The 144,179-nt window shown below is 43.8% G+C and overlaps 2 protein-coding genes across 2 annotated transcripts in view; both read left to right on the top strand.

Annotated features, from left to right (window-relative positions):
- LOC146205746 (G patch domain-containing protein 1) overlaps positions 1 to 69,855 on the top strand; it is a 92,350-nt gene extending 22,495 nt beyond the window's left edge. Inside the window, exons 5-16 of the mRNA XM_084590409.1 lie at positions 4,544 to 4,907; positions 5,795 to 5,924; positions 20,521 to 20,727; positions 24,827 to 25,093; positions 31,661 to 31,836; positions 32,383 to 32,510; positions 38,394 to 38,503; positions 47,298 to 47,377; positions 52,718 to 53,147; positions 62,664 to 62,761; positions 66,311 to 66,453; positions 69,746 to 69,855. Coding sequence (XP_084446535.1) covers positions 4,544 to 4,907; positions 5,795 to 5,924; positions 20,521 to 20,727; positions 24,827 to 25,093; positions 31,661 to 31,836; positions 32,383 to 32,510; positions 38,394 to 38,503; positions 47,298 to 47,377; positions 52,718 to 53,147; positions 62,664 to 62,761; positions 66,311 to 66,453; positions 69,746 to 69,773 — 2,161 coding nt within the window. The 3' untranslated portion in view covers positions 69,774 to 69,855. The remainder of the gene's footprint in view (positions 1 to 4,543; positions 4,908 to 5,794; positions 5,925 to 20,520; positions 20,728 to 24,826; positions 25,094 to 31,660; positions 31,837 to 32,382; positions 32,511 to 38,393; positions 38,504 to 47,297; positions 47,378 to 52,717; positions 53,148 to 62,663; positions 62,762 to 66,310; positions 66,454 to 69,745) is intronic.
- Positions 69,856 to 91,442: 21,587 nt separating this feature from the next.
- Positions 91,443 to 139,761, top strand: LOC146205745 (uncharacterized). Its single transcript, XM_084590410.1, has 8 exons — positions 91,443 to 91,633; positions 99,977 to 100,149; positions 103,888 to 103,977; positions 108,371 to 108,460; positions 116,324 to 116,413; positions 121,027 to 121,122; positions 129,337 to 129,451; positions 137,595 to 139,761. Exons 1-7 carry the CDS (start codon positions 91,581 to 91,583, stop codon positions 129,438 to 129,440), a joined length of 696 nt encoding a protein of 231 aa, XP_084446536.1. The 5' UTR covers positions 91,443 to 91,580; the 3' UTR covers positions 129,441 to 129,451; positions 137,595 to 139,761.
- The last annotated feature ends 4,418 nt before the right edge of the window (positions 139,762 to 144,179 follow it).

Here is a 144,179-nt window from a genome sequence, read left to right as displayed (position 1 = left end):
TTATTACAAATCTACTCCACCTGAAGGATTCCCCTAAAATATTTTATCAATACTGTTCCCACATTGAGTTATTGATCAATGCGCTCTTGCACTACCATCTCACCTGCTGACGGTCCTCGTCAGGTCATTTGTTAGAGCGACTGCCCTAGAAAGGCGGTGTACCTGGGTTCGATCCCCGGACCAAGACAAATTTTTCTTTTACTACGATGTTCCTGAGAAAGCTGTATAGCTTTCTTTTGTAGCCATATGGCAGTGCCTGGGTAGATGTCAATGAGTAACTAGTCCCTTATTACAAATCTACTCCACCTTGGCGGATTTCTCAGAAATATTCATTCAACACCGTTCCCACTTCGAGTTATTGATCAAAGCACTCTTGCCCTACCATCTGATCTGCTCATCATCCTCATCAGCTCATTTGGTAGAGCAACTGCTCCGGGAAAGCAGTGGTCCCGGGTTCGATTCCCGGACCAGGAGAAATTTTTTTTTCACTGCGAAGTTTCTGAGAAAGCTGTATAGCTTTCTGTTGTAGCCGTATGGATGCACCTGGGTTGATGTCAATGAGTAATTACTTCTTTTTTACAAATCTATTCCTCCTTGTTGGAGGTTTCCCTAATATATTCCATCAACAACGTTCCAGCTTGGAGTTATTGATCAATGCGCTCTTTCCCTACCATCTTACCTGCTCACCATCCTTATCAGCTCGTTTCGTAGAGCGGCTGTCCCAGAAAAGCGGTGGTCCTGGGTTCGATTCCCGGACCAGGACGAATTTTTGTTTCACTACGATGTTCCTGCGAAAGATGTATAGCTTTCCTTTGTAGCTGTATGTTTGCACCTGGGTGGATGCCAAAACTACTCCACCTTGAAGGAGATTTCCTTTATGTATTCGATCAGCATCGTTCCCACTTCGAGTTATTGATCATTTCACTCTCGCCCTACCATCTGACCTGCTGACCGTCCTCGCCAGCTCATTTGGTAGAGCGACTGCCCCGAAAAGGCGGTGCTCCTGAGTTTGATCCCCGGACCAGGATGAATATTTTTCACTGCGAAGTTTCCGAGAAAGCTGTATAGCTTTTTTTGTAGCCGTATGGCTGCGCCTGGATGGATGTCAATGAGTAATTACTCCCTTATTACAAACCTACTCCACCTTGAGGGATTCCCCTAAAATGTTTTATCAATACTGTTCTTACTTCGAATTATTGATCAATGCGCTCTTGCCCTACCATATCACCTGCTGACTGTCCTCGTCAGCTCATTTGGTAGAGCGACTGGCCTGGAAAGGCGGTGTGGTGTACCTGGATTCGGTCCCGGGAACAAGACAAATTTTTGTTTCACTGCCAAGTTTCTGAGAAAGCTTTATAGCTTTCTGTTGTAGCCGTATGGCTGCACCTGGGTTGATGGCAATGAGTAATTACTTCTTTATTACAGATCTACTCCTCCTTGGGGGAGGTTTCCCTAATATATTCGATCAACAACGTTCCCGCTTGGAGTTATTGATCAATGCACCCTTTCCCTACCATTTTACCTGCTCACCATCCTTATCAGCTCGTTTCGTAGAGCAACTGTCCCAGAAAAGTGGTGGTCCCGGGTTCGATTCCCGGACCAGGACGAATTTTAGTTTCACAGTGAAGTTTGTGAGCTTTCCTTTGTAGCTGTATGTTTACACCTTGGTGGATTTTAATGAGTAATTACTCCCTTATTACAAATCTACTCCACCTTGGGGGAGATTTTCCCAATATTTTTGATCAACACCGTTTCCACTTCGAGGTATTGATCAATGTGCTCTTGCCCTACCATGTCATCTGCTGACTGTTCTCCTCAGCGCATTTGGTAAAGTAACTGCCCCGGAAAAGCGGTGGTTCCGTGTTCGATCCCAGGACCAGGACGAATTTTTCTTTCACTGCGAAGTTTCTAAGAAATCTGTATAACTTTCTTTTGTAGCCATATGGCTGCGCCTGAGTGGATGTGAATGAATAATTACTCCCTTATTACATATCTACTCCAATTGAGGAATTCTCCTAAAATATTCTATCAACACTGTTTTACTTAGAGTTATTGATAAATGCGCTCTTGCCCTACCATCTGATCTGTTGACCATCCTCGTCAGCTCATTTGGTAGAGCGACTGCACTGGAAAAGCAGTGTTCCTGTGTTCGATCCCCGGACCTAGACAAATTTTTCTTTCACTACGATGTTCCTGAGAAAGCTGTATAGCTTTTTTTTGTAGCTGTATGTTTGCGCCAGGTGGATGTCTATGAGTAAATACTCCATTATTACAAATCTACTCCACTTTGTTGGATTCCCGTAAAATATTCAATCAACACCGTTCCCACTTCGAGTTATTGATCAATTCGCTTTCGCCCTACCATCTCACCTGCTGACTGTCCTCGTCAGGTCATTTCGTCGAGCGACTGCCCTAGAAAGGCGGTGTACCTGGGTCCGATCCCCGGACCAAGACGAATTTTAGTTTCACTGCAATGTTTCTGAAAAACATGTAGCTTTTCTTTGTAGCTGTATGCCTGCGCCTGGGTGGATGTCAATGAGTAATTACTCCCTTATTACAAATCTACTCCACCTTGGAGGGAGATTTCCCTAATGTATTCGATCAGCATTGTTCCCACTTCGTGTTTTTGATCATTTCACTCTCGCCCTACCATCTGACCTCCTGACCGTCCTTGTCAGCTGATTTGGTAGAGCGACTGCCCCGGAAAGGCGGTGGTCCTGAGTTTGATCCCCGGACCAGGACAAATTTTTGTTTCACTGGGCAGTTTCTGAGAAAGCTGCATGGCTATCCTTGGTAGCTGTCTGTTTGCACCTGGGTGGATGTCAGTGAGTAATTACTCCCTTATTGCAAATCTACTCCAACTTGGGAGATTCCTCTAAAATATTCGATGAACACTATTCCCACTTCGAGTTATTGATCAATTCGCTTTCGCCCTACCATCAGACGTGCTGACCGTCGTCGTCAGCTAATTTGGTAGAGCAACTGCCCCGGAAAAGCGGTGGTCCCGGGTTCGATCCCCGGTCCAGGACAAATTTTTGTTTCACTACGAAGTTCCTGAGAAAGCTGTATAGCTTTGCTTTGTAGCCGTATGGCTGCACCTGGGTTGATGTCAACTCGACCTTGGGGGAGATTTCTCTAATATATTCAAACAGCATGGTTCCCACTTCAAGTTATTGATCAATGCGCTCTTACCCTACCATCTTATCTGCTGACCGTCCTCGTCAGCTCATTTGGTAGAGCGACTGCCCCGGTAAGGCGGTGGTCCTGAGTTTTTATTCCCGGACCAGGACAAATTTTTGTTGCACTGCGAAGTTTCCGAGAAAGCTGTGTAGCTTTCCTTTGTAGCTTTATGGCTGCGCCTGGATGGATGTCAATGAGTAATTACTCCTTTATTACAAATCAACACCTTGAGGGATTCCCCTAAAATATTCTATCAACACTGTTCCCACTTCAAGTTATTAATCATTGCACTCTTGCCTTACCATCTCATCTGCTGACCGTCCTCATCATCTCATTTGGTAGAGCAACTGCCCCGAAAAAGTGATGGTCCCGGGTTCAATTCCCGGACCAAGACGAATTTTTGTTTCACTGCGAAGTTTCTGAGATAGCTCTATAGCTTTCTGTTGTAACCGTATGGCTGCACCTGGGTTGATGTCAATGAGTAATTCTTTATTACAAATCTACTCAACCTTGGGGAAAATTTCCCTAAAGTATTCAATCAACACCGTTCCCACTTGGAGTTATTGATCAATGCGCTCTTTCCCTACCATTTTACCTGCTGACCATCCTCATCAGCTCGTTTCATAGAGCGACTGTCCCGGAAAGGCGGTGGTTTCGGGTTCGATCCCCGGATGAGGACAAATTATTGTTTCACTGCAAAGTTTCTGAGCTTTCTTTTGTAGCTGTATGTTTGCGCCTGGGTGGATGTGAATGAGTAATTACTCCATTATTACAAATCTACTCCACCTTGGCGGATTCCCCTATAATATTCGATCTACGCCGTTCCCACTTCGAGTTATTGATCAATTCACCCTACCATCTCAGCTGCTGACTGTCCTCGTCAGCTCATTTGGTAAAGTGACTGCCCTAGAAAGGCGGTGTACCTGGGTTCGATCCCCGTACCAAGATGAATTTTTGTTTCACTGCGAAGTTTCTGAAAAAACTGTGTAGCTTTCCTTTGTAGCCGTGTGGCTGCGCCTGGGTGATGTTAATGAGTAATTACTCCCTTATTACAAATTACTCCACCTCGGGTGATTGCCCTTAAGTATTCAATCGGCCGAAAAGCTAGATGCACAGGTGCTGTGCGATGTCAATGCATGCCGCAGGTGGTCGAAATTTCTGGAGCCATTTTTTTACACTTTAAGGTTCATTTTTTAGCAGGCAGAACATTTCATATTGTACATGTTTGCTTGAAACAACATTTCTTTTCGTGTTTTACCTTATTAGAGTGCACATTGGCACAGGACTGTAATGTAGTTGTAAAAATGGCCGTATATGCTACAAATTTTATTTATTCATGCTGTTGTGATTCTTCGTTTTGCAGCCAGAGCATTGGTGTTAAGCTCTTAAATTACATGGGTTGGCGACAAGGACAAGGCATTGGAGAACGGGTCAAACGTGGCCAGCCAAAAAAGGCCAAGGAACCATCGATTGTGAAAGTGTACACTTGTGCCTTACCACCGGGCGCAGAATCATCTGAAGAGGAAGATGTGTTTACGGCACAGCATACTTTTGCGCCAGCAGATGTAGATGATGTGTTGTATGTTCCCAAGGACAACCAACATGGGATTGGATATGTCCCACTGGACAAACATTCTGTACTGTCAGCACCAGTTGATATTGGCCAGCCTACAACAACGAAGTGCCGCCTGGAAAAGGGAAAACGGAAACTTGCCATTACTGGACAGGTAGCTATATTACGCCTTGTCCAGTGCTTTTTCTTTCACAGCTAACCTGCCAATTACTTCCACTACTTACACGTTTAGTAATAACTAACATTTTGCGTCAATCTGCGAAGGACATTGAATGGAAGCTTCAAATTAGAGGTGTCAAGGCATTATTGTTTTCATGATTCTCTTCATGCCATGACCCTCTAAAGCCTGGCTGATGCATTTTCAAAACAGATCTTTGACTTCTGGCGTCTATGCCGAGTGACTAAGTCTACATTGATTTTTTTTGTTGTGAGAACTTTTAGGCGCAAATTTGTCTGAATCTTGAATCTAATCTTTTTTTCGTTTTGTTTCTTGGAATAGTAATTGTGGAATTGTTAAGGGTAGGAGTGTTTACTTTAACTACAGATTGTAATTGTAGTATGCAAGGAGGAAAAACAGCACTGTGGCACGTTGCAGCAAAACAGCGTGAATGAAAAGTTTAATTGGCAACTTAAAATTTGTTTTTGGATGCATAGAATTTTCAAGCAAAGAAATGTTTAGGGTCAAGTGGAGAATGAAGCCATGTTTTGTTCTGCTTGTACACGTTTTTGCAACTGTTGTTACAGATGTGCTACCAAGTCTTCAAATGAAAAATGTGACTCATGCACCTCCTGTTATGTGTGCCACTTATTAAATATGCATGCCTTGAGGAATCAGCTTCTTATACAAGCTGTGCCTTGCTTCCTTTCATGGATTGTGTTTAAGTTTTAAATTGATGCATGTGCCGCAAGACTTTTTCTGTTTAGACATATTTTAGCTTCTTGAGAAAGTTATGTGTCTTTTCACGTAACAACAACAGGTTCTTGCACTATATCGGAACTATTATCTATCTTTCTTTCTTTTTTTTTTTTTTTTTATCTTAGGCATTTGGTGTAGGGGCATTTGAAGAAGAAGATGGTGACATATATGCACGCGAAGATATGTCTCAGTACACTTTTGAATTGAATGATGAACCTGATGACAAGCCTCTCAAGACACTGCCAGCAATTGAAGGTATGAATCAAAGCTAACTGACTTACCGTGCTTAATATGCATTGCTCCCCTCATATGAAGTTTCTTTGGAGCTTCAATGGATCCTCTGAAAAACTTATGATCAGTAGGCTTACCTGTGACCCTGCCTTCATTCACACATCGCCAAAATTTGTGTGTTCTTACCTTTATATATCGATTTCATGCACAACTGAGGACCCCATGAAGGCGCATTGCAGTACTGTTAAAAAATATTAAAATTAAGATAAACCCTAACTATAGATTGTGGTTGTAGTTAAGGCTGTAGCTTGATCAGCATGAGAATTCCTTTCTGAAAGTAACATCTCTCTAATACTTTTTTTATTACTTGATTTATATAGCCCCCCAATTTCAGAAGGATTCAAGAAAGCATTTTTTATTGGGTATGGTTAACGTAATTCTTGCTACAGATTTTAATCTCCCCATTTTGACTATTGGTTGGCTTAATAGATGTCTTTGAACAAGAGCAAATTCTGATATCCTTTCTGAGCTAATGTTGGCCCATAAGTTTAACATACTTGTAACAAAGCCAACAAGAATGTGCACTTTGCCCAGCTTCGCCTTGGATGTAGCATTCTTAAAGCTATCTCTGTGACAAGTACACCATCACAGTACACGAAGGCATATTGGACTTTCTTGTCCTTTCTTTTCCATGAAGGCAGTGTCCCTTCATGGATCACTGCCTTGTCATGGCGGAGGGGCTTGCAAAACTCGATGAAGTCGTGAGCTCTGCTGTGTAGGGCCACCCAAGATAGACAGGTCACGGCAGAGAGTTCTGACAAAATGTGATTCACTGGAGAAGGTAATGGCAACCCACTCCAGTATTTCCTGCCAAGAAAACCCTATGGCCAGTCACAATAGCATTAATGATATGGCGCCGGACGATGAGCCCCCCAAGTTGGAAGGCGTCCCACATGTTCAGTTCAGTTCAGTCGTTCAGTCGTGTCCGACTCTTCGTGACCCTATGGACCATGTCACGCCACGCTTTCCGGTCTCTCACTATCTTCCTAACATCACATAACTTCATCTGCAGTGCCTCGAGGATGCCATCTAACCAACGCGTTCGCTGCCTACCCCTTCTCCGGCGACCCTCAACCTTTCCCAACATCAAATATTTCTCCAGCGACTCCTCTCTTCTCATCAGATGACCAAAGTAGCTGAGCTATAACTTTAGAATTTGACCCCCCAATGAGCAGTCAGGGTTTATGGTCGACAATATCGACTGATTTGATCTTCTGGCAGTCCAAGAAACTCTCAAGAGTCTTCGCCAGCACCACAATTCAAACGCGTCAATTCTTTGGCGGTCAGCCTTTTTCACAGTCCAACTCTCGCATCCATACATCACAACTGGAAAGACCATAGCACGAGTTATACGGATCTTGGTTGGCAGACTAATGTCTCTGCTCTTTACTAGGCGGTCAAGACTAACCATGGCTCTCTTTCTCAGAAGCAGGCGTCTACTAATTTCATGGCTGCAGTCTCCTTCCGAGGTAATCTTGGAGCCCAAGAAGAGAAAATCTGTCGCAGCTTCCACTTCTTGTCCCTTGATGCTCCAGGACTTGATGGGGCAAGACGCCATGATCTTTGTCTTTTTAATGTTCAGTTTAAGCCCAAACTTCTCACTCTCTTCTTGTACGCGCATCAGAAGTCTCTTGAGTTCCACTTCACTTTCTGCCATTAAAGTGGTATCATCCGCATATCTAAGGTTGTTGATACGTTTTCCAGCAATCTTCACTCCAGCTGAAGACTCGTCCAGACCGGCCTTCCTCATGATGCACTCTGCATATAGGTTAAATAGGCAGGGCGACAGTATGCAGCCTTGCTTCACTCCTTTCTCGATCGGAAACCAATCAGTAAGACCATGCCCAGTTCTGACTGTGGCCTCTTGCCCTTCATACAGGTTCCTGACGAGACAGGTGAGGTGAATTGGAACTCCCATCTCTTGGAGAGCTTGCCACAATCTGCTGTGATCTACGCAGTCAAACGCTTTCGCATAATCAATAAAGCAGAAGTAGATGGGTTTCTGGAACTCTCTTGCTTTTTCCATGATCCAGCGAAGGTTGGCAATTTGGTCTCTAGTTCCTCTGCCCTTGCGAAACCCAGCTTGCACGTCCGGAAGCTCCCGATCCACATACTGCTGCAGCCTACCTTGGAGGATTTTCAACATCACCTTGCTAGCATGCGAAATAAGCGCAATCGTGCGGTAGTTGGAACAATCTTTGGCACTGCCTTTCTTTGGAATTGGGATGTAAACTGACCTCCTCCAATCCTGTGGCCACGGCAGGGTTGTCCAAATCTTCTGACATAATGTATGCAGAATGTTAACAACGTCATGGTTGAGGTTTTGAAGCAACTCAGCTGGAATGCCATCAATTCCGCTAGCTTTGTTCTTAGCAAGGCTGGCTAAGGCCCATTCAACTTCACTCTTCAGGATGGCCGGCTCGTGATCAGTAATCACAACCGTCTTATGTTGGGTTTGCACATTTGGGTCCTTCTTGTACAGTTCTTCTGTGTATTCCTGCCACCTCTTCTTTATCTCTGAGGCTTCAGTGAGGTCCTTGCCTCGTTTGTCCTTTATCACGCCCAGCTTAGCACAGAAGCTTCCTTTGATATCTTTGATTGTCTTATACAGAGCTCTTGTGTTCCTTAATTGGCGGTTGTCCTCAACTGCTTGGCACTGTATGTTCAGAAAGGCATTCTTATCTCTCCTTGCTATTTTCTGAAAATCCGCATTGAGAACCTTGTATCTTTCTCTTCCCCCCATAACTTTTGCCATCCTCCTTTCCTCAGCTATTTGCAAAGCCTCTTCAGATAACCAGTTTGCTTTCTTGCATTTCTTTTGCTTTGGAACTACCTTAGTATCAACTTCTTGTATTATGTTACGAACATCAGTCCACATCTCTTAGGGCTCTTTGTCTTCTAGATCTAATTCTTGAAATCGATTCCTCACTTCCACAGCATATTCTAATGGAATTTGATCCAGATCATACCTGAAAGGCCTTCTAGTTTTCTGTGCTTTCCTCAATCGAAGCTTAATTTTGGCAACAAGAAGCTGATGATCAGTGCCACAATCGGCCCCAGGCCTTGTTTTTACTGCTTGTATAGCGCTTCTCCATCTCTGCCGGCAAAGAATATAATCGATCTGATTCCTGTACAGACCGTCCGGTGAAGTCCATGTGTACAGGCGCCTCTTGTGCTGTTGAAAATGAGTATTCGCTATGGTCAGGTTGTTTTCTTGACAAAACTCTACTAGAGCCTCTGCCCAGCTTCATTTGGCTCACCAAGACCGAACTTGCCTGTAATTCCGGATATTTCTTCACTCCCGACCTTAGCATTCCAGTCTCCGAGAAAAATGACGTCTGATGATGGGGTGCGGTCTAAAAGGCATTGTAGGTCCGCATAAAATCTCTCAACATCAGCTTCTTCAGCAGTAGTGGTCGGTGCATAGACTTGTATAACTGTTATGTTGAAAGGGTGACCTTTTATCCGAAGTGAAATCATTCGGTCGTTTATGGGGTTGTACCCTAGCACTGTTTTGCCCATTCTTCTGTTTACTATGAGAGCGACCCCATTCCTTCTCTTGGATTCGTGCCCACAAAAAAAGACATAATGGTCGCCGGAGTTAAATTCTCCCATTCCGCTCCACTTGAGATCGCTGATACCCAAGATATCAATGTTCAATCTGTTCATTTCTCGCTTGACGACATCCAGTTTACCTTGCGTCATAGATCTTGCATTCCATGTTGCTATGTGATATATCTCCTTGCAACATCAGACTTTCCGGTCGCTTCCCGACACATCCACAACTGAGCGTCCTTTTGGCTTTAGCCCAGCCGCTTCATTCGTCCTGGGGCTACTATGAATCACCCTTTGTTCATCCCCAGTAACATGTGGGACGCCTTCCAACCTGGGGGGCTCATCTTTTGGCGCCATATCATTAATGGTATTGTGACTGGCCATAGGGTTTTCTTGGCAGGAAATAACTGGAGTGGGTTGCCATTACCTTCTCCAGTGAATCACATTTTGTCAGAACTCTCTGTCGTGACCTGTCTATCCTGATTGGCCCTACACAGCAGAGTTCACGACTTCATCGAGTTTCACAAGCCCCTCCGCCATGACAAGGCAGTGATCCATGAAGGGACACTGCCTTCATGGAAAAGAAAGGACAAGAAAGTCCAATATGCCTTCGTGTACTGTGATGGTGTACTTGTCACAGAGATAGCTTTAAGAATGCTACATCCAAGTTGAAGCTGGGCAAAGTGCACCCCCTCCGCCACGACAAGGCAGTGATCCATGAAGGGGGTCCCACATGTTACTGGGGATGAACAAAGGGCGATTCCTAGTAGCTCCAGGACGAATGAAGCGGCTGGGCTAAAGCCGAAAGGACGCTCAGTTGTGGATGTGTCGGGAAGCGACCGGAAAGTCCAATGTTGCAAGGAAATATATTACATGGCAACATGGAATGTAAGATCTATGACGCAAGGTAAACTAGATGTCGTCAAGCGAGAAATGGACAGAGTGAACATTGATATCTTGGGTATCAGCGAGCTCAAGAAGACCGAAATGGGAGAATTTAATTCCGGCAACCATTATGTCTTTTATTGTGGGCACGAATCCATGAGAAGGAATGGGGTCGCTCTCATAGTAAACAGAAGAATGGGCAAAACAGTGCTAGGGTACAACCCCATAAACGACCGAATGATTTCACTTCGGATAAAAGGTCACCCTTTCAACATAACAGTTATCCAAGTCTATGCACCGACCACTACTGCTGAAGAAGCTGACGTTGAGAGATTTTATGCGGACCTACAATGCCTTTTAGACCGCACCCCATCATCAGACGTCGTTTTTCTCATAGGAGACTGGAATGCTAAGGTCGGGAGTAAAGAAATATCCGGAATTACAGGCAAGTTCGGTCTTGGTGAGCCAAATGAAGCTGGGCAGAGGCTCTAGTAGAGTTTTGTCAAGAAAACAACCTGACCATAGCTAATACTCATTTTCAACAGCACAAGAGGCGCCTGTACACATGGACTTCACCGGACGGTCTGTACAGGAATCAGATTGATTACATTCTTTGCCGGCAGAGATGGAGAAGCGCTATACAAGCAGCAAAAACAAGGCCTGGGGCCGATTGTGGCACCGATCATCAGCTTCTTGTTGCCAAAATTAAGCTTCGATTGAGGAAAACGCAGAAAACTAGAAGGCCTTTCAGGTATGATCTGGATCAAATTCCATCAGAATATGCTGTGGAAGTGAGGAATCGATTTCAAGAATTAGATCTAGAAGACAGAGAGCCTGAAGAGATGTGGACTGATGTTCGTGATATAATACAAGGAGTTGCTACTAAGGTAGTTCCAAAGCAAAAGAAATGCAAGAATGCAAACTGGTTATCTGAAGAGGCTTTGCAAATAGCTGAGGAAAGGAGGATGGCAAAAGTTATGGGGGAAAGAGAAAGATACAAGGTTCTGAATGCGGATTTTCAGAAAATAGCGAGGAGAGATAAGAATGCCTTCCTGAACATACAGTGCCAAGCAGTTGAGGACAACAGCCAACTAAGGAACACAAGGGCTCTGTATAAGACAATCAAAGATATCAAAGGAAGCTTCTGTGCTAAGCTGGGCGTGATAAAGGACAAACGAGGCAAGGACATCACTGAAGCTTCAGAGATAAAGAAGAGGTGGCAGGAATACACAGAAGAACTGTACAAGAAGGACCCGGATGTGCAAACCCAACATAACATGGTTGTGATTACTGATCTCGAGCCGGGCATCCCGAAGAGTGAAGTTGAATGGGCCTTAGCCAGCCTTGCTAAGAATAAAGCTAGTTTAATTGATTGCATTCCAGCTGAGTTGCTTCAAAACCTCAACCATGATGCTGTTAACATTCTGCATACATTATGTCAGAAAATTTGGACAACACTGCAGTGGCCACAGGATTGGAGGAGGTCAGTTTACATCCCCATTCCAAAGAAAGGCAGTGCCAAAGATTGTTCCAACTACCGCACGATCGCGCTTATTTCGCATGCTGGCAAGGTGATGTTGAAAATTCTCCAAGGTAAGCTGCAGCAGTATGTGGATTGGGAGCTTCCGGAGGTGCAAGCTGGGTTTCGCAAGGGCAGAGGAACTAGAGACCAGATTGCCAACCTTCGCTGGATCATGGAAAAAGCAAGAGAGTTCCAGAAACCCATCTACTTCTGCTTTATTGATTATGCGAAAGCGTTTGACTGCATAGATCACAGCAGATTGTGGAAAGCTCTCCAAGAGATGGGAGTTCCAATTCACCTCATCTGTCTCCTCAGGAACCTGTATGAAGGGCAAGAGGCCACAGTCAGAACGGGGCATGGTCTTACTGATTGGTTTCCGATTGAGAAAGGAGTGAGACAAGGCTGCATACTGTCGCCCTGCCTATTTAACCTATATGCAGAGTGCATCATGAGGAAGGCCGGTCTGGACGAGGCTCCAGCTGGAGTGAAAATTGCTGGAAAACGTATCAACAACCTTAGATATGCGGATGATACCACTTTAATGGCAGAAAGTGAAGTAGAACTCAAGATACTTCTGATGCGCGTACAAGAAGAGAGTGAGAAGTTTGGGCTTAAACTAAGCATTAAAAAGACAAAGATCATGGCCTCTTGCCCTATCAAGTCCTGGAGCATCAAGGGACAAGAAGTGGAAGCTGTGACAGATTTTTTCTTCTTGGGCTTCAAGATTACCCCAGAAGGAGACTGCAGCCATGAAATTAGGAGACGCCTGCTTCTGGGAAAGAGAGCCATGGTTAGCCTTGACCGCCTAGTAAAGAGCAGAGACATTAGTCTGCTAACCAAGATCCGTATAACTCGTGCTGAAAACGCAGAAAACTAGAAGGACTTTCAGGTATGATCTGGATCAAATTCCATTAGAATATGCTATGGAAGTGAGGAATCGATTTCAAGAATTAGATCTGGAAGACAGAGAGCCCGAGGAGATGTGGACTGATGTTCGTGATATAGTACAAGAAGTTGCTACTAACGTAGTTCCAAAGCAAAAGAAATGCAAGAAAGCAAACTGGTTATCTGAAGAGGCTTTGCAAATAGCTGAGGAAAGGAGGATGGCAAAAGTTATGGGGGAAAGAGAAAGATACAAGGTTCTCAATGCGGATTTTCAGAAAATAGCAAGGAGAGATAAGAATGCCTTCCTGAACATACAGTGCCAAGCAGTTGAGGCCAACAGCCAATTAAGGAACACTGGAGCTCTGTATAAGACAATCAAAGATATCAAAGGAAGCTTCTGTGCTAAGCTGGGCGTGATAAAGGACAAACAAGGCAAGGACCTCACTGAAGCCTCAGAGATAAAGAAGAGGTGGCAGGAATACACAGAAGAACTGTATAAGAAGGACCCGAATGTGCGAACCCAACATAAGACGGTTGTGATTACTGATCTCGAGCCGGGCATCCTGAAGAGTGAAGTTGAATGGGCCTTAGCCAGCCTTGCTAAGAACAAAGCTAGCGGAATTGATGGCATTCCAGCTGAGTTGCTTCAAAACCTCAACCATGACGCTGTTAACATTCTGCATACATTATGTCAGAAGATTTGGACAACCCTGCAGTGGCCAAAGGATTGGAGGAGGTCAGTTTATATCCCCATTCCAAAGAAAGGCAGTGCCAAAGATTGTTCCAACTACTGCACGATCGCGCTTATTTCGCATGCTAGCAAGGTGATGTTGAAAATCCTCCAAGGTAGGCTGCAGCAGTATGTGGATCGGGAGCTTCCGGACGTGCAAGCTGGGTTTCGCAAGGGCAGAGGAACTAGAGACCAAATTGCTAACCTTCGCTGGATCATGAAAAAAGCAAGAGAGTTCCAGAAACCCATCTACTTCTGCTTTATTGATTATGCGAAAGCGTTTGACTGCGTAGATCACAGCAGATTGTGGTAAGCTCTCCAAGAGATGGGAGTTCCAATTCACCTCACCTGTCGCGTCAGGAACCTGTATGAAGGGCAAGAGGCCACAGTCAGAACTGGGCATGGTCTTACTGATTGGTTTCCGATCGAGAAAGGAGTGAGGCAAGGCTGCATAATGTCGCCCTGCCTATTTAACCTATATGCAGAGTGCATCATGAGGAAGGCCGGTCTGGACGAGTCTTCAGCTGGAGTGAAGATTGCTGGAAAACGTATCAACAACCTTAGATATGCGGATGATACCACTTTAATGGCAGAAAGTGAAGTGGAACTCAAGAGACTTTTGATCCGCGTACAAGAAGAGAGTGAGAAGTTTGGGCTTAAACTGAACATTAAAAAGACAAAGATCATGGTGTCTTGCCCTATCAAGTCCTGGAGCATCAATGGACAAGAAGTGGAAGCTGTGACAGATTTTCTGTTCTTGGGCTCCAAGATTACCTCGGAAGGAGACTGCAGCCATGAAATTAGGAGACGCCTGCTTCTGGGAAAGAGAGCAATGGTTAGCCTTGACCGCCTAGTAAAGAGCAGAGACATTAGTCTGCCAACCAAGATCCGTATAACTCGTGCTATGGTCTTTCCAGTTGTGATGTATGGATGTGAGAGTTGGACTGTGAAAAAGGCTGACCGCCGAAGAATTGACGCGTTTGAATTGTGGTGCTGGCGAAGACTCTTGAGAGTTCCTTGGACTGCCAGAAGATCAAATCAGTCGATATTGTCGACTATAAACCCTGACTGCTCATTGGAGGGTCAAATTTTAAAGTTAAAGCTCAGCTACTTTGGTCATCTGATGAGAAGAGAGGAGTCGCTGGAGAAAGATTTGATGTTGGGAAAGGTTGAGGGTCGCCGGAGAAGGGGTAGGCAGCGAACGCGTTGGTTAGATGGCATCCTCGAGGCACTGCAGATGAAGTTATGTGATGTTAGGAAGATAGTGAGAGACCGGAAAGCGTGGCGTGACATGGTCCATAGGGTCACGAAGAGTCGGACACGACTGAACGACTAAACTGAACTGATGGTCTTTCCTGTTGTGATGTATGGATGCGAGAGTTGAACTATGAAGAAGGCTGACCGCCGAAGAATTGACGCGTTTGAATTGTGGTGCTGGCGGAGACTCTTGAGAGTTCCTTGGACTGCCAGAAGATCAAATCAGTCGATATTGTCGACCATAAACCCTGACTGCTCATTGGAGGTTCAAATTCTAAAGTTAAAGCTCAGCTACTTTGGTCATCTGATGAGAAGAGAGGAGTCGCTGGAGAAAGATTTGATGTTGGGAAAGGTTGAGGGTCGCCGGAGAAGGGGTAGGCAGCGAACGTGATGGTTAGATGGCATCCTCGAGGCGCTGCAGATGAAGTTACATGATGTTAGGAAGATAGTGAGAGACCGGAAAGCGGGGCGGGACATGGTCCATAGGGTCACGAAGAGTCAGACACGACTGAACTGAACTGAACTGTCCTTTTTTTTCTCAAAAACAGTAAGGAAGCTAAAGACACCATGTTATCAACGATTGCTCTGAGAGCTTTCGGTAAATCAGGGCTCGATTACTTATAGCTGGCTTTTAATTCACATCTAAATGGTAGTTTCTCAGACTTACTGGATAGCTTCAAAGAGCACTGCCAGTTTTGTCTCAGAATGTTTACCCCTGACAAGATCATACACCTAAATAAGCTTAAACCTATGGTAAACCGACAGATTATATGCACTTAAAGAGACTGGTAAAGCGTCTGAAGTGAAAGAAAATTTCTGATAACAGTACGGCTGAGCTGTCCGCCTGTGGTAGGCCAGCCACAAAGCATTACTTCATTGAATGTCTTGCTTTACCTCATGCCTGTGATCTATGCTAATTCTGGAACCACATTCGAAATTTGAGTGAATCTGTTAACCAGATTGCCACCGGTACCGACGTTATTCCATATTCGAAAGTCATTTATTTTTATTTTATATTTTCATTCTGTGCTTATGCAAGGGGATGATGTAGGCTTTACATGAGACAGCTCTTCTCTGTTACTGCTGATTTAGTATCTGTGGCAATCTAGTCGAGATGTTATTGAGACTGCAAAGGACACTGAAGATCTGGATGGCATACCAAATGCTTGTGTTTTTATGCAGAACGCCTTGCTCGTTTCATTGCAAAAATTTTTCGAGGATCTTTGATGCCTGCATCTTTACATTCTGACTGGCTCACAGATAGTGTCGTTCTTGTTGCTAAAAAGGATGACAGTTTCATCAAATTCTGAACATAAAGAGCTCTCTAGGCACCCAGCAGTATGGTTTTTGAAAATTCATATGTTTAGTAGTATATTAGATGAATCCAGACAAATAGATGTGTGCTTGCAGATCTTACTAGAGCATTTGATAAGGTTCTCTAAAATAAGCATCTTTTCAAACTCGAGTTAATAGGTAGGCATTCTTTTGAAATTAGTTGGCCAGCTTCGCCTATGCTTAAGACAGTGAACATGGTTTGTGGAGATGGGTGGCTGCTGCTCTTATGCCGACCCAGTCTCCTCTGGTGTGCCCATGCCAATGTCCTGGAACCTGCTTTCCTTCTAAATGCGATGGCATTAGAATCCACATTCAGAGAAAACGCTGGCGCTTTCATGTGTCACAGAATTCTCTCCTTGTTTGAGAGAGGTCACATGTTATCATGACTTCACACACACCACCAACCAATCAGGGAATCTTTTAGCTGAGTTGGCAGATGGTCTGTCAGGTGACATAGCATGGTTCTGCTGGGTTATGGCATCATCCATAGGGTCGCAGCCTCAGCCAAACAGCATTACAAAGTGTCTCTAAAGAAAGAAAAACACTTTTGCTGAAAAGGAAAAAAGCTTATTTAAAAACTGGGAGAAAAAATTTAAAACAAAAATGGTGGGCAAATTTGGCATGAGTAGAAGAAATCTCGAAGAAAAAAGATTCACTGCAACTTCTGCAGTTTGCTTCTAATACCATTGCACTCTGCTCTTAAAGTGCATTAAGTGTCCCCTAGGTTTTGTTCATATAAGTGATCTCTTAACCGTCTGACTAAACTGTACTCAAGTTTCTAAGTCACCTTCTAGCTTGGTGTAACAGATCGATCGAAAATGGAAATCAGTGCTGATGAATCAATTCTTTTACTTGTAATAATAAAGAAAAATTCATTTTTGTTTACTTATCATATAAATGGTAGTCGTGTTACCAAAGTTTCAAACTACAACTACCTTTTTTTTATCTTAAATTCGTCTTTAACTTGGACTATCACATGCAACAGATGTCATCTGCATTTTTTAAACTTGCTTTCTACATCATAAACTTAAGAGAACAGCTAGTGAATAAAATTGCTAGCCTATAGCTCCCTAATGAAGCCTAAATTAGTGTACACATTAGTAGGGACGCACACACAAACAGACATAGCTGCTGAAGAGGAGGCTTCCTTGCGATCAGCCTTGGATATTACCTCTAATTACGCTTCATCAATTGGCCTTTAGCTTTCTGCGAGAAAAACTACATACATGTCGGTTGCCAACTGCTGGGGCGCCATAAACTTGCAGCAAGTCCATTTTGTCTCAGGCACCCCACTACAAGAAAGAATTTGACGATTCAGCACTCAGGGCCAGCGACTGCTTGGCTTTCCCAGCTGAAAAAAATGAGCTATTCAAACTTTGGATTTGATAAGAAGAATTGCTCCTTAAACATGTGGCACTGGCTCGTTTGTTGCATTCCATTTGGCGAGGGGGTTCTGTAGCCACATATTATTTATCTAGTCCAGTTTCAACATGTTACAAAACATGTTATGCATTACAGCTCCCATGTTGTCTTCCCTTTCCTTGGTCCTCTGTCTCTTTTTGCGCTATTCCTCATGATGAACTACTTCCAACTCACCCAATGCTGTTAAATTATATTACAAGAGTGCAATGGGATCACCTTGAAACAGTAAACCGAGAGGCCATGAGGGCCATTACATGCCTTCCACACATCGCACTCTTCGATGCTTTACAAGATAGTGCACAGCTTAACACCATTGATGAGCTGGTGCAAAAGTGTTGTGATGCGACTTGCAGCCAATCTACCACACTCCGCGCAAGCACTGAGAGCTTATGCAACTACACAATCAATTCAACTGCCAGCGCCAGGTCTTCCTTCTTGGAAGTTTGTGCTGCTAAATGAAAACAAGCCAGCATGTAATCACAAACCTAATGCCAGCCAACTCGTCATCGTCGCTTCGGCAAAAGTGGAAAGAGCAAGAGGCTGACCTGCCTCAAGGATCTACTGTTGTATACATGGATGTAAGCATCCATGTTCTCATCCACATTAACACCCTTCAAGCGGCACAGTTGCTCCGACATGTCGTCCACTGCCCAGGAATATCTCAGGACATCTATCAGCTCATAGCATGCATCCTGCAGTCTGTACTTATTAAGTGGGTTTCACATGACCTACTGCCTTCTCAAAGCTGTGCAGATTTAGCGACCCGCCTCGTGACCTTAGGGTCATCATTGCCTCAGCTCCTTAATTTGGATAACACTACTCTCCTTTCATTAAGAAAAGAGCACCTCTGGCACTGCAAACGGGCTGCTATCCTTCCGTATGTGTTAAACCTCCCCCACGGTCTCACCCATGCAGAGGAGGTTGCACCTCCAAGGGTCCGGGTCAGGGTTGCCCTCACTCCTGCTATCACTTGAACGTGGCCTCATGCTGTGCGATGTCATGGCACGTTAAAGAACCCCAGGTGGTCGAAATTTCAGGAGTCCTCTACTACGACGTCTCTCATAGCCTGAGTTGCTTTGGGACGTTAAACCCCACAAACCAAACCATCATTTCTGCCATTTATATCCCGACCCAGGGTATTCGATAAGCAAATGTGAAAACATTGAAGCCAACATTCACCACTTGCTGTGGGACTGCCCAGCACTGAAATCGACAAGAATCTGGCACCTGATGGTAGTGGATCTTTCACCGACAAAGCCTGCTGCATATATATTTACTGGATGCAGGGACTACATCACCACTACTGAATGCAGAGACTATGTCGCCACTCACTCCTGCACTTCATATAATCAACAAACCTTTTCTATTAATTTAATCATTTTTTTTTATCCTTCATCACATACCCGTTTGATGCCCTGAAGCAATAAATGTCATTTATAAAAAAAAAAGTGCAACAGCACACTGCCCATATTTATAATACACAATTATGGCTACACTGATTCACCAACTGGTTTAATTGCTGCAAATGGTATTATACTCCACTTCATATAAGAAGAAAAGAATCTCGCTTGCCCTTTACACACTCAAATTTCCGCGGGAAATTAGTTATTACACCTAATAATTACTTAAATCACTGGACACTTGTAAGGTTCACCACCACCATAACTTACCTACTTCTCCCTACTTTCTTCTTGCAGGCACATTTAAATTCCCCTACTTCTTTTTTGCTTTCCCAAACCATTACAAGCTCGGATAAATTTAGAACTAACAAATGTGCTGCAAAAGCGAAACAACAACATTAAAAAAGCATTGGCAAGTGCATAGAATTGATTTTCGGTTTCTATTTGGTGTTGTCATCTTTACCAGTCTCATGGTTTTTTGTTTGTTCTTTTCTTTCGCAGACTGATGATTATCTGACTGATAGATTACCTTTGTATCTTAAATTTATCCTGCATTTATTGAAGAAATCAATTCATGGTACCAGTGTTATATGCTTTTATTTGCTTTTACCCCCTCTTTGGACTGAAGGATTAGAGTCCAAAGTATTCGCATCAATAAAGAACAATTTACGACTTATTCATATGTATGGCAAAACAATTGTCGACTGTTGCCATTTAAAAGATCATAATGGTGAGGAGCGCAAGGGTGGAGAGTGCAGGAAAGCTGTGTTAGAATCAAAGAAAACATTCAGAGCAGTTCCATCAAGAACAATGAATGTGGAGCTTTATGCCCAGTACAGAACAATGCATGGTGAATGCGGTATAAGAAGTGACAAGAAAAGAATCTTGTGGTTAAATACAATTGAAGTGTAAACACAGAAACGAAAAGTGGAGGCATAAAATGGGAAGAAAGTACAAAAACACAAGAATGAAGCAATGCCACAAATGTCCAGTTACAGTCAGGGCAGTAACTGATGTTTTTCAGTGGTGGGAGCGAAAGTTGATAGCATAGTAAATGGCGAATATGGATTGCAGGAGCGCCAAGTAGGGTGAGTTATCTTATTATTATTAGTATTATTATTATTATTATTATTATTATTATTATTATTATTATTATTATTATTATTATTATTATTATTATTATTATTATTATTATTATTATTATTATTTGCAATCTATTTTTCTTCTGTGCCATGCACACACTCATCAACTGTGCTTTCCTTCTGCACCTGCTTTTGGCATGTGATGACCCTTGTAAAAATAAGATTGATATGTGCAGCAAGACCCGATTTTCATGAGCGCTCCCATTTAGTTAAGGGTGTTATTTATAGTATTTACTTCTGACTGCTAACAACTGTGGTGTAGTTTTATTGTTATATATTCATTACAGCATATGGTGTTTGTAACTGATTTTTGCTGATATGATAAATCTGTCTATTTTTGTGGCTTGCGTTAATATTTAATGTTTGGTATATCTGTGCAGCGATATGTGTGTACAAATGTTTCTTTCTTTTTTTCTTTTTTTTCCAGGAGGAAGAAGCAAAACTCTGCATGACCTCGCTAAAACACTGGAAGGTTTTCACTTAGCAAAAGAGCCACAAGCAGTGATGAAATTATACCCACCACCAAAAATTCCTGCTGACTTTAAACCTATTCATGAGGCTCCCAAGAGGGAACGAAGACGTTTTGAGGAACCTAAAAGTGATTTGTTCAAAGAAAAGAAAACAGAGCACTCAGGTAATGAGATATTGATTTCATCTGAGACATTTCAAGACCCTGTCATGGGTTATCTTATATGGTTTCATAGGTAAGAATATCATAGTTCTCGAACTGTGGCTAGAAATGTTTTTCAGGTACTGTCCTGCATCGCTGCGGGTGATACAAATATGCAAACTGCTACCACAACATTGAGCACTGCGCACTGGCTGCACATTGTTGACTCAGCACATTTCTGATGCTGTAATCACGTGTCAGGCTGTACACGCCATGAGGAGTTTGCAACAGTATGCGACCCACAGAATGCCAATGTCAGGATCGCCAGTGACACTGCACACCCCATAGAGAGCATGTGATTGGTGGCAGTGCACGGCGCATATGTCTCGACTCCACTCGCTAATGGTTCACTGATTGCGCTGTAAGTGCAGAGAGAAGTTTGTAGTGGCATGTGGCCCGCACATTGCCAATGTCACGATCCGTCTGTCGCATTGTACATGCCATGAGTGGCAAGCTGTGGCTGTGCCCCGTAAATATCATCAGCCATAAACAGATCTGCGTAAATGCCTTTCCCTTGATTCAGCATATTGATTTTTGCTTTTATGGCACAGATTTTTTAATGATAGTTTTTTTTTCGTAACGTCATGAGATTCGTATCAACGAGGTTCTATTGTATTCGCATAATCAAGCCCCATGGTACAATAGATTCTTTAATATACTGCCTAATAGGAATTTCCAGCATTTGGCAATTGCCAAAACTCGCATTGCCCTGTGTATAAGATGGCTTCTACTAATCACTCAGATGCAGTAAAAGAATAACTAAATACATATTTTTTGAAAAATCTCTCTAATCACTGATTAAAACAAGTAGGAATCATGATTTTTAGATGTAGTAAAAGGTAGTCATAAAAATAAGATCACATTAAGATGGTCTGGTGACAAAGTGCCCAGCCGTCTGTTTATTCTGAACAGTGCAGATGTGCAATCATTTTCATCTTCCACTCTTAATGACAAACATGTTATTTAACTTATTTTACATCATAACTTTCCTTTTATGGACTCCATTGTGTTGACTCAACAGGCGTAATAATACTGTATTTACTCGATTCACAGCATCCCATTTTTTTTACGATCGCGATGCCGAAAATGAGTGGGGGGAGGGGATGCTAAAATTCGGAAAACTTATGGTGCATTTGGTTGGGGGGACGAAAGCAGAGGTGCCAAGCATTGCAGAGCAGTACAGGAGCACGCCAAGCGAGGGCGTAACTGTCCTCCCACGGGAACGCTTTCTGCGTGCTGAGAGCACCGCGCCACAGCCACGTGACCGTACTTCTCTCCCCAGCATTTTCCACCTGCCCGCAGTGGTGGCAGTTGCAACCTTAGGAGAGGCCAACGCTCCGTGAAGAACAGCTTGTTTTGTATGCCTTGTTTGCCTTCTTTGGCCCTTTTGATGCCAGCAGTGACTCTCAAACATGCATGTAGCACCTGAGCAATGCTTTCCGCTCCTGAAAAAAATTCGCTCGATTCAGCAGAGTTCTCAGAGCGCCGACGCTTTGCAGCCGCCATTTTGAGCGTTGCCAACTGCGGAGAAAAAAAAAAAAAATATGCCACAGATGTGACGCCTTATGTCATGTGACTTCCTCTACACTCGCTTTAGACGAGAGAGCAGCCGGGAGTGCTCTCGGGTGCTCTCAGCGGAGCAAAAGCCCTCCTCCTCTACCATTGGAAGCCAGTGATTCTACTCCTGCCTCTCCCACTGGAGTGCGCTCGCTTGTTTGAGAGCACTTTCGAAGTGCTCTCGAGTGCACCTGCTCTCCCACTCGAATTCGCCATTAGAATACCCCACCACCCTTTCCCTGTTTTCTTGGTGATACCTTGACAAGATGGGCGTGAGAAAAACATTTTATTTTGCAAACAAACTTGGCAAACATTTTCAGCAAGTGCGATTACAGTTCACTTCAACCTTTGACAGCTCTTTTAATTCAAATTTATTCCTACTTTTGTTGTTAAGGCTGTCAAGCAGCTTACGCCAAACAAAGCAATGCGGGGCCGTGATTGCTATGAAACCTGCTGAGTTCTGCCGAATGGCCGCCGGTTCCAGGTCCATATGACAGCACGCTGATAGATTTATCAGCTTTGCTTTCGACCAGCTTTTGACGTTCTGTGCCACTAGCTGTCGTGTAGTATCAGAATATAGCAGCTCAAACTGGTGATCGCACCACTATGGCACCATAGCACCACGGACATTGCACCACATCAAAACTCCGACAGTTTCGGCTCAAAAAACGGCAAGCACGCTAGCAGCCTCCTTTATGCGCTTTTTCTTGCAAAATAAGGGACGCTTAGATTCACATGCACAATTGTTTCCAAATTTTCTTGCAAAATGAACGGGGGGGGGGGGGGGGGGTGCTTAGAATCTCAAAATTACGGTAATATTAAAGATTTCAATATTAGATCTCCGTCGGTGCTGATGATACTCCACTACTTTTTAAAGGAATAGAGACGTCAAATTTTAGATACCTGTGCCTGCTGGGTTTGTCAGTTGAAGGTAGTGGGTCTCGAAGAAGCTGCATGAACCTCTCCCTTCCTCCCTCCCTCCCTTCCTTCCTTCCTTCCTTCCTTCCTTCCTTCCTTCCTTCCTTCCTTCCTTCCTTCCTTCCTTCCTTCCTTCCTTCCTTCCTTCTTCTGTGTGTGTGTGGGGGGGGTCTGGTATTGCTGTTGCCTGTGCTAGCAGCGCATGCTTAACTTGCAAAAGCAGTGAATGCTTCTTGGTCTGTTCATTGAAACATTTGTGAGGGCAGTTCTGCCATCTGTTGCAACTTTGTAGAAGTTTTTAGTGCATCAGCACATACTCAGTCGACCATTTAGCTGCTGTGTTACAGCTGAAGTTCCAGGCTTGTGCCGCAGCAATGCTCGTGTGAAATGCTCATGTCTGGGTTGGCGGTTTGTGTGACATCATGAGACCACTTCTCAAAGCTAAATTGGCTGGTGTTGCCATCAGGATCCTTGGATCCACACAGGCATGTTTATATGTCTTAGTTAAAGTAAAGGTTTAGATCAATGTTGGATGGCCTTTCACATAATGTGGTAAATTACAACTATGGGCTAACGAGTATGTGCGACCCAAAAGCTGAAATGAAAACCATTGTGCTAGCACACCTAATTCACATTTGGCACATTTGGCAAATCATGCGGGCTCACCCATCATTCTTTTAAATTATTTTCTTGCTGTGTCCGCTGTGGGTTGTCAGTTGTATCAGGTGTGTGCTGCTACCCCTCTACTGGCTCGCTCACATTAGGGTACAGTTGATTTCTGCTTCACCCTCGGAAGTTAAGAAGGCCACACGAGAATCACCACAAGCCTCCGGTTAGCCACGCTGGCTTCACTGCACGTCAGGTGGCACATCGAACGCTGGCTTCCCCCAAGATAACACTGCCGCATTAAAAACAAGCACACCAGGCCGAAGGCTGCTTTCAAGCAGACTCGATGTTCACCTCATCATGGGGTTTTACAGATTTAGCGGTACCAGTAGGTGCCCAAGGATGCTCAGCCAACCTGGCTCCTTGGGTGCAAAGTGATCGTGAGAGCCGCACCCCTTGCAAGGGCGTGGCATGCAATTTCAATGTATCAAATGTTCTGTTAATGGAAGTGCGATAAATGCGAATAATTCAGACAGTTCGATAAGCAATAACTCAATTCATCCGGGTTCAATATATCCGGTATCGATTGTAAGCCGATTGCACATTCTGACCAAAATTTCCAGGTAAATTTCAAGTTACTTTTCACTGCTCAGGAATATCATATTTTATTGCCGAAAAAAAAAAAAAAAACATGGCACCAAATAATTTTTGCCAAAAAGAAAACTGTCTAAAAATAAACACCAACAAAAATTTGGTGATTTTTTGAAATATTCAGTCAAAACATAAAAATCGAGAAGTGCAACTTCTTATAGTTCATTGTTAAATTTTATGACATTTTCAGCTAGCCAGATTTCTTCCTGTTTGTGCTAGGTCTCTTGAGCTCCGGATAAGCCAAAACCTTTTTGTGCTTGTTTTATCATACAAGACCTCTCTAGACATAAGCGCAGGATTTTGTGTTTTACAGTAATCTCACTCCTTTCAGGTTCTGTCTTTGATCTCGTATCACCTGCTGACCGGGAGAGACTTGAAAGCATAAAGAATGTTGATAGTGCTGAAACAATGAAAAGGATCCCAAACTCCAGTTTATCTACATCATCTCAGCCTCTCTCTCAGCCAGCATCGTCCTCAAAGACTCCGGTACCTGCTACTGCCCCGGAGACAGCAAGACCCATGAAGCCATTTGCAAGGGATGAGGCAAAACAAAAGCGCTTTGAACACTATTTATCTCTTGCTAGCTCCAATAGACTTGGTAAGTGCATCTTCCAGAAATTACTTGCGTTTAATGTGATGGTCACTATTCACCAGGCAGATAGCTTTTTGCCTAGGCAGATAGCTTTTTGCCATGAATATGTTGTACTGTCGCCGATCAATTTTTTGGACCTGGCTGACGCATTTAATACACCCTACACTACACAGACCTTGCTCCACAAAAAACTAATTAACAATAGCTAGCACAAGACACAAAGTCTAATTGTACATGCAACACTGCAGCTGTAATAGGGTACAAGCATTAGAGTTCAGGCTCTCAGTTTGACGCAGATGTTTCATTGCATGGATCCAGGCCGTAGTGTTGGTGTTGGGGTGGCATTCGATGATCGAAAAGCTGGCCTTGTTGGTGGCATGGGACGACCTCCTGGTTGAGCACTGGCAGACACGATGTAGAGTTGACAGTGGCGTTGTAGGGAGTTGCCTGGGCAATGCAGATGGCGAGTGGTAACCGTGTTGGTCGCTGTGTCACCAGGACAAGCTCAGGAACAGCAGGGTGTCTACGGTGCAGTGCTGTAGAACATGAGACCACCGGAGCGGCAGCCAGCATTGATCTCTCCCAACCAAGGCATCCCTGACCTCCAGGAGCCTTGGCTTCTCTGATCCCCCCTGTGCCGTGTCATCCCGCACACTTCTATAACCTCAGCATTGATACATGTCATTCTTGTCGTTGTCATCGTCTTCTCTTCTCCATCAATCACCTTTTGCCACGTCGCCAAATACTTCATCTTCTTTATTTGTACACATCATCCTTATCACCATTGTCATCTCCTTTTCTGCCTCAGGCCTCTTCATTTTTTGGGGGGTCTCTTATATGTGACAGCGAGCACAAAGGAAAAAAAAATGCACGTCTGTCTAGTTCTCTGAAAAGCGTCCACTGCTAACTCACAACAGATGCTGGTTTGATTAGATTTTGCAATACATCAGGTGTCCCAATGAAGCATGACCTCCGAGAGAGCTCGTGAAACATACATTGTTTAGTTTTTTTTTTATACCGTCTGCAGCACACTTCTACTGCTCTCGCAGAGACAGCCACCACCAGCCTTTTTTTTTTTTCACTCAGTAGAGAAAAAAAAAGGCTGACAGAGTCGCGTGGGAGCAGTGAAGCTCCACCCGAACTGGTTTGCCAGTCTCCGGTGCCTTTTTTTGTTTGAACATTGCGTCGCTCTGACCGTTGCGCGGTTTTCCCCGTCATAGCCACCTTACTGGAGAGGAGAATGGCTGTGAGAGTGAGGAGATTGACACAGAAACAGATTGGCCAGTTTTTAAAGCCGCTCGGTAAATGAAGATGTTTTTATTGTGAAATCGTTTTGTTTTTTTCAGACTGCATGGCTTTCTGGATGTTTTTTCGGCTCTTTGAGGGTCTGAAAAATTAATTGGCGACTGCACATTGTTTTACTTAGCAGTGCTCATCTGCAAGCCTTTAACCTTTGTATGTAAGCTAGGCTCATTGACACTGCTTCTACCAGATACAAAGTCAATACATGCCTATCAACTGATACTAATCTGCATTTGATTAACATGTAAGATGGTGTGCATGGAATATGTTTGTGCAGTAATCACTGAATTTGGTTGTATATTAGTTTATTGCTATGTATAAGTATTACTCTAGTATTGCCAGCATAGTCTAATGGTGCACAGAGAGCATGTACTATCATGAGCAATATGAGCAAGAACACACGAGCGCGAGGCAGATAGCCTCGAAACCCACTTGGGGCGATACGGTGCGGCCGCTGTGGGAAACAAAAGGGAAAGGGCGCAGTTAACGGAACCACGGCTCCCTTTCCACTTTGTTTCCCACAGCGGCCGCACCGTATCGCCCCAAGTGGGTTTCGAGGCTATCTGCCACGCGCTCGTGTGTTCTTGCTCATATTGCTCATGATAGTACATGTGTATTGTTTAATTGTTTATTTCTTATGCATTAATTTCAGAGCGATCAATATTATAGCTAAGTTGTCTGCAAGAACAATCTGCAGTGGCAGTGTTGTATTAGATGGTTTAATAGATAGTTGCAACCTTTGTAGTTTTTAAGCAAGCTTTTATGCGATATTTTATATTCTTAATCATACATGTAGAAAATTAACACTAAGAATAAATAAGAAACACCATAACCACTTGCATAGGGAAGAACTTCATCATGAAAAAATTAAGTGATTAAGCAATCTGGCGTTGCACAGTCGCATCACTTCATATTATTGTTAGTGCTCCGAGAGCACATATGAATCTTCAAGTTTTCTGGTAATTGTGATTTGGCAACTACTTGAAAGTTGGTTCAGAAAGTGGTTATCAAATGCATGCATTATGTGCTATGCAGGCCACTGAGAGTTCACGCATTGTACACTTACCTCAAAAATGAGCTGATAATTTACAGTGTACATGTTTAAAAATCCTCACTTTCTCACCTTCAGCGACCTGCTGCTGCGCCGGGCTTTAGCCCCAGTTTGGTATACATTGCATCAGGTAGCGCAGGTGACGTCAGTAGTAAAGTGCTATCATTTGTTTGCCATGTCAGCATGACACCTCTTGTTTACTAAAGTAAAAGCATGAAATTCTTGATAGCTTTGTTATTTTCAGAAACCTTTCTTGTTTAAGCTAGGAAAGAAAGTAAGTCCGCCTTCGCTCTGGTGTCAATTCTTAAGTCATCGACTTCTCCTGCGTGCAATAGTCTCATGTCATGGTGCTCTCCGTGTCCTAGTTAGCGACCATGGGAAGATATTTTTTTCTCCAAGTCCTTAAGGAGCTACTCTTTGCCATTAACACCGTCCTCAAGACATCCTTTAGCTGTCATCCTCAAACCAATGGCCTCATCAAGCATTTTCACATTACATTGTCCAACGTGATACGTGTGTACATCAGTTCTGATCTTAAGAACTGGGACAACAGTATTCATTTTGTTACCTCTGGTTCTATCTTAAGAAATGGGACAACAAATTTTTCATCTCGTTACCTTTGCCTATACTGTGATTCCGAAGTTTAGCGTACTACTGAGTACAGCCGTTTCTTCCTAGTTCGTGGCTGTCAACCCTCCTTAGTGTTCGATACCACTATCTTTTCTGCTTCCACCTCTTCGTCTATGGCTCTGCGCAAACAGTTTGCCCCATCGTTATCGACTTTCCTGCATCAACACTGAAGTCATGCAGCAAAAACGCAAGCAATCGACCAGTTCCACTTCACGGTCTCTTTTTACCCCATTGATGAAGTTGTCACCCGCACATCGTTCCACACTCCTGTCTTATGCAAGACGTTTTTTTCACTGCATCATTGAGCCTTACATTGTACTTCAACAAACATCTCGCATGACCTGCCGCATTGTCCCTTTGCAAACTGTTGCCAATAATCATCAACACTCAGAAAAGGTTGTTCTCATCTCGTGCATGAAGTTTTACGTCCACCATCCCTCTCGCATGTATATTGTGGCCTTGTGGCCGTTTTCTTTCTGGGAGGATTGTTGTGAACGCGGTGTGTGAACTTTCACTCCTTTCACCTGTTCATCTTTGTTCCGAAAGTCGTGCACTGAGTGCCAGGATGTCCTGGAATAAAGACGTTTGTTCAAGCAATGGCTCTCAAGATGCATGTTTACACAGCTGCTATGTGCAGAGTCAAAATGACCACTGCATTTCGGATTTGCAATGCTTTCATCTGCCCATACTGCTTGTCATCTCCCCTGTGCTGCCATTGAGTACAGCACTTCAGGAACAGAGTAAACTCAGTTGCATGTATGATTGGAATAGATTGGCAATATTGTTTTGTTGGGTGCTAACCTAGGGACTGTCCAGGTGTTACACTTTGGCATGGTCTGCAAAAAAAAGGTTTGCGTGAGCAAGCTGTCTGACTCCAGTGTATCAGGCTGCAGTGTATCAGGCTCTGTGGTCTGCATTTCTTGCTTCACAACCACTGCTACAACCCTGAGTTCATGAAGCAGTCAGGCATCAATATAACGAAGCTACAGCTGAAGCTGAAAGCCCTGGCAGCGTTGTTTCTTCCCACTGCAAACATTAATACAGTGTTATGCATTTTTATTGTGAAGGCTAAAAAAATTCCCCGTCTCAACCTCTTGCTTATTTGCAATTAAACGGCATGGAGCTTGCGCATTGTGGTAACTTTTGTCTTGTAGTAAGTTTGACAATGGTAGTTACTTGGTTTAAACATGCATCCTTGTCTGTGCTGAGATCAAGAAACCGAAAACTGCAAACACCAATACTCCACTGAAGTGCAGTGGGTGGGCCATCTGTGTTCTGCAGGAGACTCACAAACCATGCAATGCTTGCCTCAGTGCCTTTTGCAACCTGGTGCTTTATTTTGTGAATAACAGATGGCCCCACCACCTCTCTTTAATAGCAGCCTGGTGTTGGTAATTTTTTGGTGATTTGATTTCGGTGTAACAATAATACGTTTGTGTCATGCATGGTCAAAACAAGTGAGTGCCATAGCCAAACTTGCTAGCAGACAGTTACCATGATGTGCAAGCTCCGTGTACAGTTTCACCTCAAACGAAAGAGTGGTTGAGGCAGGAAAATCTTTTAAGTGTTTGCTTTTTAAAGAAATACAATATTGTTTTCCTGAATGTAAACCACAGTGCAGCAATGAATCCGGTAGGCCTGCCAACAAGTCACTTTCGCCGTCATCAGGATTCAGCGCCAGGTTTTCAAACAGCATATACCGTATTTTCCAGTTTAAAAGACGCACCCCTCATATTTAGAGGTATTCAACAAAAAAATTGGTATATGACGCACCTTTGTTTACGATGCACCTAAATTTATTCAGTGTAAGGCAGTAGGACTTGACAATATATGCTTGCTCGACCTTAGCGTGCTATATGTGCCTGAAAGAAAATTTGTTATGTGCACGTGTGAATAAAAAAGAAAAAAAAGGAGGCAACACTTATGCGCGAGAAAACTCTCTTAGTTAGATCAAAAATACTTTATTATTACTCAAACGCTTTGAAGGCTTCATCTTGGTACGCGGTCGCCGATTTCTCGCAACAGTGTTCAGGCGTCCTCTTTGCGCTCAAATCACTGCGCTGATCGTCACCATTTAGGGCGCTCTGACGCACGAGGCAAAGCACATGCAGGAAGGAGAAAGCACACGTGCAATAGCCACCAAACAATGTTGTGAGTCATAATTAAAAAAAAAAAAAAAAAAGTAGACTCTATCTGGCTTGTATTGGCAGCGTGGAAAGTGCGAAGAGCATGGACGTCGCTGCCTTTTGGCATTCTGCCAGTGAGAAGGCTGTACAATTCAAGAACACTATAACGACTGTAAATATACTGTAATCGCAGGTGTTGCTATAGTTCCCGTTTCACAATAAAGTTCATCTATGAACATTGCTCAAAATGAAGAAAAACAAAATGCACACAAGTCATATTGTTGTATAGAATACACTCCCCAAAAGTTTGTTGAAAACAGCGCGTCTTATACACCGGAAAATACAGTACTTCACCTTTCTTTTCATGTAAACCAATTATTATTGTTATTATTGTAAGGCTTGAAACCCACCTTGACCGACATTTGCAAAATTCGCTGCTGAAATTCAAATTACCTGACACTACCTAAGATTGCAAAACATGCTGACACGGGAATGTAGCAGGTGTATAGCAAACACTGGAAAACAAAGTGAGTGAGCACCACCAGCGTGCCATCAGTTAGTGCAGGGGTGACATACTAGCGGCAGAGCTAGCTTGCAACCTTCTTTTTTTTTTTTTTTTTATGGCTCTCTGAGGTACAATTTCAGAACAAGGAGGTAGAGGATTGTTTTTAATTATCGAGACCTTGGGTGGTACACTTAATTAAAATTTTTGTGGGAGAGTAATGGGTGGTTCGATAACTAACAGCAATGTGGTGTTCCTTGCTCTTTAATGACTATTTCTGTGGCCCTTCACCGTTGCATCAAATGACCGCTGTGCTTCTGTGCCATCATTAGTGTCAGAAAAAAACTTTTTTTGTATCATTTCAGTGCTTTGCCATGGTCTGCATTATTTGTCAGGATGAGTTGTTTCAATTTGATGTGTCCATGTTTTATGTAACCGAAAGGCTCACTTCTTTTCTCATTGCTTTGTCTGCATGCCCTAGATAAAGCCTGGTTTTATAGCTTTGTTGTGACGTCGAGTCGACGGTCCCCACTCATAAACAGGAGCAACCAAATGTTTGGATGTTGTAATGAATGTTTTACCACTGCTACTAAAGTAGGCATTTCTGAACAAAATCATTTCCCTTTATTCAGATTCTTGTGCTTTCTTTTTCATTCTATTGAAAAAGTAGTCAATTTCTTGGCAGTCAGTATTAAGCTTGCTGGCATTGTGGAAAAACAAGGAACAGAGCACAGCTAAATATGGATTCTTACCAACTTGACCAGTTTTCTGTTTTAATGTAATGTGTTATATATGTACCAGCTTTGAAAAAGCAATGAAGAAGATTATCATTGTTGTTGAATTAGTTAATTTATATTTTTGCGACTCATAGGTATAGCTGCGAGAATGATTGAGTGGGTATTGCATCTGCTAACAAGAAATGCAAATTTATCATCTCAATATTTTTTTTTTTTTTTTTTCAGAGGTATTTCCGGCCATGCAGCCCCTCAACATGACAGAGTGGGAGAAAGAGAAGGAACGTAAAGAGTTTCAAAGGGCAGCAGCAATCTGTCAGCCAAACCAGGGCTTAGAATCCCGGTTTGTTTCTACAAGGACGCTCAAGGATGATGACACCATTGACATTCCTGTTGATAAGGCGGTGCGCTTTTTTTTTCTTTTATCTCCATTGCTGATCTTTGCCTAAAGAAGCTTCAAGAAGCAGCTCAGCCAAGGGAAGATTTATTGGTTGTTCTTGAAAGCGCAAACGAGGGTCAGGAGGTGATCCAATTTTAACCATGTGTTCTTTAGACTTTTGCCTTCAACATATGATTCAGCATGATCTTCAGATGTGAACTTTTTTTTTCATGTCAGAGGCGGCCATCCCAACCTCCTCTTCAAATCTTCCCTTGAGCTGAGCAAAATTCAGTACATGGCGTTTGCAAAGCATGAATGTAAGTGCACACAGCTTCCACTACTGCCATTATGAAGGTATGCATAAATGCCACCATTCATACAATAGCGAATATTTTTACATTCTTGCAATTCACTATGGTTTAATTAAAGCCAGACTTACAAGAACATCATTCTGTCTGCTATCTTTCTATTGCTATGTGGGACAGATAACTTTTCATTAGATAACACAAAGCACAATTGCTGTGGCCCATGTGCTTCTTTCTTACATTTTTCATCTCTTGGTTTCACACAGGAAGAAACTCCAGATGCAGCCAAGGCAGCACAGTTGGGCATGTTTGGAAGGCTGACACATGACGAGTTTGAATGGCATCCAGTTGACCTTTTGTGCAGACGATTCAATGTGCCCAATCCTTATCCCAAGTATGTTTTTCTGTTGTTGTTTGCTCAAAAACAAATATGGGCCTAAAACAAGCTCTGCAGAGAGAGAGAGAGAAAGTATTTAATGAAAGGAAATGTGGAGAGGTTGGCCGGCATTAAAGAGACCCTGGCCTGCTAAGTCACTTTGGGGAAGGGGGAAAGGGAAGTAAAAGGAGAGCTAGGATGTGAATGGGAGTGTGGCGATGTCATAGTACAGTGAAGTTCCTAGTTGTCTGAGTTATTGAGGAGACTATGCACACACTTGGTGACACTTATCTTGCACGTGTGTAGAGATCCAAAAATCTTTGTACAGTCAGTCTGTGTAACATATACAGGCATATGTGTGTGTATTTTGTGCGTGTGCGCGTGCAAGCATGGGTAAGGGGTTGCATGCACGCACATACACACACTCGTAGCCATAGCCATCTTGTGCACATGTAATTTTTTTTTTTTTGCTCCTAATAAGTTAAGCTAAGTTAAGCTTAATTGCCTAAATTGCTAAATATTGACTTAAAACAGTAAATTCGAGTTGCAAATTTGAAGAGCACTTTCAGAAATACCCACTCCATTACAGATTATATAAGTCGACCTCCCAACTCATGAAACCTTCTTAGCAAAGCAAAAAGCTTAACCCCGAATTTAGGTTGACATTAAATCATACTGCAACAGCCATAGCTCGCCAATAAGTTCTTCAGAAGACTGGGTCATTCAAAGATGTTATTCGTACACGCAGCTGCTCTTAATGGTTTGTCTTTGCTCACAAGAATGACGCAATCGCAGTCATCTGAGCCACTGCTGTTGCTGGCCATTGGAAGTGGTGATGAGATGCCGCGCATGAAAAACGCACATCTCCTGCGTGACAGCACATGCCTATGCTTCGATGTCACTGTAGCAAACACTCGGGCTCTTGCTTGTTTAGTCATGAACCCAGTCTCGAACCACATCTTCAATGGCAGGGTATCGTCCGGACTTCAATCCACGAAAGAAACAGCAAGTAGCAGCTCGTGCAAATGTCTTACCTTACTTCCTTCATTCCCTTGCACACTTTTCCAACATGTCAAACTTCCACCCTGCTATGACATTTTTGTGCAGCGGATCACTTGCCGTTTAAAAGCTGCACTGGGCATGTTGGGGTCTGTCGGGCACTCAAATCCTGCACACCAATAACGGCCAATGATCAGGCACCTGTGAAGCGAAACCATTAGCGCAACGCAAAAATGGCGACTAGGGGCAAAAAAAACAAACGCAACGACACTTCTAAAGCATGTGACTGGTACGTGTCTTGGAATTGAATTAGATTGGATCTGAGGCACAACAGCATTTCCAGTTTTTATGTGGAATGCCTGCAGTTCGTCTACAAAGCATTTCTTTCATACAAAAGCAAAAATTTGGGCATATCTTTTGATAAATTTTTATTTTTTAAGCAGCCCGCTTTCATATGATTTCCTACAGCTATTGCAGAATTATGCTTGAACGCATGTGTTATTATCCACAGCTCGATCCAAGCTACTTTTGACCTCGCATGCAGGTTGAATTTACGACTCTGCACATAGGTCAACTCCTGTTATAAGTCGACCCCTAAACTTCAAAAGATAATTTTGCGTAAAAGTGAGTTATACAGTAGAATCTCGATGATATGATTACGGCTGGTACGAATTTCGGGATGATAGGAATTTTAAGAATTCTTTGAACGGACTACATTGTATAGAATACGTTAAGATTCGGGGTGATACGAAGAATTTCTGAACCCGCCACAGTTGATACGATCGTGCAAACCAGTCGCGCATGCGAGCGGGCCAACGCGGCTGGCCTCAAGAGGGTAACATAACCGACACGGCCGCCGCGAATGATACGAACGAACGTTGTACAAACGCACAAAGCCACCGAGCAGCTCAGCACAAGAGCTCACAGGGGGAGAGGGTACCCACCGCGGCCACTGCCTCACCTCTCCAACTCCCCTCACCCCACTAGCCACCCTACCCCCACCTCCCTTTCGTAGCAAACCGACGAGCACTAGACAAGGACGGCCAAGTCAAGGCACATGCCCAGTCGTGTACGTCACTCATTCACTGGCAGCTCATTGGTCTATCGAAAAGTTGTCTCGCCGGCTGTTCCCAGGAGGCCTGTGACACTGGCTGCCCCTGCAGTAGCTCACCTTGGTAGTTCTCCGTTCTCCGCTTCTTTCTGTCGTTCGCTGGGACGTGAAGTGCCCAAGCGTTAGAAAGACGCAAGCCGGAATGTCGCGGAAGCGTAAAGCCCTTTCTTTTAAGGAAAAGCTTGAAGTGCTGAAGAGGGTTGACGAAAACCCTAAGAAGAAGCGTGTCGACTTAGCAAAAGAGGTAGGGTTGGCGCCGTTGACGCTCTGCACCATTGTTGGGCAGCGAGATGCCATCTTGAAGAATGTGCAGCACTTCGGTGCGAACGTGAAGCAGGCTAAAACAGCGACCCATGTCAAGCTGGAAGAGGTTCTGCTGACTTGGTTCCGCGAAGTGACAGCGGCCGGCGTCAACGTGGACGGCAAGGTGCTACTTGAAAAAGCCGACACCGTCGCGGTTTCGCTTGGAATTCAGAATTTCCAAGCGTCTGGGGGGTGGCTGCACCGGTTTAAGGAGCGGCACGGACTTGTCTACCGGGTCGTCTCAGGTGAAGGCAAGAAAGTGGACCAGTCAGCTGTAGATGAGTGGCTGAACACGCTGCCGGCGCTGATTTCGAAGTACGCGCCACGCGACATATTTAATGCCGAGGAGGCGGGCCTCTTTTTCAACCTTCAACCGGAAAGAAGTTTGTGCGTAAAAGGCCAGGCATGCCAGGGCGGCCAGAAAAGCAAGGAGAAAGTAACAGTACTCTTTTGCTGCAACTCGGATGGATCCGAGAAACTCCAGCTTACCGTCATCGGTAAATCGAAGAAACCGAGGTGTTTCCGATCGGCAGAGCGTTTGCCTGTCTTTTACAAAGGTAACCGAAAGGCGTGGATGACTGGAGATTTTTTCCGCGAGTTCTTGACAAGCCTTGATCGGAAAATGGCGTCAAGAAACCGGAAAATTTTGCTTTCTGTGGACTAGTGCTCTGCCCACCCAAAGGAAATGACATTCAATAACATGAAAGTCAGGTTCCTGCCTGCGAACACTACCAGCCATCTTCAGCCACTTGGACGCTGGGATAATTAGAAATGTGAAACATCATTTCAAAGGACTTTAGTGAGGCGTCTGCTGGCGAAAATTGACCGTAAAAAAGCCAACTTGCGGATCAGTCTCTTAGATGCTTTGCACTTTCTAGCCATGTCGTGGGATAGTGTAACTTCAGACACAATCTCGAACTGTTTTAGAAAGTGCGGATTTGCCATCGGACTTGATGCAGCTTCGGCAGGAGATTGTCAAGAGCCAGATGAAGACCTCACAATTGATGGCTGGGACAATCTGGAAACTGAAGCTTCGGCTCGGGACTTTGTTACCACGGACGACAACGTCGCGACTCTATTGAAGACTTGGTCAAGGAAGCGAATGATTGCGAAAATGAGCCTGACAGCGATGGTGACGCTGACGACGAGTGTGATCAGCCGCCGTCAACAGCAGATACTCTTCACGCTTTGGACGTTATGCGCCGCACCGTAAGTGCCGGCAGCGTGAGCGACGAAACCACGGCACGGTTTTATGCCTTTCAGGCGGAGCTTGTCTATGCCATCAATAGCAAAAAAGTGCAGACAAGCATTACGGACTTTTTCGGCCGCAAGTAGTTCGCCATAATAAAGTTTAGTTCATTTTCAATTCGTTCCCATGTGAAAGTTGACTTGTTTTGGATCATACGAATTCGGGATGATACGAATATTTTGCGTGCTCCCTTGGAATTCGTATCATCGAGATTCTACTGTAATTGGAAATATATGGTATTTGTGATAAGGAAGTCTTTACATGTATCTTTATTCCCAGCATCAAAGAGAGTTGGTGAAATACAAAAGAAACGAAGTGACTAGCACATTTGCACGCCGTGACTCTCAACCATGGTGTGAGAAAATGAAATCAGCTGGCGCTGCAAGCCAACAGTGCTATTGCAGCGGTAGGCCTATATCTGGTGTTTTCGCCAGCGGAAACCAAGCCATCAGACACGACTATATTTTCTTCTTTTGGTTACAACTGATAGATAAAGCTCCTCTCATTTTAGTCCCTGAAGGTTGGTCCTCTTTATCCCACCTTCAAAGCACAGCGCGCTCATTGCAACTTGTATTCATCTATAAGGTCCAGTGCATGTGGCACCATCAGGGACACAGAGGGGTGGCTGGAGACAGAGGAAGGCTGGCAACACTGACTGGGAGAGACGGCATGTCGGGCATGTGGGTGTGTGTTGGTGCGCGAGTGTGATCCGCATTGTCGTGGTGGGCTCGAGTGTGAGCTCAGTGCACGTTGTGTGGAGGACTAAGGGGGGGACTCCAGCACAAAGGCTGTGTGTGTGTGAATGAATCATCTGACATGTCACATGCGTCAACTGGCTGATGCAAGCCAGTTCTTGATATATACAGGGTGTCCAAGCTAATTTTAGCGAAGGGTTAAAAGACAAGACATTTGAGATAGGCTAGAGAAACCACTTTTATACAGCTGCCAGTCATCTGGCGCACCACAGGCAATTTTTTGTTTTACAATTAACTAATTGGTAAATAAGTTAGTTTTCTTTTCTAAATTCTTCTTAGTTTTCTTAGTTAATTCTTATTAGTTAATTAGTTTTCTAATTTACTAAGTATTTCCTTTAGACAGTAAATGTAATGGGCTATGCTGGAGAGCACCTTCTGAAACCCCCATTCCATTTATTTCCGATAAAGAAAGCCTCACGTGTATTGTTTTTCGAAGCACTAAAGAAAGCCCGCAAAATACAAAAAAAATATCACATGACTAACGCATTCGTGCGCCACGATTGTGCTGCTTTCAATCGTGGTTTGAGTGAATGAAATTAGCTGCGGCCGTGACTGGACACCCTAGTCCCAGCGGTATGCTGATATGTTGGCGATGGTTGCAGCCAGTGTGGTGAGCTCACTGCGACTTGCACCGTCACGTGTGCCGACTGCCTGAGGTGGATGAAGATACCACCGCAGACATATCAGCCTGCCGCTGCAACGGGGCTGTGGAGCCACGGCCGCAGTTGATTTCGTTCACTGAAACCCAGGTTGAGAGCAGCACAATCATGGTGCACGAATGCGCCACTCACATGATATTTTATATATTTTGCGGGCTTTCTCTAGAGCTTGGAAAACGATACACATGAAGCTTTCTTTATCGGAAATAAATGGAATGGGGGTTTTGGAAGGTGCTTTCCAACCCTGCAAATCAATTTATTGTCTAAAGGCAATAGTTAGTAAATAAGAAAAAAATATCTTAATTACTAATTAGCTAATTGCAAAATAACAAATTTTCTGTGGTGTGCCAGATGGCTGGCAGCTGTATACAGGTGGTTTCTCTGGCCTACCTCAAATGTTTCATTTTTTAACCCTTGGCTAAAATCTGCTTGGACACCCTGTATAGTGGAGGGTCGAAATAAATGCATAGTGTTAGTAGCACTTACTTCACTGTAACACACCAAGATATGTTAAAGCGTGCTTGAGGCTGTTTTGCTGGTGTTCTGTGTTGAAAGAAACATCCATTTCAGAACACGTGTACTTGGAACATTTGTTTAAATATCTAATAAATAGGCAGCAGAGCACTGTTACTTTGCTTTCTGCTTTATTCAGTGTAATTCCAATGTCAAGCTTATCACCTGTATATTAATCACTTCATGTCAGTAATTTTTATTTTTTATTTCTGAGGGGAACTTTATGTATTATTATGATTAAAGTTTACTGTTAAGTGCTGTCAACTGCAGTCAACTAATTTTTGCATCTTTGGTGAATACTTTTTCTTGCAGCTGTGGAAAAATTGGTCTGGCGACTGTCGCAGTTGATAAACATGCTGTTTTCAATTTTTTGACTCCATCCAACAAAGAAGAATCCAGCGAAGCACCTGATCACAGTGAAGGTATGGCTTTATGCTCTGATCGTTTAAAAATTGCAAGTGTTGTCATTTCATTACATCTCTACTATCTAGACGTAAGCAGTGACTAATTTATGTGGAGAAACTTCCTATGAGCGGTTGATATTGTGTGTTAGTCATAGTTTTTATAATTCTGAACATTCATGTCTTGTGACTTGTGTTCATGTCATAATAAAAAGGTTGGGTATTTATTTGTGTCAGCCTCTACACTACATGTGCAATGGCATGATGTTCTCAGTGGTCATGAGACACAAGAAAATGAAGTTTCAAAGTGCTCTGCTGTTATGGGGAATAGTCGGAATTTAGGCTTATTTGTCATAAATTTAGGAAATAAATTCTTTTCTGAGCTTTTCAGCTATGCTCATACAAAACTGAGTGTACATAAGCTTGTGATCCTTATAAAGTCTGAGTCCACCAACAAAAACTGTCAGGTAATAGCACTCGCGCACCTCTATGTGTGAGGAATGGAATGCAATAACTTCCTTGCTTCCTTAATATGTTCTGATTTTTTGATTCATTTTAAACAGGGGCCCAAGGTACTTTGCTGTACTAAGTGGCGGGGTAGGGGTCGAAAGTGTGTGTGTGCGTGGGAGGGTCCTGGAGGAACATTACTATATATACCTCTATATACCTCTCGACAACGCAAATGCAGTTTGAGACTTCAGTATCCTTCCAGTGTTTTTGGTGTACTCTTGCATTGGTGGTTTGGTTTGGTTCGTGGGGTTTAACGTCCCAAAGCGCCTTAGGCTATGAGAGATGCCGTAGTGGAGGACTCTGGAAATTTCGACCACCTGGGGTTCTTTAACGTGCACTGACATCGTACAGCACACAGGCGCCTTGCTTTTCGCCTCCATCGAAAAGCTGCCGTCGAGGCCGGGATTCGATCCCGCGTCCTTGGGAACAGTAGTCGAACGCCGTAACCACTGCGCCACCCCGGCGGGTCTTGCGTTGATGGTTCCCATTAGTTGCGGTATCTACTCGAATCTAAGTTGACACCCAAAAGCTGAGGCTAAGGAAAAAAAAAAAAAAAAAAAACTGTCCTCAAAAGTGAGCGGACTGAAAAACGAGAGTATTGAGAACAACACTAACAAAACACAAACGGCCTTTTTTTGTGCAAACCCTTTACACGCGCTCCTCGCGGTCTTCCAAGTGCTGTTCATGCACTTTGCGCAGGCTTTCAGATCATGTGGCAGGACAAAGAATCATGAACCATGAAGTTCCTTCTGTGTAAAGTCGCAGCCATACTTTCAAATATTTTCATTGGCTACTGCTCTAAGTAGTAATAGCTGAAGTGTTGTGCTGTTGTTAAATTTTAAGCGGGTTTTTGTTGTATATGATGAGGGGCGATTCTACGAGAGATCAAACTGCCCAATTATTTTGTATTTTTGTTTTCCTTCGTTTTTACGCATGCTTTGCGCATGATATTGAATTTATCAATAGTAAAATTATTTTTGTCCCGACGGTAATACATCTGGAGAAAAAAATATGAACGATGTCACGGCGCAGGCGGCATTTTCGTGCATAGCGCTATGTCTGGATTTTGCAACGACGTCTGAGTGGATTTATGCAAGCAACTAGGAATATAAATTTATGAGTTGAATGTACAGGTGGTAAGGAGTAATGTAGGGTTGTTTCCGCCGTTTGGAGTAAGTTAGTGTTTTCTGTAAAAAAATTGAAAAAAACAGCTAAATTTTGGAATTTTTAAATCTACGCAGTTATTAGGTACGTAGTAATAAACAATTGTACTGATTTTCATTGCTAGCGAGTGAAGGCAAGCATAACAAATACAATGCCAAATATTGAATTTTTAACTAAAGGACTTCTTTCAAAAATTATATAGAAAAAAACCCCATCGCCGATTTTTCTCAAAGTTTTACAGGAAATGCTTAGGAAATATGCCGGCAAGAATATAGAAAAACATGTTGCATTATATTGTTTCTAATCAAGGTATGCTAGCTCAAACTTGTCACTTTTCAAGAGTCGGAAAAAGAACCCAAATGACGGTCGCTAGGCAGATACTACGCCGTCGCCTGCTTTAAATTTTGCTTCAGATGCTATGGCAGATATTTTTTCTCTGTATGCGGCAATATTTTATCATAGGCCAACATTTATCTTTGAGTTGAACACAATGGGAGAGGGGGGGTGCTGCTACCGCCGAGTGTCTTGGACAAGTGTCGTAGGAATGCACACAGAAAAAAACGTTAGTACGTCTCAGGCAATCTCATCGCAATACGTAACGAAATTTAAAACGGCAAGTAATTCAAAAGTGCCCACTACGTGCTCCACGTAGAAGCCTGGGCCAAAGAAAAACAATTGAGCAAATTTTGAGTGTACTATTGTTACTCAACATTCAATAGTCACAACCGTTGACCAGCTTAAGGACAAGGGTTTTAAAATCTTCGCTTTAAAAGCATATATTCCCGTCACAGGTGGCAAGTTTTTCCACTCATTTTTTTCTGTGCTCACGAAATTGCTGAAATTCGTCTACAGGTGCAAGGATCATCACACGTTATTCAGACTTCCGGATAAGTTGAGACTATTTCAGATGCAGATGTTATCACAGTGGTGCTGTCTGCTCTAAGGTTCATTAGAGACGCCTGGTATTTCACTAATCCGCCAACGCAGTCGCAGGTGTTTTTACCATGTCCTGTGGCAGAGAACAACCACATTATGGAGATATAATCCTTTTTCCAGAATTCGTACAGTTGATATTTGTTTTGAAATAACTTGGGGGGGGGGGGGTTATATTGGTTATATCGAATTCCGTGAATTCGATATAACCAAAATTCGATATATCCGGGTTCGATATAACTGGGTTTGACTTACTTGCTTTTTGTGCCAGTGGTATGATTGTACCTCGTTGGGTACTACTGCAGCCCAGTTCTCTGCAAAGTCGAAGTGCAACATGACTTACCCCGGCTTTTCACATTGCTTTGAGTCATGTATAGGTCGAGCTTGAGTCTTCTTGATGTATTCATGTGGAATCGAATAGCTAATCAACGTAGAAAGCTCTTGCACAAATGCACTCTTCTGTGCTATCTTTTTCAAGAGGCCGTTTTTTTTTACAGCGTACGTAATTCCGATTTCTTCAGGTACTCCTAGTGTTGTTAAATTTAAGCAGTCTTTTTTCGGACACATCTCGCAATCACCCAACCAACATTTCTCCGACGGTGAGCTGCATAGACATAAGGCTTCCAATTCATCAAGTGTGTAGGCATCCCCCATTATTCTTTGCAGTGCAGAATGGCAAAGAGAGGCATTCGCACAGTAAACGCACAAGCAGACTTCTTGCTGAGGCGAAAGCAAAACCCACCACGGCCGAAGGGAATAAAACTTCGAAAGCCCCATGGTGTTATCAGGGTTAGCTTCTTTGAATATGCGGTATGCTTCTTGGACTGTACGTGTCATAAACCATTTGGGAATGTGTTCTTTACTTCCGTCTACAAGAGCACATATAACGTCTTTTTTGTTCGGGCGCTGTCGAGAACAGCCATACTCATCTTTTGTATAGTGGTCCTCAGAAGCCTGCACTTCGCCAGGGCTCAATCGGTGTATTTCGTACGGGTCAGGAACGCACCACACCCCGTGCTTCTCCCGCCACCTTCAAGGCTTGTAAAGCATGTACTTGGCCAATTTTGGAAAGCTTGCTTGGATCTTTCTAAGTCCAAGATTCATTGGCAACAGGGTCAAGAGGCGGTGACGCTCCTGATAAGGCGAGACAGAATCGTAGGCTTGTTTCAAATTTTTTGAGCCATTTGATGCAGTTTACGCACTTATCATTTTAACGTTTCGCAACCATTCTTGTTGGCAGTGGGTGTATTGAAAGGAGCGTTCTTTTTGGAAGTAACGTTTTCATCTGTTGTACTGTGCCTTCTCTTTGCTGAGCATCTTCTGTGCAGATCCATGGGAGACAAGGCATCAGACAAATGTTCAAACCGGTAGTGCTCTTCCTCTTCAGATATGCATTCCTCCGTTATTTCAGCAGTGGACAGCATTTCTCTAAACCGTTGACAGAATTGGTCATTATTCGAAATTAGACCCGTAGCTGGTGGCAAAATATTAACCAAGAAACTCCTGTCAATATCTTGCACTGAGCGAAAATTCCTCTGAAATGGAATTTTCCTTTTATATATCTTAAGATAGTCCACACAAAATAATCCGTCACCACTGTATTGCGAAGTAATGGGACTTACTTGGCAGCTTAAAAACACAGCATTCAAGGTGCCTTTGTGCGGTCACCCATAATAGACTCGCAAGAAATTTGTGGCGGTTCTCACACTCGTCTGCGCCGAGATGGAGGGCCTCTAAAATATAGGGGTCTGCGAGCGGATGTACCGTCTGCAATCAATGCATATGCTTACGCTCCCTTTATCGTCTGCAAGAGTGAAAATTCTATACAAATACGACAAGCACTTTTCCTTGAGGCACTTCATTTGTATTATACTCCTAAAAACACTGCCTATAAAAGTACTTTGCTCCGGATAGTGGTTGTGTAGCAAAAAAAAAAAAAAAAAAATCAACTTACAGGTGGCGCTTGCAATCACAGGAGCTGGCCGAATGCACTGGTGATGGGATCTGATACGGTGTGTGGTTTGCCAATTAAACCGACCGAGAACTACCTTACACCCCAGCTGTATAGGCAGTCCAGTTTGTGTGACTACATCAACGAGAAAATGCAGAGGAAGAAGCGACATGTATGAATACACGACAGCCTTTTCCGATCTGAAGTAATGCAGAGCTCTATCAATGCATAAATGTGGCGAAGGGGTGGAGTTGGACTTGGTACGCACATTTATAACGATAATTTAAATATGTTCTGCTTTGCGAAGGCACACGACACACTTAGTGAAGATTTTAAAACACTTGCCCTTAAGCTGGTCAACGGTTGTGACTATTGAATGTTGAGTAACAATCGTCATCATCAGTCCGACTATACCCACTGCAGGACGAAGGCCTCTCCCATATTTCTCCACAACCCGGTTCTGTGCTAGCTGCATCCACTTGAACCCTGCAAACTTCTTAACCTCATCCACCGACCTAACTTTCTGCCGCCCCCTGGTACGCTTTCCTTCACTTGGAATCCAGTTTGTTACCCTAAGCGACCATCGGTTATCCTCTCTTCGCACTACATGTCCTGCCCATGTCCATTTCTTCTTCTTAATTTCCGCTAGAGTGTCGGTAACTTGAGTTATTTCTCTCACGCTTCCTATCTCTTAATGTTACCCATACCATTTTTCGTTCCATAGCCCTCTGAGTTGTCCTCAACTTAAGTAAGAACCCTCTTGGTTAGCCTCCACGTTTCAGCCCCATAGGTGAGTACAGATATGATGCACCTGTTGTATACTTTCCTTTTGAGCGATACCGGTAAGCTGCTAGTCATAATCTGCGAGTGCTTGCCAAATGCGCTCCATCCCAATCTTATTCTTCTTGTTATTTCCCTTTCATGGTCTGGATTTGTGGTTACTACCTGTCTTAAGTAGACATATTCGCTTACTACTTCCAGTACTTCGCAACCTAATGCAAACTGCTGTTCCTTTCCGAGGCTGTTGAACATTACCTTACTTAGTCTTCTGCATATTGATTTTCAAGCCTACCTTTCTACTTTTCCTATATAGGTCATCAATCATTATTTGCAGTTCATCCCCCGAGTTGCTTAGCAAGGCAATGTCATCAGCAAATCGCAGATTACTGAGGTATTCTCCATCTACCCTTATCCCTAACTGCTCCCATTCCAAGTCTCTGAATACTTCCTCTAAGCAAGCTGTGAATAGTACTGGGGAGATTGTGTCTCCTTGCCTAACACCTTTCTTTATGGGAATTTTGTTACTTTCTTTATGCAGAACTATGGTTGCTGTGCAGCCACTATATATATCTTCCAGCACTTTCACGTACGGCTCGTCTACCCCCTGATTTCGCAATGCCTGCATCACCGCCGAGGTTTCTACTGAGTCAAATGCTTTTTCATAATCAATGCTATGTATAAGGGCTGGTTATATTCTGAGCATTTTTCTATCACCTGGTTGATGGTATAAATATGATCGATAGGAGAGTACCGTTTCCGAAAACCTGCTTGATCCTTTGATTGATTGCAGTCTAAGGTTGTCCTGATTCTATTAGCGATTACCTTAGTAAATACCTTATACGTAACAGACAGTAAGCTGATTGGTCTGTAATTTTTAAGGTCCTTAGAGTCCCCTTTCTTATGAATGAGGATAATGTTTGCATGCTTCCATGGTTCCGGTACCGTTGATGACACCAGGCACTGCGTATAGAGGGTGGCCAGTTTTTCTAGCACAATATCCCCCCCGTCCTTCAACAAATCTGTAGTTATCTGATCTTCTCCAGCTGATTTCCCCCTTTTCATAGTTTCTAATGCTTTCTTGACCTCGTCCTTCGTCACTGATGGAACGTCCGTTTTTCCCTAAAGGCAATCTCATTACGGTCCTGACTACTTTGGCAACTGTAGAGGTCTGTATAGAACTCCTCGGCTACTTTGACTATCTTCTCCATATTCGTGATGACGTTGCCCGCCTTGTCCCTTATCGCATACATCTGGTTTTTGCCTATGCCCAATTTCTTCTTTACCGCTTTGAGGCTTCCCCCATTCTTTACAGCATGCTCAATTTTATCCATGTTATACTTCCTTATATCGGCCACCTTGCGCTTATTGATTAGCTTTGATATCTCGGCCAATTCTATCTGGTCTGCTGAATTGGAAGCTTTCATACTCTAGCGTTTCTTAATGAAATCTTTCGTCGTTCTGAGTAACAATAGTACACTGTCAAAGTTTGCTGAATTGTTTTTCTTGGCCCAGGCTTCTACGTGGAGCACGTAGTGGGCGCTTTTGAATTACTTGCTGTTTTAAATTTCGTTACGTATTGCGATGTCCCAGGCTTTTATTCAGAAAAGATTGCCTGAGACGTGCTAAATGTTTTTTCTGTGTACATTCCTACGACACTTGTCCAAGGCGGATATTCACATTCGGCGATAGCAGCACCCCCCCCCCCCCCCTCCCATCGTGTTCAACTCAAAGATAAATGATGGCCTATGATAAAATATTGCCGTATACAGAAAAAAAATGTCTGCCATAGCATTTGAGGCAAAATTTAATGCAGGCGACGGCGTAGTATCTGCCTAGTGACCGTCATTTGGGTTCTTTTGCCGACTTTTGAAAAGTGATGTTTGGGCTAGCATATCTTGATTAGAAACAATATAATGCAGCATGTTTTTCTATATTCTTGCCAGCTTATCTCCTGAGCACTTCCTATAAAACTTTGAGAAAAATCGACGATGGCTTTTTTTTCCATCTTATTTTTGAAAAGAAGTGCTATAGTTAAATATTCAATATTTGGCATTGTATTTGTTATGCTTGCCTTCGCTCGCTAGCAATGACAATCAGTACAATTGTTTATTACATACGTACCTAATAACTGCGTAGATTTAAAAGCGCTGCGAATTAAAGTCGAGCAGGGAAAAAAATTCCAAAATATAGCTTAATTTTGTATTTTAGTTGTTTTTCAATTTTTTTACAGAAGACACTAACTTACTCTGAACGATGGAAATGACCCTAAGTTACTCCTTACTACCTGTACACTCAACTCGTAAATTTATATTTCTAGTGGCTTGCATAAATCCACTCAGACGTCGTTGGAAAATCCAGACATAGCGCTATGCATGAAAATGCGGCCTGCGCCGTGCCATCGTTCATATTTTTTTTCTTCCGGATGTATAACCGTCAGGACAAAAATAATTTCACTATTGATATATTCAATATAACGAGCAAAGCATACGTAAAAACCAAGGAAAACAAAAATACCAAATAATTGGGCAGTTTGATCTCTCGTGGAATCACGCTGAGTAATATGTATAAGTCCTTGAATGTAAGTTAACCGAAAAGTGCCTTATGAACACTAGAAAGTGTTTTTAAGAGTTCTTAAAAACTACCGGCTTAGATTCAAAGATTCAAGAAATACGGTAAGAGCTTGGGTGTCATTTTCACAGCAGAAACGTTTGTATTCAGTGGCAGTTTGGCCTGCCGCCAAGCTGCCGCTGGATACAAAAAAGAAACCCAACATATTAGTCAGTTATACATGGTAACTACTGCAATTATAGTTTTATTTTGAAAATGGTGGTATAACCATCTGCAGAAGCCATGGCAAAATTGTGCTAAAAAACACAACACACAAAAGAGAAGTGCATTCTTTAGCAAGAGCTGTTGTCGGTCTAGTTGGTGAATGTCTGCAAAAGCCATGGCAAAATTGCGCTAAAAAACATAACACACAAAATAGAAGGACGCGTAGCACAGGACAAGCGCTCGTCCTGTGCCATAACTGCCTGTTTGAGTATAGAAGCAGTGTAGCTTCTTTGAGTAACTCTTAAAACTTTGATCAGTGTTACGATCAAAAGGAGGGATTCGCAGTGGTCTTGCATAACTTCTAGCTTTTTCTAGGTCTCAGTTGTAGTTTGCTTTTGAAATTGCTTTTTCACAGTGTTTATGCATATTGGTTGGTTTACGGGGTTTAACGTCCCAAAGCGGCTCAAGCTATGAGAGGCACCATATTGGAGGGCGTGAAAATTTCGACCACCTGGGGTTCTTGGCATCGTACAGCACATGGGTACCTAGCTTTCTGCCTCCATCGAAAAGTGGCTGCCACGGCCAGGATTCGATCCCGCATCCTTGGGCACAGTAGTCGAGTGCCCTAACCACTGCACCAGCACGGCGGGTTTTATGTGTTGTGGTGAAAAGCATGGCTTCATGTACGTTCCCAATTTTTCGCAGGCTTTGAGCGGGTTTCTAAGCCTGCTGCTTCAAGTCCAGAAGTGTCGCAGCCTATGGAGAGTAAGCCTGGCAGAGAAGAGGCGAGTCCATTATAGATGAAAACATGTCATGTCACAACTTAACTACTGAGCCATACATAGCTGTTATTCCAAATGCTTCATTTGTGTTGAATGAGTTTTGCTGCATGCCTGATTCAGTGCTGCATGAAAACCTGTGCTAGCCTTGCACCTCGACATAGTCACTGTGGTGTGGCTAGAAGTAGCAAAAAAAATTATGCCATATCTATACTCCGTTTCATACATCAGGTGCAACGCAGCGAAAACTACGCAAGTAGTCCGCAAGAAAAAAAAATGGAGCCGTATCACTACACGCTCGTTTTGTGGCCGAGTGGTTCTTGCGGAAACGGGCTCTATTCCGAGCATACACGTTTGCAATAACTTGCTTCACGTGCCTAGACATCTTCGCAGTGCGGATCTTATAGAAAAAATGCGCACCGAAGAACCATTTTCTCAAAAAGAGATGCGCAGCGTGGAGGGCACAGCCAGCGCCATCTAGTGGCACAGCTGGCAAGGTTGCGGGGCAGCGAAAATGCGAAACGAACGAAAATGACATAAAAGCATACAAATTCACCGAATCCGATCCTTTCTCCCTAAAAAAAGTGCTCTTTATGAAATTGATGGCAAATGTAAGATGTAATAAGCTTACAGACAAAATAACTATTATTTACTCTCCTCAAGAGCAGGCACTATTTTTCATCGCGAATGCGGAGAGCGCAAACAAGAGCTGTAGCTTTGGCAGTGTTGCACTTGATGTATGAAACGGAGTATAAGGATAGACATGACTTCCAGCCACATTTTTTAAAATTTCTTGCCTGATGTTTATGAAAACTTACTTGAGCTTATTTGAAATAATGTTATGAATATTTGTGATTATACCCTTATGTCTCTAGAACATTTTTCTCTGTGATAGATTTCTTCTTTGGTTCTTCTGAAAAGCCTGCCAGAGTAAACAAAATTTGGCAAGAGGCTTGATCCTCGTTTTTTTGCATTTCTACTTTCATGTTACAGGTTGGGACATCCTTTTTTCCCTAAAGACAAATATTTTCAGTTTTGAATTTTTGTGAGGCAGTTGCCCTAGGCATACCTAGATTGAGAAGAAAATTTCGTACAAGAAATTTGTAACTGGCAACTTTCTAAAGCAAAGAATTTCTTGATGTGCAGCATGGTCCCAGGAGTGCGACAAATTAGGCGGGGTTAAAATAGATAAAAGTGTGATGAAATCTGCTTCACAATGCACTAGTTTAGTCAGAAACCGTAGCATTTGTGTGATACGCAAAGCTAACGCTGGGCATGAAGAAAAAAACAATTTTTTTTTTACTACTTCCTTCTGGTTTTCAGCAATAAATATTTAGGGCAGTGTACAAGCAGATGCAAAAACAGTAGAACCCCATTATAAGTAAAGTCACTCAGATCGGCAAAAAACTTTACTACATATAAGTTGTTGCTGACCCTGAAGATGCTGTCTGCTAATTAAATATCTACTTACTAAATGCGTCTTGTTGCTTTATGAAAAAAAAAATCACTCTAAATACCTTTCATTCCACACGTATTCTCTCTTTGAGCCATCTGTTTTTTGTTTGTTTTTTTAGTTGTGAGATTTTTTTTTTTTTAACCTTGTGAAAGTGCCTCTTCAGCATGTATGTAATGTGGCTATGAATAGAATTCAGTTGATTTTATGTGAAAATGAAAGCCTTGCATGAGACTTGTGTTTGGCACTCCTGGGCACTAAGGGAATCCAGTTCTACTCCACCTCCCTTGTTCGATGAACTTTTTCAGACAACTGTGCACATAGAAGCAATGCATGGCTTGCACTGACGTTACACCCGAGAGCCTAGAGGTATCAGTTGGCCATGCTGACATACCATGGACTGTAGGTTCCCCATCGCCACCAGCTGATGCCATGTTAGTTGCGACCAGCCGCTGCTTCAAAATGGTTGTCTGTGACATTCTTGGCTGCTCCCACCATAGCGAGATTTCTGAATGAAAGGAGCAGCCGACAAATACAAGCTTGTCTCGCATATTGAGGATCATTGTAGATCAGTGCAACCATACTAAGACGCTCAATAGAAATTAGGGCAGGTGGTTTCATGCGCGCCTTAAGCCCCAGTTTCAACCCTGGAAACCACGGCGTAGTTGTGTGCAGAACTTGAGCTTCTGGCATGTATCATGGATTAAATATTGCATAAAACGTGAAAGCAAAAAGCCAAGCTCCAACATGCAGGTGCATCTTTCCTGTAATGCAGGCGAAACGGGCTGCAAGCACTCATGCCATCTGCCTTGCACAAGACCCGCGCTTTCAAAGTGTGTGTGCCGGGCCTTTGTGAATACAGTCGTGCTTCGTTAATATGTACACAAGCACTCATGCCATCTGCCTTGCACAAGACCCGCGCTTTCAAAGTGTGTGTGCCGGGCCTTTGTGAATACAGTCTTGCTTCGTTAATATGTACACTTTGGTTTCCGACCAAAACTGTCCATAAAGCGAGTCATCCATAATAACGAGTCATGAATAAAAACAAAAAGGATTTTATTGAGAAAGGAGAATTGTAATTAACGACTGCTTTTGTACATAACGGTGCGCACTGGACTCAAAATTTCACAGAACACCGGCAATTTTGAGTGCATTATCCTTGCCATTGTCGTCTTCGAAAAATTGTAGTGCAGTCTGAAGCTACTCGCTTACCATGACACCCGTGATGTTGGGCTTTGTGTTGGTCGAACATTCGAGCACGAACTCCTCACTGGCCGATGAATCAGCGTCTGATTCTCTACTCACCGCCACTTCCAAAATGGCCTCTTCACTGAGCAAAGTAGCCGCTAAGTAGCTGCTTGAGATTTTCCTGAGGCGAGGAAACAGCTGAGCTGTCGATACTAGTCCCTCGCAGCTTGGATTGACTGAGATGGCTTTTGCTGCTTATCTTCACAGATTTCTTCGCACCTGCGTTCAGCTCTATTCTTTTGCGTTTAACTCCCGCCATGCCAAAAGCCAGACTCAAGTTGAGGGTTACAGGCTCCTGATGCTGTGCACTTTTTGCCTAGTTAACCTTTCTGCCTTTTCGTTCTTCTGGTTCTTTCTTTTTTTTGCCTTGTACTGTTTCTGTCGAGTTGGCAAGCTGCTATGCAGAGGGTTATCGAACATCCCATCTTCTTGGCGCCGTTTTTATGTGTTGTCATAAAACAAACACTGCAAGCTGAAGTATAGTTTAGAACGACGGCTAGCCCACTACGAAGAGCTCAGACCTTGTCAAGGCCGCATCGTTGACTCAAAGCGAAGCTGACATACGGACCGCCTAGTGTGCATTGTTTGGCAGTTCGGCAGCGCAACAGGGACGAAAACCAGGAGCATGAGAGGGAAGCGCGTCCAGGACGGGACGCCCGGTCTCGGTTGCGTGCTCGTACATCGCCTCGGTTGCGTGCGCGTACAAGGCGAAGCCGACATGCGGATCGCTGTGGTGCGAAATGTGGTATATTGCAGCGCAACAGTGACGAAAACCAGGAGCATGAGAAGGAAGGGCGTCCAGGACGGGACGCCCGGTCCTGGTTGCGTGGTCGTAGCGTTTCTGTTGTCGCTCTACTTTGTGAGTGTGTCTTAACCCTCACCGAAAAGCGTTAACGGCTTCATGGAACACACATTGCGCTTTGGGAAAGAAAACTTCAGTTCCCATTGCCACTGTAGGCACTTGTCTTTCTTCCTGTCATTTCTTTCTTACGCTTTTACCGGCCTCTCTGTTCACGTTCAGCAGAATTTATTGCAACCACATGTTGCTGTTTTCCCGACTGTGGCGGCACTTCGAATCTCCTGGTTCCCCCCTTTCGGAGTCTTTCTTACGCTGACCCTCGGTTTGCTGTGTACGTTCTTCTCTGCTCTCGCGCTCCCCCTCCCTTAGAACGGCGACACGCCCGCTTTGGTTCTTTGCAACCCCACAGGACTCGTTCAGGCATCCCGCCGTATCGGCTATCGCGTAGGTTCGCCGGCGGCGCGCCCTTCTTTAACTTGCGTTCGGACTCCTCTGCTTTTTTTTCAAGCACTGTCCATATTAACTAGACAAAAATGCATGGGCCCAAGTGGGGCGCGTGCATTCTTCCCCTGTTCATTGTCCGGACAGCGAGTTTCCATATTAACGAGGCATAAATACATTGAAAAGGTTTCGTCCCCAGAAAAACTGTCCATAATTCGGGTCGTCCATATTAACGGGAGTCATATTAACGGGGCACGACTGTAGTTGCCCTGCAAAAACAAAGGTTTTCGTGTTGCAGCAGGCACACAAACATGCTCTTTGCCCTTTCGCAAAATGCACATGCACACCAGCTAAAGCGGTCACGGATGAAACGTGTTATTTAGCTACTGAAGAAATGTCAACAGAAATGCTTACTTCTTTCACCTTATAATAAATGGATTTTACGTGATGCAGCATATGGAGTGGATATGAGCACGTTGTTAAACAACCATGTAGCATCATTTGAAGTGCTTCGAAATCTTGGCGTGCGGACATGTGCATTTTGCTGTCCTCGAAATGCTGCGGCTGCTGTAGATAACTTGGTTGATTTTTAACTTGTCCTAACTTGGGCTTGTTGTTATCCTGCAATGTTCACTTAAAAAGATACTGGAATGGTTAATTTAGCTCACCTTTTTGAGTAGGACTACATTTTCACCTTGTAGCGGCATCGCTGACCGACTTCTCACTAATCCGTCCATGAATTAGTTGTGCCTCCAGTGAATTAAAGGCTTTTATTTCTTCCAGCATTACAAAGCTACACAAACAAACTAGACAGTTCGCAATGTCTCCTTGCAATTATGTCTGCGAGCACAGCAACATCCATCGTTGTGTCAACTCTCGTTTGCAGCATGTGTGGGTCTGGTCCACACCATTGCACATTCACACCTTTCCTTCATAGTGAATGCGCGCCGGTCTCACGAGTCTAGATAGCACGTATTGAATAGCTCGCTCCTTTGTGAAGGCGGTACCACTTCCAGAAGGTTGGAAAAATAATCGAAAGCATCTCTGCAGCTGTCAGACGGCACAGTGCGCAAAGCATAGACGATGACTGGTTTGGCAGCATAGCTGCCGCAGCCAGGGGCAGGCAGAAATGGCATCACATGCAAGCCATGAGTATGTTGCAAGTGTATTGGAATAAACTGGTAATCAGTGGAATTTCATTTACTTTCTTGAAATCAAACAAATGCGGCATGCAAGTCAATGCTGCATAAATTAGAAAGATTCCAGTTGTTTTTAAAACTCGTTTATGTTAGTTATGACGATGCATGCTATAGTTGTTTCTGGCCTCAACCATATCTTTGCACAAGAACTAGCTTATGTTCAGATAACAGCCCTGCATATACATTGCCATGTTCATGTCTTTCAGGTAAAGGATTTCAGCAGTGAATCTGAAGACGAACGTCCACCCTTGGAATTCTTCAACTCCATCTTTTCGGAGTCTTCTGAAGATGAAGACAAGAAACCTGAAAATGTGCAGGCTGCATCAGGAGAAACAACAGCACCAAAGGAAGCTGCAGCAGAGGTTTCTGGACCGAGTAGCCCAGTTGAGGTGGTCAAGCGACCTCAGCGGCCTGCCCTTGGAGTCTTTGCCAACCTGGACTTTGAAAAGCTTAATCATAGGCCACCTCAAGAACTTGTGCAAGACATCCACTCCAGCGCAACTAGTAGTACACTGCCCAGCTCTTCCTCGGAAAAGAGGCAATCACCTCCCAAAGAGACGCCCGATGGTAGCATATATGGCCCCAAGTTGCCACCGAAAGGGCCTTGCTCTATGGCGACTGAGGCACCAGGACCAGGTAGATAGTTATTTTATTCAAAGTGGAGCACCTTAGGTCTTTTGTGACATGTTGTGATTGTAGAATTTGATTTCATCACAATACTGCTTTGAACTTGTTACAGTACTGCTTTCCACATCACACAACATTGCCAAAACTGAAATTCTCCTGCAGTTGAGTGGGAGATCATGGAACCAACAGAAGCAGTTCACGGAGTTCCAGGGTTCTGCAGAACCCATTTTGAAAACTCCTGTTCTAACACAACCAAGCTGCTTTAGATATCAGACCTGGAAGCTGTGTTGAAATCAGAAATGTTGAAGAGCCTACTCCCACTTCTTGGGAGAAGCATTGTGATGCTGTTAAGGGTAAAGACACCAAATTTTTTATGTGTTCATTCTTTATAATAATTTCATGGTGTATGGTATACAGGGTTTAATATCTCAAGCTACATATCAGCTATGAAAGCCAGTGTAGTGGTAACCTCTGGATTGATTTCAACCACCTGGTGTTCCTAACCTGTGATGACATGGCACAGCACATGGGCTTCTCCACATTTTAACTGAGACGAAATGCAGCATCTTGATCAGGATTGATCCTGCAACCTTAGGCTCAGAAACAGAACATCATAACCTCTAAGCCATTGCACCAGGTCTCTGTAGTAATGCTCAAGATATTGGCAAGCATGCACTTGCTAACACCTAATTTAATTTTTTCTCTTCTACTGTTTCAGTTTCGGTTTCAACTGCTGAGGGGTGGCTATGCCATGAAATGTGACAAGTCATGTGAAGCATAATAATATTAATGTGCAGCGCTGTGCAAATGCGGAGAGACCACGCGAGTTGACAACACTGCATGCCAGCATTTCCTGACGGTGCAGCGGCTGTTTTCACGATTTGCATATGGTAACCCCTGTGATATGCTTTCATGCTTCCCCGAGTACTTTTGTCAGGCGTGCATTTTTTATATAGATAATAAGCAATTGCAGTGGATTGCGTGGTCTCTCCACTTTTGCACAGCACTGTACATGCATTGTTATCCTGGATCTTGAGGCGGAATAACGTAATAACTTAAGTGAATAAAAATGGCAAAGCTGTTATTTAATTTCAGTTTTTTTGTGCCTCATGTCACCTGAAGTTAAATTTGACATCAAAGCCATCATCGCAGTGTTAAAATTGAGCCAGAAGGAGAGTAGCAATTTAATTCTAAATTTGTTAAAAGGTAAGTGGAGTCTGTGCAGTACTCTGTATATGCTAATTTCTTAAGCACCATCCCAAAGACAAAAGCTTGTGACCAGCTAAAAAAAGAAAGCATGCAACCAAAAATTTTGTGTCTGTACCCTTGAGGTTTTACCAGGTGTTAGCTTCAGAAATGCTAGTGCTACTGGGTACAAGATTTCTACTGGCCTTGTGCTTGGTTCTGCAGTTGGTGAATTGCTTGAGAAAAAGGCAGGGATTTATTTCACTGTCAAACAATTTTATATGATGGCATACAACTTGTACAGTCAAAAAGCCGTCGCCATTACCCAGAATTGAGAAAAATGTGTCTGAAAATTTATGCACTGATTTCATATCAAAACTGCGACGCAGCTGTTCTTTGTGCAGGGTTCAGGGTGGTGTCATACCATTTCGCTTCCCATTTATCATCTATCTGCTAGTCAAGCTGAGGGCTAGTTTGTGATAGGGATTTGGACAGAGCGACATATGGCAGCATATGTGCTTCCAATTGTATGCTGTTAATTTTGTGTCAATGTCCACCGCGAAGTGAGGCAGATACTGTGCCATCCTTTCCCCAGAAACGAAACCAGCTAAATAAAATTGCGGGCTGCAGTACACGGTGTTAAAGCCACTATCGCCTCTACTCCTAAGGCAAAGCTTAAATGTCCTAATTTTTAACCCACCTTATGCAGTAACACCCACTTATGGCCACTTTCTTTCTCTTTTTTTTTTTTTTTTTTTTTTTGAGTGCCTGTTTAAGTGAGAGGATTTGAAGGCTGGAAGCCAAGCACCAGGCCAGGCCGTAGCATGTACCCACTGGAAAAAGCAGTATCTAACCACTGGCAGCAGGAGTGGACCCCATAACTGGATAACGAGATTAGCCCTTCTGTGACCAGCCGTGGCAAGTTTGAACCTACATTCTACAACCGATTAACACAGGCACAGCCAGCCTTTCATAAAGATAATGCATTAAACATCTCACTTATGCAAGGCAAAATTATATGGACCCAGCTTGATAACGATGATTGACGGAAACCATCCAAAATGAAAAAGGCTGGTTTTGGACTTTATTGGCAGATGCCAGGTCACCTTAAGGCATTGTGAACCACAACTAAGATGCAAGTGAGAATGCATAACTATGTGAAGCAGTGTGTGACTATCTGTGATGTTGGTTTTGCCACTAGTTCAGGTTTCACGTGGGCCATGTGCAGGTGTTTATGCAAGGCGGTTCTTGTCTAGCCCACTTTTTCGCTTGCTTTGCTACGAAGGTGTTTTGGCTATCATTTGTACATTTTTTCAAGCTTCAAGTTATTGTGCTAGTGGTAACTAGTAGCAAAATTAGCCCTTGTGTGAGCACTGATCCATCTCAAGTTCGAAAGAGCTTTCCACTGCACCTTCAGTGCGCAGCTTGTTGGGTCTAGCGATACCCTGTCAGCCAATGACCCATATGTCGCTCTAGGAAGCAGCATGTCCTGTATTAAAGGGATCGCAAAACAACATTAAAACATCTACCTTACACAGGTGTTACCATTTCGGGATCTCTTTTTTTTACAATTATTACGAGGATGCTTAATGCAGACTGGGCTGCGTAAATGGCAAAGTGGTGGTATTTGTAGGCAAGCTCTGAAAAAAGCAACATGTTGCAAGCATGCTCATACCACACGTCACAAAATGTCTTCGAAGGTACAGCTTCTTTACCTCTGGCGCAATTACGAGGCACATGTTACTCCTACATAATCCTTTATACAATAGCGACACACATTTGCCCTTTTAGCTTCATGTGCTGCCAAACGGACGATGGTGCACCTATGTGCCATATTTTTTCTTGGTATTCTGTGCTTTTTTTGCAAAAGTGAATATTTACAGTTTGTTGAAAACCGTTTTGGTGGAAAGAAATTTTAAAAATTTGGAAAAAGACTTTTCTGTCAGCTGCTACAAAACCTGTGATAAAAATGAACTCAGCGTGCCATTCTGAGTGCAGTTCTAACATTTGTATGCATAAGGGATGTGCATGTTGCTCGCGACTTTTAAAGGATTAATGCCACTGATGGGTCTGCATATGCACTTTTTCGATACTGAAATTCCACCTGGCAGTGCAGTCTCCATACCAGTTCTCATGAAATTAAAATAGAGGTGCTGTTGTCATGCTTGGGTGAAAAATGCAGTGTTTTAGCATAGTTAAACCGAGTAAACATAAGAAAGTATGTTTAGCCTTGTCAGCCCGTGGTTTTGCTTTGTTTTTAGAAGTTGTTGATGAAGACGATGAAATGCAATGCACAGTACAAGAAAGTTGTATTAAAACACTCAAGGTGATTGGCTACGGAATCAGCTACGAGGTCCCATACTCGCATCCTACAAGAAATGTTTTGGTTTGAAACCGCTCCTCTCTGACTTTTTTTCTTTTAAGACGAAAGCCTTTCTAGGTTCATGGTGCACGTCAGCAGAATGTGACCGCCGGACGCCTCATGAGGAAATGTCGGCCGCATGAAGACAGATTAAAGAAGCAAAAATTACTGTTAGGAATAGTTAAGAATTAATAGAGTTTATAATGATTGGTAGAGGCTATAATGGCAACTAATGACTTGTAATGACCCATGTGTAAAACAGCAACTTGTAACGACTGCAATTGATAAGAAATGTCTAAAAATGCTTAGTAATGAGTAACGATTGCTAAAATGGCATACTAATGACTTGCAGTGACTACTAATGACAATATGTTTAATGGCTTGTAATGGCAATTGATTAGAAATGATTAAAATCATTAAAAATTAGAAATATCTCGAGACCCTGTATATTTTTCGTTTCAGGGTTACTATGCTATACTCGGGGACAACTTTCTGTGGCAATGTGGTGGAAGCTACAAAGCCGAAACGCACCAGCTTCCTCCGCACAAGAATATAGTGCCTCCAGAAATTTCGCATGTGATGCTCTGCAATGTTATACCATTACGGAACTATTAACCTTATTATTGTATCAGGCTTATACTACAGTACTAGCCAGTACAGTGGGAGTTTAATAGGCAGCGTTCATGTCAATGACTGCGCGGCCTGTCGATAATCTCACAAAGCGCAAACAGCGTACGCGGGGCCGGGTGGGATGTGTCTGCCGCTTGTCTCCGCCCATTTCTGCGCGCGTTCGTAACGTGCGTCTGTTTTTGACGGCTTACGTCGTGCGCGGTGTTCATTAGTCTCGACTTTATCTTCATGAGCCATCAGCGATGTAAAGGAACATGTTGCTGCTTAGTGGGAGCCAAGGAAACTGTTAAAGCTGAACAAGTATTGGCTCCAGGTACTCGGAACTACATGGCGTAGTAACACAGTTACGAAAGCCCCACCCCCGTAGCTTTGGCTTCATTGCCACCGAAAGTTGTCCCCGAGTGTAGGCCGATGAGGTCACTTCAAGGACAAATAACAGACAAACCTGAGTTTAAACTTAGCACCTCGAGGAGTAGTGCTTTTGACCTAATAGAAATGCTGCACATTTTTTTTTATAGATAGAGTAGCGGGCATGTTTGTTACTTGAATGCATCCATTATGCAAGGTTTCCAATTATGCAACACCCTATGAGACGGCGGTTTCATGTGGTCCCCTGTCTGCTGCTGCCAGCACATATTTGAGTGCACCAAAAACTCTTGACGAGGACATTGTGAAGACTTGGCAAAGGACACGTAAAGTGGTTGTACAAACAGCACTAAAAAATCATTGCTGTAACCTAGGCAGGTGGACAGATGGCTAAAGGTTGTTTACTCACCCCTCAAGAAAACTAGTGAGGCACAGAATGCCCTTTAATTTTTGAGAAGGTGGTGATGCCATCATCAAGAGTAGGCAGAAAAAAACTGCTTTGTCTTTGCCTTCAAAGTACCGGGAAAACTTCCAATTATCTCGGGGTGTGTGAATAGTACTGAAATTTTCGAATAAGATCGAATATGAATATGAATATGGAAAAAAAAAAATGCCTTTGAATATCTGATCTATGCAACAAAAAATAAATGGAAAATTAAAAGTGGCAAACATTGTTCATCTCGTTTATTTCAGATTAAATTACAATTTAAAAAAAAAAGTGTATACTGGACTGCAAAGTCCTGTGTGTACTGTACTGTGGCATGGTTGTGTTCATTGATTGACTTGAAGTGAGAGTTGAAGGTGACATCAGACCAAATGTTTTTTCTGCACCATGTTCCTCTCTCTCTCTCTCTCTATGTCTCTCTCTCTCTCTCTGTGTGTGTGTGTGTGTGTGCGTGCGTGCGTGCGTGCGTGTGTGTGTGTGTGTGTGTGTGTGTGTGTGTGTGTGTGTGTGTGTGTGTGTGTGTGTGTGTGTGTGTGTGTGTGTGTGTGTGTGTGTGTGAATTTAGGAATGACGTCAAAAAACTGAAAAATGTCACAAATGCTACAACTCTTATTCAGTTCAGTTCAGTTCAGTTCATTCATTCAGTCGTATCCGACTCTTCGTGACCCTATGGACCATATCACGCCACGCTTTCCGGTCTCTCACTATCTTTCTAACATCACATAACTTCATCTGCAGCACCTCGAGGATACCATCTAACCATCGCTTTCGCTGCCTACCCCTTCTCCGGTGACCCTCAACCTTTCCCAACATCAAATCTTTTTCCAGCGACTCCTCTCTTCTCATCAGATGACCAAAGTAGCTGAGCTTTAACTTTAGAATTTGACCCTCCAATGAGCAGTCAGGGTTTATGGTCGACAGTATCGACTGTTTTGATCTTCTGGCAGTCCAAGGAACTCTCAAGAGTCTCCGCCAGCACCGCAATTCAAACGCGTCAATTCTTCGGCGGTCAGCCGTCTTCACAGTCCAACTCTCGCATCCATACATCACAACTGGAAAGACCATAGCACGAGTTATACGGATCTTGGTTGGCAGACTAATGTCTCTGCTCTTTACTAGGCGGTCAAGGCTAACCATGGCTCTCTTTCCCAGAAGCAGGCGTCTCCTAATTTCATGGCTGCAGTCTCCTTCTGGGGTAATCTTGGAGCCCAAGAAGAAAAAATCTGTCACAGCTTCCACTTCTTGTCCCTTGATGCTCCAGGACTTGATAGGGCAAGAGGCCATGATCTTTGTCTTTTTAATGCTTAGTTTAAGCCCCACCTTCTCACTCTCTTCTTGTACGCGCATCAGAAGTCTCGAGTTCTACTTCACTTTCTGCCATTAAAGTGGTATCATCCGCATATCTAAGGTTGTTGATACGTTTTCCAGTAGTCTTCACTCCAGGTGAAGACTCGTCCAGATCGGCCTTCCTCATGGTGCACTCAGCATATAGGTTAAATAGGCAGGGCGACCTCCTCCAATCCTGTGGACACTGCAGGGTTGTCCAAATTTGCTGACATAATGTATGCAGAATGTCAACAGCATCATGGTTGAGGTTTTGAAGCAACTCAGCTGGAATGCCATCAATTCCGCTAGCTTTGTTCTTAGCAAGGCTGGCTAAGGCCCATTCAACTTCACTCTTTAGGATGCCCGGCTCGAGATCAGTAATCACAACCGTCTTATGTTGGGTTTGCACATCCGGGTCCTTCTTGTACAGTTATTCTGTATATTCCTGCCACCTCTTCTTTATCTCTGAGGCTTCAGTGAGGTCCCTGCCTCGTTTGTCCTTTATCACGCCCATCTTAGCACAGAAGCTTCCTTTGATAGCTTTGATTGTCTTATACAGATCTCTTGTGTTCCTCATTTGGCTGTTGTCCTCAACAGCTTGGTACTGTATGTTCAGGAAGGTATTCTTATCTCTCCTTGCTATTTTCTGAAAATCCGCATTGAGAACCTTGTATCTTTCTCTTAACCCCATAACGTTTGCCATCCTCCTTTCCTCAGCTATTTGCAAAGCCTCTTCAGATAACCAGTTTGCTTTCTTGCATTTCTTTTGCTTTGGAACTACCTTAGTAGCAACTTCTTGTATTATATCACGAACATCAGTCCACATCTCTTCAGGCTCTCTGCCTTCTAGATCTAATTCTTGAAATCGATTCCTCACTTCCACAGCATATTCTGATGGAATTTGATCCAGATCATACCTGAACGGCCTTCTAGTTTTCTGCGTTCTCCTCAATCGAAGCTTAAATTTGGCAACAAGAAGCTGATGATCTGTGACAACTCTTATTAGTATATCGGCAAATAGGGACACAGCACCTATATGCATTGATATGGTGCCACTGCATTGGGATGAGGAGGACAGGGCTCTGTCTGCTTAGGTATAGACTAATTTAGCGAGAGCAAGCAGGAGAGGAGGAAAATACTCTCTAACCAGATTCATTGCGCTGGCGTATTGTCGCGAACACCGAGTGGCCTGTGCATTTGTACGCTTCATGCATAGCAGAGAGGCCTTGCACCTCAGTATATTGTTGTTTGAGAGACTTCAATACATTTATTAGCGCTCATTGTAGTGCTAACGTCATCAGGACAGCAATGCGTGTTCATGGACTGCACAAACTATCAAAGAAATCACAAGATGATTGCCGAGAGCGTATGCGGGAAGCATGCAACGACATTCCGAGTGCGGCTGTGATATGTTTCTTCACCGCTTTCCAGTCCATCCTGATTTAATTCACCTATGAACGTTTGTGTAAGCCAGACAGACTTAGTACCAAGGATGGACTCACGAATATGATGCCCATTTTACTTCCTCTGCTGTAGTACGCCGGGCAGGCCGTGCAGTCCGTGCCTCCCACAAGCCCTCTGCGCCAACGATACAGTAAATCTCTTCCGCCAGCACCTTAAACAATAAGCCGACAGCAGAAGAAAATAAATCTTTCTTGCGGATTTCTGACCCATAGCGTGTTGTTGATAATTGCAATACAAACAAGTTTCTTAAGACAGTCAGCTGCCGCTGGTACAAAGCACAGCTCATTGTCTGCACGCTGGCTCCGCCGCTAAGGCGTCACCGAAATTACATCTTTCTTTTACTGATACAATGGGATCGGCAGTAAGGCTGTTCCACGAGAGACCATTCACTCTAGCACTGAGCAATCACAAAGCGCCGTCGTATATGACCAATACAATTTGGCCTAGCTATGACTGCGAAACAATTAGGCCTAGCTATGACTAGGGAGCAGCTCTCGGAAAGAGTGTCGTCGCCTGCCGCGCCAGTGTGCGGCGCCGCTTTCGTAAGCGCTGCTGTATGTGCTGCGAATTTGTCGTCTTCGTTCATGGTGCAGCTGAGAGCGCATGTTTTTGGACGTCGTCGTGCAAGCGATGCTGCTACGACGGGACGGGGATACGATGTTGCTTTGCTGCCGGATTTACATCAAGGCTGCATAAAAACGTCGACGGATAGTACTTTAGACACTATACTACTTTTATGTGCTGTTCTTGGATCGTGATTTAACTTAAAAATATACATTTTTGAAGCAGGACAGCTCGATCGTATGCTTTTTGCACTTGGTCGCCGGCGCACCACAGACACGCATTCATTCGCCAAGCTTGGCACGCGATAGCAGCTGTTAGCGGCGTAACCACGGTGAACGCTGCCCTGCCTTTAATGCGAAATGAAATCAGCGCAACATCGAATATAAATATGCACTGCCGAGAGGAAATACACGACATGAAATGGGTCGCACTTCACGTTGAATCAATACGACAATGACTGGACAGCATTTTTCGTAGTATCTACCTATTCCACGCTCGGTAGCTGCCCGTATATGGTTTATTCACTGTGTATTTGTGTGTACAGTTACCATTGCGATTATAAAATATAATTGAAAATATGTGTATTGTGAAGGATACAACAGATACATCCTCACAGTTAACTCTGACGAGTTCGGCCTGCGGAAGAGAAGCGCAGTTTTTCACAGTCGCCCTGGCCGCTACCGTTGTTTCCAACAGCTGCCGCCATGCCAAACGGATGGTATACGGTTTGCTGGTGTGCTCCGACAAGACACAAAATAGCATCAAAGGTGTCAGGTAGCTTTCACGACCATCACGAAACAGCACTTTTAAATTGCCGCGTCACAGCATAAACACGCACAGCACAGCTCAAGATGGCGTCAAGAGGAGCTTGAGCAGACTTTCCCAATTTGGCTCATATGGGGCGCCACCATCAAACTAAAATGGCTGCGCCCAGGCATCGAAACTAAAATCGTCTATAGAAAGCAAAAGGAACTGCAGCTACTTCGCTTTTTAATCCTTGCAGTGCTGTTAATCTATGAACTGTTCTTCCCATACTGCTTACCTCCATTTTGCTCACATAATTCATCAAGTGGTCTCGTCTTTTCTCTCTGCAGAATTCATACATTTAAGTTTATTGAGGAACATTATGTTATACTGATGCAATATGCCTGGTCATTGTTTTTTGCCTCTTTTTCTATTTCAGCCATTCTTCATGGCACATCCAGCCTGCATCACTTCCACAAACATAAGAGGGAAGACCACAAGTCAAAGACTGCCAAAAAACTCAAAAAGAAGCTCAAAGTAGGTTTTGACAAAATGTGGCATTGCCCATGCGGTCATATTGTTTTATTTATTCACAGTAGACCTCCTTTAGCTATTTTGGCACCGTGGAAAAGGCAGGCGACTTAGTGGGAACTCAAACAAAAAAAAAGAAAAAAAAACTAGTAAAGGAAATATTCGCCCAATTGTGCTGTAAAATGAACTGAAATTTTAGGTTGTCTTTTGAGCACATACAAAATGTTTTGTCTAAATGTTGTATGTGGTGTGTAGAGAAAAATCGCACCCTGTGAACTTGCAGAAAAGAAGCATGAAAATTTGAATAAGGCATGCTATAAAACTAAAAACAATGAAAAATACTACTTCAGAATATAAAAAGTGGGCTACATTGCCTCTTCTCTTAGTTATGAAAACTAGACGCACTTATCTAAATTTTTGTTTATAGTGTTTTGTTGCAAATCTGATGTAGCCATTCTTAAAGCTACACCAGTAAAGTGCAATGAAGCCAGATTACCAAAGGAACTATTACGTTACATGTTGAAATGCATCTTGAAGGCCTGAAAAATAGTTCAATTTCAATTCTTCGTGCATCTGTACCTGCTCATAGCATGGCTTACAGTTTTGTGGATTATGTTCGGTACTTCTTGTGAAGGGTGCAAGCTGATTTTCTTTCAAGATTGAAAATCTGCTCAAGCATCTGATCTTAGAAAGCTAGGTAATCAAACCTGGTGATCGATGGGGCTGAAAAAGCTTTGCACTTAGCTGATATTTTGAGAGGTCACACATACCAGAACATTTCCTTGTTGTTGAGAAACCCTAGCATAGGTTATTTAAACCCAAGAGAATAGAGGTAAATCAGTGAGGACACACAGTGAGCATGCTTAATATAGGAGACCACTTTGAAAACTTATTTTTGAAAAAATTTGTTTTTGTTAAATTGGGATTTGTTAATGATTGGGAAATAAATTATGCTTCTAACTAAAACCGTTCCAGAGATACAGCCAAATTTGCAACTCCCTGTGCATTTTACAAACCAATCAGAATCCGAACAGTAGTCTGCAGGTTCAATTCACATGGGAACGCTCAGTGTACTCTATGTAAATGGTCTACACATGTGATGCACCTCTCTTGTGAACCATTTTGTTGTTAAATGCAAACAAAAATACACATATACGCATGGAAACAAGTGTGATCATAAACCTAACAATTAAGAAGCAAAGAAAAAAAAAAAGGAACACCGAAAAAACAAATATTTTTTCAATTAAAACTGATTGCTGGGCTAGTTGGTGCATAGTCACATAAAGGAAAGGTTAATAACACAAAACGACACTCACAAATAGGCACAAATAGACAAACAGGACCGGCGCTGACCGGTTGTATTTACAGCGCAAGAGTATCAGTATTGGTTCATGTGTTGCTCCAGTATTATGTAGCATTTTTCTTGCGTGTATTGACTGGTCATTGTTTGTAACCTTTGACTCTGGGATAGTTCTGAAGGTTTTTAGGTATGTTGATGGCTTTTTAGTCATTTTGAAGAGACAGGACGTGGTGTATAAGGAAACCGTGGCACAAATACTAGATATTTTTCAGGATTACGGCGAGGGCTTAAAGTTCACGTCGGAAATACCTGTGCATGGCTGTTTGCAGTTTTTAGACCTTAATCTTAAGTTAACACAAAAAGGTGTATGCTGGTGCTACCGGCGAAGAGTTTGTAAGGATTTATTGCCTTATGATTCTGCGCACTCCAAGATTATTAAGCGAGCTATCACGATGCAGGTGTTAAAGTGTGCTTTACAAAGATCTTAATGTCGCATGATGAAACAGAGCTTCGATAACCAGATAACAAGGCTTCCATCAGCGGGATATCCTGAACACCTAGTGGCAGTTGTTACAAAGTCCCTGTTGCAGAATATGAAGGGACACAAACGTTTGCAAAAAAGACACTATGATGGGAAGATTAAATCAAGACCTATTGTTGCCCCTTATACAGTCAAACCCGGATATATCGAACTCGAAGGGGATCGCGAAATAGTTCGATATATTGATAATTCGATATACAGAAATCGGCTTGGGACGGCACTTACGATGCGAAAAAACGATACTGTATTTGTCGCGTAATCAACTCACTCGCATAATAAACCCACCCTCCACTTTTGCACTCGAGAATTTGGAAAAAAAAAGCGTTAAGGCCAGCTCGCTCACATGCACGCGATTAAGTGATCTCAGCGACGAGCGGCAGCGACAGAGCAAAACATTTCCAACTTGTAACTGCGTCCCTCTGCCGTACAAACCACAAGCCACCGCGGCAGCTCAAAACAAGGTTTCTGTGTCGCTGCTGCAGAAATGGCCAGCGTTATCGCTTGCATGTCGCACTCCGTTTCGGTCTTCTCATCCACAGCTCATTTATTGGCAGCGTGCCAAGATGCTGCGCAGCGATAACGTCCCGGCGTGTTTATCTTTTGATAGCTCCTGCTGCGGCGGGGAGCGAACTTGGCAGACTGCCCGTGATGGCTTGATTGCACAAGCCTGGTACGATTTATCACGCAAGCGCGGGCGCACTCTACTGCTACAAAATCATTGGAAAGCGTGATAAAGTAGCTGCAAATGCTGTTTGAAGTGAAAAATGCTAAAAGCCGGTGTCATGATCGCAGCTGACCGCGTGCTTTCGTTGATTCATACATGCAAGAATAAACGACTCCCTCAAAAAAAAAAAAAAGAAAAAAAAAAAAGAAACAGCTTCGTAACGCCATTTCTTACGCTACGCCGCGCGTACAGCACAACAATAAGAACAAACGACTGTCGCAAAAAAGAAAAAAAAAAAAAGATCTGTCGCTTCTTAATTTCCACAGGCGCCATAGCCACGTCAGCCGCTGCGTGCAGAGGGTTCGCAACACACGCTGGAGAAAGCGTCTGACGTCTGTCTGAAAACGGGTTGAGCTGGCTTGGTGCATGTGTAGCGCGCGCTACTGCGAACGAAGGCCAGGAAAGAGGGAGGAGAGAGATAGCTCGGCAAAAGAATGGGCACACCCTTGCGTTTCGCTCTATCGCGTTTTTCCCCTCTCGTTCTCACCAGTTCTAGCCATGTACCAAATCAAAAATGATATCTTTATTCTAAAGGAAATGTAGAAACTGTAGTCACTTCTTAAGCACACGTTAAAACGGCACCCATCAACTTGCCTTGAAGTTTCACTCAGTAACTGTCATGCATCGGCAAATGTAAAAGCAGAAAAGTGCATCATATTATTTGTTCTTAGTGTGTGTGTGTTTGTGGGAGAGGGGGGAATGGGGGGGATTTATAAGCTTGTGCTTCCAGCATTCCCATTACTGAAAACAATTTTAAAACTCGCTCACGAAACTTCTCATCGCTGTCTTTTTTGGGGGTTCAGTCTAGCTGTGGTGGTAAGTACTCTTCCATTTCTAACAAAGCTAGGGTTGGTTTCCTGAGCAGAAATAGTACAGTGCAGAAAAGTTTCTCAGAAGGAAAGAATTAGCCATTAGACCAGTATTGCAGGTTTTAGTTGGAAATATTCTTGTTTTTATTGTTTTTAATTGCATTTATTGTTTTTCAATCAGTCAAAACATAAAAAGAAGAAACACAAGAAGCATTCAAAGCAAGTGGCAGTGAAAAAAGATTCTGCACATGAAAGCAGTGAAACTGGGGAAAGCAGCGACAGTTCAGGGGAATTGGAACCCTCTTACAAGGACATCGTGGCAAGGTATTCACCATCTGTTTGCAAAACTTCAATCAGACTTTGCTTCTCATTTAGTGCTTCCTCTGTTTTGCCACCTAATATAAAGATGAGCACCTCAACAATATTGACACACAAATTATCCTTCCGCATCCTTAGTGGCTATCAAGTGGCTAATTAAATTAAGTCCACATTTCTGAACATTAATTTCATCTCGTGCTGCTAAAAGAATGTTGAGAGAACCATTAAGAGCCAAAGAACTTTTACTAAAGACTAGGTGTGTGCTAATATTGAAATTTTCGAATGCTAATCAAATAGAAATATGAGAAAGAAATGCCTTCAAACATCAAATATTTCATCAGTGAAAAAAAGAAATGTAAATTTAAAAAACAGAAAACATTGCTCGCCTTGTTTATTTCAGAATTCATGTGGTATTTCAAATAAAATAACCCACAATTGCCCAGAAGTGTATGCCCTTATGAAAAATCCAGTATAAACATTATACATGATTCTGTATACCAGTTTTCTGTACAGGAAGGATCTGCACAAAACTAGCTTGAGCTGTCATAGTATTTCTGCTGGATACAGTAAAATCTGATTAATTCAGCCTTCAATGAACGAGAAAAAAAATGTCCGAATTCACAAAAAGCTGAAATGTTCAAATGGGCCTGAAAGAACTGCCGAAAACCATTTTCATCCCAGAAATATTATCTGAACACCTACATGATAGTTTTCTGCATTTGAGGAGAAACTGAAGTTTTTTTTCCATTTTGTCATCAAGTGTGAAGCACTTGATGACAAAATGGCACACTGTTGGAAAGGCCCTTTTTTCAAAAGCGAAGGAAATTCAAAATATGCCCTGCCACATTTCAAGAATGCTTCTCTCCACAGTCTACGCAGTTAAGCATTGCAGTGAAGCACACAGTGTGGTGAAACTGTGATGAATTCCAAAACTTTCGTTGTACTCATTCATTTTCGAATATTTGAAAAATTCTGAATATCAGTTTTTCGATTATGAATTGCATAACAAATATATTTTATTTGTAGTCAAAATTTTGAATATTCGCACACCCCTACTAAACATAGAATCAAATGTAGTTGTTGCCGTGGCCCTTTTAGTATATAAAAGACGATGCAGCATGTTTGAAATTTTCTTCTTTCAAGATTACAAACTTCTACATGAAAAACTTCAAGCGGCTTCCAAACTCTTTGGTATATTTCAAGGTTTAGCGCCTCAAAGCAATGTATGGGCTATGAAGGATGTCATAATAGTGGGCTCTGGATTATGTAGACTGCCTGGTACTTCTTAACCTGCACTGACATTACACAGTATACAGATGCCTTTTACATCTTGCTTCCAGCAAAGTTTTTGCTATCAAATACACACTTATTAAACAATGCTCACCATTTCAATCAACATGTCTTTAGCTTCTTTTTCTTCACACACTGTAATTAAGTGTGTATTGCAATGCTGTCATTTCATAATTAATATTATTCCTACAGCTTGCTCCCTACTTGCCACACTGGCTCACTGACTTTTTTCAACTGCTGGTCCAAAGGTTGCAGTTTCAATCCTGTCTGCAGTTGATGTGTCCACTACAAAAATGCACATGTGCTCCGCGATGTCAGTGCATGCTAAAAAAAATCAGGTGGTCAGAATTGATCCAGTGCCCTCCACAATTGCATCCCTCATCGCCCATGTGTTGCACTGATGTTGTAAACCTTATAATTTACAATTTACCTTTACTTTTGTTGCTTAGTTAAGGTGTGCCTATACTCTGTTTCATACATCAGGTGCAACGCAGCGAAAGCTATGTAAGTAGTCCGCAAGAAAAAAAAAAAAAAAAAAAAAGTGCATCACTACGTGCTCGTTTTGTGGCCGAGTGGTTCCTGTGAAAACGGGCTCTATTCCGAGCATACATGTTTGCAATAACTTGCTTCGCATGCCTAGACATCTTTTCAGTGCGGATCTTATAGAAAAAAATGCGCACCGAAGAACCATATTCTCAAAAAGAGATGCGTAGTGCGGAGGGCACAGCCAGCGCCATCTAGTGGCACAGCTGGCAAAGTTGCGGGGCAGTGAAGACGCGACACGGACGAAAACGACATAAAAAACATACAAATTCACCGAATCCGATCCTTTCTCTAAAAAAGGGTGCTGTTTAAGAAGTTGATGGCAAATGTAAGATGTATTAAGCTTGCAGACAAAATAACTATTATTTCCTCTCGTCAAAAGCAGGCACTATTTTTCATCGCGGATGCGGGGAACGCAAACAAGAGCTGTAGCTTTGGCAGTGTTGCACTTGATGTATGAAACGGAGTATAGCTTGTCATAGAAAAAAAAAAGGTGTCCGCAGATAATGTTATGCAGTTGCTGATCTTTGTGGATGCATATAGTCATGTCTAGGTAGTGTCGACCGGATGCACTGCTTTACTCGTGCTGCAGAGATTTCATTGTCTCTGCAAGGTGGATGCATGCATACTCAAGAGTGGTGGCAGCAAAATCTTAAATGTGCTCGAAGACAACCATTTGCCCATATCTTTCTCTTCCATAATGTTTCCTTTATGTTAAGAATTGAACTGAATTTGTTCGTGTTATCACCACTGCGTGTTAACCAGAGCACTGTCCAAGTTGTGAAGTTGTGTGCCTTGGCTAACTCCTGCTTAGAACTTGTGCAGTCTCCTTCATCAAGACAGGTAAAACACAAAAAAAAAAAGAGTTCTGTTGAGGTTACACAATGTAGGCTAAGCCATATAAGGCACTACTAGACCTTGAGGCCCTGCTCCAGAACTCTCATTATTTCGTGAAACACAGAAAATAGACCCTTCCATAAAGTGCTGTCTCTGACAGTAATCAAATGCAGTTTTGGTGGTGTTGGCTTGATCAAGTTGATTGAACTGCTCATTATATTAACTGAGTCAATGTAACAAAGTTTACTAGCCGCTGGCTATGGGTCCAAGCAGTGTCTGCCTATTTTCCTGTAGCGCACCAAAAAACAATAAAAAAAAAAAAAAAAAAGTTGAGCCCAAGCAAATCGAATTTACGTCACAATATAGTGCTCAAAACTCTTTTTGGTCTCCGGTAGCCAATGGGCGATGTTTAAAATGGACATCAGTATCGCTGTTATAGTTAAACCTGGAAATGTTGTTAGCTGCCCACGTTCTTTATTGTACTGGTTGATTTGCTGCAGCGTGTGTAACATCTAGAAGATTAATGCAGTGTTTGATGTTGTCTAAGCTCTGATGCTGATCACTGCCTCAATCCTTCCTACTTTATTCTCCTATTTCCTTTTTTTTTTTTTTTTTTTTTTTTTTTCAGACTTGAGAAATTGAGGAAGCTGATGTGACGAAAAGAACCATCTGCAGATGCACATGTTAATATTAGTATGTCAATAAATCCTGGTGAAGAATTTTATAATTCACAAAGCACTCTTGTGACGGTTTCATTTTATATAGTGATTGTTGACCCGCAGATAATGTCCTTTGAAGGTAAACAGTTATGACTGTGGTAGTGCTAATTCTGGAGGCTGTTATCATCAGCCAGAATATACTCACTGCAGGGCGTAGGCCTCTGCCATATTCCTCGAATTAACCCGGTCCTGTGTTAGTTGCATCCACTTCACCACTGCCGACTTCTTAACCTCATCTGCCCACCTAACTTTCTGCCACCCCCTACTACGCTTTCCTTCCCATGGTATCCAATTTGTTACCATTTGCGACCATCACTTCATGCTTATATGATGCTTATATTATGTTACCATTCTCAAGGAACTGAATGATATCATGGTTACATTTATAGAAGATCAGACTTGCTGGATTTATCATCCCAGGAATGGAAAAGTGCCTTTACCTTTCCGCTCCGCGCACTCTAAACTCATTAAACGTAACATAGCTCGTTTAGGTTTCGTGAACTGTTTGAAAAAGTCATGCCCACATTCATTTGAAGAAAGCATCTTTTTACAGTCAAAAAAGTTGCAAGATGCTGGCTACCCATTGCACATGCTGGTGTCAGTTGCAGAAGGACTTGTCAAAATAAACAAAAGGAAAGCTAAATCACAGCAAGAGCCGGAAAAGACAGAAGATAAAAGAAAATTTGCAGTCATTCTCTATAAGCACAGGTTGTCACACAACCTTATAAAAATTGATAACCGAGTGAATTTAAATGTTCTGTTCTCTGCCCCAAGTAAACTGAGTACGCTAAGTAAGCAGAGCACTTCAGAAAACAGGATGAAGTCTGGTTGCACGATCAAGCATCAGAAGCAGTTTGTAAAATGCACAGAAGGGGTTGTGTACAAGGTGCCATTGACTTGCACTAAATATCACATAGGCCAAACTGGTAGATGCCTAAATGAGATTAGGTGAACATAATTACGTTGTGGACAACAAAAAGGATGGGCACGAGAGCATTCATTGTCTCAAGTGCAAAAGCAAGAAGAATTGTCTTCCTCTCTTTCCTCAATGTGAAGTTCTTTATAAAAGCAAGTGTAAAACAACATGCGAAGTTGTTGAGGTAATTGAGATAGCATGAACTGGCGATGAATGTGTTAGCGGTGCGTCGATTTTGCTGTCTGAGAAAGAGATGGCATATCTTTCATCTTTTACATGTGCAGCCAGATAATGTTTTTTCTTGTTCACTCTGAGTTTTTACCTTCGCATGCACATATGACCTCAAGTGTACAAATATTTTGTTTCTTGCATGGGATAAAATCAGTTGGAAGTAAACGCTCGTGTGTCCGTCTTTTGATGTTTGTCCTTGTGTTTTTTTACGCGCTTTCCAGGTTTAACATTCTTTCAGTTTTTTGACAATCTATCGGCTGGGCCCTTCTTGTCGGCAGTTGAAAAAGCCGGGGAGCAAGGGTCAGCGCCCTACTGCCCACCACCGAAGTTAATGGTTTTTAGCTTGTGCACGATTTCTTCTTCTTTTTTTTTTTTTTTTTTTTTTTTTTTTTTTTTTTTTTTTTTTTTTTTTTTTACTGGAGGTGAACGGCGCTTGAGGGCGAGAGCAGCATAGGGCTGGATCAGGCAACTGGGTTCTGCGAAAAAGGGGAAAATGGCCTCTTCTTCTCCATTATTTCTTTGAGCGTTGTCCAAATAATTTCTGTGCTTAAGAAACAGCAAACCCTTTGATTTTAACATTTTTTGCTACGTCTAAAACAGCAGCTGGTGGCTGTCAACCGACTAAGTGCATATAAGTAGTGGCGGTCCATGGTGTGTGAATATTGTACTTAAAGTTACGTAAACATGTCATGCGGCTACTACAGGCGTCTAATAAGCCTCCCGGCGTGTCAAAGTTCAACACGCTTTTTTTTAGATAGAATACAACTGCATAAAAAAGAAAATAGCAAAGCCCGAGGTTTTTTCTAATCTTCGCTGCACTATCCACTGCAATAAACAGAAGTTGATCTTGAGGCCAATAAAAAAGGTTCCTTTTTGTTTCGAAAAGCCAAATTCACCTTGGGCGAAACAAAGCAAAGTGCAGTTTGTTTTATCCACAGCAACACATTGGAAGGTTATAAGTGACAGCTTTGATGACATTTGAGCAAACTAAAAATTACAGCTGAACTTCACCTCATTCGGTGCCCAGATTTGGCTTTTTCCGGGAAAAAAAAAAGCGTTCTTAACAGGGTCTTCCTATTTTTTCCTTGCTTTTCTTCGCAATTTAAAATTACAGACAACTCGCTTTGCGAACACTTTTGCTTGGGAACAGAACTGTTTATCTTGAAAAATAAAAATTATATACGAATTGCATATTTGACGATTCACATTCCTTGAACAATGGATTAAAGCGTTTTTTGAAAAGTAGCTGCTGCTTTCTTGAGTGTGACATGGACACCATGCCATCATCAGCCGCACGAATCAGCTCTCCCGGCTCTCATCCGCGAGCGGTCTACGCCCGCAAGGTCGAAAACAAACTAACCAACACTAACAAAAAGCAAAAGAGCGTAGAACGCTCGCCCTACCCCTCGCCTCCCTCCTTCTCCCCTCACCTATCCTCTCCCTACCCTCTCCAATCTTCCAAGGAGGGAGGAGGGGTGGGTCATCAAGACGGGTTGTCGGCAGTGGGAGAAGGACAAAGGGATACTGAAAGCGCGGGGACTCGAAGGCAGGGGAGATAACGCATTTGCAATACTGCATGGGAATAGCGACCTGGGTTTCGACACTGTCTTGTTTCGTGCACACCCCAGACAAATGATGGTGATGTGGGCTTTATACTGACATGATACTATTATGGAGTTGCACACGTTACATTCCTTACTTGCTTTGACAGCTCTACTCTCGCCAGAGTGCATGCCAACTCACTTTTATTGGTATTGAGTAGCTATTCAACTGCATATCTTTGCTAAGGGGCACCAATTGAGATATTTCCGATGCCATCAAAATCAGATGTTGTCGATGCTCATGCCCGTGCCTATTTGCTGCTTTCATTTTGCTGTGATGCCCATGATTACTTGCCTGTTGAGTGATATCGATGATGGGCATGTGCAAACCTTACGTTTTTTGACAATGTAGGATGCATTACAGATTTCTTTAGTCCTTGTTGCATTTGCTGCTCACCTAATTTTTTTTGCACCTTGCAAAGTGATCAGCTGGGTTTTCTGGTACACATATCAGTTTACATTTGTTGTATGGCCACCACTGTGCATGGTCTCTTACCACATTTGCAAAGGTTAATTACCTTATCTTTTCATCCTGTGTTAAGCATTATCACATGGTTATTGGTTCTATAATGCTCATGTTGATCCACTCTGAAAGCTCTGAGGCATGGATGCAACATCTGACTTGTTGACACTGGGGTCACATGTAACTTAATCTGAATTCATTCCTTTTCTGCTTGGATTGGATTTGCTGTTTGCATTCGCAGATTCACTACTCTGCATTGCACTTATGCAGAGTGTTACCTTAGCTTTGCAGGATAAGGTTATAACAGAATGGTTACAATCTAAGCGGGCAGCTTAAATCATTTTGTGCAGTGACTAGAAAAAGTGATTTGGGAACCAGAGTGTGTCAGCTGAAGGACTCAATGTGCCTCACAGTTCATGGATTCACAAAAACATTCTACATAGTGCAATTAACAGTGTGATGGCAGTTTCACAGAGTAACAGCCATATAATTCAGTCTGTTTTACTTTCCTATGCAAATACAAAGAGCCTTAAAAGCCCTCACACACTATAATATAAACCTCGGTACCACAGTGGCAGTTTTGTTTGCAAGCATTGCTGTGCTTATTGAGGAAAAATACATGGGTCACAGGGCCCCAATAGGCCGTTTGTTGTCCAAACAGCAAACTCCCATATTAATTAAGTGTAAAGGCATTGCAAGTTTCATCTGCAGAATGCAGAAAATCTTTTCGTAATATGATACGTGCATGTCCATGTTAACAGGGTCCATTTGAACGAGGCGTAGCTGTATATGTAAACATATTTCTTTTTTAGTTACGGTAATGACACAAACAGCCAGGATGTGTGTTTTTAAACTTTGGGACTCAAGAAGGACATTTCTCTCTGGAAAGTGTGCAAGATAATTACAACACTGTGTTTCATGGAACAAAAATTTGTTGAGTGTAAAATGTCGGCTTAACCTGCTCTTAAAACTTTTGCACAACACATTAAAATGGGTCTTGTGGAGCTTGCAAAAACACTGCTAGAGGACAAGGACAGTAGGAAAGAATAAATGCCATTGTACTAGGTAGCAATTCTTGTTCTCCTTGTTCCTCCATGCAGTTTCCTCTTTTCTTTTTCCGCAAGCTATCCCTGCAGTGCACTCGGATCAAGCCCTTTAGAATTTACACAAAGTGGCGACAGGACTAAGTACAGGAAGCAGTGTGTATGTGTACTTGTAATGCACAATGTAGTTACCCACCTCATATACATTGGCCTCAAAGTGCTGCTTATTCTCATCTGATCCCAAAAGCATACACCCGCTTCCAATACAAAGCATCTGATAAGGACTATTTGAGCATTGCATAACACGTCATTTATACTGACTCTACCTATGTAGTCTCAATGCATTACCAACCTGTATAAAGAATATATTGTGTACATTGGCGATTAAGGATGGCACTTTATTTCATATTGAGCACAATGTATAATCTCAATGCATTACCAACCTGTATAAGCAATGTATTACATTGGCAATCAGGTATGGCACTTCGTTTCATATTGGGCCCAATGTATGTTGTGCAGTAGATTTCTAGAGATAGCTCTTGAATCCGTGTAACAGCAGTGATAAAGGCAACATACATTCTTCACATCACTGAAGAGGCGTATTGAACGAAATTCTAAATAGTAATATTGATGCAGCCAATTTTTGAGGCCTCTCTCTAGAGTGGAAGCAGGTGCCGGAAGCAAAGGTTCTGGCGTAGATGAAAAGGCTGCAGAATTTCTGCCAGTTTGTTCGGGAGAACAATGTTACATGTTGTTGTATGTGTTTCCAATGTGCAATGTGACCAAAGTGGACATCTGTTTTCCTTGCATAGCGAGCTTAAATCTACACCTCAAGTAAATATGACCTGGCAAAGCATGACACGGTCCATGACATGCAAAACATGTTAATATAGTATGTGCCGAATAATCAATCTTTTGCATATCACTGTGGTGGCAGCCCCAGGGTTTAGTTCCAGGGGGAGCAAAAGGGCTTCCTTTTAACAAAAAAAAAAAAAAAATAGCAACAATTTCCTTGTTCACTTTTTATTTGTCAAACAATACCATGCGCTTTGTTGTTGAGCAATAAATGGCAAACAAAGTGAATGTTTTAGCATAACTCATGCTTTGCATACAAAGGTTCTGTGAGCAATATTCATATATAATCATTTTTATATTTAGCTTACAATATTATAGCTTGAATAATAGTGTTCTGCTTCCAAGGTCTTTATATCTTGATTTGAAAAATGACCAGTGGAAACTTGCTGTCTAGAAGGCTTCAGATAGGGGGAGGGGGGGGGGGGGGGGGGGCAGCTTATTCAGCTTCTATCATGTCAGTTAAAACCACAGCTGCACAGCTCACTTGAAGCTGACCCCAAGAGGAAAGCTTACTCATCTTTATGCCAGCAAACCATGCATACCAAGTATCTCGGCTGAATTTAATCAAACTTTAAATTAGAGTGGTCTAGGCTAGTGAAACCAACAGAGAACTATTCAGAGTTGATTGCCCTAGTTTCCAGTGGCTTTTCATTTGCCTTGGTTTTTCTGTTGTTAGCAAAAACTAATTAGTGACTTCTTTATTTATTGGCCCCAAGAGCAAAGCATCAGTTATAAAGTTGTAGGTAGTGTTGAAAAACAGGTACCTGCATCGTTTGGATCACGGTATGATTTCCGTAGCTTTATTCACTGGCTTTCAAATCGAGCTACCATATGACTAGCTGCTCACACATGTCTCTCACCCGCATCATGCAAAGCCGCACCATGGAGAGCACTTCTGACAAAAGCTGATTTTGTTGTCTATAGCCACGTTTCGAGACATTGAAGAGGAATTGCTGTCATGCAGACACTTTATTTATTGGGCTTGTTGCCGTTCAAGACAGTAAAATAAAAAAAGAATGCAAAATAGAAGGCACCTTGGTGCAAACATTTCTGTCAGCTGTTTTGGAAGACAGTTTACTACTTCCTTATTGATACTTATTGTTCTTGAAGCCAATAATTTAAATGTTAACTATATAGCGTGCAGAGTGGGTCAGAGAAATAACTCAAGGGAACGACATTCTAAAGGAAATTAAGAAGAAGAAATGGACATGGGCAGGACATGTAGTGCGAAAAGAGGATAACCGATGGTCGCTGAGGGTAACAAACTGGATTCCAAGGGAAGGAAAGCGTAGCAGGGGGTGGCAGAAAGTTAGGTGGGCGGATGAGATTGAGAAGTTCGCAGGGGTCAAGTGGATGCAGCTAGCACAGAACCGGGTTAAGTGGAGAAATATGGGAGAGGCCTTCGCCCTGCAGTGGGTATAATCAGGCTGATGATGATGATGATGAACTATATAGCCTTAATCATTATAAGGTTCAATAATGAAACACCAGCCTAGGCCAAGCATCTCTCAGCAGCCCGCAGCTGGATTAATTCACTGCGCTAGGCCACATCGATTTTTTTGAAATCTAGCATGGTCTTTTTTTTTTTTTTTTCTTTTAGTTTGATGTCACAGCCACCTTCTATTTTAAGTACATCACACAGTATGCTAGGATTTGATTTCAGGAACTCTAGAATTAAAATAAATAATGTGTTTTATTGCACAAACATTTCTCAAATGAAAATAAATTGCATTCACCTGACATCAATGCTTTCATAAAGCAGCAGCACAAAGAGAGCCCTGTGGAACACACATGTAGTAACAACATATGGCAAACTGCTGCTAATGTAGATACCTTAATTGCTGTCCTGGGCACGAATTACCCTGGCTCTATTCCCACATAGCAATTGCCAATAGCTATACATGTTTCATGCCGAAATCCTCATGCTTTAGCTTGCATGTTACAGCACTGAACTGCATCCAAGAAATCAATCAGTTGTGAGTGAGCTGTTTTTCTCTTCAGGTAATGCCTTGAGTCTCCATTTCCTTTTCACACATCTGTCCCATATTTCATTTTAATTTTCCTTTAGGGGAATATGGTGGAAGGCAAAAGAGAGCTTGCATTTGTTTATACTTGAGGCTAATCATTGGTAGATCCTCTTCCATAATTGCTATCTTTCCCGGGTTGTGGTGGTTCAGGCTATACTAGATTTTTTTTTTTTTTTTTTTGTAGCCCTTTTCTGTATTGTATACATGCCCGAACTGTCATATATCATTCCCTTTTGAATGCTTCTTTCAGCATTCGTGATTTTAACGTCTGGTGAATGTCGTCTTTGCAGATTCTCGTCTTTTATCCTCACTGAGCACATCAGTGGGACCGGTGCGCGCTACTTTTGCAACTAATAGATCTTTATTGGGCTGACTTGTGCCCACAAAACGATAAAGGAAAACGGCTTCATCAATAGCAGCTATCGTGCTCATCGGTCATTATACTATGAATGCACTTTCATTCGATAGTGCTCAATTTAAATTCGGTGTAAAAACATCTAGATAAATCAGCGAAGGCATACTAGAAAAGTCAGAAAAGGGGATAGACGATTGCGGCGGCAGCTACGAACCGTGTGAGCAAAGGCCAATTCAAATTTACGGCGGTGGCCAAGTAATAAGCACTCTAGAACTCTACTGAAGCACTTTTCATTTGGCAGCTGACGAGAGCCCATGAGCACAGCAAAAACCACGCCATGGTGATCCCGACGCAAATGAACTGGGCCTAGGTGAGAAGTAATTCGGGAGCCAGACAGTGTGATTGGAAGGATTCAATTTGCCTCACAGTCCGTGGGTTCACAAAAATATTGTCCACAGCTAGTGGAACGGTATGATGACAGTTTCACATAATAACAGCCGATGTGATTCATTCTGTTTTATTTTCCTACTGAAACAAAAGAACCTTGAAAGACCTCACACTTTACAATATAAACCTCGCTACCACAGTGGCGATTTTGTTTGCAAGTCTTGCCGTGCATATTAATAAAGAATACATGGGTCACAGGGCTCCAGTGGGCTCTTGTTTATTGTCCAAGTACCAAAACTTCCATGTCAATGAAGCGTAAATGCATTGAAAGTTTCATCTGTCCATATTAACAGGGTCTATGTTAACGAGGCATAGGTGTATGTGAACTCTTCCTTTAGTTATGGGAATGAGACAAAAAGTCAGGCTGTGTGTTTTTAAACTGTGGGACTCAGGAAGGACATTTCTCTCTGGAAAGTCTGCAACAAGATTACAACACTGTGTTGCATGGAACAGAAATTGTTGATTGAAAAATAATTCAGCTTAAACTGCCGTGAATACTTTTACACAACACAATAAAATATGTCCTGTGGTGCTGGCAAAAAAATACTGTTAGAGGACAAGGCCAGTAGGAAAGAATAAATGCCACTGTACGGGGAAGCAATTCTTGTTACCTTTCTCCTCACACAGTTTCCTCATTTGTTTTGCCACCAGGTATCCCTACAGTGCACTTGCATCAAGATCTTTGAAATTTACCCAAGGTGACCGACAGGACAGAGTACAGGAAGCAGTGTGTATGTGTACTTGTAATGCACACTGTGTAACCCACATCATCATACATTGGCCTCAAAGTGTGTCTAGCTAATAGTCCCCCAGTTACTTGGCGAATTGAAGACAGACAAGAATGCACACAGAGTTAGATGACATGAAAAAGAGGCAAACTTTAACACACAGCAAAGGATGCCAGTGAAAGATGCAAGCCACAGCTGCCCTTTCTTTTTCCTCGGTGTTCTTTCGCCTAACTTCAATATGGCTTAAGTTTCTGATGCTTGTTGATACATTGCATTTTGTTCTTCGAAAAACAAACTAACAATGAAAGAAGCTATATTCGGCTGAAAATGTTACTAGTCGGCAACCAACATCACTTCTGAAAGCTTTAGTTATAAAAGGTAATGACACCACTTAGTAATTAGCAATATTATCTATTGCCTTGTGGTTTTGGAAAGAGAATCGCCATAACATTCACCATTACTATTTTTACTTGCTTCATTCTGCTCTAAACTGCTTTTTTTGTTGCATCCTGCTCCAAAATGCAATATTGCTCCAAACTACTCCAAACTGGCTGTTTAGATGCAAGTTTAGCAGAACATGGGAACAATGCCATTGCACCAGTAGCAGAGATATAATGCATCATGCGCTGGGTTTAATACAAATGAAATTTTTGTAAGGGAAGGAAACATGGAGCATAATAATTATTTGTTCGCAAGTAAATTTAGTATGGGCCACCAGCGATTGGAGATAATCGCGAAAAAAAAAATGCACTGTGCATGTGATGTAGCACCTCCTCTGTCTTTTGAATCGCCAGAGGAGAGAAGCGAGATCAGCAAGCAAAGTAGGTAGCACGAACTACTGTGAACCGTTAGGAAGAACACTTGCCCGACTTCAAAAGCTGCATGAGTTATTTTAATTGAAAACAAAGCAGGTACTTCACCATCGAGCCTCTTTGTCAGTGACAAGCTTGCCAGGCCTATGGCAGACAAAACCATACTTGAAGTGTTATGGGTTGGTACGCCAAAGCTGTCAATCACTAGGGAGCTTCTCAATAGTGTTGGAAAGGCACACCGACTCTGTTGCCGAAATACTAAAAATGACCACCAGCATTGCTCAAGCAAAGAATGGACTATTGGCAGGAGGCAGTGGAGTAAAAAAACTGTAGGATGGACAGGCTACCCTTCAATGCCATCTATCTATATCCCAAAGCTATCCAGAATGCTTGAGCCTGCGTCCACTCGTGTAGACCTCCGCCATATTTACAAACGGACGTGATGATCGAGGTCGTGCTGTAGTCGTCTGAGATCCCTCAGAAGGCAAAAAGCACGGGAGTGGCACTATATCACCAATTGCTTGTCAAGGCGCATTATTCTGGTCTGAAGTTGCCTTTTTGGCAGACGAAATATCCATGTACTCAGGAATTTATCAGCCCAGGCATAGGATCTAAAAGGACCATGTAATAGCTATAGCCCATATCTGCGGGCTTTGAGGTGTATTATAAATAAATAAAATAAAATAGGTATCCACAAGGTAGCGTAAATGTCGTGCCCATTAATGTGAACTCCAAATTAGTATCCTGCAAGAGCGCATCGAAGTGGTAGACTGGAGATTGGAATCTATCAAGTCAAAATAGGTAAACGCATTAGGTCAGACTACATTTTCAGGTATGAAGTGCATCAGCAAGCGTCACGTTTGTTGCTAGTCTGTTCCAAGTTTTTGCTGAGGTCGGCCTGTATAGTATTATATACCTTAACATGCTTTGACCGTTTGTCATGTCAGAGATTAGTGCGAAGTTGGAAAAGCATCGAACTTGCATAAAAAGAAATCAGATTTGAAATTTTGTATTTCCAGAAAAGAAAATTGCAATTATCAAAGGCGTCTGACCTTAGAAACGTGCTGCAAAACATAATTCAAATGCTCCAAAGCTGCTTAAAAATGGCTTTACTACTGCTCCCAAAGCTGCTCCAAAATGCTCGAGCCTGCTTCCACCTCTGCTTAATTCACTTTGTGCAATGACTAGCAAATGAGCTGCCAAGCCTTGCAGTGGTGACTTACTGCTAACTATTTTAACATAAAAAAAAGTGATTTGGGAACCAGAGAGTGGGAGCTGAAGGACTCTATGTGCCTCACAGTTCATGGGTTCAAAAAAAAATTACTGTTCATCCTGTCAACATGTTGTGCCGTCTATTTGCTTGTCACCACGTAACAATATTATAGCTTGAATAATAGTGTACTGCTTCCAAGATCTTTACATCTTGATAAATTTTACTTGCTAGAAGGCTTCAGGGGGGGGGGAGTCAGCTCATTCAGCTTCCACATCTGCATCACGACCATTTCACTTGAAGCTGACACCAAGAGGAAAGCTTACCCGTCCTTATGCCAGGAAACCATGCATACCAAGTATCCCTGCTGAATTTAATCAGACTTTAAATTAGGTAGAGTGGTCTAGGCTAGTGAAACGAACAAAGAACTATTCAGAGTTGATTGCCCTAGTCTCCAGTGGCTTTTCATTTGCCGTGGTTTTTCTGCAGTTAGCAAAAAGTAATTAGTGACTTCTTTATTTATTGGCCCCAGGAGCAAAGCATCAGTTCTAAAGTTGTAGATAGTTTTGAAAAACAGCTACCCACATCGTTTGCATCATGATATTATCTTCACAACTTTGTTCACTGGCTTCCAAATCGAGCTACCATATACGACTAGCTGCTCACACATATCTCTCACCCACATCATGTAAAGCCACACCATGGAGAGCATTTCTGACAGAAGCCGATTTTGTTCTCTGAGCCACATTATGGGACATTGAAATGGAATTGCTGTCATGCAGACGCTTCCTTTATTGGGCTTGTTGCCATTTAAGATCATGACAAAAAAATAATTCAAAATAGAAGGCACCTTGGTGCAAACATTTCTTTCAGCTGTTTTGGAAGACAGATTACTACTTCCTTATTGATACTGATTGTTCTTGAAGACAATAATTTAAATGCTAACTATATAGTCTTAATTGTTATAAGGTTCAATAATGAAAACTAAACTAGGCCAGGCAACTCTCAACAGCCCGCAGCTGGATTAATTCACTGGGCTAGGGCACATCGACTTTTTGAAAGCTAGGACACCTGGTATATAACACATTCCATGGTCTCTCTCTCTGTTCTTTTTTTTTCTTTTTTTTTCTTCTTTTTTAGATGTTTTAATGTCACAGCCACCTTTTGTTTTAAGCACATCACAAAGTATGCTAGGATTTGATTTCGGGAACTCTAGGATTAAAAGAATGTGTTTTATTACACAAGCATTTCTCAATTGAGAATAAATTGCATTCTCAAGACATCAATCATCAATGCTTTATAAAGCAGCAGCACAAAGAGAGCCCTGTGGAACAAACATAGTAACAACAGGGCAATGTGCAGCTAATGAAAATATCTTAATTGCAATCTATTCCCGCATAGCAATAGCTACACGTTTCATGCCGAAATGCTCATGCGTGCATGTTACAGCCCTGAACTGCATCCAAGAAATCAATCAGTTGTGAGTGAGTTGTTTTTCTGTTCTGGTAATGCCGTTGAGCCTCCATTTCTTTTTCACACATCTGTCCCATATTTCATTTTAACTTTCCTTTAAGGGGATGTGGTGGAAGTCAATTGCATTTGTTCAAGCTTGAGGCTATTCATTGTTAGATCCTATTCCATAATTGGTATCTTTTCCTAGTTGCGCTAATTCAAGCATTTTTTTTTTTTTAGCTCTTTTCTGCACGCCGGAACCGTCACATCTTCTTTTTGAATGTTTCTTTCAGCATTGGGCTGACTTGGGCCCACAAAACAATGAAGCAAAACGGCTCATCGGTCGTCGAACTATGAATGCACGTTCATTCGACAGTGCTCAGTCTAAATTCCGCGTAGACACAATTTAAACTAGGCATACTAGAAAAGTCAAAAGGGGGCAGACGATTGCGACGGCAGCTACGAACCGTGTGAGCAAAGGCCAAATCAAATTTACGGTGGTGGCCATGTAAGCACTCAAGAACTCTACTGAAGCGCTACTCATTTGGCAGCTGACGAGAGCCCATAAGCACAGCAAAAACCACGCCATGGTGATTCCGAGGCAAGCGAACTGCGCAGAGGCAATCTCTTTCTCTATGGCCTGGGCGCGCCAATCGGGACGCTGGAACCGTCCGGCTGACCGGCAGTCGGCAAAACCAAAGCAAAACGGCAAAACCGAATCAAAACGGCAAAACCATAGCAAAACGATCGTACAAGACCCCTTCCGCTCCACGTCCTCAAGCGGACAGAAAACGGGCGGACCGCACGCCTGCGAGGTATATATGAACCGGTCGCCATCCCAAAGCAGAGCTTTTGAATCATGCCAGTTGCGAAACTCCGCTTCAAAATGTGATCGGATTTTGTATGCATTTTTTTTTTTTTTTTTTTTGTGCTTACATAAAGTTCATACACAAACTCGGTGCTTATGAATTGTCGACGCGCTATCTGAAAACGGTCGATACAAGCTTTTTTGCAAATGCCGTCATTGCATTTTGGAAATCGCATTTATTTTTTTATTCTTTTCCATCCTAATTAACTATAGGGCAGTTACCTTCAAGAAGCTTTTCTACTGCAAGTCTTCAACTAATTTTATTTTCCATGGTGGTTGTGCAGTTATCAACAACAAGCAACAAGTTTGAAATTTAAACCCAGTTTCCTCTAACGGCCACGGGCGCCGCCACCATTCGTATACACTCGAATTTTGACCAATCAAAACCGCCGTTCTCTGTCCCAACGGGCACGGTGAATAAAACGCGCGCGTAGTTCGTGTTTGGTGGCTGTTCGTGGTCGCAGCAACTTGACATCCTCCACGCGCTCGTTTTGTAAAGAAAGGTTTCCATAGAGAACAAAGTGAAAAGTATTAATTAACGATGTCGAAGCGCCCAGCAGAAGCAGGGGATTCTGCGGAGGAAAGCCCCAGGAAGTATGGATGTGTTTTAGAGTTGTGTTTTGTTGTGTTGTGTTCTCCAAACCTTTGTTCGGTGTTTGTTTTACCCTAGAGGATTGAGTAATGGTAGCTGTTGCGGGTTAATGTTTTTGGCTCTTTTGAAAGTGTGGTAGCCGTCAGTTTTACAGCATCATGCTGCTCACTTGTCTGGCCCACGATTTCACCATGGTACTTACCTGGTTTGGCCACGCGTGATGAAAAACCATGACCGTCTGCGACGAGATTGAGGGGCAGAAGACGCTAACGCCGAGTTTCCGACTAAAGGTTGCTCTGGTTTCTCATCACAAGCGGTCAAACCAGGTAAGCACCACTGTAATACTTACTACACAACAAAGGGGTCAACAACGCGCAAGCTTTCTGCACGGTTTCACCGGTGTCTGAAGTCGTACTAGATAACTGAAGTAATACTCGAAGATTGAAGAGTTGAAATATGTTTATGAACCAATCAAATGTTCTTCGTCTTCTAATGCGCGTCTGCGTGTGCGTTCGCCAGCACGCCCCGACGATGTTTCTCTTCTGCTTCCCCCTTGAGGCCAATCTCTTTCTCTATGTTGAGGCTAGCAGCGTCTCTCCATAGAACACGTGATTCCTTTATTGGGCTTGTTGCCATTTAAGATCATGACAAAAAAATAATTCAAAATAGAAGGCACCTTGGTGCAAACATTTCTTTCAGCTGTTTTGGAAGACAGATTACTACTTCCTTATTGATCCTGATTGTTCTTGAAGACAATAATTTAAATGCTAACTATATAGTCTTAATTGTTATAAGGTTCAATAATGAAAACTAAACTAGGCCAGGCAACTCTCAACAGCCCGCAGCTGGATTAATTCACTGGGCTAGGGCACATCGACTTTTTGAAAGCTAGGACACCTGGTATATAACACATTCCATGGTCTCTCTCTCTGTTCTTTTTTTTTTTTTTTTTTTCTTCTTTTTTAGATGTTTTAATGTCACAGCCACCTTTTGTTTTAAGCACATCACAAAGTATGCTAGGATTTGATTTCGGGAACTCTAGGATTAAAAGAATGTGTTTTATTACACAAGCATTTCTCAATTGAGAATAAATTGCATTCTCAAGACATCAATCATCAATGCTTTATAAAGCAGCAGCACAAAGAGAGCCCTGTGGAACAAACATAGTAACAACAGGGCAATGTGCAGCTAATGAAAATATCTTAATTGCAATCTATTCCCGCATAGCAATAGCTACACGTTTCATGCCGAAATGCTCATGCGTGCATGTTACAGCCCTGAACTGCATCCAAGAAATCAATCAGTTGTGAGTGAGTTGTTTTTCTGTTCTGGTAATGCCGTTGAGCCTCCATTTCTTTTTCACACATCTGTCCCATATTTCATTTTAACTTTCCTTTAAGGGGATGTGGTGGAAGTCAATTGCATTTGTTCAAGCTTGAGGCTATTCATTGTTAGATCCTATTCCATAATTGGTATCTTTTCCTAGTTGCGCTAATTCAAGCATTTTTTTTTTTTAGCTCTTTTCTGCACGCCGGAACCGTCACATCTTCTTTTTGAATGTTTCTTTCAGCATTGGGCTGACTTGGGCCCACAAAACAATGAAGCAAAACGGCTCATCGGTCGTCGAACTATGAATGCACGTTCATTCGACAGTGCTCAGTCTAAATTCCGCGTAGACACAATTTAAACTAGGCATACTAGAAAAGTCAAAAGGGGGCAGACGATTGCGACGGCAGCTACGAACCGTGTGAGCAAAGGCCAAATCAAATTTACGGTGGTGGCCATGTAAGCACTCAAGAACTCTACTGAAGCGCTACTCATTTGGCAGCTGACGAGAACCCATAAGCACAGCAAAAACCACGCCATGGTGATTCCGAGGCAAGCGAACTGCGCAGAGGCAATCTCTTTCTCTATGGCCTGGGCGCGCCAATCGGGACGCTGGAACCGTCCGGCTGACCGGCAGTCGGCAAAACCAAAGCAAAACGGCAAAACCGAATCAAAACGGCAAAACCATAGCAAAACGATCGTACAAGACCCCTTCCGCTCCACGTCCTCAAGCGGACAGAAAACGGGCGGACCGCACGCCTGCGAGGTATATATGAACCGGTCGCCATCCCAAAGCAGAGCTTTTGAATCATGCCAGTTGCGAAACTCCGCTTCAAAATGTGATCGGATTTTGTATGCATTTTTTTTTTTTTGTGCTTACATAAAGTTCATACACAAACTCGGTGCTTATGAATTGTCGACGCGCTATCTGAAAACGGTCGATACAAGCTTTTTTGCAAATGCCGTCATTGCATTTTGGAAATCGCATTTATTTTTTTATTCTTTTCCATCCTAATTAACTATAGGGCAGTTACCTTCAAGAAGCTTTTCTACTGCAAGTCTTCAACTAATTTTATTTTCCATGGTGGTTGTGCAGTTATCAACAACAAGCAACAAGTTTGAAATTTAAACCCAGTTTCCTCTAAAGGCCACGGGCGCCGCCACCATTCGTATACACTCGAATTTTGACCAATCAAAACCGCCGTTCTCTGTCCCAACGGGCACGGTGAATAAAACGCGCGCGTAGTTCGTGTTTGGTGGCTGTTCGTGGTCGCAGCAACTTGACATCCTCCACGCGCTCGTTTTGTAAAGAAAGGTTTCCATAGAGAACAAAGTGAAAAGTATTAATTAACGATGTCGAAGCGCCCAGCAGAAGCAGGGGATTCTGCGGAGGAAAGCCCCAGGAAGTATGGATGTGTTTTAGAGTTGCGTTTTGTTGTGTTGTGTTCTCCAAACCTTTGTTCGGTGTTTGTTTTACCCTAGAGGATTGAGTAATGGTAGCTGTTGCGGGTTAATGTTTTTGGCTCTTTTGAAAGTGTGGTAGCCGTCAGTTTTACAGCATCATGCTGCTCACTTGTCTGGCCCACGATTTCACCATGGTACTTACCTGGTTTGGCCACGCGTGATGAAAAACCATGACCGTCTGCGACGAGATTGAGGGGCAGAAGACGCTAACGCCGAGTTTCCGACTAAAGGTTGCTCTGGTTTCTCATCACAAGCGGTCAAACCAGGTAAGCACCACTGTAATACTTACTACACAACAAAGGGGTCAACAACGCGCAAGCTTTCTGCACGGTTTCACCGGTGTCTGAAGTCGTACTAGATAACTGAAGTAATACTCGAAGATTGAAGAGTTGAAATATGTTTATGAACCAATCAAATGTTCTTCGTCTTCTAATGCGCGTCTGCGTGTGCGTTCGCCAGCACGCCCCGACGATGTTTCTCTTCTGCTTCCCCCTTGAGGCCAATCTCTTTCTCTATGTTGAGGCTAGCAGCGTCTCTCCATAGAACACGTGATTCCTTTATTGGGCTTGTTGCCATTTAAGATCATGACAAAAAAATAATTCAAAATAGAAGGCACCTTGGTGCAAACATTTCTTTCAGCTGTTTTGGAAGACAGATTACTACTTCCTTATTGATCCTGATTGTTCTTGAAGACAATAATTTAAATGCTAACTATATAGTCTTAATTGTTATAAGGTTCAATAATGAAAACTAAACTAGGCCAGGCAACTCTCAACAGCCCGCAGCTGGATTAATTCACTGGGCTAGGGCACATCGACTTTTTGAAAGCTAGGACACCTGGTATATAACACATTCCATGGTCTCTCTCTCTGTTCTTTTTTTTTTTTTTTTTTTCTTCTTTTTCAGATGTTTTAATGTCACAGCCACCTTTTGTTTTAAGCACATCACAAAGTATGCTAGGATTTGATTTCGGGAACTCTAGGATTAAAAGAATGTGTTTTATTACACAAGCATTTCTCAATTGAGAATAAATTGCATTCTCAAGACATCAATCATCAATGCTTTATAAAGCAGCAGCACAAAGAGAGCCCTGTGGAACAAACATAGTAACAACAGGGCAATGTGCAGCTAATGAAAATATCTTAATTGCAATCTATTCCCGCATAGCAATAGCTACACGTTTCATGCCGAAATGCTCATGCGTGCATGTTACAGCCCTGAACTGCATCCAAGAAATCAATCAGTTGTGAGTGAGTTGTTTTTCTGTTCTGGTAATGCCGTTGAGCCTCCATTTCTTTTTCACACATCTGTCCCATATTTCATTTTAACTTTCCTTTAAGGGGATGTGGTGGAAGTCAATTGCATTTGTTCAAGCTTGAGGCTATTCATTGTTAGATCCTATTCCATAATTGGTATCTTTTCCTAGTTGCGCTAATTCAAGCATTTTTTTTTTTTAGCTCTTTTCTGCACGCCGGAACCGTCACATCTTCTTTTTGAATGTTTCTTTCAGCATTGGGCTGACTTGGGCCCACAAAACAATGAAGCAAAACGGCTCATCGGTCGTCGAACTATGAATGCACGTTCATTCGACAGTGCTCAGTCTAAATTCCGCGTAGACACAATTTAAACTAGGCATACTAGAAAAGTCAAAAGGGGGCAGACGATTGCGACGGCAGCTACGAACCGTGTGAGCAAAGGCCAAATCAAATTTACGGTGGTGGCCATGTAAGCACTCAAGAACTCTACTGAAGCGCTACTCATTTGGCAGCTGACGAGAACCCATAAGCACAGCAAAAACCACGCCATGGTGATTCCGAGGCAAGCGAACTGCGCAGAGGCAATCTCTTTCTCTATGGCCTGGGCGCGCCAATCGGGACGCTGGAACCGTCCGGCTGACCGGCAGTCGGCAAAACCAAAGCAAAACGGCAAAACCGAATCAAAACGGCAAAACCATAGCAAAACGATCGTACAAGACCCCTTCCGCTCCACGTCCTCAAGCGGACAGAAAACGGGCGGACCGCACGCCTGCGAGGTATATATGAACCGGTCGCCATCCCAAAGCAGAGCTTTTGAATCATGCCAGTTGCGAAACTCCGCTTCAAAATGTGATCGGATTTTGTATGCATTTTTTTTTTTTTTTTGTGCTTACATAAAGTTCATACACAAACTCGGTGCTTATGAATTGTCGACGCGCTATCTGAAAACGGTCGATACAAGCTTTTTTGCAAATGCCGTCATTGCATTTTGGAAATCGCATTTATTTTTTTATTCTTTTCCATCCTAATTAACTATAGGGCAGTTACCTTCAAGAAGCTTTTCTACTGCAAGTCTTCAACTAATTTTATTTTCCATGGTGGTTGTGCAGTTATCAACAACAAGCAACAAGTTTGAAATTTAAACCCAGTTTCCTCTAACGGCCACGGGCGCCGCCACCATTCGTATACACTCGAATTTTGACCAATCAAAACCGCCGTTCTCTGTCCCAACGGGCACGGTGAATAAAACGCGCGCGTAGTTCGTGTTTGGTGGCTGTTCGTGGTCGCAGCAACTTGACATCCTCCACGCGCTCGTTTTGTAAAGAAAGGTTTCCATAGAGAACAAAGTGAAAAGTATTAATTAACGATGTCGAAGCGCCCAGCAGAAGCTGGGGATTCTGCGGAGGAAAGCCCCAGGAAGTATGGATGTGTTTTAGAGTTGCGTTTTGTTGTGTTGTGTTCTCCAAACCTTTGTTCGGTGTTTGTTTTACCCTATAGGATTGAGTAATGGTAGCTGTTGCGGGTTAATGTTTTTGGCTCTTTTGAAAGTGTGGTAGCCGTCAGTTTTACAGCATCATGCTGCTCACTTGTCTGGCCCACGATTTCACCATGGTACTTACCTGGTTTGGCCACGCGTGATGAAAAACCATGACCGTCTGCGACGAGATTGAGGGGCAGAAGACGCTAACGCCGAGTTTCCGACTAAAGGTTGCTCTGGTTTCTCATCACAAGCGGTCAAACCAGGTAAGCACCACTGTAATACTTACTACACAACAAAGGGGTCAACAACGCGCAAGCTTTCTGCACGGTTTCACCGGTGTCTGAAGTCGTACTAGATAACTGAAGTAATACTCGAAGATTGAAGAGTTGAAATATGTTTATGAACCAATCAAATGTTCTTCGTCTTCTAATGCGCGTCTGCGTGTGCGTTCGCCAGCACGCCCCGACGATGTTTCTCTTCTGCTTCCCCCTTGAGGCCAATCTCTTTCTCTATGTTGAGGCTAGCAGCGTCTCTCCATAGAACACGTGATTCCTTTATTGGGCTTGTTGCCATTTAAGATCATGACAAAAAAATAATTCAAAATAGAAGGCACCTTGGTGCAAACATTTCTTTCAGCTGTTTTGGAAGACAGATTACTACTTCCTTATTGATCCTGATTGTTCTTGAAGACAATAATTTAAATGCTAACTATATAGTCTTAATTGTTATAAGGTTCAATAATGAAAACTAAACTAGGCCAGGCAACTCTCAACAGCCCGCAGCTGGATTAATTCACTGGGCTAGGGCACATCGACTTTTTGAAAGCTAGGACACCTGGTATATAACACATTCCATGGTCTCTCTCTCTGTTCTTTTTTTTTTTTTTTTTTTTTCTTCTTTTTCAGATGTTTTAATGTCACAGCCACCTTTTGTTTTAAGCACATCACAAAGTATGCTAGGATTTGATTTCGGGAACTCTAGGATTAAAAGAATGTGTTTTATTACACAAGCATTTCTCAATTGAGAATAAATTGCATTCTCAAGACATCAATCATCAATGCTTTATAAAGCAGCAGCACAAAGAGAGCCCTGTGGAACAAACATAGTAACAACAGGGCAATGTGCAGCTAATGAAAATATCTTAATTGCAATCTATTCCCGCATAGCAATAGCTACACGTTTCATGCCGAAATGCTCATGCGTGCATGTTACAGCCCTGAACTGCATCCAAGAAATCAATCAGTTGTGAGTGAGTTGTTTTTCTGTTCTGGTAATGCCGTTGAGCCTCCATTTCTTTTTCACACATCTGTCCCATATTTCATTTTAACTTTCCTTTAAGGGGATGTGGTGGAAGTCAATTGCATTTGTTCAAGCTTGAGGCTATTCATTGTTAGATCCTATTCCATAATTGGTATCTTTTCCTAGTTGCGCTAATTCAAGCATTTTTTTTTTTAGCTCTTTTCTGCACGCCGGAACCGTCACATCTTCTTTTTGAATGTTTCTTTCAGCATTGGGCTGACTTGGGCCCACAAAACAATGAAGCAAAACGGCTCATCGGTCGTCGAACTATGAATGCACGTTCATTCGACAGTGCTCAGTCTAAATTCCGCGTAGACACAATTTAAACTAGGCATACTAGAAAAGTCAAAAGGGGGCAGACGATTGCGACGGCAGCTACGAACCGTGTGAGCAAAGGCCAAATCAAATTTACGGTGGTGGCCATGTAAGCACTCAAGAACTCTACTGAAGCGCTACTCATTTGGCAGCTGACGAGAGCCCATAAGCACAGCAAAAACCACGCCATGGTGATTCCGAGGCAAGCGAACTGCGCAGAGGCAATCTCTTTCTCTATGGCCTGGGCGCGCCAATCGGGACGCTGGAACCGTCCGGCTGACCGGCAGTCGGCAAAACCAAAGCAAAACGGCAAAACCGAATCAAAACGGCAAAACCATAGCAAAACGATCGTACAAGACCCCTTCCGCTCCACGTCCTCAAGCGGACAGAAAACGGGCGGACCGCACGCCTGCGAGGTATATATGAACCGGTCGCCATCCCAAAGCAGAGCTTTTGAATCATGCCAGTTGCGAAACTCCGCTTCAAAATGTGATCGGATTTTGTATGCATTTTTTTTTTTTTTGTGCTTACATAAAGTTCATACACAAACTCGGTGCTTATGAATTGTCGACGCGCTATCTGAAAACGGTCGATACAAGCTTTTTTGCAAATGCCGTCATTGCATTTTGGAAATCGCATTTATTTTTTTATTCTTTTCCATCCTAATTAACTATAGGGCAGTTACCTTCAAGAAGCTTTTCTACTGCAAGTCTTCAACTAATTTTATTTTCCATGGTGGTTGTGCAGTTATCAACAACAAGCAACAAGTTTGAAATTTAAACCCAGTTTCCTCTAACGGCCACGGGCGCCGCCACCATTCGTATACACTCGAATTTTGACCAATCAAAACCGCCGTTCTCTGTCCCAACGGGCACGGTGAATAAAACGCGCGCGTAGTTCGTGTTTGGTGGCTGTTCGTGGTCGCAGCAACTTGACATCCTCCACGCGCTCGTTTTGTAAAGAAAGGTTTCCATAGAGAACAAAGTGAAAAGTATTAATTAACGATGTCGAAGCGCCCAGCAGAAGCAGGGGATTCTGCGGAGGAAAGCCCCAGGAAGTATGGATGTGTTTTAGAGTTGCGTTTTGTTGTGTTGTGTTCTCCAAACCTTTGTTCGGTGTTTGTTTTACCCTAGAGGATTGAGTAATGGTAGCTGTTGCGGGTTAATGTTTTTGGCTCTTTTGAAAGTGTGGTAGCCGTCAGTTTTACAGCATCATGCTGCTCACTTGTCTGGCCCACGATTTCACCATGGTACTTACCTGGTTTGGCCACGCGTGATGAAAAACCATGACCGTCTGCGACGAGATTGAGGGGCAGAAGACGCTAACGCCGAGTTTCCGACTAAAGGTTGCTCTGGTTTCTCATCACAAGCGGTCAAACCAGGTAAGCACCACTGTAATACTTACTACACAACAAAGGGGTCAACAACGCGCAAGCTTTCTGCACGGTTTCACCGGTGTCTGAAGTCGTACTAGATAACTGAAGTAATACTCGAAGATTGAAGAGTTGAAATATGTTTATGAACCAATCAAATGTTCTTCGTCTTCTAATGCGCGTCTGCGTGTGCGTTCGCCAGCACGCCCCGACGATGTTTCTCTTCTGCTTCCCCCTTGAGGCCAATCTCTTTCTCTATGTTGAGGCTAGCAGCGTCTCTCCATAGAACACGTGATCGCGGTCCCTCCGTCTGTCACCAGTCGGCACTAGTCCGTAGCGGGCGCGTCAAAGGAACACAAACTCGGGCTCACATGCCCTTCACTCATGTTGATCCATCTTCTGATCACAAAATCCTTGAGGTGTGCTGGGATGTGGCGTGTCCGTATGGAATGCGGTCGTACTGTTTGGAACTGCATGTCTTGTGTTCTTCACCCAGGTCGGAAGCTGTCCCATCACTGTTTGGCTGTTGGGAGACTCTTGATTGCAACTATGCTGGTGATGTTCAGTCAGCTGTGCTCTTTCACTGTCGTCGTTGGCGTTGGCTGCAAACTGACGTCCCATGAAAGAGTCAGTTCAGGGAAGCTCACCTCTCATGGGGTAGTCTACTCAGTTGCTCCGTGCTGACTCTTTCTACTACTTTGGGCAACGTCCAATGCGCACATTTGATCTTCATAGTGTTCTCACTCAAGATTTCTGAAATTTCATAAGGGCTGTCAAACAGGGAGTTGAGAGCTGTGCTTGGGAACCGAGCGTGCAGTAGGCAATCTTTCCGATTTGGAAGTTAGGTGCCTTGCGATTTCCGTCATAACGTTCCTTAGCTGCCTTCTGGCTCGCTTCGAGGTTCTCTTTTGCTTGGCCTCTGATCTTGGCTAATTCGTGGAGTCTCGTGGCTTCTTTGACATCTGAAAGGTGGAGTTGTCCAGGAAGCTGGAGAGTGTAGCCATGCATGAGTTCGAGCGGTGGGTATTGCGTCGACTTGTGCTTCAAGACGTTTACAGCAAGTACAGCTTCTAGAAGCTCCTTGTACCAGTCAATGCGTGTCTCTAGAATCTTTCGAAGTATGTTATTTAACACTCCGACTACTCGCTCCACCAAACCATTGGCTTGAGGCCAGTATGGCAGCGTTATGATGTGAGCGATTCCGAGACAGTGATGCATGGTAGCTGTCTTTTTGTTGATAAACCCTCTTGCCTGATCTGTCACAATCGTCTTTGGGATTCTGAATCTCGGTATCCATCTGTTTAGCATGTAGTCTAAATAGTAGACTGCAGCTGTTGAAGGCACAAGGACTGCGTCGATGCAGCACGTGGCATGGCCTATGCACACGAGTCCGTGCTGGTAACCTTCAAATTCTTCCAATGGACCAAAGTGATAGAGTGATATGACTGTGTTTGGATGGGTTGGGATACCTCTAGGTTGCAAACACCCCTCTGTGATGGTAGTCCTTCGGTTCACCCTCTTGCAAGTGTCGCTGACCTGGCATAGTTTTTCACTTCCCATTGCATCTTTAGCCACCAATATTGTCTGAGTTTTGCTCAGAATGTGCTGTGCATCCATGTGTCCCGTGGAATCATGACACATTTGAAGTGCAAAGTCCCTCAAGACTAGGTACTACAACTTTGGCACCCTTTCCATCTACAGTATCCCGCACAAGAATATCACTCCTCACTGCAAATTCTTAGTATTCCTTTTCAGACTTGGCGTAGTTGTTGACAGACTGGGTCCGATGTTTGTAGCTCACGTAGGCTGCTGCTACCTGTCACTACTGCCATGCAGATGCTTGTGCCACTTGCCGTCCGGGGAAGTTGGACAGACTCAGACTCTCCGATGGGATCGTCTAGCCGGGAAAGTGAATCGGCTTTGTTTAGTTTGCCTGGACTCTACTAGGTCCATCGTGCAAATCGGCAATTTGTCGCTGCTTTTTGTGCCAGATATGTGGCGCTCAGATTGTCTGTCAGTACCATGAACCGTGGTCCTCCTTTCAGGTAAATGGCAAATTTCTCCGTGACAGCCCAGTGCAAAGCCATACATTCTGGTAGGTTATAGTGGAGTTGGCTCTCATGTGCGTTCAGAGCATTACTGGCATATTTGATCACGCTCTTGCGAGTCCCGCTCTTGAGTCAAGATAGCTCAGAGTCCATGCTGGCTAGCATCGGTGTGCACTGTGGAGTGACAGTCGTTTCGAAAGTTTGCAAGCACTGGCGGATTGATCAGAGAATGCTTGAGTGTGTCACATATCTCCGGATGTTCTTCAGCCTATGTGAACTCGTTGCCTTTGACCAGTAGCTTCCGTAGTGCTGAAGTCTTTGCAGAAAATCCTTGGACGAATTTTCTGAAATGGTTTGCAAACAGCAGGAACGAGTAAAGGTGTTTGGCATCCTTAGGTGGCGTGAACTTGTTGATGGCCTCTATGCTTTTAGAGTCTGGGATGCAGCCTTCTTTCGTGAGGACATAGCTTAGAACGGAAATCTGGTTGTGCACAATCTGGCACTTTTCAATGTCCATTGTCAGGCCGTTGATATTTATGCAGTGTAAAGCTTCTTCTAAAAGTTCGATGGCCTCTGGGGTGGATCCTGCACCTTGTGCAATATTATCTATATATAGGTACTTGTTTGTGGCAGGCCATCGAATCTCTTTTTCGTGATAGTTTGCATTGTTTGTGGGGCTTTACAAAATCCAAATGCTATAAGAAGGTATTCATACTTCCCATCTGGCGTGACGAAGGCTGTTTTATGCCTGTCCTCAGGTTTGACACGGATTGTGAGGAATGCTTACTTGATATCCATGGCTGTGAAGTAACATGAGCTATCTCATGATTTCATCCACAGCATCTTCTATCAGCGGCAGTGGATATGGCAGGTTCACTATTTTGGCATTGAGTTTGTGGTAGTCATGAACAATTCTCCTTGGTGTTGTTGGGTGGTTTGGCTTATCTAGGATGTGTGTCGGTGCAGCATATTTGCTCTGACTTGGTCTGACTATTCCTAGTCAGACCCTGTATGTATTCATTGACCATTTTCCTCATGAACTCGCAATCTTTCTCCAGATGAATGTACTTGAAACAGACGCATGTTCTATTGCATGGCCCCGGCAAGCTGCCGCTACATTTCGGCTTTCACGCCGAGGGTGTCGTTTGAACTCCGGGCTCATGTCCCGCAGTCTTCGCAGATGGATTCGTGCGTTTCATGAAAAGTGTCGTAGACGCCGCTCATTGTGGTGCCGGGTTCTTCACACTGTGGCTGCGAGACACCTACTGCTCCCTTGGCTCGTTGATCTTGGCTGTGATCGTTGCGGAAGTTCAAGGCGTGCACTAGCATCTGTAGCTGTGACTGGATGTCCTTGATTTCTTTGCGGATGTCTTCATTGGGGCTGTGTTCAGCTTCTGAGGTCGACTGCGCCAAGTTAAAAAGTTGTACTAGATAACGAAATTAATACTCGAAGATTAAGGAGTTGAAATGGTTTTATGAAGAAATCAATATGTTTACATATTCTTTGTCTTCTGGTGCGCATCTGCGTGTGCGTTCGCCAGCTCGCCTCGACGATGTCTCTCTTCGTCGCAACCGCCATGTCCGGGTTTGAGGGGTTTCTGGCTGAGCAGTTGAACGGACTAGAAAGGAGCCACTGGGGCATTGTTGAATATGAAAGCCTTGTTTGCTGCACCCCGGTGAAACATGTAAATACACATCACATTATAAATGCTTTATCGCTCACCATTCATTGTTAATGTTAAAACAATTAATGGCTGTGCTGCTATGTATAATACACAATCGAAGTCAAGACAGAACTCTTCATAATTTCATAAACGTTTATGGGCAGTAACTTATATAACTATAACAATCATCACAAGCTCGCTTCAAGCATCGAATTTACCACTGTTCGATGGTATTTTCTCACATTTTAGGCTATAACAGTATACTTCAAATAGCAGAATTTCGTAACTAAACCTCTTGGCTCCATGCCAGCCACATATCATACGTATGCTTCAAGAATTATTTTAAAAACTGTACTTGTTTACAATTTACCTCCAATACATTTGAAGGCGCTGTTCATGGGTAGCCTGAGTTGGGGATAGCACCATCAAGTGATTGTTTGATCGTGGTATGCTTTATGTTTGTGCTTTGTTGTCTTCACGCAGGGTTGTGTGAAGCAGCTAGTGTGCATAAGCGTAGTGTTACAACTGCTGGGCCTAGTCCCTCAATGTTGGTATTTTAAGGTTCTTGAATTCTTGTATAAAGGCAGTTGTAATGGTAGTATAACATTATACTATGTGTGTAATGCTTTAGCAATGTTAAAAAAAATGACATTAAGCGAACTATGCTAACATTTAACTCAAAGAAATAACTGTTTCGGTGCTCCTTCGGGATGGTGGTTCAGTGGATACCGCGCTCAGCTGCTGAAGTGCTGTAGAATTTGCTGAATGCATCGGTTCTGAAGTTTGAAGTGCACAAAATGGAATGCGTTTGCCTGTATCTGTCAGCGTCCTCATTCCACTGTGTGCACTTCACATTTCAAAATCAGCTTCCAAAGCCAGGGACTCCGGATTAAATAAGCTGCACTGGCCGCTTTTCGATGGAGACATAAAATCAAGGCAGCCGTGTGATGTGTGATGTCATTGCACATGAGAAAACCCCAGGTAGTCAAAATTTGCGGAGCCTCCACGACAGCATCCCTCATAGCCTGGATAGCTTTGGGACGTAAAACCCTGTAACAGGGGTGCAGCAGCTGCACGAATTGCATCATAAGCGTGAAATTTATTTAATTTGCGCCACGCTGCGTCAAAATGCCTCAACTAGCCGCAAAATTTAGCCATACTCAAGGACAACTTTTTACGACTGTGATATGGTCACTCACGGCATTGCAGATGCTGCAGTGTGTGTCACTGGCCTTTTATTTTTCTCATATTTTTCTCTCTGCGTCCACGTGCTTCCTCCACTTGAGTAAGCTGAACAGTCTCAGTTTGAGGATGCTTCACCGCATGGGCCATGACCCATGCGGTGAAGCATCTGCATAACGCAAAGGGGCCGTTTGTAGGCACCACTGCTGCTACGTCGCACTACGAAAAGGGCCATGGAGATACTTGTGATTTTGAAGTGATGCTTCAACACTGTGTTTAAGTGCTGCATGCTTTTAATGGATGTATATCTAGTTATTTATGCTGCTCGTGGAAGTTTCCGGTATATTGTTAGACCAAGGTTGTTTTTAATGCTGTCTCGTCGATAGACTCACTTTCCCGTCCTCAGATAGAGGTGCATCAGTTATGGCTTCTGTGTTTGTGCTAATATAACTTTAGGTGGTACATGTGAAATTTGTTTTAAGCTTCAGTAGGTTGGGAAACGTGCAGAAACCTTAGCTATTGAATTCCATAATGCCGCAGTGGAGCCCAAGACTGCTAAAATTAACATTTACGTATGCTAGAACATCAAAATACTATAACATCTACACAAAATATATAACCTAATAACCCGAGTCATCGGCAGCCTCCCCTTAAGTCAAAATATTTAGTTCAACCCACCGAGTCGCCAGCCTATAGAAATCATGGGCAGAATACGCGCTCACTCATCTGCTTTCTTATCTGCTTTTGGCTTTGCCGTTTCACCTTTTGGTCGCTGTTTCTCTTTTCTTTTTGTCATTTTTTTGTGTTTGGTTTTGAATCAACATTTTATTTTTGGTTTTGTTTTTGTGCAGTGCTCGCTTTTGATGCTCAGGCTGATCGCACTCATGACTTCCAATTGGGCTCTTCTGAAGCTGCCCTCGCAGGACACAAGCTGTGGATTTCACAGACATTGTTTTATGAGTCTTGCGAGCAAGATAAGATCCCGTCATTAAAATTGTCAAACAACACTAGATGCAAAAAAAAGTGCATATTCGCTAGCTTTTTCAATTTTTATTCGGTCCCCGAAGTTTGAAAAATTATCCTCGTGGTTTTACGGCTCGCATTCTTTTTGTGTGTGTGTGTGTACGATACCATGCCTTGCAGTACAAAAGGCTTATTTACAATAGTAGGTACACACAACGTCTGTGATAAGTGGCCATTGCTAGATTTTCTTTGGATCGCATTAATACGGCCCGATGTTCACATCTCATTTTCTGTGCCGAAAGTAAGGTTTGTTCACCATTTAATGGCTCCTAAATTTGAATTCATACTGCGAAGTGCAGTTTTTTTTTTTTTTCCTGTGAGCTGCTCCAAATATGGATTTTGCTGCTCCAAAAATTGCTTGAAATCCTGTTTGAGCTGTTGCACCCCTGCTATAGGGCAAACCTTTGTTTGGTGTTTTATTTGTTTTGCCTCGTTTTAGTAAAATCATCTTTTGCTGCTAGACAAGCGAATATTGTGGCAGGTGTTATTGGCAAGATGCGCAACAAACTGCATGTTAAAAAAATGCACAGAAGTTCCGAGGGGACTGTCAGTGTATGTGTAAGCATTCTTGCTGTGGCTCATCTTTCGCTCATGACTTTCACGAGAAACTTTAGTGACAACTAATTGAGTACTTTGAGTATTAAGTACTAATTACTCATTTGTATTATTGTATCTCCTCTATAAATATTGTACTTGTGTACATGTGAGGATGGTGTTATGAATTTCGCTGCGGTCAGACAGATTAGTTATGGGAATTACCGTAGACTGCTTATATATCAAAATAATAGATTGGTCATGAGCCAAGGCAGTATGCAGTGACTGCTTCACTTTAGATGGACACACCGGCTCTTTGGTGGGTGTAGAAATGAAGTTGTAACGGAGGGCTGTGGGCTAACTTTAACTTGCACTGACATCACGCAGTGCACGGTATTCATTTGCATTTGGCCACTGTTGAAATGCCGCCCTTCAGAAGTACTTCGCATTGTCATTAAAAATGGAAGATGTGCAAAGTTTAGTGGTCGTGTGTACTTGTGAGGATCATGTTATGGATAGACAGATTTACAAAGGGAGTTAAGAATGCTTATACATGAAAGTAATAAATCGGTCATGAGCATAATCAGGACACAGTGACTGCTTCACTTTCGGTGGACGCACCAGCTGTGTGGTGAGTGAAGGAATGAAAAAAGAAAGAAAAGCTGTAGCAGAGGGCCTGGGTTAACTTCTTTAACTTGCACTGATGTCGTGCAGCACATGGTATTCGTTTGCGTTTCACCACTTGCAAAACGCCACCCCTCAGAAGGGCTCCTAGATGTATAGTTCAGTTTAGTAAGAACTGCACAAGGTTGAAACAAACAAGAAATTTTGCTATGATACAAATAATGGGAGATTTGTGCATTCACTTATAGGTGAATGCGGCTTCCAAACCTTAATGAGCCACGTGGGGCCATGCATTTTTCTAAACAGTGTCATGAAAGGACTTTTGTAGTGTCCACTGTCTAAATATAGCGACACACTCAAGTTATCATAGGGCGGTTGCATGTGCTATGCGGCAATAAATTTTTAATAGCAACTGAGAGTGTGTTTTGGATGTGTGACTATGTATAGAGGGCATGCATGTAACATCACTGGCCTAAAAGAGCACCGTATTTTCAAAAGATGGCATGCCTGCTGGCATTGCCACAGCAACCACTGGAAAATTTCTCTGTGATCTTGACTTTGCTTTTTTCTATGAATTCATAAAGTCCTGTGGTACTTTCTGGCACTAATTTGAGTGTAGTTAGGCAGAGTTTCAAGTAGGCAGCTTTTCTTCTCTTTCTTAATCTTACTACAGCAAGTACTGAAAACATTAGCATGCAAAGTCTGCAGAAACCTTTAGGTCAATTACCCAGTCCCGACACTAGTTGATCAAGCCCTCTTGACGACAGAGGACAACTTAATAATAGGTGGTGTGACATTACATAGCAAAGCATGCAAGATACAGTAAGAAACCTGGAGTTTTTACCTTTCAATTCTTGGGTGTCATTGTATCCTGCTTATTGATGTGTTACATAATACTAAATGTCTTGTTTCTTTTCCTTACTCCCCTTCCCCACTTTGTTTTCTTCATGAAGGAAAAAGCAAGAGATTGAAGTAATAGTAATCGATTCTGATTCTGACACAGTCAGTGAATCTGATTCTGACGCAGTCAGTGAGTCTGAATCTGACGCAGTCAGTGACGATGATGTTATATGCATCGAGCCCGACAGTGATGACGGCGCCCGTACATCAACTGGGGAAAGGCCAAGTAAGTTTCACGAAGTATGATAGTAAGCCAGAGTGCATGCAAATGTACAGGTGCTGTCAAAAGTAAATGAAAGGGGAACTTGTGATTTGCATCTAAGCCGTGTCTGGTAACTCTACAACTATTTAAGCAAAAAAAGGCGCCACGAAATTGTTAAAATAACCAGCTTACCATCGAGGGGCTAGAAGCAGCCAAAACTATAAAACATCACCAGCAGAAATATCCCGCAGACATTTATGCTTGTTTGACAAAGGGTAACAGCGGCTGTGAGTTACAAGTCCGTGAATGTTGCTACTGACACAAAAAATAAATGCAAAGCAAGAAGGCATTCATGAGTGGAGTTGAAATTAGTTGAATAGCAAACAGAGCAGCTTATTTGTCCTTTCCAGAGCAGAACCACTTTTGTTTTCGTTATATTTTTTGTCTTGGCTTGGCTATGTGTCGCTTTCTAGGCATGACGTGTTTATGTCAGCGACAGCTTTTTCTTTGCATTTATCAAACAGATTTGTCACTCATACTGTAATGCAATGCAATAGACAATTTTCGCTATATTCTTCAGACCAGTGGGCACAACAGCTATGTTAATTCGTGATAGGAAGCTCCACTAATTGGAGAACCCAACGTGCACTCCCAATATGCTCGTGCAGATGCTTGCATGTGCAGTCGCACTTGTGCTCTTCGTTGCAAGCCCGGAGAGCTTCTCTACGTTGCATTCCCTCTGCAGGGGCTTCTTTCAGTCATTTCATAGCTGACTGGCGTGCTCTTTGTTTGCTGAAGTTATAATTGATGATGACCAATGACAGCACAGATGTGTCTTTCCTTAGTTTTCACTGTAGCTGCTATTGAACCTGGCACTGGTTGGTGCCGCATCTAATGTTAAAATGTCTGTTAGAAGCAAGACTGAGTACCAAGCATTAAGGCTAATTTGTCCTTTATAGACGTCCAATGTCTGTTAAAAAAGAGGCCCAATTAATGAAAGTCATATGGCCACCAATCATTTGGGTGAATGGTTTCTCTTATACCCGATTGTCTGTTACATCCATGTCTCTTATAACGGGGTTCAGTTGTATTGCCTTGCATTGAGATGACATTCCTGTTATAATTTTGGATTCGGGTCTTCCCACTCATCAAAGCGAAAATGTTGTAACCCGACAAGGTTTTCGTGAAAGCAAAGACAACCACAAGCTTCATTTCTTTAGCCAGGGAGAATTTTAATGGCAGAGACGACAGCTCTACATCGATTGGGGAAAAGCCAAGCAATACCCCTCTCAGACAAGGAAGCTTAGCGTCACTTTCAACGAGTGTCACTCGCCTTTAGTGTCATTCGCATGATATTACATAATAAATCTTAATGATATTCATTGCTGAACACACTCAGCTCAAAGTGAGTTTGGCGAACTCACTACACTTTGTCTGGCATGCGAGTGTGCAGCCTCGACAGCAGGGCATCCATATATTATTTATATATTCTTAAGAATTAACAATGTTTTGAAATTTTTATCCTAACTTCATGAGCATTTATTTTAATAGGTACGAGATATAAGCTGCCACCAACTAAATATAATGCGTACACTTGATTAACTACCCTCACTCTCGGTGCATGCACTAAGGCGCAGGCGTTCATCTGCTGCTGCTCTTCAGTGGTATGGGGTATCTGAGGCGACATCAAAGAAATTGGAGTTATTTGTAACTCAATCTCTAGAAGGTCTTCACCTGACAGGGAAACATTTTGCTCAAGCGCCGGCTGGAGGCAGCACCACTTTTCCTCCTGCAAGCCGCCAGCGCCAAGCAGCGCCTTTACGGCGCATCCAGCCCTGCTGTTACCGCCGTCAAAGAAGTGTTGAGAACTTGTTTATCTCATAAATAATAAGTTCGGGAGTAAATCAATGTTAGAAATGAATTTTTCTTGGGGATCGTTAACCCATACCGAGTCGCTAGTAGGAGTAATAGCTACAATAAAACCAAATTTTTGCTCACAACTTTATAGCCGCCGCCGTCGTGGCGCAGCTCACACGGTAAGTCGTCCTCGAATTAAATTGCACCTTTCTCATATCATCAATAGACAGTAAGTTTGACAATAAGGCAGTGCCACAAGTAAGCCATATATCCTATCAAGCTGGCTAATATGAAAGCGCCACACGCTAATGCTTCCATGTGAAACAAACTATAGTCATAATGATGACCAGGGAAGAGCGCACGGCCAAGCAGTACTTGAACCGTGTGCTCTGCCAGCAAGGGGTGCTTGTGGGCGGTACTATAGCAGAAAGATAGTAGCATCCGGTGCTGTGAACACTGCAAACTTGTCGCCTACTTTCGTGATAAGGCAGGGACCAGACCTTTTTTGACATTGTGATGTATGCCAAGCACAATTCTGTGAAGACGTGACGATGCTGTCGTGCGTGGGAGCTGCGCCGCAGGACAGTTTAGGCTGCATAGAAGTGCCGTCGTACAGGCACTGGGAGACTGCCCATTATTATGTGTTGCTCTTGAACCGTGACTTCATGTGAAATGACCCCGCCGGGGTGGCGCAGTGGTTACGGCGCTCGACTACTGTTCCCAAGGACGCGGGATCGAATCCCAGCCTCGGCAGCCGCTTTTCGGTGGAGGCGAAAAGCAAGGCGCCCGTGTGCTGTGCGATGTCAGTGCACGTTAAAGAACCCCAGGTGGTCGAAATTTCCGGAGTCCTCCACTACGGCGTCTCTCATAGCCTGAGTCGCTTTCTGACGTTAAACCCCACAAAACCAAAACCAATCATGTGAAAAATGCACGCTGCTCTGAATCGGACAGCTCTTGCACTTTTCTCACTTGAACACCGATGACCTCGCTTCGTACGTAGGCGCTACCGGCATTTTCTTGGTTAAAGATGCAAGCTAGAGTTGCAAAGCTAGGTCTGCAATAACTGTGGTTAGCAGCGTAACTATATAGCATAAACGAGGTCGGGTTTGCATGTAAACAGCAGTCATCATGCAAGCTAGCGAAAAGCGCGGTCAAGCTAGCATCCCTGTGCAGCATCGTGATGCTTCTTTAGTCAAAACCATGTATTCAGGTGCACAAATAAACTCTGAATATTAGCTTGGAGTAATTGTACTTGCAATAAAATTGAATTTGAAGGTATTTTTGCGAAAACAAATAAATTTCTTCATTGGGCGCCAACATCCGTATCGGCATTGCCATCATTTCAAAATGATACTTTATTTTGCTGTGTGACAGCGAGCACCGAAAGTGCCCTTCTTCTAATGGAAGTGCACTTCGTGAAAGTGCCACCCTAATTTGTATAAAAGTTGTACAAAGATAAATATGACAGTAAGTCAGAGTTTTGCAAATGTATAGTCTTTGCCAAAAGTATACGGCCCAAGAGGTTCGCTTCTAAGCACTCTAATGCAGCTGCCGGCTACAATACTAGAATATGAATGTAAGCTAGAGCAGAATGGAGACGAAATTTGTCATTTACAAGATTTAGAGTGCTAAAGTTGCTTTTCGAGCCTGGTTACTGGCCTTAAAACAAAAATCCTTTGGCCGTATACTTTTGACAAAGACTGTACATGTGCCAAGAGAATTTTGTTTTCTTTCAATTCAAAGCTTAATTTATTTATATTTGTTTGTGTGCTGCGTGATTTGTACAATGACAATTAGTCTGCCTAAATCTATTCAAGATTGCGTAAAATGAGGCTGATTAAGTTAGAATTTTTTGTAATATCACTTTGCATTTAGGTGATATTCCTTTTATCACTTTGGGTTCAGGGGTTCCCACTCCTCATGGTGCCACAGCTGGAGTAGAGGGAGAGGATTCTGAGGGCGACCAAATTCCTTCGTCGACTGGGGAAAAGCCGGGTAAGGTTCACAAAGATGAGTATGATATTGAACCAGAGTGAATGGAAATCTACTGTATTTGCCAAAAGTAACCAAGCAGCCCAGCCGGTCGGCGGAGCAGGCATAGGGCTAAACGATGGTTGCCGTAAGCTGCTGGTGCTCCCTGGCTGTGAGTGTAAACTTGTTGACGTAAGGCTGCTCCCTAACTATCTTTCTCGGAATAATAAAGTGTAAGCAGGTAGCTTGGGTGGCGTCCATTTTCGTGCATTTAGAGCACTGTCATGGAGGGCGCTGTGGACAGCAAAACGTGCTTAAAGTGGCGGTTCCACGGTCGCCATCCTGAAAGTAGTTCAGATTTTGCCACCAGGCTACGCCACTAATCCATGACTGAGGAATTGAGCACCCAGCCCTCTTGACCTACGCTGCCTGAAGGGCTTTCTTTTCTTGCTTCGCTGACTTTCAAAAATGTTTGTGGCTCCACACAGGCGTCCAGGCAGAGAAGGGGAGGGCTTTTGTCCCCGTCCTACCTAGCATCAGCTGCCTCATCAACTCTTCGCTTCACCCCACCGCACGTCTACTTCGAACAATACATGCTCCGACTATGGGACAAACGCCTTCACTCTGCCGCCTAGTTTCTGCTGTAGAGCTACGAACCCCATTGCTCCTCCCCGCCGCACGTGAGGGGGTTGGACTGAACTGCAGTAGGCTAGCTTGACTAAACCCAAATAAAACAGGGTGTCAACACGATTGCGCAGTGCAGTTTTAGTACCAGTGAAAAGGAAAAGCGAATGGCATATATTTCTGCAGGCTTCTTCAATAAACTGAGGTTCATTGACGAACCTTGTTTACACTCTTCGACTAGAATGCAAACGGCAGCTCTTGCGGTCAATGTAAATTTGCTATATCAGACAGCATTACAAATATGATAATATAGCTATAATTATCGGAACTTCAGTCAACAGTTCTTGTTTATTTTTAGTTTGTGCTTGTCCAATCTTGGAAACTAGAGTTGGTAAATTACAATGTGCAGATAAGTGAATGATTACCAGTTTCGTTTTTCTTTTGAGATGGATCGATATTGCGAAAGAGGCATGAAATACACCAAGAGACTATCTACCGCGCAGGAGTCTGGCAAGCATTCATGTTCACTTCGGCACTGAAGAGGCGATTCACACTAAACTATGTGCGAAATGGGCGAAGGGAGAGGGGTGTTGTAAAGGAACGTTGCCAGAAGACTGGACCGATTAGGGTTAGTTTTGTAAGCGCTTATGGCGTCCACTTGCCCTCTCCCAGTTATATGCTCCACAGAGTCCTCATTTTATTTATTCGTGCGTGCGTGCGTGTGTGTGTGCGAGAGAGAGGAACACTGTTTTCAAGCAATTAGAGTAAAATTTTAAAACCTAATCAATCTCCTAGCAACATTTTTTCTCCTGCAGCATTTCACTCGACACTGAAACCTGATGTGAAAAGAAGCACGCTATGGAAGAAGCTATCTTGTTCAGCTGCAGCTTCCTGTGATTATACATGCGCTTTCTGAACCAATATGTTGGGTGGACAGCTGTTCATTATCAGCTTCGAGCCAGACTTTATTGTTCTCATTTCACAGAGCACACAAACGTATGCAACATGTACATTTTAGTGTCGAGCCCGTCTTCGGCTTCATGCGTTGGTAGTAAATAATTTGGAGATGTTGCATTTACCTGTGCATTGACACATTTGCAGCATAATAATCACTTACTGTCAGATTTGGCATGTGCTATTATTTATGAATGTTTCCATACTATTGAAGTACAGCGATATTGCTTCATGTGGGCAAACGGAAACGCGTTTTTTGCATGCATCGAAAATCACACAGGCTTCTATGTCAGTTTTGCTAACATGATCGGACACCCTTCACTACACAGGAAGTCGAGTTGCTTCAAAGCAAGGTTCAAATATAAACGTAACAAAATGGGAGCTGAAACGGCGGGTGAGTGGATGCCTGGGTGACACGATATCTGCCTTGCTCGAGATATGGGCCCCATTCTTTTGGAAACGCTCTGCCTGCCGACGGGTTTTTAGAGCGTTAGCTTCATCACTTACTTCTGCGAGTTGCGCACTTTTCCGAGGATCATAAACAGTGCCATTACCATAGCAACATCGCCATATTCATTGTGCCCGGGCAAGCTAGCTAGCCCGAACGCTCCACGTCTCCGGCCTCCGCGGCAAAGCGAGCTAGCGGGCGATGCTAGGCATGTAGCATTAGTGCAAAAATGAACGCCGGACCAGTTTCCCGGCCAAATGCATCAACGGTTTACCATAAGCGCCGCAATATTTCGCTCCATCCGCAGTATTGCGCCCTTCACGAACCGGAATTAGCTAGGAGTAGGACGGGACGTCATGCACGTATAAAATAAATAAGAAAATAAGCGCAAATAAAGACATCAAATGGGAAGCCAATTCAGTGTTTTCTCTAATAAAGTTAAATATAAGGTCACTGATCAAGTCAAAGTATTTCAAGAAGATATAAACAAATGCTTTTTGTCTGGTTTCCGCATTGGGAACAAGAAAGTCGTAGGGCTTCCAAAACGTCAGTAAGTTTTCTTGAAACCTCGACTTGGTCAGTGACCCTATATTTTTCTTTATGCCAGCTCCTAATCAGACTATACTTCGTCGAACTCTTGATTACAGTGGTTTCTCTCATTTGAGCTAAAGGTTTCTCTCGTTGAGCTAAACTTTTCTTCCCGCAAGCCACCAGCGCCAAGCAGCACCTTTATGGCGCATCCAGCCCTTCTGTCAGCGCCGTCAAAAAAAAGTGTTGAGAATTTGTTTTTCTCATAAATAATAAGCCCTGGAGCAAATCAATGTCAGAAATGAATCTTTCTTGGGGATCGTTGACCCATACCGAGTTGCTAGTAGGAGTAGTAGCTGCAATAAAACCAAATTTTTGCTGAGAACTTTATAGCCGCCGCCGTCGTGGCGCAGCTCACACGGTAAGTCGTCCGCGAATTGAATTGCACCTTTCTCTTATCATCAATAGACAGTAAGGTTGACAATAAGGCAGTGCCAGAAGTAAGCCATATATCCTATTAAGCTGGCTAATGTGAAAGCGCCACACGCTGATGCTTCCATGTGAAACAAAGTATAGTCCTAGTGACGACCACGGAAACGCGCACGGCCTAGCAGTACTTGCACCGTGTGCTCTGCCAGCCAGGGGCGCTCACGGGCGGTACTACAGCAGAAAGATAGTAGCATCCGGTGCTGTGAACGCTGCAAACTTGACGCCTACTTTCGTCATGTGGCTGAGACCAGACCTTTTTCGACATTGTGATGTATGCCAAGCAAACTTCGGTGAAGACGTGACGATGCTATCGTGCGTGGGAGCTGCGCCGCTGGACAGTTTAGGCTGCATAGGAGTGCCGTTGTACAGGCACCGAGAGACTGCCTATTATTATGTGTTGCTCTTAAAACGTGATTTCGTGTGAAAAATGCACGCTGCTCTGAATTGGACAGCTCTAGCACTTTTCTCACTCGAACACCGATGACCTCGCTTCGTACGTAGGCGCTGCCGGCATTTTCTTGGTTAAAGATGCAAGCTGGAGTTGCAAAGCTAGGTGTGCGATAAATGTGGTTAGCAGCGTAACTATATAGCATAAACGAGGTCGGTTTTGCAAGTAAACAGTAGTGACCATGCAAGTTAGCGAAAAGCGCGGCCAAGCTTGCATCTCTGTGCGGCATCGTGATGCTTCTTTAATCAAAACAATGTATTCAGATGCACAAATAAACTCTGAATATTAGCTTGGAGTAATTGTGCTTGCAATAAAATTTAATTTGAAGGTATTTTTGCGAAAACAAATAAATTTCCACATTGGGCGCCAACATTCGTATCGGCATTTCCGTCATTTCAAAATGACACTTTATTTTGCTCTGTGACAGCGAGCACCAAAAGTGCCCTTCTTCTAATGGAAGTGCACTTCGTGAAAGTGCCACTTAATTTGTACAAAAGTTTCATACAGATAAATATGACAGTAAGCCAGAGTTTTGCAAATGTACAGTCTTTGTCAGAAGTATACGACCCAAGAGGTTCGCTTCTAAGCACTGTAATGCGGCTGCTGGCAGCAGTACTAGAATATGAATGTAAGCTAGGGAAGAATGGGGACGAAATTTGTCATGTACAAGATTTTGAGCGCTAAAGTTGCTTTACGAGCCTAGTTACTGGCTTTAGAACAAAAATTCTTGGGCCGTATACTTTTGACAAAGACTGTACATGTGCCAAAAGAATTTTGTGTTCTTTCAATTCAAAGCTTAATTTATTTATATTTGTTTGTGTGCTGCGTGATTTGTACACTAACAATTAGTCTGCCTAAATCTATTCAAGATTGCATAAATGCGGCTGATTAAGTTTGAATTTTTTGTAATATCACTTTGGATTCAGGGGTTCCCACTCCTCACGATGCCACTGTTGTAGTCGAGCCAAAAGATTCTGAGGGCGACCAAATCCGTACCTCGAATGGGGAAAAGCCGGGTAAGTTTCTCAAAGATGAGTATTATATTGAACCAGAGTGCATGGAAATCTACTGTGTTTGCCAAAAGTAACCGAGCAGCTCAGCCGGTTGGCCGGTCGGCGAAGCAGGCGTAGGGCTAAACGATGGTTGCCGTAAGCTGCTGGTGCTCCCTGGCTGTGAGTGTAAACTTGTTGATATAATGCTGCTCGCTAGCTATCTTTCTTGGAATGATAAAGTGTAAGCAGGTAGCTTGGGTGGCGTCCATTTTCGTGCATTTAGAGCACTGTCATGGAGGGCGCTGTGCACAGCAAAACGTGCATAAAGGGGCGGTTCCACAGTCGCCATCCTGAAAGTAGTTCAGATTCTGTTACCAGGCTACGCTACTAATCCATGACTGAGGAATTGAGCACCCAGCCCTCTTGACCTATGCTGCCTGAAGGGCTTTCTTTTCTTGCTTCACGGACTTTCAAAGATCTTTGTGGCTCCACAGCGGCGTCCAGGCAGAGAAGGGGAGGGCTTTTGTCCCCGTCCTGCGCAGCATTGGCTGCCTCATCAACTCTTCTCTTCATCCCACCGCACGTCTACTTCGAACAATACATGCTCCGACTACGGGACAAAAGCCTTCACTCTGCTGCCTAGTTTCCGCTGTAGAGCCACGAATCCCATTCCTCCTCCCCACCGCGCGAGGTGGTTGGACTGGACTGCATTAGGTTGGCTTTACTAAACACAAATAAAACAGGGTGTCAACATGATTGCGCAGTGCAGTTTTAGTACCAGTGAAAAGGAAAATCATATGGCATATATTTCTGCTGGCTTCGTCAATGAACTAAGGTTCATTGACGGACCTTGTTTACACTCTTCGACTGGAGTGCAAACGGCAGCTCTTGCGGTCAATATATATTTACTATATCTAACGGTATTACAAATATAATACAGTCGAACCCGGATATATCGAACCCGGATGTATCGAATTTTGGTTATATCGCACTCACAGGATATCTCCTTGAAAACCCCATGTAAAAGTATAGAAAAGCCGCGTCATATATCGACCTCAATTTCACCCGTCGTTCGATATATGGAACTCCGCACCACGAACTGGAAAGTGTGCCTTCCCCAAAGACGATCGCATCACCCTCGGCCGTTGGCCACGTGACGTTTTCAAGCTACACGCGGAAGTAATGAGAGGGGATAGTTCGACTAGGGCAGCGCCGCGCCCATTTCTTGAAGGCGCGCGCATTTGCGGTTATCGTTTCCAGCACGTGACGTTTGCAAGCCAGGTGCGTGACTGAACCAGAGAGAACCGGTGGGAACGAGAGGGGAAAACCGCGACAGAGCGAAGAGTAAGGGTGTGCTCATTCTTTTGCCGGGCTACCTCTCTCCTTCCTCTTTCTCGACCTTCGTTCGCAGTAGCACGCGCTACGCATGCACCAAGCCAGCTCAGCCCGTTTTCCGACAGAACGTCGGACACTTTCTCCAGCGTGTGTTGCAAACCCTCCGCGGGGCTGCTGATGTGTCTATGGAGCCTGCGGAACTTAAGCGGCAGATCTATATATATATATATATATATATATATATATATATATATATGTGTGTGTGTGTGTGTGTGTGTGTGTGTGTGTGTGTGTGTGTGTGAAGGAAAGAAGCCAACAGTCGGCGAGGCCAAGGAAAGCGTTGGGGATGGTAATATATGTCTTTTATTTTATTTTTTTTAATGTTTACTTGGATAATCACAGAAATTAGTAATTTAATCTATTTAAGGGGAAAGATAATTAGACACAAAGTAGAAGAAAAAACAACGTGCCGATGGTGGGATCCGAACCCACGACCTCCGAATAACGCGTCCGGTGCTCTTCCAACTGAGCTACATCGGCCGCTGTCCCCCCTGCTACTTTCTTGGGTATTTATGTTGTCTGTATACGAACCTTGAGAGTGTTCACCATCGGCACGTTGTTTTTTCTTCTACTTTGTGTCTAATTATCTTTCCCCTTAAATAGATTACATTACTAATTTCTGTGATTATCCAAGTAAACATTAAAAAAAAAAAAGACATATATTATCATCCCCAACGCTTTCCTTGGCCTCGCCGACTGTTGGCTTCTTTCCTTCATGTATTATAACGAGCACCCTCATTTCCCCTTGATTGATCCGCTATATATATATATATATTGTACTGTGATAGTCAGCACTTCAGCCATCGACATGCACCTGTGCGTTGTGCGACGAAGACAAAGAAGAAGTGCGCTGGGCTCGCCGTTGCAAGGTCCTGTCCTCACAGCTCTCCATCTGAGCGTCAATAAACGCCCTATTACAATTGGCGGAGCTGCCGGAAACGATCCCACCCAAACTGGAACTGCGAAGCCGTACACTACCCTCTACGACCGCCATGCAAGACGAGTCCACTTCGACGCTGCCGGCCGTTCCACCCACGATCATGTGTGCTGGCGTCGTGCGCCAGCGTGACCCTTGCCTGTTCAGCGGCACGGCCGATCAAGATGTCGACGACTGGCTGTCATCGTATGAAAGAGTAAGCAGCTACAACAAGTGGGATGACTCATACAAGCTCAGTAACGTCATATTCTATCTGACGGACGTGGCGAACCTCTGGTTTCGCAACCATGAGGCTGACCTGTCATCTTGGTCGACATTTAAAAAGAATTTCGCGGAAGTGTTCGGCCGCCCGGCAGTGCGTAAGCTTCGTGCCGAACAACATTTACACGATCGCGTTCAGCGCGCTGATGAGACCTTTACCAGCTACATAGAAGACGTCGTTGATCTCTGCAAACGAGTCGACCCGGCCATGCCGGAAGCAAACAAAATCCGCTATATCCTCGAGGGCATTTCTGAGGACGCCTTCCAGATGCTGGTAGCGAAAGATCCCACCAGCGTTACTGAACTCGTGAAGCTTTGCCAGAGCTACGACGAGCTCCGCAAGCGGCGCGCTTCTAGGCGCCGCTCCAGTGTGTGCGATGAAGGCGTATCCGCATTAGCCCTGGGTGGTTCGCCAACTTCTGAAGGGAGCCCGCTGAATCAAAAGATCAAAGATTTTATTCGTGAAGAGGTCGCACGTCAGATCTCACTCCTTCCCCATTTTCAAGACTCGGGCCGCCTCGTTCCTGAACTGGCTCCATCTTTGGCCCCTGCTATACGCCGTGTCGTGCAAGAACACGTCGCTGATGTCTTGCCGTCCAACCCCGTGGTGCCGCCTGTGACGGCACCTCTCACGTATGCCCAAGTAACGGCTAGGCCACCACCTTCGCCCACGTCTGGCTCCTATGTGCAGGCCCCTGCCTACCGTTCACCGCCGCATGCTGAGCCTTCGTTTCAAGCCCCACCCTCAAGGTTCCGCCCACATCCTATGAAACCTTGGCGTACTACGGACAACCTTCCGATTTGCTATGCCTGCGGTCGGCTGGGCCATGTTGCGCACCTTTGTCGCCAGCGCCTCCAACCTTCACAGCCTGACATTCGACTTCACCCGTACGATACCGACTCACGCTCGCAAATGATTCCGCCCGGTTCTCAATTTGTCCCACAAGATCGCCAAACCTATACCACTCGTCGATCACATTCTCCTCGGCGCCGATCGCTTTCTCCAATGCTGCGACGTTCTACCAGCACCGTTGAGGGAAACTAACAGTCGCAGTTCCGGGGGCAAGAACTGCGCTTGTTTCGAATTCCTCAAGTCCTCCATGTCGTCCCGCTAATGTTATCAAAGTTTCTGTAGAAGGCGCCACAGTTCTCGCTCTCGTCGATACCGGTACAGCCGTCTCCGTCATCAGTGAAGCGCTCTGCCGTCGAATTCGCAAAGTGACCACTCCGATTTCCGACTTTTCGCTCCGCACCGCCTCATCACAGCACATTCACCCCTCCGCATCTTGCACAGCCCGTGTGCTCATTCAAGACGTCTTGTACCCCATCGAGTTTATTGTTCTGCCGAACTGCTCGCATGATATCGTCCTCGGATACGATTTTCTATCGACTCATCAAGCCGTTATTGACTGTGCTCGTGCGCAAATTGCCTTCGCCCCCCTCTGTGATGCCCCCTTCTATGATACCCCTCCCCGCACTGCAAAACTTCTCGTCGCCCATGACACCGACATTCCTCCGTTCTCTGCTGCCCTCGTACCACTGTCTTGTGAGTGGGTAACTCCTTTGACTGCGATGTTTACACCTTCCGAAGCCACCTCCCGTCATCCCTGCCTCCTTTTTCCGTTCGCAGTTCTCGAAATTCAAGACGGCAAGAGTGCACTTTACGCCTCGAACCCATTTTCTTGCCCAGCAGTCCTGCTCCGTGGCGAATGCATTGGACGTCTTGAAGAGCTTGATCCCAATCATATCACCACTCTTGCTGACTCAACCCCCTCCTTCGACGTTAGTCTGTGCTCTTGCGATGTTGCGACCGCTTCGACGCCCTCCGACGTTTTCCAACATGCTATTGATGCTGATCTTCCACTTGCGCAACGTGATCAACTTGTCGCCCTCTTGCAGAACTTCGCTTCTTCATTCGACTTTCCTCAAACTGACTTGGGCCGCACGTCTGTCGTAGAGCACACCATCGACACCGGTAAAACTGCACCTTTGCGCCAGCGCCCCTATCGCGTGTCGGCTTCGGAGCTCCAAGTAATTGCTGATCATGTGGACGACATGCTCCGTCGTGGTGTCATTCGGCCATCCCACAGTCCCTGGGCGTCTCCAGTTGTGTTGGTACCTAAGAAAGATGGCTCCTTCCGGTTTTGTGTCGACTACCGCCGGCTCAACAAGATCACGCGCAAGGACGTCTATCCTCTGCCACGCATCGATGACGCACTAGACTGCTTGCAGGGCGCCGAGTTTTTCTCCTCGTTGGATTTACGATCTGGCTACTGGCAGGTGCCAATGGCTGACGCTGACCGCTCTAAAACTGCCTTCATCACACCAGATGGATTATATGAATTCAACGTCATGCCCTTTGGGCTTTGCAACGCCCCGGCCACATTTGAACGCCTCATGGACACTGTGCTTCGTGGATTCAAGTTGCGAACCTGTCTTTGCTATCTCGATGATATCGTAGTCTTTTCTACCGATTTTCAATCCCACCTGCTCCGACTGAAGGACGTTCTCACTTGTCTCGCTACCGCCGGCCTCCAACTGAATCTGAAGAAGTGCCGCTTTGCTGCTCGCCGACTAACAATTCTAGGTCATGTCGTTTCTAAGGATGGCATTCTTCCCGATCCCACCAAACTTCGTGCAGTTGCCGAATTCCCACGCCCAAAATCACTGAAGCAGCTACGAAGTTTCATCGGCCTGTGCTCCTACTTTCGCCACTTCATCCTAAATTTCGTCTCTATTATTGCTCCTCTCATCCAGCTCCTCTCCGGCAGCTCCGACCTCTGCGCATGGACACCTGCTTGTGATGACGCCTTCAACACTTTACGCCGTCTTTTAGTTTCGCCTCCCATCCTCCGCCACTTCGACCCGAATGCGCCAACTGAGATTCACACTGACGCTAGCGGTATTGGGATAGGCGCCGTTCTCACCCAACGCAAACCTGGTATCCGAGACTATGTGGTGGCGTACGCAAGCCGCACCTTGACCAAGGCAGAGTCCAATTATTCTGTTACGGAAAGAGAATGCTTGGCCATTATTTGGGCCATCGGCAAATTCCGTCCGTATGTCTATGGCCGACCATTTTATGTGGTCACTGATCATCACGCTCTGTGCTGGCTGGCGTCCCTCAAGGACCCGTCCAGCCGCCTTGCTCGCTGGGCTCTTCGCCTCCAAGAGTATGACATTCGTGTCATATATCGCTCAGGCCTCAAGCATACTGACGCGGACGCTCTTTCGCGCTCACCGCTGCCTCCCTCTTCGTTGTCTGATGAGATCTGCGCCTACGATTTGTCTTCGCTTGCCACTATCGACATGACCACGGAACAGCGGCGCGACCCGTGGATATCTACACTTCTGGACTTTCTCTCAAGTCACTCTCCAGGTCATTTGTCTCGGGCGCTTGCTCGCCAAGCTCACCATTTTTCAATTCGTGACGGGCTGCTCTATCGCCGCAATTATCTTCACGACGGAAGGAAGTGGCTTTTAGTCATCCCCCGTCATCTCCGCGCCGAAATTTGTGCTGCTTTCCATACTGATCCCCAGTGCGCCCACGGCGGAGTGTTGAAAACCTACACGCGCTTGCGTCTACGCTTCTTCTGGCGTGGAATGTACCGCTTTGTCCGCCATTTTGTCCGCTCTTGCCAGTCTTGCCAACGCCGAAAAACTCCTCTCAAGTCCCCTGCTTCGTTGCAGCCGTTGCCCTGTCCTGCCCGTCCGTTTGATCGTGTCGGCATAGATCTATACGGTCCCCTTCCTACAACTTCAGCTGGCAACCGCTGGATTATCGTGGCAGTGGATCATCTAACCCGCTACACTGAGACATCATCATTGCCCTCTGCTTCCGCACGCGACGTGGCTGCCTTTATTCTGAAAAACCTGGTTCTTCGCCATGGTGCCCCTCGCGAACTGCTCAGTGACCGCGGACGCGTTTTCTTATCAGACGCTCTTGAGGCTCTCCTGAAAGAATGCCGCATCATACTCCGCACCGCTACCTCGTACCACCCTCAGACGAATGGACTTACAGAACGTTTTAACCGCACTCTCGGTGACATGCTGGCTATGTACGTGAACACCGACCATTCCAATTGGGACCAAGTTCTACCGTTTGTTACTTACGCATATAACACCGCGACACAGGCCACTACTGGATTCTCTCCTTTCTTTCTCCTTTACGGGCGCGAGCCACCCTGTACTATGGACACACTTTTTCCCTACCGCCCTGACGTTTCCGAATCTTCCCCGCTATCCGATGCCGTCACGTACGCAGAAGAATGCCGTCAGCTCACCCGCTCTCTCACAACAGAAAATCAGTGGCAACAAAAATACCTCCGTGACACCGGCGAAGCTTCGTCATATCTCCCGAACACACTGGTGTGGCTCTGGGTGCCCTCCACAACCCCTGGCCTTTCAAAGAAGTTTCTTGCTCGCTACCACGGGCCATATAGGGTCCTCCAGCAAACATCTGCAGTCAACTACGTAGTTGAGCCCGTCACGCCCTCTGCGGACGTGCGTCGCCGTGGTCGTGAAACAGTTCACGTGAACCGATTGAAGGCATTCTATGACCCCGCTGTGCTTGCAAGCTTGCATCTCTGTGCGGCATCGTGATGCTTCTTTAGTCAAAACCATGTATTCAGATGCACAAATAAACTCAGAATATTAGCTTGGAGTAATTGTGCTTGCAATAAAATTAAATTTGAAGGTATTTTTGCAAAAACAAATAAATTTCCACATTGGGCGCCAACATCCGTATCGGCATTTCCGTCATTTCAAAATGACACTTTATTTTGCTGTGTGACAGCGAGCACCAAAAGTGCCCTTCTTCTAATGAAAGTGCACTTCGTGAAAGTGCCACTTAATTTGTACAAAAGTTTCATAGAGATAAATATGACAGTAAGCCAGAGTTTTGAAAATGTACAGTCTTTGTCAGAAGTATACAACCCAAGAGGTTCGCTTCTAAGCACTGTAATGCGGCTGCTGGCAGCAGTACTAGAATATGAATGTAAGCTAGGGAAGAATGGGGACGAAATTTGTCATGTACAAGATTTTGAGCGCTAAAGTTGCTTTGCGAGCCTAGTTACTGGCTTTAGAACAAAAATTCTTGGGCCGTATACTTTTGACAAAGACTGCACATGTGCCAAAAGAATTTTGTGTTCTTTCAATTCAAAGCTTAATTTATTTATATTTGTTTGTGTGCTGCGTGATTTGTACACTAACAATTAGTCTGCCTAAATCTATTCAAGATTGCATAAATGAGGCTGATTAAGTTCGAATTTTTTGTAATATCACTTTGGATTCAGGGGTTCCCACTCCTCACGATGCCACAGCTGTATTCGAGCCAAAAGATTCTGAGGGCGACCAAATCCGTACCTCGAATGGGGAAAAGCCGGGTAAGTTTCTCAAAGATGAGTATTATATTGAACCAGAGTGCATGGAAATCTACTGTGTTTGCCAAAAGTAACCGAGCAGCTCAGCCGGTTGGCCGGTCGGCGAAGCAGGCGTAGGGCTAAACGATGGTTGCCGTAAGCTGCTGGTGCTCCCTGGCTGTGAGTGTAAACTTGTTGACATAATGCTGCTCGCTAGCTATCTTTCTTGGAATGATAAAGTGTAAGCAGGTAGCTTGGGTGGCGTCCATTTTCGTGCATTCAGAGCACTGTCATGGAGGGCGCTGTGCACAGCAAAACGTGCATAAAGGGGCGGTTCCACAGTTGCCATCCTGAAAGTAGTTCAGATTCTGTTACCAGGCTACGCTACTAATCCATGACTGAGGAATTGAGCACCCAGCCCTCTTGACCTATGCTGCCTGAAGGGCTTTCTTTTCTTGCTTCACGGACTTTCAAAGATGTTTGTGGCTCTACAGCGGCGTCCAGGCAGAGAAGGGGAGGGCTTTTGTCCCCGTCCTGCGCAGCATTGGCTGCCTCATCAACTCTTCTCTTCACCCCACCGCACGTCTACTTCGAACAATACATGCTCCGACTATGGGACAAAAGCCTTCACTCTGCTGCCTAGTTTCCGCTGTAGAGCCACGAATCCCATTGCTCCTCCCCGCCGCGCGTGGTGGTTGGACTGGACATCAGTAGGTTGGCTTGACTAAACACAAATAAAACAGGGTGTCAACATGATTCCGCAGTGCAGTTTTAGTACCAGTGAAAAGGAAAAGCATATGGCATATATTTCTGCTGGCTTCGTCAATGAACTAAGGTTCATTGACGGACCTTGTTTACATTCTTCGACTGGAGTGCGAACGGCAGCTCTTGCGGTCAATATATATTTACTATATCTAACGGTATTACAAATATAATACAGTCGAACCCGGATGTATCGAATTTTGGTTATATCGAACTCACAGGATATCTCCTTGAAAACCCCATGTAAAAGTATAGAAAAGCCGCATCATGTATCGACCTCAATTTCACCCGTCGTTCGATATATGGAACTCCGCACCACAAACTGGAAAGTGTGCCTTCCCCAAAGACGATCGCATCACCCTCGGCCGTTGGCCACGTGACGTTTTCAAGCCACGCGCGGAAGTAATGAGAGGGGATAGTTCGACTAGGGCAGCGCCGCGCCCATTTCTTGAAGGCGCGCGCATTTGCGGTTATCGTTTCCAGCACGTGACGTTTGCAAGCCAGGTGCGTGACTGAACCATAGAGAACCGGTGGGAACGAGAGGGGAAAACCGCGACAGAGCGAAGAGTAAGGGTGTGCTCATTCTTTTGCCGGGCTACCTCTCTCCTTCCTCTTTCTCGACCTTCGTTCGCAGTAGCACGCGCTACGCATGCACCAAGCCAGCTCAGCCCGTTTTCCGACAGAACGTCGGACACTTTCTCCAGCGTGTGTTGCAAACCCTCTGCGGGGCGGCTGACGTGTCTATGGAGCCTGTGGAACATGAGCTGCAGATCTATATATATATATATATATATATATATATATATATATATTTTTTTTTTTTTCTTGCGAGTCGTCTATTTTTATCGTGCTGTTAGCCAGGCGTAGCCTAACATATGGCATTAAAAAGCAGCGACATTTTTTTTTTGCGGGAGTCGTTTATCCTTGCATGTATGAATCAACGAAAGCACGCGGTCAGCTGCGATCATGCCACCGCCTTTTAGCATTTTTCCCCTCAAACAGCATTTGCAGCTACTGTATCACGCTTTCCAATGATTTTGGGGCAGGGGACTACACCTGCCCCGACCGTGGCGTGATAAATCGAACCAGGCTTGTCCAATCAAGCCATCACGGGTAGTCCGCAAAGTTCGCTCCCCGCCGCCGCAGGAACTATCAAAAGCATAATAATCGCGTACTGTCAGATGTGGCATGTGCTATTATTTATGAATTTTTCTATACTTTTGCAGTACAGCGATATTGCTTCATGTGGGCAAACAGGAACACGTTCTTTGTATGCTTCGAAATTCTCACAGGCTTCTATGTCAGTTTTGCTAACATGATCGGACACCTTTCAGAACACAGGAAGTCGAGTTGCTTCAAAACAAGATTCAAATATAAACGTAACAAAATGGGAGCTGAAACGGCGGGTGAGTGGATGCCTGGGTGACACGATATCTGCCTTGCTCGAGATATGGGCCCCATTCTTTTGGAAACGCTCTGCCTGCCGACGGGTTTTTAGAGCGTTAGCTCCATCACTTACTTCTGCGAGTTGCGCGCTTTTCCGAGGATCATAAACAGTGCCATTACCATAGCAACATCGCCATATTCATTGTGCCCGGGCAAGCTAGCTAGCCCAAACGCTCCACGTCTCCGGCCTCTGCGGCAAAGTGCTAGCGGGCGATGCTAGGCATGTAGCATTAGTGCAAAAATGAACGCTGGACCAGTTTCCTGGCCAAATGCATCAACGGTTTACCATAAGCGCCGTAGTACTTCGCTCAATCCGCAGTATTGCGCCCTTCACGAACTGGAATTAGCTAATTAGCTAGGAATAGTACGGGACATCATGCACGTATAAAATAAATAAGAAAATAAGCGCAAATAAAGACATCAAATGGGAAGCCAATTCAGTGTTTTCTCTTATAAAGAAAAATATAAGGTCACTGATCAAGTCAAAGTATTTCAAGAAGATATAAACAAATGCTTTTTGTCTGGTTTCCGCATTGGGAACAAGAAAGTCGTAGGGCTTCCAAAACGTCAGTAAGTTTTCTTGAAATCTCGACTTGGTCAGTGATCCTATATTTTTCTTTATGCCAGCACCTAATCAGACTATACTTCGTCGAACTCTTGATTACAGTGGTTTCTCTCATTTGAGCTAAAGGTTTCTCTCGTTGAGCTAAACTTTTCTTCCCGCAAGCCACCAGCGCCAAGGAGCACCTTTATGGCGCATCCAGCCCTTCTGTCAGCGCCGTCAAAAAAAGTGTTGAGAATTTGTTTTTCTCATAAATAATAAGCCCTGGAGTAAATCAATGTCAGAAATGAATCTTTGTTGGGGATCGTTGACCCATACCGAGTCGCTAGTAGGAGTAATAGCTGCAATAAAACCAAATTTTTGCTCAGAACTTTATAGCCGCCGCCGTCGTGGCGCAGCTCACACGGTAAGTCGTCCTCGAATTGAATTGCACCTTTCTCTTATCATCAATAGACAGTAAGGTTGACAATAAGGCAGTGCCACAAGTAAGCCATATATCCTAATAAGCTGGCTAATATGAAAGCGCCACACGCTAATGCTTCCATGTGAAACAAACTATAGTCCTAGTGACGACCACGGAAACGCGCACGGCCTAGCAGTACTTGCACCGTGTGCTCTGCCAGCCAGGGGCGCTCACGGGCGGTACTACAGCAGAAAGATAGTAGCATCCGGTGCTGTGAACGCTGCAAACTTGACGCCTACTTTCGTCATGTGGCTGAGACCAAACCTTTTTCGACATTGTGATGTATGCCAAGCAAACTTCGGTGAAGACGTGACGATGCTATCGTGCGTGGGAGCTGCGCCGCTGGACAGTTTAGGCTGCATAGGAGTGCCGTTGTACAGGCACCGAGAGACTGCCTATTATTATGTGTTGCTCTTAAAACGTGATTTCGTGTGAAAAATGCACGCTGCTCTGAATTGGACAGCTCTAGCACTTTTCTCACTCGAACACCGATGACCTCGCTTCGTACGTAGGCGCTGCCGGCATTTTCTTGGTTAAAGATGCAAGCTGGAGTTGCAAAGATAGGTACGCGATAAATGTGGTTAGCAGCGTAACTATATAGCATAAACGAGGTCGGTTTTGCAAGTAAACAGTAGTGACCATGCAAGTTAGCGAAAAGCGCGGCCAAGCTTGCATCTCTGTGCGGCATCGTGATGCTTCTTTAGTCAAAAGCATGTATTGAGATGCACAAATAAACTCTGAATATTAGCTTGGAGTAATTGTGCTTGCAATAAAATTAAATTTGAAGGTATTTTTGCGAAAACAAATAAATTACCACATAGGGTTGCAACATCCGTATCGGCACTGGCGTCATTTCAAAATGACACTTTATTTTGCTCTGTGACAGCGAGCACCAAAAGTGCCCTTCTTCTAATGGAAGTGCACTTCGTGAATGTGCCACTTAGTTTGTACAAAAGTTTCACAGAGATAAGTATGACAGTAAGCCAGAGTTTTGCAAATGTACAGTCTTTGTCAGAAGTATACGACTCAAGGAGTTCGCTTCTAAGCACTGTAATGCGGCTGCTGGCAGCAATACTAGAATATGAATGTAAGCTAGAGAAGAATGGGGGCGGAATCTGTCATGTACAAGATTTTGAGTGCTAAAGTTGCTTGAGGAGCCTGGTTACTGGCCTTAGAACAAAAATCCTTGGGCCGTATAATTTTGACAAAGACTGTACATGTGCCAAAAAAATTGTGTTCTTTCTATTCAAAGCTTAATTTATTTATATTTGTGTGCTGCGTGGTTTGTACACTGACAATTAGTCTGCCTAAATCTATTCAAGATTGCGTAAAATGAGGCTGATTAAGTTAGAATTTTTTGTAATATCACTTTGCATTTAGATAATGTTCCTTTTATCACTTTAGGTTCAGGGGTTCCCACTCCTCACGGTGCCACAGCTGGAGTAGAGGGAGAGGATTCTGAGGGCGACCAAATCCCTTCGTCGACTGGGGAACAGTCGAGTAAGTTTCAGAAAGATGAGTATGATATTGAACCAGGGTGCATGGAAATCTACTGTCTTTGCCAAAAGTAACCGAGCAGCCCAGCCGGTCGGCGGAGCAGGCGTAGGGCTAAACGATGACGTGGCGGTTTCCGTAAGCTGCTGGTGCTCCCTGGTTGTGAGTGTAAACTTGTTGACGTAAGGCTGTTCCCTCGCTATCTTTCTCGGAATGATAAAGTGTAAGCAGGTAGCTTGGATGGCATCCATTTTCTTGCATTTAGAGCACTGTCTTGGAGGGCGCTGTGCACAGCAAAACGTGCTTAAAGTGGCGGTTCCACGGTCGCCATCCTGAAAGTATTTCAGATTTTGCGACCTGGCTACGCCACTAATCCATGACTGCAGAATTGAGCACCCAGCCCTCTTGTCCTATGCTGCCTGAAGGGCTTTCTTTTCTTGCTTCGCGGACTTTCAAAGATGTTTGTGGCTCCACTGCGGCATCCAGGCAGAGTAGGGGAGGGCTTTTGTCCCCGTTCTGCGCAGCATCGGCTGCCTCATCAACTCTTCTCTTCACCCCGCCGCACCGCTACTTCGAATCAATATATGCTCCGACTATAGGACAAAAGCCTTCACTCTGCTTCCTAGTTTCCGCTGTAGAGCCACGAACCCCATTGCTACTCCCCGCCGCGCGTGAGGTGGTTGGACTGGACTACAGTAGGCTAGCTTGACTAAACACAAATAAAACAGGGTGTCAACATGATTGCGCAGTGCAGTTTTAGTACCGGTGAAAAGGAAAAGCGAATGGCATATATTTCTGCTGGCTTCGTCAATGAACTAAGGTTCATTGATGGACCTTGTTTACATTCTTCGACTGGAGTGCAAACGGCAGCTCTTGCTGTCAATATAAATTTACTATATCAGACGGTATTACAAATGTAATACAGTCGAACCCAGGTGTATCGGGTTTTGGTTATATCGAACTCGCAGAATATCCCCTTGAAAATCCCACGTAAAAGTATAGGAAAGCCGCATCATATATCGACCTCAATTTCACCCGTCGTTCGATATATGGAACTCCGCACCACGAACTGGCAAGTGTGCCTTCCCCAAAGACGATCGCATCACCCTCGGCCGTTGGCTGCGTGACGTTTTTAAGCCACGCGCGGAAGTAATGAGAGGGGACAGCTCGACTAGGGCAGCGCCGCGCCCATTCCCTGAAGGCGCGCGCATTTGCGGTTATTGTTTCCAGCACGTGACGTTTGCAAGCCAGGTGCGTGAATGGACCAGAGAGAACCGGTGGGAACGAGAGGGGGAAAACGCGACAGAGCGAAGCATAAGGGTGTGCTCATTCTTTTGCCGGGCTACCTCTCTCCTTCCTCTTTCCCGACCTTCGTTCACAGTGGCACGCGCATGCGCCAAGCCAGCTCAGCCCGTTTTCCGATAGAACGTCGGACGCTTTCTCCAGCGTGTGTTGCAAACCCTCTGCACGGCGGCTGACGTGGCTATGGCGCCTGCGGAAGTTTCTTCTTCTTCTTCTTCTTCTTTTTTTGAGTCGTTTATGTTTATCGAGCTGGACGCGCAGCGTAGCCTAAGATATGGCGTTACACAGCTTTTTTTTTTTTCTTGCGGTTTTTTTTTTTTTTTTTTTTGCAAGTATGAATCAACGAAGGCACGCAGTCAGCTGCGATCATGACACCGCCTTTTAGCATTTTTCGCCGCAAACAGCATTTGCAGCTACTGTATTACGGTTTCCAATGATTTTGTGGCAGTGGACTACGCCCGCCCCAAGCGCGGCGTGATAAATCGAACCAGGCTTGTCCAATCAAGCCATCACGGGCAGTCCGCCAAGTTCGCTCCCCGCCACTGCAGGAGCTATCAAAAGATAAACACGCCGCGATGTTATCGCTGCGCTGCATCTTGGCAGGCTGCCAAGGAATGAGCTGTGGATGAGACGACCAAACCGGAGTACGACATGCAACTGAAAACGCTGGCAATTACTGCCGCGGAGATAGAGAAACTTGTTTTGAGCTGCCGCGGTGGCTCGAACGGCAGAGGGACGCAGTTCCAACAGGTTGGAAATTTTTTGCTCTGACGCTGTCGCTCGTCGCTGAGATCGCTTAATTGCTTGCTTGTGAGCGAGCTGGCCTTAACATTTTTTTTTTTTTTTTTTTTTTTTTTCCCCGAATTCTTGCGTGCAAAAGTGGAGAGTGGGTTTATTATGGGAGTGAGTTGATTACGGGAGAAATACGGTATCGTTTTTTTGCATCGTAAGTGCCATCCCAAGCCGATTTCTGTATATCGAATTATCGATATATCGAACTATTTCACGATCCCCTTCGAGTTTGATATATCCGGGTTCGACTGTATATGTCGTCATGATTACAATACATATCACAGACTATAGCCTTCAACTTGCCTAGCAAATAGATTCCAAGTGAGAGACAAAATGGTATGACACCAGCCGGAACACTGCGCAAAAAAAAATATTGCGGCACTTATATGATAAATTATCACATCTATATAACATGAGTTCTATTAAATGGGTCTGCAAGGCTGTTTTTCTTTTATTTATTTTTGCGTCAAAACCACAGCAAAAGCAGACGCCGACTTTTCTGTGACACGGGGGCCTTACAATATTGCATAAAAAGGTGGTTGTTTATGAGATACACCATAACAAACGCCGCGATTGTTTGATCGGCCCTCGTAGCCGCCTACCGGCGGCGGGCCAGCGTCTGCTCCAGGAGTCACCTGGAGGGCGCCACTTTTGCCACTACAAAGTCTTCTAGAACACTGTACCTTAACGAAGCGTTGCAACAAATCCAGTTGTTGTCACAATAGACGACTAGGAACCGGAGGGAAAAAAGCACAAAGTTTTCTAAATTTATTCCTTTCCTTGCATTCCCGACAATCCAGACGAGCAGTATAGCATATATTTGCCCGTTAATTGCAACTACGGGAGCACCGTATTGATATTAAATGCGAAGGTATTCTAACAAACAGCGCAGTTTCACAGCTTCAGCGAAAATGCCTTTCCTCAGAAGGGCAGTACTCCGAAGGTGCCAAATCAGATGTCGCATATGATGCTTGTTTTTTATCATCTCAATAAGGAGAGCGAGGGAGCACGCTTACGTCAGTCAGCTTACACTCTCCGCCGGAGCGCAGCGGTCAGCGATGACTATGGTAGCGCCGCAGCTCGGCCCCGTGCCTGCCCCGCCGGCCGGCGGGGCTTTCAGTTATTTTGGCAAATACGGTACATGTGCTGAAAGAATTTGTCCTCTGTGAATGCAAAGCTTAATGATTTATATTTATTTGTGTGCAGCGTAATTTTTACCCTGACAATTAGTCTGCTTAACCCTTTGACTGTTTTTGCCGTACGGGTACTGCGCTAATCATATACGCGATGCGCAAAACGCCGACAACACCGCCTGTCGCCAAAGCCGCAAAGCGTAGGCGGGCTCAGTCGAGCGCTGTTCATGTCAGCGTCGGAAGAATTACTACGTAGTTGGTTTTTCGAACACGCGTAAAGCCTTGCCAGGAACACGTTTGTGTAAGTTTCCAGTGATGCTTCACGAGAACGACGGTGGCCGTGAATCGCGGCTGTTCAACGCAGAAAGCAAGTAATCACACCGAATGACATTTGTTCAGGTTAATGCAATTTTTTCGACGCACTGCTACACGACCAAAGCTAATGCCATTTCCAAATTATAGTAACTGTGACTTATAAGCAAATATTGGAGTGCTTTCAATATGTTGCGAAGATGACGGCGCTGTAAACAAAAGCAGCCTTTAAATTGAAATTCATGTCTTGCCCACCTTGTAACCAACCTCTTGATTAGGACTATCAATTACGAAGTCAGCGGCTGTGTCGGCGGCGTTTGTTTACGAAAGGGTACGGAAGGTACGCACGTCTGCGCTCAACTGCGAAACGCGTACGTGTTTAAACAATATACACTTTCCGCACTAAAGCAAGTGTCAAGAGCAACACGTAAAATAGGCAGTATCTAGTGTACTGTCCGACGCCGCTTTTAAAGAACCTTCAAGTATCGCCCTACGGCGCAGCATACTGCAGACCCGTTGACTCCCATACGTTTTCGCCAGATCGTTTGCTCGGCGTATTAAGGCCCGTCGAAAAATGCTCGATCTTAGCCTCATCAAGAAAGCATATGGCAAATTCGTAACGCTTGCCACATCGGATGCTGGGAGTTACCGCAATGACACTGCCCGCAAAGGCGGCCGACGATGGCGCTCTGGCCGTGTGCTAGGCCCTAGTCTTCGCTAGGCCTAAACGCCTAAATGGTTTCAAATAAAGGCCGTAGTTGGAAGTGCTTTGGAAATAGTAAATTTTCTATTCATAAAACTGCCTTACTATCAGTTCAATTGTCTCACAAATTGTTTTACAGTAAACGGAAGGTGTAACCTCGGCGACACCTTAGCAGCGGAGCTAGAGAACGAAATCAGATGAGCCGTGTCACACCGGCGGCAGCTGCTAAAAACAGAAATTTGCTTGTATCGCTTTTATCACTTCTTCCAAAATCTCGTTACTAACAGCGATCCTCAGTAAAGATAATTAAAGATAATTTTTTTTTATTCCTTCCTCAAATTAAGCGCATATTATTTCTGATGAACAGAGCATGCTTTTCTGAAGGTGGTGAAAGAAATCCGCCGTGTCCGACCGCGGCAGCAGGAGCGATCTGTTCCGCCTGCACTGAGTGTGGTGGCTACGGGTTGGCTGGCAGCAATAGGTGCCTTTTTTTTTTATGCTATTTGGCATATTTCACATAGATGACTAGCTGCAATATTATAAGAGCACAGTAGTATTTAATGCAGGTGGCACTTTTGTAGTTTATCTTAGATGTATCTTCTCACAGAGTCTGTGGTGTCGACATAACACATTTCCTTGTTGATTGCATTCGGATGAGTACCTCAAACTCATTCGATACCTAACGTGATTTTCATCGAATGTCATTATATTTTCTCATGTAGCAGCGAACAAATGTCATTTTGAACGAGCGTAATTCGATGGAAAAGGCATTAAATTAGCCGTGTGGCAGGGCTGAGTGATAACTATGTTTTCAGTGTTTTCTGCTTGTCGTTGCACCTTCCGTGAACACTCCTTGTTTAAACTTGGTCGCCTCCGCTAGCCGGGAAGATACAATATACATTAGATTTGTGAAACGCTTAGCCAGACGTTCTTTAGCGTGCATTGACATCGCACAGCACATGGTTGCATTTTGCGTTTCGCCTCCACCTAAACGCAGGTGGCGCGGTCGACTTCGGTCTGGATAACTCGATCCTCCTTAGTAGCCTGAGCCACTGCGGCGGATTATTGAAAAGATATTTGCCAATATGCGTTTTGAAACTTGCCATGCAATTACAGTGAAGACCAGAGCCATGCAGTGTTTCTGTTGTCTGGCAAGATTACGAAAACATAACACTTGCTATTCAGACTAAGGACTCTAGAGCTTTTATAAAGCGCCCTGTAATTCTGCAGTTGGGCGCGAGGGTGATACAAATGAAATTAAGATGATACTAAAATAATAAAATAGGATATAAAATTTAAATCTAATATGCTCTTGGCTAACCTGTGACGCAGCTTTTCAGATATTGCCTCTGCTGATATCTCACTCTCCCATGAAATTATCTACCCGCTCTGCCTTTTCGACGACGGAATATGTGAAATCCATGCTGTACAGGCAGTGGTAAAACACAAGCATGAAAAATCTAAACTCTTGCTATAGGAGCCTAATATGCGCTATTTTTCTGATGCTCAGAATGGTGGTTTGCTAGCTCTTGTGCTTTTCCTGCGGTCGCACCGGTACGAAACCGCTCGCAGTTTCGACAACGCTGCCTAGTTACAGTAGCAACATATTGTATGTAAACGAAGCAAGCGTGTACAATTAAGCAAAGAAAGAACATTGGTTCATAGGTCGAGGAATGAACGAATTAGCGTGGCGTTGTAATGAAAGGGGGACACTCAAAACGAGCTCCATTTCGTACGCAACCTTGGTGGGGCTCGTTTGCAGCAGACACTTGATGCATATGGAGGCGATGTAATTCCAGACGGCCGTGATATCGAACACATGCCCACTATTATAAAGTGCTATCCCCTTGCGCACACTGTCACCGCGGAAGTGCCTGCGAGACGCGCACAAACGGCAGATCGCACCACGACCACGCTTGCCGCATGAAGCCTGCCTCGGGTTCCGACGGCCGCCGCTACGCGTCTTTCAGTGGTGCCCCTATAGGCGCTGCATGGCATATAGTATTTTAAAAAATTCGACACTGGTGGTGAATTTTTTCGGAATATTCGACAGTCAAAGGGTTAAATCTGTTTAAAGGTACACGAAATGAGGCTGATTAACTTTGGATTTTGGTCTTCCCACGCATCAAAGCGAAAAGGCTGTAGCCTGACAAGGTTCTCATGAAAATGAAGACAACCACAAACTTGCTGCTTAGATTCACTTATGTACGGTGAATAAAATGAAGAAAAGCCAAGTAAATTTTGCAAAGATAAATATAGGCCAAAGTGTATTCCGATGTATAGGTGCCATCAAAAGTAAATGAAAGGTGAATATGTGGAAAGAATTTGATTTCTTCGAATCCAAAGCAGTGCACTGCGTTTTTTACACAGCGACAATTGGCCTGCTCATATATGTGGAAAGAATGTGAAAAGAAAGGTGAATATGTGGAAAGAGCCTCTGACCTTTAGTCTGGTTGGAGCTGAAAAATGGGTATTGGAGCATCTTCCCCTTTAAGCTTGCAGCAGTTATTCAATATGGGCATCTCTTCACAGTGATCAATCAGCTTTATGATTGTGGGTCGCTTTTTGTTGAGCTGCTTGTCGCGTATTTCCTGAATACGCTCAGCCGAGGAAGTAGTCACAACAAGGGTGTTTCCAAAGAGATTGTTGACCACCTTTTCCGTCAAATAGTCTGCCGTTTTATCTTCCTCCTCTATCATGCCAAACACAAAGTTTTACCTGAATTGGTCTTCTAGTTCTGTTAGCCTATTTTCTATAATCTGAGCTGTTCTCTCCAGCTTAAATACTTTAACCTCTATAATAGCTGATGTTGAGTCTGCTTTGAATGTTTTAATTGGTTGAGCAATTACTCTGTTGTGGGAACATGGTTTGGTTCCATGTCCTCACACAATGTTAGAAAGGATTGAGCAAGATTGTGAACACTCAAGCACAGCATGCAAAGGCTGTCTGGGCATATCAGCTGATGAAAACCTTGGATTGTTTGATTTCACAGCACTAGCTTCGTTACTACTAACATGCATGAAGAACAGGAAAGGATTTACCCTCAGGCTGACAGAAGGCCAGCCAACATGTCCACTGAACTGTCGTAGTCAAGGCGAGCTTTTTATAGCTGTCGATGATGTCGATAATCATTGGTGGTGTGACACCCAGGGGTCGATGTAGTGCAGTAGGTCGTATGTGCAATCTTGAGCGAGGACGGGTGTCATGATAACCGGGCGCACAGCACTGCATCTTCTATAGTGTCAACCGTCACTGTCGATCCAAGAAGAAACTGCATGAAGAACAGGAAAAAATTTTGCCCCGTGCTGACAAGAGGCCAGCTGAAGTGCCCATTAAATATATGATAGTAAACAAAAGTGCCGGAGGAGGCCAACCAACCACTGATATGTAATAGCCAACTTGCCCACTGAATGTGATAGTAAACCAAAGTGCATTCAGTGTACAGGTGTTGCCAAAGGAAATGAAAGGTTTGATTGGTTTGCATCCAAGGCTTAATGGTTTATATTTATTGGTGCACTATGTAATTTTTACAGTGACAGTCGGTCTTCTTATTTCTTTTCAAAGATGTATCAAGTGAGGCCGATTAAATTGAATTTTTTGGAATAATGCCTTGCATTTGGCAACACTCCTGTTATCGCTATGGGATCTGGTCATCCCACTCATAACAGTGACAGTGCTTCAGTCCGACAGTTCTGATGAAAGCAAAGACAGTCATGAACTGACTGAAGAAAAGCCAAGTCTTGCAAAGATAAATATGACAGTAACCCAAAGTGCATTCAGATGTGCTAGTGCCGACAGTAGTAAATGAAAAGTGAATGTGCTGAAAGAATTTGATTTCTTTAAATCAAAGCTTAACAATTTATAATTATATGTGTACTGCATAATTTGTACAATGGCAATTAGTCTGCTTATGTTTATTCAAGGATACACTAAATGAGCCTCAATAAATTAAATTTCTTCTAATATTGTTATATTTAGGCGACACACCTATGACCACAGAGCCAGGTCATCTCACTCCTGGCTGCGACCTTGGTGTGGCACGAAAGAGCTGTGAAGAAAAGAAAGAGGCACAAAATGACTGAAGAAAAGCCAGGTAAGTTTTACAAAGATAAATATGATAGTAAACCATAGTGCATTCAGGTGTGCAGGTGCCAGCAAAAGTAAATGAAAGGTGAATGTGCTAAATAATGAATTTGATTTCTTTGAATCAAAGCTTAACTGCATAATCTGTAGTGACAATTGGTCTGCTTATACCTATTCAAGGATACATGATGGTTTGGTTTGGTTTGTAGGGTTTAACGTCCCAAAACAACTCAGTCTATGAGAGACGCTGTAGTGGAGTACTCTAGAAATTTCAACCACCTGGGGTTCTTTAACGGGCACTGACATCGCACAGCACACGGGCGCCTTGCTTTTCGCCTCCATCGAAAAGCGGTCTACGAGGCCGGGATTCGATCCCGCGCCCTTGGGAACAGTAGTCAAGCGCCGTAACCACTGCGCCACCCCGGCGGGTCAAGGATACATGACATGAGGCCAATTAAATTGAATTTCTTGTAATGTTGCATTACATTATTTAAGTGACACTCCTTTTATCACTAAGGAACCTGTTCATATCTCACTCAACACAGCGATAGTACTGTAGCCTGACAGAGCTCTGATGAAAGTAAAGACAGCCGTGAACCGACTGATGAAAAACCAACTTTTACAAACATAAATATTGCCACAAACTATTCAAATTTATACTTGTTTTTTAACAGCTGCCGGCATCCTTTGTCGATGAAGATACACCGAGATGTATCTCGAAGGATTCTGGCCATGCATGTGTGTTTTATACAATTTTCCAGGTTATGCTATTCACAGTTTGCTGTTTTATCTAGATATTTCTTCGCCTTTATGTTGAGTACTGATAACGGGCATTCTCAGTTCGACAACCAGCAAATATGTGTTTGCTGCTATCGTCGCCGCCAAGTTGCTTACTTTTATTGCTTTCATTTGTGGGCGCAAGTCAGCTCAATAAAGAGTTGCCTTCAGCGCTATTATGCCTGTCCACACAAGGTGCTTACGGCCTTGTCACCACCACGTTACATTTGGTGGAGGTGCGGAGTGCCGTCAACGTAGGATACCCTCGAAGATGCCCAACAAACAGAAGCTACCTCTGGTCTTCGTGCAGCCTCGAGAGCCCCCCATTTTCCAAGGACCGCCCAGTGAAGATGCAGAAAACGGAATAGATCTATTCGAACGCGTGGCAGAATTCAAAACTTGGAACGACTCGGCAAAAATAAGGCAAATTTATTTCGCACTTCAGGAACCTGTGCGAATCCGGTTTGAAAACCATGAGGCTTTTTTAAAGGATGGGACACCTTCAAGCAGGAGCTTTTGAAGACGCTCACCAGTGCCTTCAAAAAAGAAAAAGCGCAGTCCTTTCTCGCCATGGATTCAACTTCCCAACGAACCGGTCTTCGCTTATGTTGAGGAAATGAAGTGCCTTTTTTGCCGCACCAACCCTAACATGACTAAAGGGAGAAAAGTGAAATTTTTAATTCTAAGACTCGCTTTTTGCAAAACTTGTCAGAAGCCAGAATTTAAAAGCGAAGCGTCCTTTATCAAAAAGGTGATGGACTCACGGATGCGCCACTACGACCGACCACTCCAACTGGCCTGCACATGCTACTACAGCAGTGCATCTGCTAACGGAGACAGCTTTCGGGATCTTAATCGCGAGGTTTTCCATGAAGAATTACACCGGTTGTTATCATTGTCCCAACAACCCCAGTTAGCGTTGGTCACTGACATCGTCCGCGAGAAGTTCAGCAGGCTCTAGGTGCAACTCCGACACTGACGGCCGCTCCCGAACAAACACCGTCCGTGAGCTACTCCGGCACACTACGTAGCTTGCATCCGCGACGTGCGACGCCAAGCTCCTGCCGCTTCCATCCTGTTCCCAAATGTGGCCCCTTGGCCCCCGTCCGCCGAGCCTATGAGCAATGCCAAAGCACCAGTAAATGTAACGCCTGCAGGACTTCCAATAACTGCCCACTATTCTTCCACTGCGGTGAGGCTGGTCATATTCTTCTTCATTGCCCATATAGACTTCACAGGAAAATACTGGCATCTCAACAAGGGCATGACGATCGCTTTTCTCGACGAGCTAGCAGACTTCGAGACGTTTTCGAAAGCCCTCACCGACACGGAGATACAGCTGACCAACGTCGTCATCCTCCGTTTGACATCAACTCAGCCCTACCGCAAAGCAGAAAAAAACAGAACGTATGCTTCTTAAAAGCTACAGCGAGTGCTTTTCTTCAGCATCAAAGGTGCATCAAACTTGGTTGGCCAAGCACTGCATCTGAGCCTCTGCTGTGTATCACTACGAGAACGCCAAGCCATCAGCGATCAAATTGAGGAAATACTTCACAGTGACGTGATCCAGCCATTGAACAGCCCCTGGGCGGCACCAGTCTTAGTGAAGAAGGACGACACACTTCGCTTTGCGTCGATTACCGCCGCTTTGAAACAACGTCACAAAGAAGTATGCCTACCTGCTGCCTCGCATTGACGTCACTCTAGACTGTCTCTGAAACGCTAGGTATTTCTCGTTCATGGACTTGAAGAGTGGGTACTGGCAAATTGAGGTCAACAAAAGATATCGCAAGCAGACTGTGTTCATCACACCAGATGGCCTCCTCGAGTTCAAGGTAATGCCACTCGGGCCCTGCTCCCCACCACCCATGTTCCAGCGAGTAATGGATTCTGTGCTGGCTGGCTTGAAGTGGGAGAAAATGAGTGTTTGAAGCAGTCTGACCAGACTGAGCACATGTTTAGTGTGCACAAGTGTTTTCATGAAGTGTATATCTATCGTCTGGGATAGCGATGTACCAGATCAAAAATGGTATGTTTATTCTAAAGGAAATGTTGAAGTTGTTAAAAATGTAGAAACTGTAGTCACTTCTTAAGCACACATTAAAAAACGGCACCCATCAACTTGCCTTGAAGTTTCACACAGTAACTGTCCTGCTGTGGAAAATGTAAAAGCAGAAAAGTGCATCATAATATTTTGTTCTTAGTGTGTGTGTGTGTGTGTGTGTGTGTGTGTGTGTGTGTGTGTGTGTGTGTGTGTGTAGTTGAGTTGGGGGGGAGGGGGGGTGGATTTATAAGCTTGTGCTTCTGGCATTCCCATTACTGGAAACAATTTTAAAACTCTCTCACAAAACTTCTCATCGCTGTCTTTTTTGGGGTTCAGTCTAGCTGTGGTGATAAGCACTCTTCCATTTTTAACAAAGCTAGGGTTGATTTCTTGAGCAGAAACACCTTGCACAAAAGTTCCTCAGAAGACAATAATTAACCATTAGACCAGCATTGCTGGTTTGATTTGAAAATATTCCTGTGTTTTATAATATGTTTGTGATCTTGTGTCTGCATTTATTGTTTTTTAATCAGTCCAAACTTAAGAAGAAGAAACACAAGAAGCGTTCAAAGCAAGTGAACAGTGAACATGTGAGCAATGAAACTGGGGAAAGCAGCGACAGTTCAGGAAAAGTAGCACCCTCTTACAAGGACATCGTGGCCATCTGTTTGCAAAATTTCAATCGGGCTTTTTTTCTCATTCAGTGCTTCCTACGTTTTAGCTCATAGAAGTGCTGAGCCGCCTAATATAAAAATGAACACCTCATCAATATTGACACAAAAATTATCTATCTGCGTCCTTAGTGGCTAATTAAATAAGTCCACATTTCTGAACATTAAGTACATCTTTTGCTGCTGAAAGATTGTTTAGAGAACAATTTGCGCAGAATGCTGCTTTAGTCGTAGGACATTTAACAGACGTAGAGAACCTTTCCCTTTTATTGTACTTTAATACACGTTCAGTGAATTGACGGCTGATGTATGTTGAAAGCCAAGCTGCAGCTCCTCCGTATTCATACCTTCATGAGAAAACCATGTTCTGAAATGTGTTTTCTTACAAGAGCCTCGTCATTTTCATTTCTAACTTAATTTGCATCCCCAAACAAAACAGGACTATGTAAAATGATGAGGGAGCAACGGGTGAAAAGTCAGAAGGCCATGTATGAATAACTTCGATGATTGCTTGCTTGGACGCATCGAAGGAAACCTCGCTCTGTGCGCTCCTTACCTGAATGCGCCTATACTCATCTGAGCGGTACACTCCTTATCTTCTAATAATGCTCTCGTAAAAGTTCCATAAACATTTCAGGCACATGCTGTGCTGGAAAGGATCTTGTATAAAGCCTTCACAACCTAGCTGCGACTGCAGTGGGCTCTTCTTAGTCATCTGCTAGTTCGCAAAATTCACCAGCGCGTGCTGCTGATGAGTTGTCCATGTTTAGCACAGAAGCCGTTGGCAGAGCTTTTGCGCAAAAAAATAATAATTAAAAATTGAAAAAGAAACAAGACGCGCGAATATAACCATGCGCCAATGCTGTCTGCCTGTCCCATCGCGAGATTGCACTCCATCAACAGATCGCAATCAACGCTAAACACAACGGTTCACATACAAATGAGGCCTGAATAGTCAGAAAGTAATGGAGCTGCGAAGTACAAACCTTACCTCCCTTTCCTTCCTTTAATTACCACGGTTCTAGGAAATAGTGACTGTTCCGACTCTTTTGTGCAAGGAAATGAAAAGAACCGCGTCATGGTTCAGCCATGCCTTTTTGTCAAAGTCCTACAGAAATCGCATTAGGAACAAACTGCATATAGTCATAGTTACGAAAATGCTTCGAGTAGAATATTTCCTTTGGTCGGCTTGAATTTATCTCTCTTCTCAGCAACTCCGCATTGCGCCGCGAGCTTTCAACACAATGGAAGATTACATCGTTGCGTCTACAGCTATCCGTGCATCCGAATACATGCAGAGTTATGTTATATCAGGTGCACAACACTATGTTGACGTGTTTTGTACGTCCGCAATGCACGCAAGACGAGGAACAGTGCACGCTGAAAACCCCCTCCGTTGGCTGAATGCCTCCGGCTCCTCACAGTGACGCCACGACGGATGGAGAAGCGAGGTTTCTCTCTCCGCTTTCCTCCTCTGTAGCAGTCATGCAGGACGCGGGAAATTTGAATTACATGCTTTCAGTTAGCAATCCGCCTTTTGCGCGAGGATGTGGCGCCATCATGCGGGAGCGGGCGGGAAACACATTGAGCGGCAGTGTAGCAGACGACGCGAAAGCGCACCATACGAAATGGCCACGCCAACGCTGGTAGAAAGCGAAAGCTTCCCCCCTTTTTTGGCCTCGGAGCAGAAAGTAGTGACAGTGATTGCAGCATATCATGTTCACGCAGTATGGGGGAAGGTAGAGCGTTTTCACAATCCACTCATAGCGCACATACGCATATACTATCTTCGTATTGTAAGAGCGTGTAGCGCAGGCCGTGTAGCGCAGGCCGTGTTCGACGTGACAGAATGAGACGCTCTCAGCGTGCAGGTTTTCGGCAGACAGGACAGCGTGGGGGCAGAGAGAGAGAGAGGGATCTCAAAGGGCAAAGCAGCCAGGGGTTTGTTGATGCTGCAGAGCTAGGTGGAATCGTCTCCTGTGACTTTGAGCGGCGCATATGCGCGGGGTGTTTTGAGTTACCGAGCACAATGCGGTCACCGCGGCGCCGGCATGGTGCAATGGGCGTCGTTTCCTCCTCGCGTCATCTACAACCGTGCAGCTATAGGATTTCATCCACGGAGATCGGCAGAGAGTCACATATATACACACCCCGTGAAAAGGGCATTGTCCCAGCCGGAATGCACACCTGCAGGAAACGCGCTGCATTTTTCTGGCAATGGATGATTCAGAGCTGTAGCCGGTTTCTGGCCTCAGGAGTCAGAACGGATGTGGTCGCAGTGGTGAAAAGGTTCTCGGTGCGCAGAGAATGGTCATTCTGTTGTGAAAGGATCTCCAACGTTCATTTCTGCCTCCGCCGCGATTTCTGCGGAATCAACAACTTGGTGACACATGTGAATCTCCTACATATCGGATGCGCATCTCGGTCAGGAACCAACCCTGTTCTACGTCCAGAGCGATCCACTCTGCAAGTGAACGAGCATGAACCCTCCAGGAGACTCATTTATTGTGCCGGGCGGTTTCCTTGCCGTTGCAAACGGTTGGACGAAGACGACGATTATCAAGCTCCCTAACGAAGTGCATCTGATTGCATACATTAAAGGAACAAAGTCCGGATGCTTTGGCGTGCACGAAGGCGATCCTTTAATTAAAAAAAAAAAATACTGTGCGTCGTGCAAGTGTCAAGTGCGTCATATGCTCCGAGCGGCAAAAACACAGATACTACAGGTATGTATGCATCTAAGCGAAATAGGCATGATGAAAAGTACCTACTGGAGTTTTCACCCAGGCTGTAGCGCACCAGTGATAACTGCAATGAGGATTTCTTCGGTGCGTGATTGCTTCAGTTGCACCGGGGCCTGAAGGCGATGTATTTTGTCCCTTCTTATCTTTATGTGCGAAAGGGCTAGGTAGCGTGACTGCCACTTCACTAACAAGAAAAAAAAAATACGGCGTTTTAATGCACTGCCGTTCGCGAGCTTCATGACCAGCTCAACCACTCGGCTCGCTAACGGCGGTGCATCACAACAAACACCCTTTTTTTTCTTCTTTTTAGTCAGGCGGCAGTCGCGATAAAACATGCTAAATATTACGGCCTAGCGCACACAGCCACCTGTGATATCTGCGCTACCCGGCCCTTTCGCACATAAATAAAACAAACGACAAAATACATCGCCATCAGACGCCCCGAACAAATGCTCATTGCGGCTATCACTGGTGGGTTACAGGCTTGGTGCAAACTCCGGTAGATACTTTTCATCATGCACATTTCCTTTAGATGCATACATACCTGTAACGAAGTCGAGAGCACGCAGTCGGCTGCCAAGGTCGCCCATTCACGTCTTGGCGCTTGGTTGCCCTAATCCAAGCTTCACGCCGTTGCAGGTCGCGGCTCGCCGAAGGAAACCTAACAAAACGCGTCTTGCATCCCGGCACGCCTCGAGAGTGGCAGCCGTAAGCGGCACAGGTGGTTGGCATCGTTTTACCGAGGCTGTGAACGTGACCGCGCCTCCAGCCCCAGTGCGTTGGCTATGAGTGCGGCGACGAGAAGCGCCGTCGACGCCGCTCAGTGTGTTTTCATCAGTCGCCGCTGGGGCTTCGCGCATGCGCAGAAAACTCGCGCAAAAGGCGGATTGTGCAGGTGTTTTACACATAATCGAAAAATTAAATTCACAGACATGATAAAAAAATAATCTACTTCAAAAATTTATAGTATTAGCACATTTGAAAACTGCTGCCGTGTCCTTTTAAGAGAAGGATGTGAGCATAGTGGGTCAAACAGCAAACTGGGGTTAGTGAAATTCTAGTCGAAATCAAGAAGAAATGGGCATGGGCACTGTACAGGGTACATAATGCGAAGACAGCATAACCAGTGGTCGTTGAGGGTTACAAATTGGATTGCAAAGGAAGAAAAGCGTAGTGGGGTCCACAGAAAGTTAGGTGCACGAATGAGCTTTTGAAGTTTTGGATGGAAAAACAGTGCAAAAGACAAGCACCAGAGCAAAGAAACACAAGACTAGCGCTGGCTCACAACTGAAATATTTTTTATAGCGCCCTGAAGTAGAAGAAATAAAGTTCAACACTATAGCCAAACGGGCGAGTTGGTGGAAAATATTGGATGGAAAAACAGCACAAAAGACAAGCACCAGAGCAAAAAAACAAGACGAGCACTGACTAACAACTGATCCACCAACTCGCCCGTTTGGCTATAGTTTTAAAGTTTGTGGGGACCAGGTGCATGCAGCTTGCGTAAGACCAGGTTAATTGGATCGATATGGGGGAGTTCTTTGCCCTGCAGTGGGTGTGGTCAGGCTGATGATAATTAAAGCAAATATTGCTTTAATACAGTCTTCTCTCTGCTATAAAGTAGGAGTGCTTGCTACAAAACGCAGTTCTTCCTACTTCAAAACCAGGCATTTTTGCTGCAGGTTGTTTTTATAAAATCTGCTACAAGGGGCGTGTTGTCAGTTTTCCACTGTGATTTAGCTTTGAAACATTTGGCATGGTATGGGATAGGTCCTAGCATGCCAGTCTGCTTTTTTTTTTTCCCCACGTAAGACTTATTGTTTCAAAGGTAAAGTTGATATTGTGGTATGGGTTTTCATACCGAAGCCTTTTATCTGTTTTGTTATTTAAAGGTTCAATCGTTTTTTCTTTCTGCAGTGACCCCAACGTTGCCACTCCTGTGCCTTAGTCCACCACTTAAATGAGCGTGACTACTTCTTCAACCTTGATGACAGTGAAGGCGTCTGTGATCATTGCATGTTACCTGTTTTAGTAGCTTTCAATATTTGTTGTTGCTTTGATTTTTATTGACTGACCAGATTTCATCAATGTTCTTCTTATGCATAGCTTCCTCCTGTGTTTGGGACTGTTTGTGAATTTATTGGCATAATCACAAGTAAGGTTACGTTTGGCTGTAAAGGCCCTTAGTCATTTTGCAGGTTGGGTTCAAGCTGTTGCAGAGTTGTGTGATATTTCTTTGTTTTTTTCCTTGTTGTTTCGTTCATATTGCATTGCGTAAAATGTTTTCAGTATGTTAAAACGTTGCCACTCCTGTGCCTTAGTCCACCACTTAAATGAGCGTGACTACTTCTTCAACCTTTATGACACTGAAGGCATCTGTGATCTTTGACATCTTACTTACATGACTAGCTTTCAAGATTGATTTGTTGTAGCTTTGACTTTTATTGACTGACCAGATTTCATCAACATTCATCTTATGCATGGCTTTCTCCTGTGTTTTGGACTGCCTTGGAATTTATTGGTGTAATCATAAGTAAGGTTACGTTTGGCTGTAAAAGCCCTTAGTCATTTTGCAGGTTGGGTTCAAGCTAATGCAGAGTTGTGTGATATTTCCTTGTTTTTTTTTTTTTTTTTTTTTTTTTTTTGCAACCACTGCAGTGGTTTGTTTCGTTCATATTGCATTGGATAAAATGTTTTGAGTGTGTTAAAACCTGCCTCCGGCCACTGATACCATACTTGTGGGAATTCACTCATGTGATGAAAAGGTTATGGAAGGTAATAAAGTGCATTTATTGGACATAATTCGTGTTATTTACAGGTATGTGAATTTTGGTTCGTAGTTGACTAAATGTGTCCTGCTTTCATCACTAAAAGCATACTTTGCATCGTGACAAAAATTATTTTGTAAATTACTCTGGTACTCCACTTAAAGCTCCTTTAAGATGCTTAGAGGTGAAACCTTGCCAGTCTAATGAGTGCTTTTTTTTTTTGCAGGCTTATTTGTGTTACCTGATGTACATTTGCATTATTTGTTGGTCCATAATGTTCCTTCATGTTTTTCTGGGAGTAATATTTATTTTATTGACCCATTGACTCATTAACGTAAAATGCAAAAATAATTTAAGCAGCAAAATGTATGTTTATTTCATTTAACGAGATGTGCAAAATGTCTTCAGAGCATTATCACCCTCTAATGTGTACATTTCCTTGCCATCTCTGCACAGACCAAAGAGATCACTTTCCAAAGACTCTGTCAGAACCATATACTATAATTGTTCCTTGTTAAACTTGCATCATGTTAGCTTTTATTTATTTATTTATTTTTATTTTTTTATTTATTTTTTATTTTTTTTTATTTTTTTATTTTTTTCACGGTGAGAAACATCTTCTGCTGCAAATTGCCTTGGCCAGTTTTTAACTGACGAAAAATGCCCTTGAGTTTCAGGCGTAATCTTGAGTGACCATGAGTATTGAACCTTGCCCCCTGGCAGTGCTTAAAAGAACATTTGTTTTTCTACCTATGCATTCGGTCTTACCGCTGTAGACATACTTGGTCAAAACTTGCGGATTATCTCAAAGTATATACAGTGAATTTACTTGTTTCTGGCATTTTGGAATGATTGGTATGTTCTTTTTGCTGTCTTTGTACAATCCTCGAGGCTTTCTTTTTTGAGAGACAAACATTACCTTCTAGAAGGCTGTTGAGCTGAAATGGGTGGTTTAAATTACACCCTTTGAAGATGGGTTTATATCTTTATTTGCACTCCTTTTATGGGCACTTAGAGCCGTCTTACAAAGCTGATACCCCTTGCCTTTAGCCACACACTATTTTCTTTGCAACTATGAACAATTTGCTCTGCAATTGGTTAATTTATAATTTACATAAAGTTGCTGCAATTAGTTTCACATAATTGGCTGCATCACTAATGTAGCACTAGTTTTATTATCAAGTAAATGGGTGTTTGTTAAGTGTTATGGTTCGTTAAGTGTTATGCCTGCCTGATTTCATAAATAAGCACTTGAATTTCTGTCACTGTGTACATTTGCATTTCATTTTATTTGGTAATAAAAGGTCTTCAATAAATCAGCCTGGTACACCCATTTCATTTTGGGTGTGAAATTTCATCTTTGTGTTATTGTTTGCTCTCTTCTCTCCTTATAGCAGTAATATACAGGGAGAATAAAGTTCTGCTTCACAGATGTCTTACAATTGGATGCTAAGAGGTGATTGAAATCCGTCTCTGCACATAAGTTATCAGGACAGTGGGGCACATAGTGAGGTTAATTGTTACCAACAGGTACCTAATTAACAAATTCAAAAACTATTAAGTGGTTTCTGTTAATATTTATATTTGTAGCATGGAGGCTGTCACACTTATACAAAGTTATTCTAGCACATGCATATTCCAAGATATTCATCCCCAACGTTTCCACTGATTTCACATAATTGCGCATGTAAAGCGGTGATAGCCTTCTGCCACCACTTTCTGTAGTGTGGTGCAGCTGTTGCATCAAGCTTTTCTTTATTTTGACAGAGCAAAAAAAGTGAAAACGTTAGCTTCACCATTTGCTCTACATCATTTTAACGCAGATTGTCAGCTCTTTGCATGCACAGTTGCATACATCAAGCTGAAAGTTTGCATGTGAATATCTTGGACCATGTGTGTGCTAGGAGAATTCAACCGAACTGAATTGTTTAGGAGGTAAAGCTGTCTTGAGCTCTTCGATATAAACACTCCTGCTAACTGCAGTCACTGGAAAGTTCATTATCAATTTTAGTTAATTAGGTACCTGACTATGACAGTTAACAGCTCTTTATGTGTTTCCCTTGCTGTATAGCTTACGTGCAGAGGTGAATTTGGTGTGCCTACCAGGACCCAGCTTTAAGAAATCTAAAAAGCCTAATTTTGATTACCCTGTGTACAGCTGCATATGGAGCCATTTCTTTGTTTTTCTTATTCTTATGCTGGCTCAAAAAACATGGCACATATGCATGGAAGTAGTTTTGTTTTTCTGCTTAATTTGAAAGGACAGGCCACAATTGGTTTTGCTTCTTACAGTGCCTGTTGAAATCATTTTGTATGCAGGTGTGTGTGCACACAAAATGCTGCTGGCAAGCAGCATGGCTGCGTGTGAGCAACCATGCCTGTATTCCAACTATTAATCTGATATAAAGTGAATCCATTTCAGTCATTTGCTTGGAAAATTACTGATGGCTGTGTAGCTTTTCAGTGCAGCCTTATGTTTGATGTGGGCACTTCAGCCGCTGTTACTCTTCCCCTGCCCACTTTTCTATTTTAAGCTTTTAGTGCATTTAGTTTAGCCAGGAAAGAATTACTTAAGCAGGAACTGCATATGTTTTTTAATAAATTACCAGCTAAGCAGCTGTAGATAGTTCATTTTCCATACATGTCTCTTGGTGCATTATGCCAGATGCTAGTGTAAAATCTTGCACTTATGTCGTTCTATGCATTGTATTGAAACACTATTTTTCTAGGCTGCAGAAAACTGCATTGTACCATATTCAATGAGAAGAGTTGCATGTTTGAAGTGAAATTTGCCATTACTTTTTTGGGAGTTGATTGCACCTGCATCATTCTCTGCTACAGTGCATTTTTGCCTTGCTTCACCCACCCGTTACCTTGCTTTTGTAAATTGCCAATCCCATGTATAATTTATACAGTGCAGTTGCCAATTTTCTCTATTGTGTGCTATTCCTCGTTATCGATGGCACACTCTCGGCTTCACAAATCAATGCTGAGTGTGTCTTTTATTTTGATACACGACTGAAACCTAGTCTTTTATTTGTTTTTTATCGTAAAGGAAAAAGATGAAGTTTGAAGCATGCATGGATTTAGGCACAGGGGACTCACCCACCCACACTGGCAGGTCGTCATCAACAGCTGCGGCCTGTGCTGACGTGGCTTTCGACACAGGTTTGAATCGGCCAAGTATTGGGTGGCTGGTCCTCTTTTTCTGTTTCTTAGTGCCTTTGTACTTTTTACAGTTTAGCTAACGCTCGCAGAGAGATTGTAATTCTCAAGTGATGTCTACGCAGTCTTCCAGCCAGGGGAGCTTCCCCTGGTCGGCTTTCATTCTGCCTCAGGATCTACCACTGGAAGCTTTCCAACACTCTGGCTCTTGAAGTATTTTTCTAGCACTGGTACCTAAGGATGGTGGAGTCATCAAAATGACCAACCCTAGGACTGTTCGAGCTGCTCTCAAGGCAGCCTCTTTCCTGTATCATATGATTACGGAAGTGAGACAGCTTGGATGTGGCGGAATACTGTGTTGGTCACCAGACCTTGATTGCGTTAAGGATCTCCTTAAATGCACTTCATTTGGATTGCTTCACGTGAGCAGCTTTATTCCTTCTCATGTTGCATGCAAAAAAAGGAATAGTCTGAGACACGGTGGAAGAAAGAGAGGTGATCCGACGGTGCTGCGAGGAACGGCCGCTTAGTTTGACTTTTACGCATGATGCGGCCACCAGGGGCAGCACCTGTACTGGGGGCCTGTCTCGTCGCTCGTTTCGCTGGCGTTTCTATGGGCGCGCCTGGGGCGGGCGCTTGCGTGCTTGAAACATTTTTTTTTTGGTTGGAGGTATGTACCGTCTGTTGCAGAAGTTTGCAGCCCAACGCGCCGAGCGGAGGAGCAATATAGCTCCCGAGAGGCGGCACTGCGCCCGCCGGCGCTGCCTGGTGACGCAGTTATAAAGAGGGAGGAGGCTTGTTCTCTTCCCCTCATCCCGCGGTTGATATCGCACATCTTTGCTCTCAGCCGCGGGATGAGGGGAAGAGAACAAGCCTCCTCACTCTTTATGCTACGTCACCAAGCAGCGCCGCCTCTCGGGAGCGATACTGCTCCTCCACCCGGCGCGTTGGGCTGCAAACTTCTGCAACAGACGGTACCTTTATATTTCTGCCCATTTTCTGGGTTATAATTTGACTCGGTGCAGCATGATTTCTTAACTGATATGCAACTTCGAGGTTTACACGATAGTTGGCTGATGTAATATTTGTTTAAAGCACTCGAGTGAGCGCCATGTAAAAGGCATTCAAAGGAGAGGAAGCGAGGTTAGCCTCCATGGCTGCCAACATGCGCAACTTGCTCGAACCTATCGGGATAGAAAAGGAATGTGGACACCGTGGAGCGCCTACGAGCTTCGCTATCCGAGTTTCTTTTCAAGGCGCTTCTATCTGTGCGGTAAAAACTTGAGAAAAAATTCGAATAGCAAAGCATGCTATTCGAATAACACGCTAACCACGTCAGTTATAATATGGATGGCTCTAATGCTTTTTTGCTGCCTCATATACATAAACATAATGACAAGATATTCGAACAGCAGAGCCCGTTGACGCACCAATGTGTTCGCTTTTCTTTTTTTTTATCACGTAGTAAAACATTATGGCACAATTTCAAGCAAGGATGCTAGAATCGATTGTTTTACTTGCATATTGAATGTGTAACCAGAGAAAGCTTTGTAGTCCGCAGTTCTTTTTTATTTTTTGTTTATTAGAAAATACGTACATGTGAGGCATATAAGCAAGTAACTGATATCGTTTAAGGCATTTGGCACCATTCCACTTGAATGCTTAAAGAAAACTTAAAGTGCATAAAAACTAGTATCAAAACAAAGAACCACAACCAGCACCGCATGTCATTCTCGATTGGCAAATGCGCGAGCACACGGCAACCAGCTTTGGCCATATCAAATATCGGCCAGCACGCTCCTTCGGCTCAAAGTTACTCCGCAGCGGTTTGGCTTTGCATTGCCAAGTACTGCTGGACATATGAAGCCTCGCAGGAACCGTGGTACGTATGTCGTTATTCGATTATTCGATAGCGAGCTATCTGTTTGTAACAGCTGTCTTTATTTTTTTTTTTCAACTGCCACAATAGCGTATAGTGGCTTACGTGAGCTTTCTCAAATTGCGCAACTTTTTTTTTTTTTTTTTTTCCCCGACCGTCTTTGACTGCTAAACTGTCGTAACCTCACAGCAACATAGTATAATTTAGGGGATGCGCTGTAATATTTACTTTATGCTCAGCACTTGGAAATACAACGCGATTCGTGAATGGTAAGAAAAACATTGTTTGCAGCATATATTCGGGAAACTACTTCTACCCTTTCCAGCATTTTGAAAATACGAGCAGTCGGGTTGAGCATCTGGCCTTCTCGCTTGACGTGTACAACAGCAGCTTCCAGTAGCGAAATTTACGAAAGGTAGATATCGGGCCAGAGCACGTGCATCTCTGCAGTCGCAATCTAAGGGAGTGCGCAAGATGTCTCGCATATCGTTGTACACACGTTTGATGAGCTGCCCATCACCTGTGAGGCATTGCTATTGGCGGCATAATGACATGACGCTGCTCTTTTTGCTGATTGCTCCCGGGATTACAGACGTAGAAAGGCTGCATGGAAGAAGCTTCTCCACAATCAGGGCCCAAAAAACTGGCATATTATAAGTTAATCGCAGCTACTTTTAAACATACAATTGC

The sequence above is a fragment of the Amblyomma maculatum genome, chromosome 1, assembly GCF_055883805.1.
Source record: "Amblyomma maculatum isolate TAMU_Amacu chromosome 1, ASM5588380v1, whole genome shotgun sequence".
In the NCBI taxonomy this organism is placed as follows: Eukaryota; Metazoa; Arthropoda; class Arachnida; order Ixodida; family Ixodidae; genus Amblyomma; species Amblyomma maculatum.
The sequence above is the reverse complement of the archived record's forward strand: the minus strand, read 5'-3'. Positions and strand labels throughout refer to the sequence as shown.

What these genes read in the sequence shown, in the direction of transcription:
- LOC146205745 (XM_084590410.1), top strand. Translation starts at nt 91,581, where the DNA reads ATGTCGAAGCGCCCAGCAGAAGCAGGGGATTCTGCGGAGGAAAGCCCC. An exon ending in ATCAACTGGGGAAAGGCCAA is followed by an intron (nt 100,150 to 103,887) that starts GTAAGTTTCACG and finishes CTTTGGGTTCAG; the next exon opens with GGGTTCCCACTCCTCATGGT. An exon ending in GTCGACTGGGGAAAAGCCGG is followed by an intron (nt 103,978 to 108,370) that starts GTAAGGTTCACA and finishes CTTTGGATTCAG; the next exon opens with GGGTTCCCACTCCTCACGAT.